A 112402-nucleotide genomic window follows, 5' to 3' on the forward strand; every position below is an offset into this window, starting at 1 on the left:
GATGACGTTCGTTCAACATGCAATTATCACATTTGATATCATCTATGATTCCGTTCATAAATCAACAGTTTAAACATGTCAGTTTTTCATGAAGAACCATGCAGTAAAGAACATAACCAGCCGAAGACTAGCTACACAAAGGAGTCATTATCATAACATATATTTATTAAATTAATACCTATGCTTTCCAAAATATTTCTACGGAAATAGTCAGGTATCTATTTCGATCAAGAGGCCACGAGTTTGAACAATACTCAGAGATCGTTTAAGGGTATCTGAATATCAGGTACTGCTTCCACCCAGCAAACGATTTAGACCCCATTAGAAAAGAGAATACATTTTATTTTAACTAGGCTTAAATACAATATTTTGTAAATACTTTCAACAATATATGTTATGGACAAACAAACACAAATGAACTTTGTCCGTTTGCAAATGTTATGCATAATTGTGATAATATCAATTACATGTATAGCCATTTAACATGTGATGTACACCACCTAATCTCAAAATGCCCACATCTGTTGTGTTCCGCGAGGTGAGATATTAATGAGCATCGCGAGCTCACTTTTGATGCGAAATTCTTTGACAGGTTTGATTGTAAAAAGAACTAAATTTCCAACGTACATCGAGCTACAGGTGTGTGATACGTATGGACGCCATTAACGTTAAGACCTGCCAAACACCGGTCAGTGTAAAATGCGGCGCAGTTTTGACATTTACGGGGCGTGTCCGGAAGAAAATTGATATTTTGTGCTCAATAAGCATAGACGCTTAAATGTTCATAGTTACGGTTATTTATCGTCTCATTTGCATAATAACTGAAATGGATACATCTGACAGTATACATTATCATAAATGAAAATTTAAATGGACAAATGAGGGTGTATTCCGCCAAGGCTAATAATCAGAGTCAACTCGATGTTGGTTTATCTGTAGTTATTTGTAGCAGAGAAGAGCAATATACCGCCGGCGATGTTGTGAAGCGCGCTTGGAAAAAAAAAAATTTTCTTTTAATTTGTTTGCGATTTCATTAAAAAAAATCACTGAGCATAGAAATAGAAGCAAATAAGGCAGATAAGATATCAATTGGTCGCTCACTTGAGTTAATGCACCACAAATATTCATATGGAGCAATAACAAAATAGTTTTAGAAAATTTAGTTTAAAATCTTACTATCAACATTAATTTGAAAGTATCTCCAAATTCTTAAGTGGTTGCTGACATCATATCAAAGCATTTCAAAATTTTCAATATCGAAGACGTTTATTTTAAGAGTAAGATCCTCTTTGGCATGACACAGCTTTACACAAGAGCCGCACTTTTAATAATCTTGACAGAGGTATACTAAATGATATATTTTTGAACTTGCTACTTCAAATCATAATGAAGAAATATGACACATATTACACAAGACATGGTATTTTTTAACTGCCAGGACCATAATTTGAAAAATCTCTTCACACTTCAAACAGACGCTACTCTATAATCCATATCACACCATTTACAATCTGTACATCTCTAGTACATATCCCACAAATACTCACCACATACTGACGGCATTATCTTATACATATATATATATGCTTCACACGCAATACAGACGCCATTTTCATAACATATCAAACAGTCGGTATTCTCTATATATCACACACTCCACACTTCCACAAACGTCATTCCCAAATTCATACTACAATCTTCACACTTCATACAGAGACATCATTCCTTATACATATAACTTCATTCAGAGGCCATTCCCTAATGCATAGTTCACACACAATTCGCACTCTGTAACAGACTACATTCTCGTATTCAAATTACACACTTCATACTCAACACAGAAGCCATTCCGTAATTACTATCTCACACTTCACACTTTATACATACGCCACTCTCTTAAACGTTTATCTCGTTTGGCACCCCTCACCTATACCATTTTAAATACAAATCACACTCTCCATACTTTGTACGAATATTATTCTCTTATAAGGCACACACTTGTGCTAGTCATATTTAATTGATAATTTCGTACAGATACTATTATTTGAGTCGTGTTCTGAGAAAACTGGGCATAATGCATACATGTGCGAAAAGTGTCGTCCCAGATTAGCATGTGCAGTCCGCACAAGCTAATCAGGGACGACACTTTCCGCTTAAATTGGATTTTTGCTAAGAAGAGACTTCATTAAAACGAAAAATGTCATAAAAGCGGAAAGTGTCGTCCCTGATTAGCCTGTGCGAACTGCACAGGCTAATCTGGGACGACACTTTACGCACGTGCATTATGTCCAGTTTTCTCAGAACACGACTCATGTGTACATGCAGAATGCATAGATGTCTCGAAAATATACCGCATATGAGGCACGTGCATCTTCAATGGAAAAATACGTGCACCGATCTCTGTTACTAAATCGCATTGAATTATACACTGTCTTTGATATAGACATAAATCAAATGTAATAATGTAATTTCGGTTTTAAATTTGGCAATAAAATTTCCAATTATTTTTGTGCGACAAACACAATGCTTTAGAGCAATAATTTATGAATACAGCACTCTTGCGTTACTTTGATATAATGTAACTTTAATCCTTAATTTATTATGGTATTATAATTCTACCAGGGCTTTATAAATATATAAATTACGCAAAAGAAACTCGAACAAATAACATTTATCACGACAAACCTTTTAATTCCGCGTATTAAATTTTGGAATGATATTTTGGCCGCCTGTCAACCCGTCTGGGTAAATAGTTTATTCATATTGAAAGTAAACATTTTAATTTCAACTCTTTGGAAATAAATTGCAATATTGATATAACAGAGACAATCCTATTCATATGCACCTAGACAACACATGTCATTTATTTTGTGTATGCTCCAAAAAATCTTAAGACCTGACAGAACCCCATAACGCGCCGATATTTTATAGTCGTGGTATAGATATTTTAGATATCTATCATTAAAATGTATAATCCACGCAAAAAAAGAAGGCATACAAAAACTACATGTATAGGAAAACTGGCCGTGAAAGTGATAGTTTCAGTGATAATACTAAATGTAATGGTAGATATAGTAGTAGCGGTAATGATAGTGAAATAGTAGTGGTAATGGTAGTGATAGAAGTTGTGGTAGTGGTAATGATGGTGGTAATGGAAGTCTCAGTAAAAGTAGTAGTGGCTGTGGCGGTGGATGGGTTTATGATTGAGAGTAGTTTGCATCATCTTCATCCCCATCCTCACCATAAATTGGCAGAGAAGAAGCAAAAAATAAACAGTCAAGACATCCTTGCTGCTATTGCTGTTGTTACAGTTGCTGCTGCTGCTGCTGCTGCTGCTGATACGTTTAGTAGCTCATGTAACGTATGTTATTGCCATACTTCTTCATAAAGTCACTGATTAGCTACAAATACTGCATCAATAAAAACACGGGTTTCCATTTGTTTAAATTGTAGACCACAAAGTGACAGAGAACATAAACTTGAAACCGATCCAGAGAAACGACGGCTATTCATCAATAACACGTCTATTTAGCCTTCAAATGTATTTTGTTTTCGTGTTCGACTGTTAAAAAATGATAACCCTTTAAAGGCACAATTGCCCGTTTTGGTAATGTATGCATTCATTGTCATATAAAGAACGTTGATATATTTATCTGAAGGTTTTCCAATAGCATTTGATGTTTTATTTTTGCGGCGGTCGGTTCAAAATAGAGGGAACAGATGAGATGCAAGGAAATCACGTAAAGTTGTACCAGCGATCTGATAAAACTTAAAATAAATGTCTGGTTTTCTGGTTTTGTACCAAGTGCGTGCTTGCGTATAATTTGTCACGCGCAATGTCTTAATGGCACGAAAAACTGATTGACTTTCAATTTATACGCTGAAGTATGTATTATCGTAAGTGGTGAACATTTCTGTTTCGAAGATCGCGAACTTAGACCTGACGTCGACCGAGCAAGTCTTCAAGTTTTGGCTGACCATCACCATGTGTGTGGCGTTCTGAAGCTGAATAAAAATCCAACGATTGTCATCCTTCAACAACCGAGTATGTTATTGGTATTTCATATGTTGAAAACAAACAAACAAGAAAACGCTATACTTGTCACAAAATCCCATATGAAATGAACGTTTTTCGTAGCAGTCTTCTGTCAGGCCTCCTGCCCCCCCCCCCCCCCCCCCCCCGTAATTCAATGTGTTTCAATACTGTAACAATGTTGGAATGATTTGCCAAGCCGCTTATGGAATATGTATATATCAGGTACCAACGTTAGAATTAAATGCTAGACCATTACTGCAATGTGACATCTACTGGACCAGTATTGCTGTCGACTTTTGGACGGACTTTGGGTACAAAAATAATAGGTCTTATTCTTAAAAAATGCGTTGAAAGAATATGAATAAACAACACAATTTAAATACATTTTAAGACCGCTTTTTATCCCTTCCCACGATTACCGTTACGTCTTCAAACGGCTATTGTATCTGACCAAGGTTTCAGCTTTTAATACCCCGTGGTGATAAAATGAATATCTTTTCTTAAATAAACACCTGGACTTAATTCCGGAATTTATGGTCAAACACTGTTTATTATATCTATCTATGTTGACCGAAGGTGCGAATTTATTATACGACCCGTGGTCCCTTTGGGGTTTTAGAAAGTTAATACATCTATAACATCTATCCATAACAATACAGCGCGGTTTATAATTAACATGTAGGTGCAATTTTATTGTTTCCTTAGACTGGCCATTAAACTGGACGGTCATTTCGTTAAATCAGATTCCCGTCTACCTAGTTATCATTTTCTTTATTTCTCACCATCCTAAATGGGATTACATAATTCCAAAGCGTTCCATCATTCCGCTCGCTATCTATAAAATCTAATTTTGTATCATTTTATCCGACGTTTAATACAAAAATTGTTGACCATAACAATTATGCGCGGTGACCCATGGCGAAGATCTTTAGAATTTCTTGACTTTATCGATATTTGCACATTTCTTTTATGCATCGCGAAAGATAATGCGGCAACTTTCAATGAATTCGCCCCATTAGAATGGCAATGAAGTGGCCTACCATGCGAGTCTTACGAAACTACAAAATTATGAGTTTTCTCGTGATTGATTTGAATTGATGTATTATAATTAGTTTTTTATGTTAAGGTATAAAGAATTTAGTGAATCTTACACAATATATAACTTTTGAAAGTCGAGTTAAATACAATGCGATATAACAAACAAACACTGGTATTGTAGATGTGAACGTAAAGTAACGCATATTATGGATATCCATCTTTTTTACTGATTTTTTTTCCGATAAATGTACAACAATACTGCGTTCATCTTCATCAAGGCTATTTTAACTTAGTTACGTTAATAATTGTTATTCCAAACAGACATCTGATTAGTATATAGTTTTGATAATTGCAGAACAGCCCAAACATTCAATCGTGTATATTATAATTTAAGTTTTTTATTTTTTCACAAAATTTAAGTTAATATTTTACTGCAACATATACATTTCTCATGGATTGAAAATATGCAATATATCGGTGCATTCATGAAGTGTTCAGATTATTTTCACGTGCGACTTTCTCCTCATTGATGGCCACGTAACAAAGGTTGTTTTATATTTTAGCAGAAATACTATATGCAATGTTTCAATTTCTAAACGTTTCCTCTTTAATTTTAAACGCTTTTAAAAAGGATGGTCGAGATATCAGATTTCAAAATTTTTGACACAAAACAATAATTGCAATGTTTCAGTCGTTTTTTAAGAGAATATTAAGTTACTGTTATCACACAAAAGGTAACTATGTTTCCTTTTGATTAAAAACTGAGATGTTTGCACGTATTAACTCGGAGTCTCATAAAATGTTTTTAATTATGACATACAGTTACACCTGACGGGTTACCCAATGAACTGATTGTTTCAAAAAAGCGATCCACAGTTAAGATAACAAGAAAACCATTCAATATTTCCATAGCAATATTTCATATGTTTTTTCTGCAGTGAACCTCTATAGCCAGATGATTAACAAGATACAATCAAATCTTTAGATCAATTGAGTGTCGCGGCATTAACAGTCGGCGATTTTCCATTAAAAAAAGAACGTCGCATCGCGCCAACGAAGTAAAAACACCCAGTTGCAGTTTCTCCCCCTGGCTTATACCTGTTGCTGAACCAAGTTTAAACGAGCGAATTGGAAGAATTATATTTGTGTTTAATATCGGGACTGCCACATCAAAGGCAACCAGAAAATTGGTGGTTGTCAGTCAGAGGTCATTTAAAATATTACATAACCTCTGGTGGCTATTTAAACCAAAAGCCTTTTCAAAATCCATCGCCAAGGGGCCTCTATTGATAAAATGTGCGAGATTTACAATATGTTTTTGTAGCGCTGTATGAAGCAATACTGATACATCCTATATTTCTGCGCGATATTTCATTTAGTCCGCCCGTCACGCCAGCTTCACACGAATAATTGGGAGGCGAGTATCAAAACCAATCAAAACGCGCGATACAAATTCGATTATGATAATCGGGCCGCTTTATTGATAATCATATCTTGGGCATGCGCAGAGCGGGTTTATGTGAATAAATCAGAGAAATATCGCGAGCCGTATGCTTATTATTGACAATTGTATAGATGTATCCAGAGTCCCGAAATGTCGCGGAGAAAGCAAGCGCGTCCTCGACATGTCGATGATCCCGACTTAGAATCGCCGGCGATTGCTCCAAACACCGTCGGTAAGGGAGAAAGACTTTATTTCACTTTGTTTGATATAATATGTAAAGGTTTGCTTTGCAGGCGAAAGTGAAAGTTGCGCTTATTTTATTTGCGCTCGCGAGTGCGGAGAGCTGTCACCAATCAAGGAAACAGTGCTTTACTTCCTTCGGATGGACTTAAAAAGTTACTTCGGAAGAAATAAATAAATTGTGGAGTGTTTTAAATTAAACAACTGAGATTGGACATCGAAGTAAAGTGTATCAAGGCTCTTGGATATTAGTGAAGGTAAATTTTCCCGGAAAATTAGCTTATGTCGTCGTTTAAGATTTAGGAAAACAGTATTTAAAAAAGCGTCAACAATGGTATCGGAAATTGAACATTCAAATGACTGAATTATTTTCTTAGTAATCGTCTCTCGATTTAAGGTTTACTACAAATCAGGTATTTTTATTCGTTCATTTCTAATATTAATGTTAAATATATTCAGAGTTTTGAATATTAATTTTCGCTCTTTTCTTATAATTACACTATTAACTACATAGATTTAGGAATACGGAAAAAGCTGTTGTTGATAACAATTTATAATATATTTTTGGAAATACATATATTTTTTTAATTTAATTTTAATTTTAAAAAAAGACCTTATGTCAATTTTGATAATCTTTCAAATAAAATGTGGCGGCAAGTAAATTGATAAAGTCTTGTCTTAAAATTCCAGGTACGCTACTATAGTGTGACCGTTACTAATTTTCACAAGATCAATAATTTACCGCACCGCGAACACGTGCATTTTGTTGACGGAAATCAAACATTTGTACGTGGGATGGCTATTTCATTAGAAGAAATCATGTATTTTTACAGATTTTGAATTGGTGAATTGATACTTTGAGTGTCTTCTTATTTGTCTTATAATCATTTAATCCACGGGTTTTGGATTAGGAAAAAACTGCATATTAACGTGTATACTGTGTATGAAAATAGTGAATTCTCCTCTACGCAACGTGATCCTGGAGAACATTGTCTCTTAGAATTTAAACACAAAACAACTGGAAATAAGGGATGCAAGATTTATTTTCTATTTTGTGCAACATGTTGACACATCTGATTTTTCTGTTTTAACAATATAGTTGAATGTGCTTGTCTAATAATATGTTTGGATAAGTTAATAGATACTAATTATCAAAATAATTTTATTTTATTATAAGGATAAATTATAAGAGTTATTGTTGCATTGTCGTCAGCACAAGAAAATCGCATACTAAATGATGCGTTAAATAATTGTGTTGGCCATGTTTATAATCAAAGGACTGCAATTCATTGTGCATTGTAATGTTGTTTTTATTATTAATCCAAAGCAAATAGTTTTTGCCCAAGATATTAACAGCTTCTCCTTGAAATGTGTTGTATTGCTGTGATTGTGTAACATTTTGTATTAAAAACCTTTAAGTAAACAAATGTTCCATTTTCATGTAACTGACACATTTGACTTAACTTGCTAAGTATGTTTTATTGTAAAAGAAAACTGAAATTGTTATTACTACACCATGATAATATCTGCTATTGTTGCATCAGGCTTTTGAAGAATTGCATAAGATTTATGAACATATCAAATTAATCCAATGTCACTGACCAAGTCATTTGACAATCAAAATGTTTTTCTTAGGAATTATTATTTCTAAGAGCTTATTTAATTCTTGCCTAATGATGTGACTTTAGCATAGATAACAATTTGTAATTTTAATGTACATTAACAATACTTGTTAGAGATATTACTGGTTTAACTGAATTTAATTTTAATTTAATGGTGTTTTTATTACGATTGTAATATGCAAAACATTTATTTCTTGAAACTTAAATATTAAAATATTTTGAATTTAACATGAGGTTTTAATTAGTATTTTTCCAGCTGAGGCCTGAAAAAATGCACCTATTTTTGTGAACTATTAACATTACAAAAAGACAGTTATTGAAGTAAATATGACATTTTATAAAGTTAAGTTAAAAAAAAACAGTTTTCAAGGAGCAGTCACCTATATAAATCTTTGCAACAGGCCATTTCATATGATTATATAAATAAATTATTTCAAAAATTAAAATGATATTGTACAAGAAGTGGCCTGTAAATGATGACATTTATTAATTAAAACATAATTTTGGGTGGAATTTTGAAATAAATAATTTGAAATAAGTTGGTTAAATTTGTTTGAAAAATCAGGTCTAATTTTCTTTGGATATAAACTACATCATCTGCATAAAAAACACTTCATTGAATGAAAAAAGTTAAAACGAAACAAATCTAACAAATTGTCTGCAAGCATGAATGGTTTGAACAGGGCAGTAGAATACTGTAGCAAAATGGCTCTTTGTATTAAAGCAGATAATTTTCAATGGCCAACTGGCTACTTGAATGACTGCGAAAATGATAAAAATCATTTACACCTGTTAATGCTGTGTCTTTTCTCCCCAGATCATGTCCCTAAACCCTTTAAACCTGAGGCCCACGGTGTATGACCATAAATAATCATCCCTGTAAAAGATACTTGTATATTATCTAAGTTGCAAATCCATAGAGATAATCGAGAAGATTAAGGATAGATGTCGTGCCTTACACGCGGAGACGTCGACACTGTGTTGCTATGCACGAGATGAGCATGGCAGTGCCTGCTGTCTTAAACCTTGAGGAAAAATGTGATTCTTACTATCATATATTAATCATAATTAAATAGTTGTGTGGAAATTAATGTTAACCCATTTATGCCTAGTGGACTCTCCCATCCTGCTAAATTGGATCAATTTATTTCCAAAATTAGGGATGTCTTGTATATTTATTTCTTTATTTAGAATATTTCTTACAGAAATTCCTTTTAGCAAACAGCGCAGACCCTGATGAGACGCCGCATCATGCGGTGTCTCATCTGGGTCTACGCTGTTTGCCAAGGCCTTTTTCTAGACGCTAGGAGAAAATGGGTTAAGGACCGAAATCTGGTCGCTTGAAAAATAAATGTCTGATAGCGTAATTATTTATTCTTTATTTAAGTTTTGAGTTAAATATATATCATTATGCAGTTTTTATACAACACATTTATATTTATTTTTTACACAGCTGTATACTAGTACCTTTGAAAGAATGTTTTATTTTACATAATGATTTAATTGCTGTTATCTTTGAAATAATACAAGAAGCAAGAAAAAAGGAAGGCTGATTGCATTATTTCAATACATATTCAATATAACTTTTCGTTATAAACTTAAACTCACATATTAGTAATGTAGGATGCATGTATGTTGAAATGAAGGAGAAATCTATGAGTCAGTTCAGTGTAAATGGTAATTTATGATGAAAATGTTAGATATGAGAAATATGTATTTTAGCGATAGATATTGATATACCCTGCAGCAGTTGATATGAAATATTACCTCAGTGTTACAACTCATATAATTTAACCATGTGTAAATACATTCTTGCTGCATTTGATACCTTTTTATATTATCAGAACAAAATAGTAATTGTGTAGAAAAAATGGTTTTTATATTTCTGACATAATACAAGTATATATTTTTATAAACACATAATATTTCACTCTTGTTCTCTTCACAAGCTTATTATAATTCAGTTAAATAAATGTTGTACCTGCTCAGGTACTTATGTAAATGTATATATATATATGTATACATTGTTTTAGAAATTATTAAGAAGCTCATTTTTGTAAAAAAGTAAAAAATAATAATCGTTATTTTTGTATGGCTGTTAAAATGTTATTAGATATTTGCTTGTTCATGTCCTGACATTTTTATTACATTCTTTTATTTAAAAAATAATTCAATAAATAACCTTAATTATTGCAATTCTTTGTTTCCCCTAAAAAGTGACATTTGAAGGTGTCAAGAGATTAATTAAAATGTAAAATGTTTCACTCTGCATTGCTAATAATTATCATGATCAGAAATTCACACTTGCATAATTTGGCAGGTATAATATGTGTATGTGTAAGCTCTCTAGAGGGCGGGTCAGTGTTGGCAGTGGGTCCCCAGGGGATGGGCTAGCCTGGGAAACAGGACTCCTGGTGATAAACACTGGCACCTTTCATCAACCCCTTGTAATGAACCCCTAACTTTGAATACACATCTCCTATTATCAAAACCTGCTGGGAACAGACAAACCTTTACTTGTTGACCAAGACTTTGAATAAGGGTTATCAACAATTCATGCAAAACTGAACTAAGTCCTCTATATTTTGATTGAACTTACATGGTTCTTAAAATGTTTGTATTTTAATGGTATTACATGTGATATGCCTTCAATATTGACCTATCAGAATACATTTGCTTCGTCATTAGTGCACTTTTGTAATAAAGAATTCTATTGTATTAGAATGGAAGGCTGATTTGATGTTTCTGCAGTGGAATTCATGGCCATCATTTGAGATTTACAGCTAGGTGGCATCAACTAATTAATTATATAAGGCAAGAAGGATTAATTATAAAATGATCATGTTCACATGTGCTGGTAATTTAGAGATCCCCTGGGACCGCTATGAGGTTATGTTCCAACACAGGTGGTTTTAAGAAGGGAAGACATGAAAGAAAAGGGTCTTTTGTGTATTCAATTCTCTTTGGTTAATTTGAGTGGTAACTTTGGTATAATTTATGTAACTTTAGGGTCTTCAAAGATTGACCACAGTTGGCACATTTTTTCTTAGATCATTTTTGAACACCCTGGATCAAAGAGTGTCTTTTTACGACATAAATTGGTTAACAGGTTTTATTTTTATAGGCTTTTGAATAACATGATCAATAAACATGATGAACAGTTTTCACTAAACATAATTTTGAATTGATTCCAATAGTCCGAACATAATAAAGAAACTCATGTACAATTTTTTCAAGAAATTTGCATTACTGAAATGGAAATGTCATGCATAATGCTAATGAACAGCAGTGTATGCCAAATTCAGGAAATATTCAGTATTATTGAATTTTAAAAAAAAATTGCGCAATTTTTATTATGTTTCTAGTAAATGTTAATATTTTGAAAAATATTGTCTTGGATTAAGATATCACGTTTTGAGGTTATTCTTCTGTCCAACAGCTTTTACATTTGAGCCCAGACTAAATTTTCAGTTAGAAGAGGCTTCCTTTGAACACAAAATATGATACATGCAGAAAGTGTAGTCCCTGATTAGCCTCTGCTCAGGCTGATCTGGTGGCCTCTGCAAAGGCTAATCTGGTGGCCTCTGCACAGGCTGATCTGGTGGCCTCTGCACAGGCTAATCTGGTGGCCTCTGCACAGGCTGATCTGGTGGCCTTTGCAAAGGCTAATCTGGTGGCCTCTGCACAGGCTGATCTGGTGGCCTCTGCACAGGCTAATCTGGTGGCCTCTGCACAGGCTGATCTGGTGGCCTTTGCACAGGCTGATCTGGTGGCCTCTGCACAGGCTAATTTGGTGGCCTCTGCAAAGGCTAATCTGGTGGCCTCTGCACAGGCTAATCTGGTGGCCTTTGCACAGGCTAATCTGGTGGCCTTTGCACAGGCAGATTTGGTGGCCTCTGCACAGGCTAATCTGGTGGCCTTTGCACTGGCTAATTTGGTGGCCTCTGCACAGGCTAATCTGGTGGCCTTTGCACAGGCTAATCTGGTGGCCTGCACAGGCTAATCTGGGACAACACTTCACACTCATGCATTCAGCCCAGTTTCCTCTGAACAAACCTCATGTAGAGTTTACCAACACTCAGATTTTAACCATGAAATTTTCCATTCACTGGGGGTTTCTCCTATAAAGTCAGGGGGCAATCTTGTTAAAATCAGATTAAATGAAACCATTATGCCTTATCTAGATATAATTTGTCAAAGATTGTTGATATCAGAGAGGAAATCCAGTATCCCTACCACAGATCAGTGATTAGAGACTTGTTTATACAAGACAGTCAGCCACTGTATCCCACCACAGGGGCTGATGTTGTGTGGTTTTCAACAGGCACACTTTGAACACAATGTTTTCACAATTAAAGTAACATTATTTTATGTTAATACAGATATTTGATTATTAAGTTTTGTTCTGACATTTTAAATTAAAGCCTTTTAAAGGAACTTCATTATAAAAAAATTTATGTTTCATATTACATGACCATGACTTGTGCAGGAATTTTAGGTAGAACACTACAGCTGTGTTATTCTAATTGTTTAGTAAACACTGACCCTGAAAAATGAAGTATTTAAATATTATCACTTGTCTTGAGTATAATTAAATAATACATTTGACATATTTTTGGAAATATAATTTGAAGTCACCACTCAAATTAAGTTTAAAGACAATTTCAAAGTGGGATGAAAATTATAGAACTGTTTTTTCCATGAAGACAGACAAAAAACATTGGAAATGTATAGGCCATAAACTCTGGTTGTGGATTTACACAGTCTGTGGAGTCATAAACAATATTCAGCTGAAAATACAACTGGCAGATTGGTAAAAAGATGTCATGAGCTGTCAGATTGTCTTAAGATAAGCTTTAAGATAATTCAGTAATACATAAGAAAACGGCTGTATTTCGCGTTTCACAAACGCATGCATCTTATAGTCAGCTGTCTTGGAAATCAGTTTGGTAAAAATTGAAAAAAAAATGACAGAAGTTATTTCATATTTTTTACTGGTATGCATGAAAACGTCTATTTTAATTGCGTTCTATAAACATGATTTACTGCTGAAAATTCCTTTTTAGCCTACAAAATTGAATCTCTTTTGGCTGTCTGTAAAAACTCATTGTACTAATGGTATGTTTTTGGCATTGTAAATTTTCTTGGTCTTCCAACTAATTATATATGAACAAAATCTGAAATCAATTTATGGACCTGTATTTTATGACAAAGTTCAAACTATTTTTGTAATTGAATTTACATGGAATTAAAGTTCTGGTTTCTGTTTTTCCCCAGAATAATTGCTTTTTCAAGTATCATACATTTTTGTGTTGTTGAAGATTCATCTTATAAGAGACATTCAGTATTTCTTATTGTTTTCTTAACTGGCCCTTGTAAAACATTTATGACCGAAAGATCTTCATCCTTGATTTATATTCCTTCAAAGTCCAGCTTTTGTCATTTTCAGCTATTTTGTTTAACTTTACATTAGCTCCCAACTTTGGAAGTGAAAATAAACATTTCTGTCTAGAATTTTGATGAAATTATTGGTTAACCTCTGTCAGTGTTCTGTAACCTTTATATGGTGAGACATAATCAAATTTAGTGTAAATTGGCCCACAGAAAGCTTGCCATAAGGTTGTGTACTTCTCAGACTTTGAGATTATTAGTGTTGGCTAGCCTAATGAGATGGCTGTTGCCTTTGTTGTAACACAAACTGACAGGTCAACATTATAAATATCAGCATCAACATTCACAGCAGTGTCATCATTTTCATCATCATCAGCAATATCATAGTAATAATCAGCAACAGCAAATATTTTTATAATGATCATCATCGGCAGTAGTAGAATCCGCAGAAGCAGTCATCATAATCAACAACACCAACAGCATCAATACCATCATAAACAGCAGCAATATTAGCATCATCACCTGCTTCGACACCAATATTCCATGCAGGTTGTACACTGACTGCTCTTACTTGAACCCAAATCAGTTGAAGTGAGTTTAGTGCAGCCTGAAAATGTACTGGGTATTTCCATACCAGGGCAAGGATTTGTGAATGAATGACATTTAAAAAATGTTTTATTGTATTTTTACCTTAACAATCAATTGTTAATTTAATGTAAGCTTCAAAACTGTCCTAAACCCGAGACAGCCAGGGATGGAGACCACAGGACTACAATATAATACGCATTGTTACAAATAAGCTGTTTGTATCATTTTTGAAGGTTTCTTATGGGAAAATAATGAAAAGATGAATAAATGGGAAATTAATTCCGCAATTGTGAAATAAAATATCTATTCTTCTTTGATAGGATTTAGTTTATTATGAAATCAAAACCTGCTGAAGAAACAAGTCCACCATGGGAAACTTGAAAAACATTTTATAATAACATCCTATGTTTAAATTTTATTGTAGAGACTTATCATTTAAACGCTTTCTTCTAGGACATCAACATACATTATTTGAAATGATAGTCATAAAATATTGTTATTGAACCCAAAGGCGTGGTTTTATGTCTCAGTCCTTTGTTGAAAAGTTATAATAAGCATATGAGGTTTTAGTTATTATGGAAATAATGGTTTTGTATAATTTTATGACACTCCAGATATAACGTATATGAACAACAAGTACCAGCATGCATATAAGAGAGCTGTTAACTTGACCAAAATATGTATGTGCTAGAAACCAAATTGACAAACACATAACAAAATAATATGAAAGAGGAAATGAAAATAAACTTAAATTAGATAGATTAAGGCTACTACATTATTTTAGAAAATAAGTATGGACTGGTTGTTTTTGATTTGTGCAGAATAAAAGACAAAAAAACAACAGATTCATGTTTTTATAATAATCTTTCCTTCATTATTTTGCTAAAGATCATTATTACATTTATTTCACGTTGATTGAACTTTTCTCCATTTTGATCATGTTTTGTTCATGAAACAATGTGTGTGATATGACTTATGATGATTTTAACATTTTACACACGTCTGCTTAAAATATCATGTTTTTTATGGCACCCATAAATTGAACGGTTAAAGACAAGATGTCAAATTATCAGAAATTTTCATCTATAACCAGACGGCAGTGAAGTCAATTTATATGATATTTTCATTTTTCCGATGCTTAAGACAGCTGTTGATATTCCATATCTTTTGAATAAATCACAGATATTTCATGATTTATTTGAAACAATATGGTTTGCATTATGACGATAATTAAAAATGCAGATTGCTGTCAATGCTCTGTGGACCAGTAAAAGAAGAAAGTGTTGAGAAAGTGAAAATCAACCTGATGTCTGATGTCTCCGCCTTACATATGAGCCGTGCTCTGTGAAAAGGCCGGGCTTAAAGCATGTGCGTAAAGTGTCGTCCAAGACTAGCCTGTGCAGTCCGCACAGGCTAATCAGGGCCAAAACTTTCCGCCTAAACTGATTGAATTTGTGATATTTACTGTAGGTTAACACTTGTATAGGAAACGCAAACTGGTGAGTGCTTTGTTTATTTTCTTGAAAGTGTCTGTTAGTAGATAATTAGTCAGTTCTAACAAAAGTCAGATTTAAACATTACCACAACAAAGGTGAGTGTCAAAACCTGGTCATTGGATACTGTGATAAATGTGGCGTAGGTTATCGTTAAACTGACCAAGGGCTGTGACTAATTGTTCTATTAAATGTTTGATTATGATTTTGGATTGATCTTAAATTGGTCTAATCTTGCTGTTTGAAAATTGATACTTGTGTTGAATAGTGTATCTTTGGGTTGATTAAATTATGATTTGCATCAAGGATCAAGTTTCAAGTCATGAATTAGTCTCAATTTCATGCAATTTCATACATATTAAACTGCAGAGTCACTTTGCAGTGTCAGTGATGGATACAAAGTTGAATGAACTTAATGTGAGATTTAATTGTCATGTCTAGTAATATATAGCATATTTCTCCTTAGTTGTGTTTGTAACTAGACATCAAAGAAAATTATGAAAGATAGAGCAATCTTATTTGATGCAATTATCAGCCATGATATTGGAATAATATTTATGCAATATGAATAGGCAGTTTTCAAAGCATCTTTTATTTTATGTATTCCTAAGCTATAAAAAGTATTTTGCAGTAAATTATGTCCGGACCACACAAAATGTTAAATTTACGCTTTGCAGTGCAATTGGGAAACCCAATTATTATTTTATTGTAAACCTGAAAATTAATGTAGCATATAAATATCACTTCAATTTAAATGTTTGAATGTGCTTGAAAGTTACAAAGAATTTGTCATAATATAAACAAATGACAGATTTGGTATCATCAAAAATAGAATATCTTTAATTGTCATGTAGAAAAAGTTTCATTAAATAAATGCAATAATAACAATAATGTGTATTATTTATGTGAATTATGCATAATGATGTAAGATTATTGAAATTGTAGTATAATTTAATAAATATTCAGGTGGGCAACTCTCAGATGTTCTATATCTGTGGAAAATTTAATTGTATGTCTCTAATTTATTAATTAGACCTTGTTTGCTTGATTTTATTTTGACAATGTCCCCTGCTTAAGCCAGTAATGGCAGACGTTACAGGGGCAACTTAAAAAGTCCAGAACTTTTGGCCTTTAGGGCAAAAAATTGATTTGAATGCTGTGATTAAAATCACACCCTGTTTTGATGAATCTTTTATGATCTTGTTCAAAGGGCTTTTGAAAAATTACGCCGACAAATGACAATAAACTATAATAATTAACAAACGAATAATAGATCCATATGAAATTATTTTGCAATTATCACAACATAAAATAATTGCAGAAAGCACCAATACCATAGGTCCCATGGCTTCACAAAGCCCAGGAAAAGTTTATGGATGTTTAATGGTGCCCTGCCAATGTGAACATGGTGTTTATGGTGTTTGAGGACAGTGCCAAGAATATTATACCTTGTATGAAAGCCTGCTGCTTTCGGTTTGTGATTTTGTTCAGAACCTTAAGGCTTTAGTTTGATAGATGGCATTGGCATCATTATAGGGATGAAAAGAAGGAAGGTAATGATGATGATGATGATGATGATGATGATGATGATGATGATGATGATGATGATGGTGGTGATGCTGCTGCTGATGCTGCTGCTGATGATGATGATTAATTTACTGCTAATTTGTTGGGCATTAAGATACAATATATCAAGTCAATAACGGATGAAACAAGACAATTCATTGTATAAGTATTTTTTCTTGAAATGTGTGATCCATTTATTGTTTAAAGTTTCAGAGCCATTTAAAATCATCTGGCAAGCATTTATTTGTCTTTTTAACTTCCCATATTAAACAGTATCTGTGTATCATTTATTCTGAGCCCCGTGCTTAGACTCTTTGAAGAGCTCTGATGCACGTGCAGAGCATGTTTATGCAGAAAAACAATCTTTCACTTACCAAATTTATTACATATGGACTGCCAAAACTAAATTATGTTTACTTTACGTTCTGGAATTATTTTTGAATTTTTTCCTCTCAAAAGCGATTTTGTTTCTCAATTAGTATATTATTTATATCTGGAGAATATCATATGCTCATTGTATGTTTTACATGCCTTAAAACGAAATGGGAAAGAAATTAGTATGGGCATATTGTTTATTTCATATTTGATTAAATTTATTTTTGTGATTATAAGCAGCCTATCTGGTTTCGTGTCTTACTTTTATCTCTCCTGAATGATGAATATTTTATTAATCTAACGGACAATGCGTTTTTCCTTAATGTAATAATTTGCATCTGGTCCTATAATGAACATTTTATTGTAACTGTTGTTGAATTGGCCTTTTGATGAGCTGAACACAAGAGCATAATATGTTTTAAATTTGTTGAAAAGCTTGTAACACTTTGGGGCAGTTGTATTAGCAGACAAATCGTGTCCTTTTTTACAACATTAGACTTTGTAAACATTAATACTCAAAGTGTTGCATATGTAAGTTTTAGGTTCCCTTCTGTGATATGTTAAAATATTTTAATGTTATTAATGGACTTAAATGGTTTGCTGCAGTGTGTGGTGATGACGTTGCTGATAATGATTTTGATGCTGCTGGTGTTTATGATGATTATTATTATATTATTGTTGTCAATGTCATACATATGCTCTCCTTTTCTTTCTCCTCATCAACAATACCATCATCAATTTAATATTAATATTATTTCATATTAACCCTTTGCATGCTGGGTAATTTGTCTTCTGCTAAAATGTCATCTGCTGAATTTCTAAAAATAGCATTTTCTTCGATTTTTTTCAAAGAATACTATCAGAATAGCAAACAGTTTGGATCCTGATGAGACGCCACGTTCTGTGGCGTCTCATCTGGATCCAAACTGTTTGCAAAGGCCTTCAAAATTCGGTTCCCGCACTGAAAGGGTTAACAATGCTTACTTTACAGCATCCATACTTCCATGAATGATGTCTTTGAACACTTGTCAACCAACCCACATCACTTTGCCTCATTTTGACCTTGACTTTGAACAACATTTGACTTGGATCTATTCAGAAGGTCCAAGTTCTTTTTTTAACCCCAAACGACCTGTTTTGTCCAACATCAATGCTGCTTGTAACCGTAAACTTTCATACTTGCATGGTTGTTACCAATAAACGTTCTTAACAAGCCTTTATCAACTGACATCATTTGACCTTAAAATTGACCCACTTTTGGACAGATTCATAAGATCCAAAATACTTGGATTACCGTAATAGACATTTTTTCCCAGCATCAATGCTTCCTAAAAAGTTTTTATTCTTAAATGGATGTTATCCATGAATACTATCAACTAACACAGATCACCTGACCTTATTTTAACCTTGACATAAACATAATTTAAGACTAAGACTTATTGTTCTAAGCTGATGAATAAACACTGACAAGTCTTCCAATGGGATGGACGGTATGTGTTTGTGTGGATCATTGTTTATGTATCGAATCATCTTATTTTACAATTGCAGTGCCCGTGTTCGAAGAGTCAGACTCAGAGGAACACTCGGTCGAGACGAGGCACAGCCCCGCCCTGGATGTTTCCACACTAGACAACTGCAGCCCCCAGTGCACGGAAGGTATGTGTAGATACACACCATATTTGAATACATTGGTATTATAAGAAAAGCACATACAATTTTTAAACATGTGAACTTTGACCCCATATAGACCTATGAAAATACATGTAAGAATATGATATTTCTTCGTTTTGTTGTGTCAGAATGGCACTTAAAATTATAACATAGGCCATGCTCTGTTAAAATGCTTGTGCGTAAAATGTCATCCCAAATTAGCCTGTGCAGTCCGCACAGCCTTACTCAGGATGACACTTTCAGCTTTAATTGTTCATTTCAAGAAAGTCTCTTCTTAGCAAAAATCAAGTTAAGGCGGAAAGTGTCGTCTCTGATAAGCATGTGCAGACTGCAAAGGCTAATCCGGGATGACACTTTACGCACATGCATTAAACCCTCTTCTCAATGAATGTCTCATATATATTCCTCTGTAATGTCATGTTCAACTATGGACTTAATAATGTAATATGTTCTTTCCTCTGTTATGTAGTATATGAGAAAAAGTTGTTCACTCTTCTATGTCGTAAATGGCCGAACACATTAATACATGTTCTTTTGTTAAAACATGATGTTCGTTTGTTTCCTTTTGTCTTAAAATGCAATGAACATAAAATATTCTTTGTTGGTATTTTTTGTTACATGGTATATTATTATAATAAGTTTTCTTTATTTCGTTCTTAAAATTACTTTCTCTTGTTATCCAATGTGTATGAACAGATTTATGTGACTTATTTTATTTTATAGAATCCCCTCTTACGTAAATGTTTGTACATTACTGCATCTACAAACGCAGGCGTTTTGTATTTGGTAATTGGCAAAAATTGTGAGTTGCCGCAAGGGCACTCATGGTTTAATGATATGAGGAAAAATATAATGCAATATTCATAATTACAAAGATTTTATTCACGAATGATAAAAGGTAGTAACAGTTTGCCCAGCAGGTATATCATAACATTTTTTCGAAGATTTTTTATGTAAGATACATATATAAGTAGTCAATGCATGACGGTTTTTATGTTTTAAGGTTTTGATAGCTGTTTTAATGTTTTATGGCTAGCGGCGACTTAAGGTGCACTTTTGGTGAGAAATTGTTTCAAATTACGTTATTGCATAATATTTGTTAATCTATCATAAAGCCAGAATGGCTAAGAAGTTGAAAATAAAACAATGCTGCTAACTCTTTTATTTTTGGATTCATAGTTATTTAAAATGATTTCACATAAATTATGTAGTTTTTGCATTAAAATATTTCATTATATTAAAAAAAAGAAAATCTTTGCCCAAGCCCCCTTTTCATAATTTTGAGGATTTAATTGCTTTCCATGTGTAACTATTCTTTCTTTCTTAATTATACTATAAGTGTATATTTTAAATAAAAACTCGGCAATTTTGTTTTAAAGATATATGGACATGTCCTAGAGCTTTAGAAAAGTAATGTGCTCAAAAGCATGAGTAAAATATGACTAAATCTATCACTTAATTAAATCAGTATTTACCTTTTAAAAGTTGTATTTATTGGTTGATTATTCAGTTATTATGCTCCCCCAAAATTAATTTTGGGGGGAGCATATAGTCGCCGCTTCGTCTGTCCGTGTGTGCGTCTGTCTGTCTGTCCGTGCACATTTTTTGTCCGGGCTATTTCTCAGCAACTAATGACCGGAATTAAATGAAAATTTATGGGAAGCTATTACCAAGAGGAGATGTGCATATTATCAGCGGGTTCTGGTCGGATGATTTTTAACAGAGTTATGGCCCTTTGAAATTTTCTATAAACAAATTCTTGTCCCCCCAACTACTGTGCCCTCAAGACGTTTCCTTTTATCTGAATATATAATGCAATATTGTGCCAAAAAAATATTTGGGGAGCATGACCCGTCTCTGACGGTTTCTTGCTTAGAGATAATTTGTTGGTGTATTTGTGTGTATAATATTTTACCTATGACACATATAGTGGTTGTGCAAGTCATCTAGGTGTTTTTTTTAAATATTTGCATAATTCAGCAGGATTTAATATAACAAGTCTCAAAATAGAAAAGCAACATGTTTTTTCCTTGTTTCAAATGATAACGAACACTGCTTTGTTTACAATTCATTGCAATTATATAAAAAAAATCTATAAACAGAGAGAACTTTTGAATGCTGCGACTAACTGGCAAAAAATTATTTAAATCAATGAATCCTGTGCTTAATTTTCGTATTCCCCCTGTTTGGTTTGGGCTGGACTTGGTTTTCTGAAATATCTGAACCCATTAGCCATGATAATGAATTTATTATTGCTAATTAACTAATTGGTATATGATTAAACATAACCAACACTTGCCGCTACATACCCGCCCAGCATGTATGATTACCTTTAATGAAGAGTGATAACAGCTCATGTTGAGGTTAAGCATTAATATGTAGATAATAGGCTATATATTTCTTAATTGCTTCAGAGGGTAATAATATGTGATGTGTCTGAGTGTTCTCTAAGGAAGAAAACAAATGAGAATTTGTTTTTGTGTGTGAGTTTTGCAATTATTACAACCTGTTATTTTATAAGATGTCCAAATATGGAAGTACAACTGTAGTTATTTTTAAACACAGCTTCGTAAGCTTTTTTCATAGAAAGTTAACTAGATATCCGAAATTATGCAGTTATAAATTCTAGATAAAAGGGACATATTAGATATCAAGATGGCAGCACAGCACAATGGGTTCAGAAGAAGTTTTTTTTCCTTTTTGCTTTTCACCCAAAAGAAAATTTTCATAGTTACAGAGGAGAAAGAAATTGTCCCATAAATATGTCCATTATCCATGAGTCATTGAGATTTAATTTCATTCTCGTTGAAAATGCATCTTAATACGAGGGAAAAGCCTCTTATGTAAAAATTGAAATTGTATCAAATCTTATACTAATTTATATGCAACCGTCAACCACGGTGAATATTTCATCGATGTACCTTTTGTTGCTCGGAAGGGCTCGTGCATTGAGACCACTTGAGGATACCTCGGTAACTTAGACCTACGGACTTGGACGTCTTTGGCATGCAACAGAAATATAGGAGCAGTGAAAAATATATTTTTAAACCTGTCATAGACACAATAGCGCTGATATATTTGATTTTTATTCAAAACCAGACCACCAGTACTACAGTTTTGATGTATGACGAGCGCTGTCATTCGTTTCACCTCAGTCTCGATATTTTGCGATTACGAATAATAGCAACAAAGATAGGACATATTTGGTTAAGAATGATTTATGTAGACTTTTCTGTATTCTGTTGCCCCTGATTTTATATTCGGCAAAATGTATTGATAAAGGTAGCAATGCCGGTTAGGGGAACATAGTTTGAAACATTGTTCCTAGTCTTATCGATGGTAGTCATAAAAGTCTAAAGGATATGAAAAATGGAGCCACAATCCCCAGATAGATAACATAGAGCTTAAATTTTAAGAATTTGGAGATTTAAAGATAAAAGATATAATACATTTTTATGTGTTTTTGTGAAAGGGAACAGTTCTTTATGAAAACTAGCCGGTATTAGAGGATGTCATACATTTGTCAATGTTTCACGTATCTTTGCATTGTGTTCATTATCTTAAGCCCTCAAAGCAGTTTCTCCAAGATTACAATATCCCTTATGAAGATCAAAAGGTTTTTATTTCAATCAATGTCTTGGATATGTATTCTTTTCTTAATGTTGCAACAGTGATAAATGGTACATTGCTGAAGTGATATAAGCTTGTTAAAGATTGCAGCAAACATAGATGGTGTGTATAAGTCTCTTTAAATGACATATGAATATTTCTTGATTTGAAATAAAGTGGAAAAAACATTTTAATTACATTTCTTCACATTTGTCATTTTAACAACAGTTTTAGTTCTGATTAAATACATTAATTCACACCTGAACTGACTGTCATGCCGTTTTCATTATTATGTGACATTTTATATTAAAAGCCTTGTTTATGCCACTCATCATTTTTTGTAAAATTTTATTTCACAATAATGATGTAAACAGATTATCAAGCCGTGTTACGTCTATCATAATAGATATGAATAATCTCTTAAGAATTGTAACAGCAATGAAAATGCCATGGTAATATAATATAAGGTGTTTAAAAGTATAAAATGACCATCATACTGATGTCAGGTCTCGGTCCTTTGTTAACATCTGTCCGCACTGTGTGGCAAAACATTTTTTCCAAAGTAGGCTAATATTTCATAATGACTGTGACCCAAAAGGAGTTTTGGAGGCTTGTTCAGAAGAAAGAAGTGAGATTTGCTGATAATAGGAAGTGATATTAACAATCTAATAACCCAGTATGCGTCCACATAATTGCTATTTTGTGATCAGATAGTGTATTGATAATAAATAATACTTTTCAATGTCACATGATTTCATGGCCTTTAAAGTTCTATTGAAGTTGTTACATTCAGTTATAGAAAGATATAAATTGAAAAACGATGACCAGCGTGATTGACCTTTATAAAAATGTCCAGCTATTCACTGAAAATTATATTCATTTCCCAGCTGTGTAAACATTGAAATTAGAATATTATTTACAAAAATTATATGGGAATGGATATCAGTTTTTCTAAGATCTTTGAAAAATTTTAATTAAACAAAAAATGTTTAAGATTGTTGTTTTTCAAGTGACCATTTTGATTTGTTTTTCTAAGAGCAAAATCTTGTGACAGTATAAAAGATTATTTAATTGTTGTAGTAGGTAATCAAAGTAGATCAAAGAAGTTGTTTTTGAATGGATGTCTCAGACATCAGGGTTCACTCAGTAAAACTATTTTTAATGTCATGATACTTTTTTAGATGTAAAAGTTTGTTTATTTAAGTTTACTTTAAAATTACTTCTATTTTGAAGCATGCATAGATGTCATATTAAATTTATGAATAATGATTATTCTGTTTACCAAAATTTACAATTATTAACACATTTAAGCCAGTGTTTAAATAAAAGTGTTTTTCGCTAATGGTTGAGTATTCAAAGTTGAATGTTGAATCAGGTTTGATCAATCTAAATGTGACACGCTGGTTATTATAAATACAACAATACAGATATAAGATTCTAAAAAGTTCCTAGAAATTACAAGTAACCCGGATATTATTTTCAATTTAGCAAGAATTTGTGATGACTTTGGGCTAAATTGTCACTTACATCTGAATGGACCTTTGCATCATATATTGGTTTTTAATTTGCATTCTTTTTTTTCACAAAAAGAACATACTTTTATGAAAATCTTACACATATTTTATGTAAATGGAAAAGCAATAGGAATTGTTTAAAGCAGATAATTGTATTGGGAAAAACAATAATATGCTTGATTTTATTTTGGCCTAGGGACATAGATGATCAAACACACCCCAAACAATTTGAATACAATATTAGAAATGCTTTATTTTATTTGCAAATTTACCAATGTTTATATAAAGGCATAAAGATAAAAAACTTGAATAAGCTGATACAGTTTTTGTCTTCAGAAATTTGACACTTATATGTTATTGTGTCACCATTCACAAAATGCCTCAACAAAATGACAACGGCATAGGTATTAAGACAGATACAGAGAGTTTACTGGTAAAAAAGAAAGAAAAAAGATCAACATAAGTTGGAGACCGTCAGCAAATTTTCATGTACAGACATGGAAGTGTCAAATTAACCACACTCAATGAAATTTTAAACAACCTTTCAAAAAAAGTTCAATGTATTTTTATTGAGATTGAAAAATCAACAAATCAAACAATGCATACTTACAATTGTATGCAAATTTTATTCATTACATCTTGAAGTCACAAAATCATGAATACATGATTAGTAAAACATTGTCCAATCTGAAAAAAACGATTTCATTTTCAAATTGAATTTGTTTAAAATGTAAAGTAGCCCTTGAATTTGTTATCAGTAAGTCCTATATAATTAATTTCTTTACTTAAAATAATGTTTCCTCCAGCACTCTTAAGTGTGGACCTTTGGGTTGGTGATAAAATAAGACAGTCTTGACTTTCAAGAAAAACATGTGGTTTTAAATCTTTGTGAGCTTGTTTCTTATAATTATAGACTGCAAATGTACAACTTAAGTTGGTGAAAAGCAACTTCTGAAAATGTGAATTAACACAACAAGACCACAAATTGCCCTCTCAACAGTTCCCCATTATTTGCCTACTGTTTACCTTCTATAATTCAAGATTTCAGCCTTTGAGATTGTATTTAAGATATTCTTGTTTGAATAACAAACTTTTCTGTGCGAAAATTAAAAGTAAATCTTGTCATATGATAATAATATAGGTTTAATAAAAATATGTTTACCATTTGTCAAGACCTATTATGCTTGTCAGGCGCTAAATTGACCACCTTTTACACGAAGCTCGAAATTGGCAACCAGCACATTTTATTATTTGGGTCCAAAGTTGGAGATGTACCTTTTTTTCAACTGTGTAAACTTGGTTTATCGACAATGTATATGATTAATACACATGTTAATTTGCCAACAAGCTATTTATCACACCATTTACATGATCTGCAATGTAAATGTCAATGTCTTGAATGTTTGAAAGTTCATTAAATTTATTACTTACGAATATATCGTAGGTTTAGTGCTAGACTATTGTATCTTTCATAGAAATGTGAAGCAGATCAAACAGTTTCATGCTAAGTCCTCCCCCGGGGAAGCAGGTTCATGAACTTCATAAATTTATTCATGAACTTCATGAATTTACTTCATGAACCAGTTAATGAATGGACAAAATATTAATGAATAACTCATACATATTAATGAGCTCCAAGTTCATGAACATGAAACAGGTTCATAAACTTCATGAATTAATTCATGAACTTACTTAATTAACTTCATGAACTTACTTATTAAACTTCATGAACTTACTTCATAAACTTCATGAACATAGTTAATGAATGTCATGAACCAGTTCAAGAATGGACAAAATAATCATGAATAACACAAGTATTCATGAAATCCAAGTTCATGAACATGAAACAGGTTCATGAGTTTATTTTTTTTATGTACATGTACATTTAATATGCACACATGCCTCAGCACGATCTTCAACTGTCTCTCATTAATTCAGACGATTTTGTACTCAAAATGTTTTCGTTACTGATGCCAGTGAAATTTCAAAATTATATTTTATGATTTACATTTTTTTTTCAGTCACATTACTGCTATAAAACACTTATAAACCTTTTATTAATGCACATATAAGTCAGAAAATATTCTTGACCAGATCACATGACCCTTTTAGGACTAAAATGGTCTTAGCTTCCATCAACATGACCTGTATCTGAACAGGCCAGAGTATGTGAGTAGAATATTTTGAGAGCATTTGATTTGACTTTAATATGACATATCAAGTATCCTATCATATTTCGGATCATTTTCCTTAAATGGATGTCAATTAGGACTTGTCGAAAGCAAGCGTCTTAAGCATCATGATTTGGCAAACAAAGGCTTGACATTAACCCCGGATTTCGGGTAAAAAAATGACGACTCCTTAAAATACATGTGTCACAAAAGTGATCAACCCCATCTGATATGGTAATTGTTTAGAACATTTCCTTAAGTGAGACTTTGTGAGTATGAAATGTGAAATAAGATCTGCTACAAAAGTATGGAAATATTTTTGAACCCTTGTGATTTTCACTGATGTTTGCCTGGCAGGCCCTTGTTTGGAAGAAATAAAAAGAAATAAAGAGAAATAAGAAACACGACTATGAGGTTTCAGGACATTTGATCATTTTTCTCATAATTATGAATCCTATAGGCTGGTTTGAGTCCACATTCTCCCTGTCAAGTTAAAAATGAAATATGGTGTAGTGCGGCATATTTGATACCCAGTTTGTTCTTTATGAATTTGTTTCAAATGATTTGACTGGGTGGGCCAACATGTATAGATCACTGACTTCATGGGAAAAACAAAAGTTTGGGCTAAGGTTAGATATGAGATCCTTGCAAGATAGGGGAAGAATAATTGTTGATGGCCCGTGAAATTTCACAATAAATCTTTAGCATATTCTGTCAAAAAGGTAAATATGCTTGGAAATTCTCAGTAATATGGGACCTGGATTTCATTCCCTCACAAGCCATTATGGTTTCTTGTTGTTCTACTTCTTTGAACCTTTTATTTAATACATTACATTAACATATACAATTTGAGTAATGTTAGTTCAGCTTCTGGTTTTTATTGATTGTAGTATGAGAATAAATAAGCTCTTAATTTTTGGGAACACCTGACTGCATGAACCCAATTTTTTTTCTCAAAATTGTCATTAACCTTTTATGATGATTGGTTACGAAGATTTCACGAATGTTCAGGAACAGTTCATGGATATTAATCAACAATACATAAATAATTGTCAACTGTTCACAAGTTCATGTTTTCAACAGGGTATATCATCCAGTCTTTTGCAGTCTTTGAAGCTGGCCCAAAGTGACCCCCTCCTTGCAAGCAAAAGTTTGTCTCTGTTTGCATTATTATCAGCTAAAATTTTTATATTAATATATGACTCAACAGTTTGGGTAGATAAAAGATGTAAAATGTTCTTGTGAACTTGCTGATAAAAATAATATGAAAGTTTTGGATGTTTGGGATAGGAAGTGAAACATCCCAAAACAGAGCAATTAATAATGATAATCTCAATAATAATTTGGGTGGTCCAAGGAAGGTTTGGGCACTGATTCCGCTTGTATTCCGCTGAATATTTCAATATCTAGGAAAATATCTTTGTCAAATAGATTGCATAATGCTGAAATTTTTATTAATTGTCTAAACCGGAAGAGGTGTAACAAATTATGAAATAAAATTCTGTGTAAAATGTTTTCTCCATCAAACGCATTAAAATTCCTTGTTACTGTTTAGAAATTTGTCTTTTTATCTTTGATGTATTCGTTTTTCTTTTCTTATAAATGATGGGGCTACAGATAAAGCTATCAAGGTAATGGATCAAGAATGCAAGCATTTTATCACAAGATTTCTCATATGTGAATAATCATTGACAGCAGAGCTGGTGCTGTATTCAGCATTATTAATAGCAGCAGCAGCAGAAACAGCAGCAACATCGCCAGTGGCCAACCATGTTTCAGCTTGAGCTTAGCCTATTATAAAAAGCAACATCAACAAGTGGCTGCTTTAATTATAACATCACCAGCCTCATAACATATAATTTGAAAATATTCATTTCATTTACTCTATTTTCATGAAAGTTTAACCTTGTATTGCATATGTTGTATTAAAATAATAAGTAAAGCTTTGCATTAAATTTGTTTTTATTATTGGCTCTGTAAACCCACTTTCCCACATAAAAGAATTGTCACATAACTATTTCATAAAATGTTACAAGCCTTTTGACAAACTTCTCACATAATGTGGCAAAGTATTTCTAGTTTCTTAATAATGAATTATTTATTACATTTTAACAAACAACCCCCATTGCTCAGCTCTTAGTGTAGTGTGGCAGACATAATTGAACAATTTGTCAGAAGTGTGAACTTCCCAGCAAGAATACCATTAGATATGCCCCCATGGTTCTTTGGAAAGCATATATCTGCTCTGGAAAAGGTAGACAGTGAGCATGACAGCAAAATAGACTTGTTCCCTGAAAGTTGTTGTAAATGGATTTTTAGCCATCTTTCAAACATATAGCCGTAACCTATACCGATTGATGTCTAGATGCAACCAGCCTCTATTTCATGATGTATACAAATGTATTTCACTTAGTGGTGTCTGTATGTAACCTCTCTGCACTAAGCAATCTCAAATGAAGACCAATCTACATTAAAGAATGTCAAATAATGAAGGGTCTTCACTCTGTGATGTTTAAAATCAACCAGCATTCACTCAGTAATGTTTAAAAACAATCCGTCTACACTCGGTGATGTTTAAAAACATCCCGTCTATACTAAGTGGTGCATAAAAACAATCCGTTAACTCAGTGATGTATAAAAACAACTTGTCTACACTCAATGATGTTTAAATACAACCAGTTTACACTCAGTGATGTTTAAACACAACCAGTTTACACTCAGTGATGTTTAAACACAACCAGTTTACACTCAGTGATGTTTAAACACAACCAGTTTACACTCATTATTATGAACAACCAGTCTTCATTCATCAAGGTCTAAAACAACCGATTTACATTAATTTATGTTTGCATGCAATGATGATATTTTCCTAAACCAGTGATATCCAAGATGCAACCAGTCTACACTCAGCGTGTTCATTTTTAAGGAAACCAGACTATGCTCTCAAATTTTGAAGGTTTACAAGTCTGGTTTCACTCACAGAGGAATTATCACTGAATTTCTGTCCATAATCATATTTTACTATCAGAATATTTATCAAAACTGCCCTTGTATCTTACATATTAATCTATACAAGTTTAACATATTAATGTGATGAAATGTTGTAGCTGCCAGGACTTGTGTGTCTGCAAATTCAAAGGAGAGTGCTTCTTGCTGCCTTTTGATATTTTTCTGTCATTTCTCACCCAGAACTGTTATGCACTGAACCTTTTAATATTCTATCAAAGCAGGTACCATGCTGAATGTGATTCTACAATCACACATTAAATGCAATCAAAACGTAAATTAATTTAATAGCAATATGAATGTGCAACCTGGCATCTGGTAAATCATTTGTAACAAGCCTGCTTGCTGCACATTTTATTTCCCTGTTTCATATCAAAAGATGAATAAAATTAAAGTTTCGACTTATACAAAAACAGTTAAGCTAAGGAATGTATTTAAATCTTTTCAAAATATTTTATAATTATCTAGAGAGATGTTTTTGTTGCCTAATTTATAAGATTATTATAGGAAACAAATTCATCAAGGTCCATATGTAATCATACAAAAAACGTACTTACTTTAACAAAGCCATAGTGTTATAGCTTAGTTTGTATAACCTTTTACCACTTAAATACGTATTTTCACGCCTTTGTAGACTGTGAGTTACTCGCAGGCTGTTTTGGTTTTATGCTGGTTGCAAAAGCCATTTTCACTTCGCTTCTTATAGGGGAAAGGGTTAATGCACAATCATGTGACACTTGAGTTGTCTTTCTTTGCAACAACCATCTTTAGTTAACTCTTTCAGTGCGGGAACCGAATTTTGAAGGCCTTTGCAAACAGTTTGGATCCAGATGAGACGCCACAAAACGTGGCATCTCATCATGATCCAAACTGTTTGCTATTCTGATATTATTCTTTGAAAAAAAATCGAAGAAAATGCTATTTTTAGAAATTGAACAGACAACATTTTAGCAGACGACACATTTCCCAGCATGCAAAGGGTTAATCAAGAATAATAAGTCCATGGGAAGTGCCAGCTGATTGCAGAAATAAATAATGCAAATAACTTATAATGCTGCACAAGAACATTTCAGAAAATGCAGTTTTTTGTATGTTACCTAGTGTGAGATGGGGAGGGGGGGGGGCAAACAAACAGGAATCTGTGTGCAGTGTCTATATTTAATTGGCAAAACTCAATTAATTATCTTGACATGGGACATGACTTGTCAGACAATTGACTTGATAAAACAAGGGTTTCTGCAGAATTTCTGTCAATTCTCTGTACATGTGATATATTGGATATGATAGGCTGATATCAAACAATATCAAATGATATCTCACAACTGCTGGGTAGCTATCGGCTTAGTGGCGAGAGAACCCAAATATCTGTTAGAAGCTCAGATAAAAATGCTTTATTAATATGTATATTATAACCTGAAAATTGGTTCTAGGTGGGAAAGTCAGCATTTCTTGTGTATTTATCTCCATGGGAATGCTCAGATTTTGATTGTTTGTGAACTTTGTTTTTCTTTTTTTGTGGGAATTGTTAATTGTTTTTGTCCGAAAAACTGAACTTCAATCAAATGAAAAAAGAAACCTTCATGGTTTTGGAAATTTTTCTTAAAACGTTTGTTAACATCTCAAATGGGTATTTATTGACTGAATTTAGATTATTTCATTGAATTTTTTGCTTGGCATTGAATTTCCTTTGCTGGTTTTTAATTTAGTGCATTATGATTTATTATTTTCCTATTACTCATTGGGTTTGATATTTAAAACTAATCTCTATATTTTATCGTATTTTTGGGGTAATTGATAGTTTACCTGCGTTGTACCAATCTTGATAACCTTTTGTTAAGGCCAGATTTGACGTTTTCTGTTATAGTTTAAAGCTTTTTAAATATTTAAACAAAGACTGCCTTCTTGTCGCGTGTGCCTGTTTATGATTTAACTTTGATATAATAGCATTTTCATCAAGAAAAAAATATGTTCCTGTATATGGTTACAGGAATAAGAACGACATGAAAGTTGTATGATCCTGGCTAATTATATCGCATCATGCAATTAGATGATTTATCATAAATGCATGGATCATATTCTCACATAAATATGGTTGTGGACGTGAACTATTTAGATATTTGAAAAAGAAGGGAATTTTTTAATTTGACAAAATATAAAAAGGTGAGTTAGAATGTTTACAGAGAAAATCAGAAAAAATGAGACTTTTCCCAACTCTGCAACTTATCGTAGATTATTTCTGTATTATTCCTTTACAAAAAATATCTTGCTTAGCAGCCTGAGTTTCAATGAAAAGGTCTTTAATAAGTAACTGCATTCATATAGCAGATAAAATGATCATCAATAGATACCCGAAAATTTCTTTCATGCAGTCATACTTTTATGAAGCTACATGGCTTTACTTCAAAGTTTTATATGCAAAATGTACAAAGACTTGATCTTGTTGTTCACTATCTGTGCATCTATGAGAGCAGACTGGATAAACCTGTTGATAATATATAATGACTAATTGTCTTAAATAGGAACTCACTTGTTGTTTCTTTTTCATTAATTATCATGGGTATAATTTGATTTGAAGAAGATAATTTTGTGGTATTTTAATGATTGCAGTACATCACTTTGATGATTATTTAGTTTAAGGAATCAAAGATCTGCTTTAAAATATAATATACATTGATAGGCAGTGTGTGTATTTTTAAGCAAATTATTTTCATTAGGATTAGGCTGCAGTGGTTAGAACCAAAGACTCAAGAGAGTGATAGGATATTAAGTGCTATTATTTTTGCAGATAATTTATGCGACAATGCTTCTTTGGCACCTAAACAAAGAAGATAAACAGGGCTGTTGAAGAAAATGGAAAATGACACTAATAAAGTATTCGTCTTTAGAATTGATTGCAAACAATTTTCCCACAAAATTTACAAAATCCGTACCAAATTAAAATGACAGCAACTAAAAGAGCTGTAAAAAGATACAAAAATCTACGCCCTTAAAAGAATTTGTGTGAACAGGTTTCCAAGGGGGGCGGTACAAAGTGGTATTTATCATTAATGCTGAACAATGGGAACAAAATAATATATTGGAAAACTTATGATAATGATACTGCCCTTGAAATAAATCTCCAATGTGCTACATTAAAAAGGATATGATTAATGCCACATTGTGTATCAGGGAATGAGAAACACCAATACAGAAAATTGCTATACTCAAAAACGATTGACTGAAGTGCTTTTAGAAGGTTGCAAGTCAGTTTAGTTAGAACTAGTATTTAATTAAATAATTTATTAAATGTGCATAGTGTTGAAAGCCAGATAGGTATTGAACTATTAATATTTTTAAACACCAATCGGTGTGATTACAAACTTTACATGTTCTTCTTTACTGTTGAATAGTGTTGCAAGTTTGCTTCTCAAATTACTATAAGCACATGATTCATATACGAAGTGCAAAAACGCAATTTTTGTTTTCATAATTTGTTCTCTCATTATAATTGCAATCCAATTTGAAAGTGCCGTGATACCTAATGATGTCTCTACATCTATCTTTCTTGAGCCTGCATGATGATAAAGTGTAGTACTCTCGAAAAACTTACATGGCGTCTATTATGAATATTTAAAATTGAACAATGCAATGTTTGCTGACAGGGCACTCACACTACTTTGGGGGAAGGGGTCTGCAGCCCTTAGGAGGGGGAATTTTCACGGCGTTTCCCTTTTTGGGGGATTTTTTTACTTACTCTGTCATTATTTCATTTGTACATGTTTGCACTATATCCATTGCATTTTTCATAATTTAGTATGTTTGAAAAGATGAAATTGAAATAGAATTGAGATATAATAATCATGAGACACATCTTTCTATAAAAAAAAAAAAAAATTTTTTTTTTTTAGGGGGAATTTTTCCAAAAGGGGAAAAAGGTATACTTTTCAGGTGGGGGACTGCCACCGAAATTCGGCGGCAGATTTGATAGATTGAGGGCCCTGGCTTATTTACACCAATCTATAATTTGGCATGTTTTTTTTATATATTTAGGTGTGGGTTGAAATAATTGGGTCTCAACGTTGTTTGCATCATGCTCGGGTGTGTGTGTGTGGGGGGGGGGGAGGGGTTGATTAGAAAAATACAGAACAGTTGTTGCGATTGTAATGCTTTTCTAAACTTTCAATTGAAACCTAAATGTAAGATATCTTGTACATTTTGGTCATTCAAAAACAGGCTACACATGTTACAAATTTTCATGCCAGACTCCATTATTGGTGCATCATTGGTGCACGTTTATTTTAATCTGGTTAAAATTATACTCGATGGCTTTCATTGGCTGATGTAATATTGGTTTGGGTGTTTTTATATTTTCCCAGGGGCATATGGTGAATTTGAAATTGTTGTCATAATTACATATATGACGTGAGATAAGAATTTTAATGAAGCGTTAAATCTGTAGCTCTTCATGTGGATTTGCCTGTTACTTAATTATGCCATATCAACATTTTTAGCCATAACATGGCAAAAATCATGTTCTTTGATAAGAATTTTATGGTAATTTAATTGTGAATGTCTTATTGGTTAAATTATTTCAGTTTCTGGGTTCTTATCTGATTTCTGGGAGATATTAAATTGCTGTCACAAGAGTATCTGTTAGCCTATGGATGGTTACATTGCAGCTTAGGAAGAGTTACACTGCACCAAGTTGCAGTTGCAGCTAATTGGCTTATCTAGCGTTCTTACTATCTGCTTAACATGTTGCATTTTTTCCCCTAAAGTCTTTCATTTTTATTGTCAAGTAAAAATGTCATTATTGTTTTAATTTACTTTCCCATTCAGAGAAATAAAGCGCCCAAAACCCCAAGACTTGAGACTAATGTTTAGTACATTTTACGCAAGCGCTTTTGTTATGCGAAAATAATGTCGCTGATGAATGAGTCACGTTGTTGGACAGTGAAGGCATTGAAATTCAAGTGAGGATGTCTCCGTATAAATCAGGCTTACAAAGTTGATGAATATTCTTTTCTTCACTAAATCCCTCCATCGTTATTTATCGGATTAGGAAATTTGGCAGGTCATTATTATAGATTATAAAACCCACTCCCATACAAATATGAAACGCTTATAGTCTTTATTTATTTAGAAAAAACATTGGAGCTTATAATTTTCTTCTTCAATCCAAATGGGACATAAATTTATACCAGGCTTTGACTGGATTTCTAAACGAAGCTGGCAATCCGTGAAAAGACGAACAGATTATTGACAGCGATCATTTGAAACTGTTTAAAAGGTGAAGTATACCCAGCAAATTTGTATCAGTTGGAGCACTCAGTATTCACTGAGCTCACGCTGATGGTTAATCGGTGTACAAGGTCCCTTTGATAACATCTTCTGCTTTGACGTTTACTTTTCATGCACGTTGAACCTTGTAATTGCAAGTAAAAATTTTAATGAAATAATTTCTATAAACCGACTTGTCATATCTGAGATCTGCTATTACTGGTGCAGTTATTACTTCACTCCATGTCGAAATGTTCCTACCCAAGATGAGTGATGGGAGATGATTACAAATTAAGATGAATGAAACCACTTGTATATAATATTTTTAAATCTTTATTATTTGTAGGACATTTATTTTAGTTGATTTTGTGACTTGAACAATCAACGAATTTACACAAACACATTACAAAACTCAAATTTCTATATTGTTTTTTTCCAAAATCAGAAATCCACAAATTTAAGTGTCCTCGAAAAAGTTAGTTTTTAATATTCAAGAAATTTCAAGCTGTAGAATATCAATGATTTTGCAGTATAAGAAATGTTGCCAGGAAACAATATTGCATTTAGTAATCACTCACTTAACTTCATAAGCATATTTTAAGCAAAAACTGAAGTAAAATTGTCATTAAAATCTAACAACTTTACATTTCGATTCCGTAAATCATTTTTAGCACGGCTGTTTTCATAGAAAACCCGAGGTAGTCATAGCCAGCTTGTCGTGGCCGTGTCCGCCCCTGCAAAATGTTGTTCTGCAGTTCATGAATAATTCGTGAAATATTCATGAATTGTTCATGAACCAAATTCATGAATAGTTCTTAAATAGTCAGTTAATAGAAAATGGGCCATGTCTGTGAAATGTTCTTGAAATTTTAGTCCATGAACTGTTCATGTACACTAATGGCATGAAGTGTTCATGAAATATTCTTGAAACCAAATGACATGAAGTGTTCATGAACTATTCTTGAACCCTTATGGCATGAAGTGTTCATGAACTATTCTTGAACCATAATGGCATGAATTGTTCATGAACTATTCATGACTACTAATGGAATGAAGTGTTCATGAATAGTTCATGAACAACAAAATTCTTGAAAATTTCTTCAGGGTTTTTCTATTTGTCTATGTCAGATCTTCATTTTGTCTTCATCTTGATTTTCATTTTTTCTCATATTTGAACATGTCTTTAAATTGTTTTTGATTATCCAAAATAAAAGTTAGATATTTTTATGCCCCTGGTAGGGTGGCATATAGCAGTTGAACTGTCCGTCAGTATGTCAGTCAGTCTGTCCGTCCGTCCGAAAAAAACTTTAACATTGGCCATAACATATTCACTATTGAAGATAACAACTTGATATTTGGCATGCTTGTGTATCTCATGGAGCTGAACAATTTGAGTGGAGAAAGGTCAAGGTCATCCTTCAAGGTCAAATGTCAAATATATGGCGTCTGTCCATCCGAAAACTTTAACATTGGCCATAACTTTTTCAATATTGATGATAGCAACTTGATATTTGGCATGCATGTGTATCTCATGAAGCTGCACATTTTCAGTGGTGGAAGTTCAAGGTCAAGGTCATCCTTCAAGGTCAAAAGTAAAAATAAAATAAAATTTGAAAGCGGCGCTCTCGTGAAGCTGCACATTTTGAGTGGTGGAAGTTCAAGGTTAAGGTCATCCTTAAAGGTCAAGGTCATCCTTCAAGGTCAAAGGTAAAAAAAACAAAAACAATTTCAAAGTGGCATCATCATGAAGCTGCACATTTTGAGTGGTTAAAGGTCAAGGTCATCCTTCAAGGTCAAGGTCATCCTTCAAGGTCAAAGGTAAAAAAATAAATATAAAAATTTCAAAGCGGCGCAATAGGGGGGATTGTGTTTCTGACGAACACATCTCTTGTTGAATCCTGTTCTGCTTCATGATAATATAAGCGATGGTACAGCCATATCATTCTTATGACACCTATATATGTAAATTAATACAAACACTAGAATAGTAATATATTTATTATTTCATTACACAAAATGAGGAACAGCATACAATTGGTGAAATCATCAACTGAACTTATGTTTACAATTCATAAGTATATAGTATAACCAAAGTATATACTTAAGTATATTTATAACCAAATTCCCTATTTTCCAAAACTACGCGTGAATTGTGCCCTTTTTGGGAAAGCTCCCCTCTATTTTGAAAAGCTGGCTGGAGCAATGTTCATGGAATTGAGCCTGACGGTTACTGATTGTAATTTTTCTTTATACATTCATGATTATTCATAGAAAGTTCATGAAAATTAATCTAATCATGAAAATTCAGGAATATTTTTTGTCATGAATTTTTATAGCACAAAGTAATACATGAATTATTCATGATGTATCCTCAAAGTCTGTCTCAGAAAAGTCATTAGAAATAATTGTTCATGAAATGTTCATCACTAAGTATTTATGGTTAGATGAAGAACTGTTCATGAACTTTGAAGTGTTCAACAATAATTCATTAACTGTTCATAAACGTGTCCTTAAGAAGAGTTCATGTCCAAAAGCTCATGAACCAAGCTCAGGAACTTTTCAAGAACCATTCATGAACTGTTCCTGATTGGCTTGAAGTGTTCATGAAATCATGAACAACATTTCGCAGAGGCATCTTCGTGTTGTCCGCGTCGTGCTAAAACCTTAACATTTTGTTAAGGTTTTTAACATTGGCTCTAAAATCAAAGTGCTTCTAACTACAACTTTAAAACATCACATGTAGCTGCACCTTGATGAGTTCTACACGCCACACCCATTTTTGGGTCTCTAGGTCAAAGGTCAAGGTCACTGTGACCTCTAAAAAAACAAAAACAAAAAAACATTTCTGGCAAGCTTTCGCAGTCGAGCGTGGCACCTTTATGCGGTGCTCTTGTTTTACAATGCCTCAACTATGTGAGAGGCATTCACCATTCCGAAGGTCTGTCTATACCTACGTCCTGAAGCTTCAAATTTGAGATTTTTTAGAATCATCAATATTTGAATATTTGTTCTTCTACTAGTGGTGCAAAACCTAATAAATGAAGATGTGAAAAAGTTTAACATTTATAAAGATAAGACCATGTCACAATTAAATGTAGCATAACGTTACTTTCATAATTAAATCATAATAAATATTTACCTTTAAAGATATTCTTTCTTTGCAGTACAAGGGAGAATAAAACGCAGCTTTTTAATTTATTTCATACGAGTGCAAATACATAAGAAACTATATCCTATATGTTATGGGTTTGAAATTAAGAAATATAATATTCCAAAATCTTAATTACCTGTCACAAAGTATTTATATTTCTATAAATTTCATATAAAATGAAATATTCTAGAGTATCAAATATTATTTTTTGGTATAAAATTTGACAAGAAAATAAACATGGAGGAATCATATTTTGGCACACCTGTTTAATTATATAAATGAAACTGCGTATTTACCTAGAGGTTAGGGCAATCAATTAATTTTACGAGAATTATGAAACTTGACCCAGGCATTTACTAGTTCTTTGTTGTTGCAGATTTTTTTCAAACAGGTTTGAAGGGATGTCAAAAGTTCACAAAACTATCACATATTATCCAGTTGTCAATCTGTTTTCCATCTCTTTTCTTTTGCCCAGCATCCATTTGTGTTGTCATATAGGTTGAGCAAATATTTGAAAGGGACAAGATTGTTTAAAGCCCACACGCAATGAGAAATCGCGACCGCAGCGCCCTTTTTGTGCCCGGACAATTACTAATAGCCGCCCCAATGTTCAACCCCTGACCCCTACAATATCTGGAGCGATTTTGGACCAGCCGAGTTCAATTCATGGCCTTCAATGCTTTCACCATCGAGAACGGCTTAGTAACGGAACAAATTGACTCTAAGTGGTTATGAAAAGGACATTTGCATTTTAATTATCCAGATACAATTACTTTTCCAAAGGATGGGTCAAGCAAAGGTGCTGCTCAATGGTGGAATGGGTGTATTAAAATATTTTTGAATTGTGAAAGTTGCAAAACTCCAGCAATAAAATTTGCTGGTCACTTGCCATAAAGGGTACAACATTGTGTTAACTGCCCTTTGACTGACCATAATCGAGGGTATTATGTGGTGGAAAATGACTATTTTTTGAAGATTTATTATATTTTATTACACCAAGGTCACTTTGACATGGTCACTTGCATCCCAGGGAATGCCATTAAACACCGTGATTAAATATGATCTGAGTCATTCCTTTTTGGTGTGTTTTGCCTTTTACTGATTTGAACACAAATGAAATGTTTTATGGAGACATTTTTTGTTGATTTCAATAATATGGAGATGATAATCTCTGATGGGATATAGGTAGTCTCAAAACTGATAGAACTGCTGTTAAAAAATGTGAACTTTTTATCATCATAAAATGGCAAGGTGTCACCTTGCTATCCATAACTGGTTGTTCAGTTAGAGGAAGTATGCCTGGCTCTTGGGCAAAAAGTGAACACTTCATTTTCTAGGTGTCCAAATATGATCCCGTCTCTTTCACATACAAGGGCATGCTATGTTCTGAATGGACAGTTTTCTTAAAGGTGACAGTCATTAATGAAAATGTGTTCAACGTGGTGTAAAGAAACATATCAAAATTCAAAGGCAATGGTGGAGGCCTAAACAACATCTTTGTCAAAGAGCCAAAAGTATTTTGTTCAACCCAACAGCAATATATTAATAAAAAGCATGCCTACAAAAAAGCACTGGCAAGATAGACAGTCACCTGTTGAAGTAATTTTCAGGGCAGATGCCTCTACATTATTAAATGACAAGTTATTATCATAAAATTAACAAGACAAGGGGGCCTACAAATTCATCACCTCCACTTGCGGCTAACAAGCTTTTCTAATGTTTTGTTGTAATTGCTGACAGTTATGAGAAATGTGGGTGAAACTCAGTGACATCTTGAGGGCTAGATATCATTAAGCTACATGCCAGCTATGAAACTAGTTTACATGATTTAATGGTCGTGTTTAATTTATGGACAGCACTTTTTAAAGCATCTTAGTGTGTAATGGAAATAGTAAATCATATCTATCGTAATGCAATTATTCATTTATATTTATGTCAAAACTGACATAAAAATGTATCAGTTAAAGGATTAGAGTTAAACAAATCTACACCTTGTAAAAAGCTTTATTTGTGCATTTTGCACTGTACATTAAATTGTATTATCCCCGCAAAAATGAAATTTCGGAAGGGGATATGGTAATAGTTCGGAAGGGGGATATAGTAATAGTTTCGTCCGAAACTTTGTCCAGACCATAACTCCAAATCTATTCAATGGATTTACTTTAAACTTAGAATATGAACTATATGGCAACTAGAAGAAGTGCAGTGACCAAGAACCATAACTCTATCTATCTTAGTTTTTGAATTATCTCCCTTTATATTATTTCAAAGACAATTTTGTAAGGAGCACAACTCTAAATGTACAGAAGGGATTTACTTGAAACTTCAAATATAAATAGATGGCACGCAGGAGAAGTGCAGTAACTAAGAACCATAACTCTATCTTCCTTAGTTTTTGAATTATCTCCCTTTATTTGATTTCAAAGTTAATTTTTGTCCGGAGCATAACTCCCAAATCTATTCAATGGATTTACTTTAAACTTAGAATGTAAACATATGGCAACTAGGAGAAGATGTACACATATGGCAACTAGGAGAAGTGCAGTGATCAAGAACCATTACTCTATCTACCTTAATTTTTGAATTATCTCCCTTTATATAATTTCAAAGTAAATTTTTGTCTCAAGCATAACTCATAATCTACTGAAGGAATTCACTTGAAACTTGAAATATAAACAGATGGCAAATAGGAGAAGTGCAGTGACAAATAACCATAACTCTATCTATCTTAGTTGTTGAATTATCTCCCTTTATTTAATTTCTAAGTAAATTTTTGTGCTGGAACATAACTCTAAATCTACTGAAGGGATTTGCTTGAATCTAGAAATATAAACAGATGGCAACTAGGAGAAGTGCAGTGAACATGAACCGTAACTATCGGCCGTAGTTTTTGAATTATCTCCCTTTATTCACTTTCATAGTAAATTTGTATCCGTTTTGTCACAGATGACACAGGTGCTATTGTTTTACAAATATTATTCTACTCTCTAAAACAAATGTTCTCATACAAGCAAACACATTTCGGTGGGGATGGCTATGTTAACATGACTCTTGTTTAATTTGTATTGTCTAAAGAATTTATTTTAAGAATTTCTTCAAAAAGAGAAAATCGGCATTATAGCTCATGTTAAACTTGAAAGCTGTAAAACCCTTGAAATGGTCTCCTTTGGGCTGCCTGTATCCTAGTAACAGTTTATTTATTACAAATGTATCATTTAAAAAAGAGTACGAAATTAATAGGTAAAAAAACATTTAATGCATATTGAAAGTGGTATTGTGGGGAAATTTATGATGCAGGGAATAAAGGCCAATGCGAAATTGTTTAGAGAGTATGTTAGGGGTCGTATTCTCTGATTCTGTCTCGTATTACTTGTGCAAATCATTTTGCTTTAAGATGATTATAGTTTGGGGAAGTGACAATATAGAAAAGGATGACAAAGATTTACTGCCCTACAGAAATAATAGGCATATTAGCCTGTCCCACAGGTGGTAGGGCTCCAGCTATGGTGTACTGTAGCCCATTCAATGCGGCCTGTTAAACAGGGACCATAGACTGCGGGCATCTGACAGCTATGAGTAAAGAATGCAACTGTGCATCACATGTTTTATACAGAATGAATCATTTAAAAAAACAACATAGAGAATGTTAATACCCACTTTGGGTCTTCTGAGCTCAAAGGAAATTTATTATCCAATGGTGAGTGTGAATTATTATTATTTGTGTAATCTAATACAAGCTTTTTAACCTGACAAAGAATTTGATTCACATCAAAGAGTGACGGGTCAAGTTTTGTTTTAATGTATGTATATGGTGTATATTTGATACTGGAAGTGTTAGTATGACTCAACCGGAGCCACATAATGGTATGGAATAACATATCATAAGATACCCCACTTGTCCCAAGATTTGCTTAATATGACAAGTTTGAAATGAAGTTAACTTTGATTGTCAAAATAATTAAAGCAAATCTAGAAATAAAACACATGTGTACATTAAACTGAAGAAGTTTTCTGAATTGTTAATTATGTAATAGAGAATAATTTTAGATAATAAAGTTCTATATGTTAATTTATACTAAAATAATTCAAAATTATTGTTTACATTTTGCAAATCTTTTTACTCCATACCACCAAAAATAAGTTTCCTAAGCAGTGTTTTATTTCGTACAAATTCGGCCCCATTCCCGATGGAAGCAAGTATATATATTTCCCTAATGGGTCCTAAAAAAGCCCATTAAAGGTTTCCCCCCAAAGAATTGGTTTAGGTCTTTAAATTTAGTTCATCTCCCCATCACGCTCTATAAGTTGAACCTTAGAAAATATTATATTAAAAACACTTATTTTATATTTTGAAGCATCTGTTACCCAACAACAACACAAATTTACCAATTTTACTCAAAACACTGCAATTTTACACAATCCAAAGGGACCCAGCCCGGCATTCCCAAAAAGGTGATTTAATAACACTGATAACTATGACTGTGTTTCTTAAATTCAACCACCCATTCATTATCTATATTATTACATGCAGGGAACACAAATATATGCCTGATATTTAATAATCTTGATAGTCCATGGTTTGGTGACATTAAATTCTGACTCCGCGCCTGGTAGACCCAAATGTCACTCCGAAAACAAATGCCTTTCAATAGCAACACAAATTTAACTAAATTACTAAGGTCATGAACATTTATTTGATGGTATTAATCTTGCGACTATTAAGATGTGGGTATATGTATCTTTTTCTGTTGCTACAAAATACCTAAAAATTTGATATCCTTCATTCACATGATGTATTGAAAGTACTGGTAACAAAACGATTCTGCTTATTGTTCGCAGACCCTTGGCTTGACAATGAGAAATTTTAAGATGGATAGGCCGTATTATTATTTTGGCTTTTACATAGCAATTTAATATGGATTTTATATCGCTTAAGTATGTACCGTAGTTTTCAATATAATTTCCTCCGACATGGAGGCACTAAAAATGAAATTTGACATGAATAATATGAAAATGATATTAATAACAGCCAGTCGGGCTGAAGTAATGCTGTAACATTAGGCGACTGGGGAAATAATCTTTTAATCGCCAAAATAATTTTGTAATGAATAATCAAACTTGATACATTTTTTAAAGGGGATACGTTGGAAAATCTCCTAGCGCTGTAAGGTCATTGCATGGTTGCAGTATTTATAAACGCACTCTGAATATGAAAGTAATGTTATACGAGCACTTTTATCAACCAGTTGCTATTAAGTTATTGTTTTGTGGACAATGTGTGTGTATTGAAAAATTGCATTGAAGATACATCTGCATTCACAAATAGAAATAAAAACACATTTTATTATTATTATATTATTAAAATCGTCAAATTATTTGCACACTCTTTTGAAAAAAAAAGACCCCTCATTTAGTTATTTTTTCATATCAATGTAATATATGTTATTTGATTAGTGAAGTATTTATTTTTAACCTTAATTTAATGCTCTTAAAAAATATGCCTGTGATTTATCCTTGTGGGCGTGCAAAGAAAAGGCAAATTTTAACCCATTTATGCCTAGCATCTAGAAAAAAGGTCTTGGCAAACAGCGTAGACCCAGATGAGACGCCGCATGATGCGGCGTCTCATCTCGGTCTGCACTGTTTGCTTAAAGGAATTTCTGTAAGAAATATTCTAAATATAGAAATAAATATACTAGACATCCCTAATTTTGGAAATAAATTGATCCAATTTAGAAGAATGGGAGAGTCCACTAGGCATAAATGGGTTAAAAAACATGCCTGTGGGCGTGCAAAGAAAAGGCAAACTTTAAAGTGCACTATGAAATCTTGTTTGGACATGTTTCCTTTATCCTTATGTATCATTGAGATGATTCAAATGGAAAATAATATAATCTCCCAGCACCCACCACCTCACCCCTGGTTGCTTAGGAGACAACCGTGTATGGCACGTTAACACCAATTTTATTTCATCCAAATTTTTATGGCTTTAATTTTGATATCATACAATATACCACGATATTTTATAGCCATTTTCATTGAGTTTTGTTATTACCAAAAACTGCATATAAAGTATAATTTTACGATGCTTTGCTAAGGATTTTGTCATAAATTAGCAGAGGATTACTTATGCTCGAATAGTTGCTAATAAAAGAATTAGTGTTGATTTTAAAATGCTACAACATTTAAACTGATCGTTTTATTGAATGTTTCTATCCTCCACTGAGAAAAACTTTTTTGCGTTTTATGTTGTTTATAGACCTTAGCTGATTTAATTGGTTCATTCAATCTGTGTGATCACGCAATATTTTCAATCCACAATCAATGGGGTTTAAATAGAAATATTATAATAATGCATAAATCAGCTGTTGTTGAAAGCTTATTTCGGTGATGTAAAGCCTGGAAAATTATTTCATACTCAGATGTAACAAATTACCTTGTTATAAATTGTAATTTGCAGCAATGCACTCTTTGATCATGTGGTCCCTCCCATTATCAACATGGTGATCTATAAATTTCTAGCCTGCAATTTCAATTTGTCACAAATAATTACAATAGTTACATTATGAACATAATAAATTATTATTTAAAGCCAGCATTTTTTCATTTTCTGTGTGTCAGTATCTATAGGTTATTGCCATGGCTTCATTTGATCAAGCAATTGATTTGATGGCTAACTTGCAGACTCAGACAAGATGGTGCCACAGGCTAGAATTTGAGCCTTTTGATAGAGTAAAACTAGTCTTCACAGCAGTCTTCATAGCAAGTACTGGTTCTTCACAGGCATTATACTAATGTCATATCATCTACAGAACATTTTAGAAACACTATTTATTTGATTTCCAATCTGAAAGATAATACTATGTTATAAGGGCAGATATTTTAAAAAAAAATCAATCAAACAATTTATTTTAAAAATCAATTAATAATTATCAATACATATTTTTACTCTCAAGGGACTGGATTTTTGTTAGTTTTGACCTGAAATGTATTCCATTTGAAAGGAGTGCACATTTTAACAACTTGTTTGTCAAAGAAACTTTCCAGTAACTATTAAAGTAATTTATGATTTCTTTAAACTGATAATGCTTTTTGAAGCTTTTTCACAGAACATATAGTCTAAAGAACAGACCAATTAGTGCCTTCATTTTTTGTCTTAAGCATTCTGTACCACAACATCAAATATGCAATGTTATTTGAAGAGATATTAAGTCCTGATAAAAATGTTTGAAAGATTGATAAATATCAAATGATATTAGAGACTAAAGAAATTAAATGTTACTTCTTGCAAAACTGCAAAATTCAAACAAATACTGCTTTGTATACATCAAATGAAATGTAAATTCAACAAGGTACTTGTTAACTTTGGACTGTAATCCATGGCCTTGTCAGAAAAATAACAGGGCCAGTAAATTTAACAGATATGAAAAGATATGTTAGATTATGAAATATTAACCAAATTGACACATGAATATCATTTTAATGTCTTGTACTGATAAAATCAGCTTTATAAATGATCTATAGTTGTCATCTAGACTTCTGAGGTGTAATCGACCAATGAAAAGCCTTGTCAGGTTTCTTCTGGTCTTGGATTGGATGTCATGATTGGAAATAAAAAATGAAAATTTAATATTAATTAAGGTTTCTACAAACACTTACATTATTAGTAAATGTGCTTTTAGAGATGACTGTGTTTGGAAAATACAAAGGTTTGTGTTGAAATGTTGGTAGCTGAAAGCATACATTATTGGAATGACACAACTTAATTCAGGTACACATAGTATGTTGTTAAACATTAATTCATTTAAGCTTTCCTTTGTTTTCTATGGTCTTTGTTCTTGTGTAACATAAGTCCATAGAGTTCCTCTGCTCACTACTATTGATGCTCCCCATCATTTTTGACGACTTTGTTTCATATTTAGGCGTCAAGTTTTAATTTTCATCACGCTTTGTCCGGCTGTGTTGGCAGATGATAATTAAATCAAGTGATGTAATTTTTGAGAAATTTTTAAGAAAATTGACAACATGGTGTTGAGTTGCTAAGCCCGGCAGTAAATTATATGAAATTATGGCAGCCAGAGATGCCCTAATACAGGGTTTTCATTTTCTATTGATGGACTGAAATTAACATTAATGTGAACTCTAGTGACATCTCGGAAAAAAATAATGACAATTAGGAATACAGATAAGGCCCATGGCTGTGATGGTTCCCAATGAATTAAGATCAAGTGGAGACTATTTTTAGTTAGATATTATTCTTAGAAGATTTAATTATAAACAAGTTTTCATGAGCATTTATTTAAAATAAGGGGGCAACGTTAATTTAAGAATTTTTACTGGTTATCAGGAAGCAATTTTACTTTTGAGATATTCGTTTGTTGAATATTAGAGAAAATAATGTGTAAATTCAATAAGAGATTATATGAAGTCCCAAAAGACATGGTTGTCAGATTTCTAGAGTTGACAAATTATCATCGGGCTATGGTGTCAATTTGATTACAAATTGTGAAAATATTGGTACAAGCCCTGGTCCTTAAATAGAGCCATGTGCAAAAATGCTTGTCGATTTTCAAGAATTATGTCACTGGGGATTAAAAATTTCCAAGAATTGTGACATATTTTGGAAAAATTCATTTTTAATATTGTTAACTTGAAATGTTGAAATGTAATTTTATGATGTACTATGGTTTATGCCTCATAACTTATGATAAGTAAAGTTTCAGGAATGTTTTCGTTTTTCAAAATTTGATTTACCTATCAAAGTAAGTGTTTTGCATAGAATTAAGCCATGAATAGACTGAGAACTGCAACAGCAGTAAGGAATAAAATAGTCTTGAGTTAATGTTTAAGCAAAATGCTCATAATTAGGGGCAGTTGATATTGTATCCTTTGATTAGTTTGGGGTCACTGATTTTTTTATCTAAGGAGTCCCCAGGGGCGCATGTTTTCTCAACTTTCATTATTCAGGGTTTAACCCTTGACAATTATTTCCGCAAAAGATCTCTGATTTAGGCTATCGATAGTTGCTCCCCAATTTTAGAAAGGGCCACATTTGATTAAGCATGTCATTGGCAATGCACTTGAGGGGCCCAGAATCTGAACGATCAAATGAGTGCAATTATGGATGCTATATTGATATGTCATCTTGATTACGATGAATAGGAAATTGATGGATGGAGGCCTTAAATTTTGTAATCCGAAATAATGCATTCTTTGTATTTTTCTTTGTGTCAAAATTGAACACATTGCTGGGTTACAATCTCTCCCGTCATTAATTTTCAATTACTTGAATAAATGAATTTAGTTGAAAATGTTGCATGGGCCCAGCTTTTTATAAATGACCAGTGTCACAAAAGTCCCTTATTTTTCCACATAGACTTTCCTGTTAATTATGATTTGGTAGCTTAATATTTTACTGTGTCACATTGTTTTAATTTGCCCACTTATGGAATTATGGAATTGTAATCAAAATGCTCAAGACTAAACATATTATACACCAATTATAGTCTCGAAAATGTAAACCTAAATTCTTGTTTGTTTATTTGCAGAAGATTTAGCAGACGAAGGCCACAACTACCACTCCGATCCTGAAGGCCATGTCTGCATGAAGTGCCAGGCAGAATTTCTGGATCAGGACAAGTTGATAATCCATCAGAAGGACTGCTTGAAGCCAGTTATGCTTCTGTTTGATGACCATTCCATGAAAACTGAAAACCAGTCTGATCATTGTCACCTGAATGGTTACAATTCCCAGAAACAACCTTCTGGTGATCACACTAAAGAACAGGAAGTGGACGACAGTTCCAGCATGAACCAGTCCAAGGAGTACAGCTCCTGCAAAGCTGCAGATGAAGTTGATGCAGCTGATAAAAATCTTGATTTTGAAAATACAAACAGTGATGAAGAAGAAAGTGACTACAACAAATCACTGGATGAAGAGGAGGAAGACAGTGAGTATGAAAGGCCAAGAAAATTAGACTTAGGTGAGAAGCTTAAGGCTAACCCAACTGCTGCAGACATCGCTGCCTACATGCGCCAGTTGTCCAGCCTTGTGCCTACAATGGGCACCAGCGCCAGCTCCAATGTAATGCTGGAACCAATTGAGGCAACAAAAGCGGCTGTTGCTCAATTTGCAGAGAATAATCCGGATCAGGAGAAAGATGTTGGGAAACTCCAGGCTGCCTTGTTCAACCTTCAGCAGCAGCAATTAATGCAACTGCAGCTGATCCACCAACTGCAGCAGCAACTGGTCAATAGTGGAGGTCCAACTGGTCAGTTTCCAGCTGCACTCCTCAATGGTCAGTTTGGTTCCAGCTTCCCTGGTCTAAACCTCAGCATGGCTGCATTACAGCGAGCAGCAGCAGGGGAGAGAACTCGGTCCTCACAGTCCTCTTCTGAACACGATTCCCAGTCACCCGATTCTGACTCTGACAGCGGGAACGAAGAAAAGGAGAAATCACAGCCCTCTACGCCCCCAATCATGTCTCATACTCACTCACCTAGTTACACGCCAATCACAGAGGGAGACCTTGGAAAAACTGAGCACGATGTGTCGCCGGTGTCTCTGCTGATGACTGCAGCAAGTAAAGCAGGAGGTCTGGTCTCCTCTAGTGCAAGCAGCGCTGGTCTGTTGGATTTCAGCAGATCGTCAAAAGGTGAGACTTGGCTTTTTGCAGTTTTTAAAATGTTACGGGTGAACAAAGTTGTTTCTTTTGAGTGGCATGTCATACAAAAAGAAGGTCAAGGACAAGAGCGTGAAGTGTCTGTCCTGGTCTACCTGTTCAGTCTGCAAATACTGAATCAGACATTTTTGCCTACTGTGGATTGATTATCTTTTGAAAAAGAAACTACCTAGAAACAGAAAATGTAATAAGGGCAGAATTGTATATGCTCGACACTCCTCATTTATATTGTCATATAGTCATATGTTATTTTTGGCATGTTTGTCCACATGTTCCTTAAGTTAAATTTGACAAACCATTTTTTTCTTACACAATAACGCAAGGGTACTGTGTTTCCCATAGCCATTAGTCATATTGTGCCTTTAAACAGCACGAAGTGTTTTAAATATGATTTACCGTTGGTACAATAAGTATGCCAAGCATAAAGAATCTGCACTGGCAATTTCAAACATGTTTAAGTGTATTGAAATATAATAATTCATCTACATAACTCATATTTAGAATTCAAAGGGTACCTTTGTTTGCTAAAGATGCTTTTTTGGTATAATAATCTCTTTCAGTATATGTTTTATGATTAGACCTTTTCCAGAAGGGCAACATAAAAGCATTTTCTGTCTTTAATGTGCACTTACAGCAAACATAATTTGATCAAAAGCCTCAAATCGTATGAGCTAAGACATAAAATATTGCTCTATGCATATTGATAATGCATCGGAGATTGTTTTTGTGCAAACAAACAATAAAATATTGTCTGGTTTTTCACACGAAGGCTGGAGTGTTTGATGTCTGAGGGTCTGTGTCTTTGTCTATATGTGTCTATTTTTAAAAAGTCTTAGATCATTTGTCTATATATGTGAGCACATAATATATACCTCACCATCGTATCTACATAAGTCGTGTTTACATTTACATAATTGTAATGTTTCATGGTGTTTTTTTTAACCATTTTGTTAATGGGGCCAAGCCCCTATGTAGTATGAAAAATCAGGTTGTTTTGACTAAAATTGGGAAATTTATTTTTGTTTTATCGTAAAAATCCTATAAAATAAAAGTGTTTTAATGCTATATTTGGTAAGGTTCAATCCTTTGCTCAAAAAGGAAATATACTGATAGTTGCTATTTGTAAACATTTTGCAAGGTATTTAAACACGGTCATTTGATACAAATATATACTTCATGAGATTAAGAATTTCGGCCCTTGAGTTGACTTTTAAAACAATCTTTTTAAATTCTTGTTAACTATTTTAATTTATATGTAGTGAGATTTTAAAAGTAAAATTGATTATTTATCATTTATTAGAATTCTTACATAATAATTCAGTAATTTGATGATTCATTGTATATAAAATGTCCCTATTTCTAATTATTTTATTTTTGGGGGGGAAAGTCATATATAATGTTTATTAATCACGCCATCTTATCTCATAATATTCCAGAGACCATTATTTGAAAGCTATTATTTCTTAGACAATTTCTAGTATTGCATAGCACAAGAAAGGACCATAGCCATTCTTATTGCTGTAAATCATCACAGTGGCTCACAAAAAGGAGTCCCAGTGGTGGATATAAATTTCCTAAGAATACAATATGTCTGCGAGGGTCATGCCCAATGCTATAATATTGTCATCAGTTATGAATAGGAGCCTTTATGCCATTAATATGATTGCTTCTGGGGAACCAATATACTGTCATCTCTGCTTGCTGTTTGAGCTAACAAATATGGCATTATGTCAGTAGAGGAAAGATTGAAGGCTACACTTCTCCAGCGAACATCATAAGAAAGGTTTTCAATAAATCTGCAAATATGATATTATTTATGATTAATGCCTCCGTGAAATTGACACCCTGTCAAATAGCGGTAGCGTAAGCTTTTGACAGTAAATCAACAGGCCAACAAATTAATATCCTAATAATATTGCATACCCTACTGGCTTTTGAGTGATTGCAAATACCAGCACGTGGAGTGTTGATACTTAAAGCATTTGTGCCCTATCTCTGTGATAGGTTCACATATTGATGATTGCTTATTGCGTTCACCTTGGGAACAGAGAGTTTAAGTAGCCAGTGTATGAAATATTACCAACTTGTTGAAACCCTTCATGTAAAATTATTAGACAGGGAAAAACAATCGAAGCCCTGTTGGAGAGAACTAGATTGTCCTTAATTTTTTGCTCAAGTGACAATTTTATCAAACATTATTGCAAACCAAATGATGATGGTTTAGGATGGTCTGATAATAATTCTGACTGGAACTTGCTGTAAAAGATAATATTAAACCTTAATATATTGGGGAAAATTAATGGTAATTGCTATACTATTTTCCTAAATGTTATGTACAAAAGTAAAAATACAGATTTTTATTATAATTTAAGATGTTAAATCTTTGTTTTAAATGTTTAAATTTTTTGTCTCTGATGAAAAAGGGGTTTAAAATAAGAATAATGTTTATAATAGTTTTAGTTTTAAACAAAAAAATCCTTAAGTGATGTACTATTTTGCTGACTTTTTTGCTTTATAAAAATTTGAATTTTACATGGAAAGACATTAACTGAATACCATTATAATTCATTTAACAAATGTTATGTCAAACGCATAACTAATTGAAAATGTGCCTTTTTCCCTTAGGGTTGGAAAGGTGGAGACATGCATGTTTCACTTCAATATGTGCAGCCCATGCCACCATGCCAGGGTTATGCAAATACAAAGGGAGATAATTTTAAGCCATGTTCAACTGTCATTTGGGCTGGTGTCATCTGTCAAAATGAGTGACAAATTAGGTTATTAAGGCCCTCTTTTGTCACCTCTGACATCTTATTAAGATCTTTATCATAGCTTAATGATACATTATCATAATTTTGTATCTTATAATTAATTATCTTATGCTGTGTTATTTTTTTATCAAAGAATAGCATGCTTGACAATTCTGTAGCACCAAAACGCATCTTTACTTGAAGAAAAGCATAGCTTTTTACTTTGCAATGGTTAATATTTAATCATCCTTATTCATGTGCGTAAAGTCTTGTCCCAGAGTAGCCTAATTGCAGTCTGCACAGGCTATTCAGGGACGACACTTTTCGCCTCAACTAAATTATTGTCAAGAAGAGACTTTCTTTAAAAAAAAATTGTCATAAAAAAAAGCATGGCCCATTTATTGAATAAAAAAAAAATGCTTTCAATGGCATTTATATCATCATGTGCTGTGTATATGCTGTTGCTGCAGAAATGGCCATATACATTTTCTGGAAAAATAATGTTCATAATTAACTGTCTGATCCGTCAGAATTAAATCTCAAATATGATTGAGACATATTTCTGTTTCATACAAATCAAGCTCATAAGTTCGAAACTAATCCTTGCATTGAATGTATAATGTCCCATAGATTTTATTTACTCAGGAGGACTGCAAATTAAGTGATTATATTCCACTCTTATGAACTGTGAAAGCAATTTCATAAGCAATATTAGAAATGCGATATTAACATTAAGGGGATTTTCTAGTACGAATTGTACTCGGAAATGAGCAAGATGGAATTTTCAAAGACACAAAATCCTCTTTCCATTGGCTTATGGCTTAGAAATATGATTTGTATTGAAGGCCTTTGCAACCGAAGATGATGATGATAAAATCTGATTAAACAAAATTGACAATTAATAACAACAGGTTTTTAGGTACAACAAGATTGCTAGAAAGTTTTCAATGCACTGATCCCATTGGTAATTAATGATAAGAATAGCGGGAGTTGGTGTAAAAGGGTCAGTCACTACAGTGAAGCCAGGGTCCTGGACCCACCCTATATCATGAGTTTGTGTCCCTCAATATCACAGTTTTTCCCACAATGTTGTATGTACCTTAAATCAATTGTCTATATTTCGCCACAGCATGGGTGTAATCAACTATACCATGAAATAATCCCACAAAGGTTTTGGTTTCATTTCCAAAATCGTGAATGAAGTTTTTAAATGGTCATAAACAATGTATTTTCCATCATGTTATGTACTTATCCTAAAATATCATGCTTATTTTTTACCATAATTTATCGTGCTCACAGATTAATGTATTTGTATTAAACTCTGCCCTTACCAATTTGTCACACAGTCTTTACGTGAGTTTCAGACATGGACATGCCCCTTTATTTGTAATGAAGTTTTAAGTCTATTTACAACGCAAATAGGCTTTTGTAATACCACATTTTAAAATCATAGGGGAAACGGTTGTCCTTTTTCAAGCCTTCCCAGATTTTGGGCAGACAAAATAGATATTTAATATAGTATTTCATAATTCTTACAACTTTTCATTTAGAAATGTTAACATTTTCTTCCAAGAACATTGCTTACACCATTTTTATCGAATTTTTTCTAAGACCGTTTTACATGAAAAAAACGTTCTTCGAAACTAAAACAAATTTCGTTTGTAAAACAATTCTGTTATTGGAAAAAGCACGTTATTTTTAGAAAATTACCATCTACAAGGCAAACTTAAAAGAATTACGTCCCTTGAAAACAAAGGGAGACAATTATGTTACTGCTTCATGCGAGGTAGAGGACTTTTATTGCTTGGCAATAGTCTTGTTCTTCAAAAAAAAATCTATTTGATAGCCTTTTACATTTTCATTCAGACAACTATTCTTTTAACATTTACTTAGCAGAAACTTCCCTGTATCTTGCAAATAGACTCAATTCAACGCCATCGGCGCTCTCGTTCTTAGTTCAAATCAAAGAATGAAATTTTGACGTACAAACTAAAAAATGCTTGGAAGGATTACAATTTCTGTTTGATTTATACCAACTGCATACTTCAAAAGCTGATCAAATAAAATGGTAATGAAAATCAATCAATGTGTTACTGTTGGGATGAAATTTAATGTTCTTTTGTTTCACGTGACGGACAGTCGTCAAAACCCAATGCAGCTGTATGGCTTGATGAAGTATACAAGTTTCTTTAATTATATGATAAATTTGAAATGAGCAAGAACAAATTGCTTTTGATGTCCCGGTGTTGTGTGTTGAGTTCGAATTTATGGGCCAGATAAATAACAGGCCTACTGCAAAAACAAGAGACAGGAAAATGTAATTAACTGTACTGTTTATCAAAAATAGTCATGTTTAATTACGATTGAATGGGACGTTTGAAAGGGATTCTTAGTTGTATTAAATATTGTGTAACCACAAGCAAAATGAGCTAAAGGCGATGTTTTGATGTATTCTTTATGTGGTTACTATGGCAACTCCTCATTGTTGTTGCCCTTGACGGCACAACATGGGTAAACTTGTTTTGAACAAGCATTTGCTGTTGCACATTAAAAAAGATCCTTTAGCTAGGCAAAACAATGCAGAAGATAGCTAAATTGATTGTCCGTTTAAATTATTTATTTACTTCAAATGTCATTGATTTTAATTGATGCATTGGCAATTAATATTGGCAGTTGTTTGTTAAAACTTGTACTAAATCTTTTTGTAAAACTTTCTTTTGATTGTTGCGTCTTCAATCTTTTTCCATCATAAGAATGTTTTAGCAATGAGTAATTCAATAATCAGCGTACGCGATAACTGTGTAATACGTCAACTTCATTCAGTAGTAAAAATTAAAGCACAGGCCATTAATGGATGAACGGTCAACTATTGATTCAATTTGATCAACTAGTGAAATCAATTTAAAATTCATCAAGTAATTGAAATAAATTAAAATCATTTATTAATGGGAACATATAGTAAAATACTTAGTTTTCTTTAATAACAATAGTTGTACCCTATATCAAAGTTTTAAATTGTTATATATCAAAGTTTTAAATTGTTATCAAAGTTGTATCAACTGACAAAATTTATATAAATATTAAATGTGTCCATGTGCCCTTACCATCTTGTTTTCACACAAAAACCATACGTTTCTGTTTTTATAGAGCAATATTTGTTTCAATAAGGGCTCCTGTTATACTTGGACACATGAACTAATGTTTTGTGCCATTAACTAATGAGCACTGTGATTTGTTTATTATTTTTTATGAATCATCAGGGTTTTGACCAAACAGGAGGTGATGATATAATGGATAGAATATCTAAATATTATCTTAAATTTGAACAAGAATGCCTCCCGTGGGTGCTACCAATTTCATGGCTTATGATTTTATTACAGAGAATCATGTGAACTTGACAAAACGCTATGAAAACATGACAATAAACGTGTAACTTATGCCAGGAAATATGGGAATTCAGAATAGAGATGGTTTATGTAGCCAGGGTGATTAATGTTCCACCAAGACCAGTGTCAGACAATATGAGATTTTAAGACTTTTTCTATCCATTGTTACTAAATGTTATGTGGGTGGGATATTTGTCTGGTTTTAATAAAAGTAATGTTTTGTGTTTTAGTGCTAATATCTGAAATCAAATGAAGACATTATAGGAGGCGGTCTCCAGTGACATGTAGCTATATCAATCAGTTACTGATGTGCTTTATGGTTGATATCACATCCTTTTACCAGCTTATGTGTAACTTTTTTTTAATTGCTGTCTTGAGTTAGTCTTTGTGTCTATTTTATAAATGGTTGAAAACAACAATGGAACCATGCCTGGAAATATTGAGTTTTTCTGTCTGTTTATGAGGATAAGGGCAGTAGCTGTTGTTTCCCTATAAATTTATATATCACATTTGATTCTAGTTTCGCACATAAACTGCAATAAATACATATCATTACTGGACATTATATAATTAAAAATTTTTTCCCCAAATGTTACTTTTTTGGTTGACTTTTTAATGTCTTTTGTTTTGAAACAACTTCATGGGAGCCTATTCATCAAACCTAAATCAGGACAATTTTCCTTTAAATTTCTTTTTATTCTCCTTCACTTCTTTCACTTGTTCACATAACGAAGCCTTACTGAGAAAAAGCGCTTCCACTCTTAAGAATTCTTGTCAATTTGTAACATGATAAATGTTCCCCCTGCTAAGTCGGCTCTGCTGAAATATGAAATCAATATTATATTTCGGGTCAATGCAAATGTTATTTGATGATGTATTTATACTTGATCCGCAATTCCGAGAACGTGGGATGTCAAATCTTAGCGCGGCTGTTGACAGATTCTGAAAATCTTAGTAATGGCCTCCTGTCAGAATTAATCCCCGCCTGATGAAAGTGCGTGTTTCATTTCATAATTTGTTTATTAACAATATTGCCTGGGGCAAATATGACTTAATTTGGGAAAGAAATCCGGCAGATGGAGAATTTTCTCTCGCAGCTCATCGAAAGGATTTGGAAGTGTCACATGCACGACCTGAAAATTCTTCTTGATGGGACTCCCAGAAAATATAAATAACAGGTTCAGATGTTTGTTAATCCTAGCTGAAAAGTCCTTGTCTAATCAATGAATGACTAAAACGATTTGACGTTTTTGTTGTTTTCATGTTATTTTCCCTGCAGTAATATTTTAGATACATATTATACTTTATTTAAGTAATTATATCAAAAAGTCATAAAAAAAATAATATAAATACAATTTTCATGATATTTTCAGGACTTGTATTACCTATACTAACAAATTATCGACTTATAATACAACTATAGTTTTTGATGTAGTTGAAAGAAAATAAATGCACTCTTCATGAATTATAAGTGTTCAGAGGTGTATTCAATTCTACAGTCTTCTATTATAAATCTTAAATAAAAAACTTGAATCAGTCTATAGAGCAACTTTTTATATACATGTGTTATAGATATTTAGATTATACAAGAAGAGATCATCTTTAAATAAAGGCATGCAAACTGTCCCCCCTCCCCCCATGCCCTGTTTTTTTAATTGACCACTGGTTTGATGTATGGTTTGGTCATTGTCCCTCCTCATCATCCACTGGACATCACAGGGAACATTCTTGTACACCAATTTATGGAAAATTTGTTAAAGTGCAATTAGCAGAATTTTACAGAGCAACTGTCCAGCTGTGATGGTGTTGTGAACAATATCATAATTATAGAAGTCTTTTTGACAGAGCCGTAACCCTAACATAGTTAGACAGGCTTTTGTCTTTGCTCAAAGTCGCCTAACAGGATCAATACAAGAAAGGGCACGCTGCATTTCATGTTTTTATTAGCCCCATTTAACCCCTTGCAGACCCTTTGATTCGTGTTTCTAAATTTGTGTGACCCCTAGGGACCCTAGTGTCTCGTTTCCGTTACTTGTCACAGCCTTGTGTTCCCGGGACAAGTTCCTGGTGCAAATATGAAATATGGCTGCAATTAAGTTTATCTCTGGGAAGTCCCTATAATGCACTTTATTAGCGCAAATTACAAAACCTTTCACATGACTGATGCCACGTTATTATATTTCACGCAGTAGAAGACGGAAGATCCCAGTTATGCAGAAGCTTTCATGAAAATATGATTATCTGACTTGTCAAGCCTCTCACGGATACAGACCTCTGTGCGACCGGGAAGACCCACGATGAAATTGACAATAATGTTTATATTGACACTGATGTCAACCCCCATTTATGAAAAACTTTATTATTTCAGGAGAAATAAATGCATTCGATTATAACAAGGTTCCTTTACTGCTGCTGGGGATTTAATTGAAATTGATGATTTTTTTGCAAAATGTTACTTTTCACTTCTTTGGGAAATTTCTTGAAAGGCATTAAAACATGTGCAAATTTTTCTATTGATTCAGGCGAAAAAATTATGAGGAGAATTCGGTTTATTTATTTTGAAGCTAAAAATGTGCACCGAGACACTGTTTTCATAATGTAATTGTTATCAGTTTGGACTGAGGTCATTTGTTATAAATTTTAATATAATGTGAGTTATTTATAATTATGTAAGATACATTTATGTAGTTTCTTTTAATCTCTTGACGTGTCTTTACCGACATGAATGGATGTCAAATTAATTCATAGTAAATCTTTGAATATTTCTATACAGAAGAATAGTGTACAAACAGCGTGTGAAGTAAAATATTTTATAAAATATAATAAATGGTTTTTCAGTAATCCTTATATGGCATTGTTGCTAATTTCTTTCGTATTTATCACATTTGCTCTATTAATATTTGCCATTAACTAGAGGACATTTATTATAATTTGACACAAGTTGTAAAACCCGCATGGTACAAAATCGGAAAGCTTGTCTCAATATGATTTCTAAATGGGGATTAAAACTTTGAATAACCGCTAAGATAAGTTATAAATATGTTCAAAGATAAATTTATAAATATGTGCAAACAAATTGGGTAGAAACTTTTGTGAATGTGTATTTACTTTCTATCAATTGAATATATTATGCACACAGATATATTGCAAGGTATCTACAAATGGCTGTTATTTAAATAAAAATGTTTTTGATGTACATAGATCAAAGGAAAAATATGATAAAATATTATTTTGTAGATAACACATCCAACCCGAAGAAAAATTATTATGTTTACATTTTCTAAATTAATCATTCCGTTGTTAATTAGTGCTTAGTAAGTAAAGCCATTTTGATAATGAGACAAATACATTACTGATAATTCTTTTAAAAAGGAAAGTTAGATGCTGATTAACCTTGGGTAATATTACTTAAGAATGTTTGGCCAATCAGTATCTTTTTAAGACTTCAAAGCATGTTTAAAATGTGTTTTATTGCCTAATGATATAATAATATCTTCAAAGTAACAGTGACTGATATTGTTTATTTAAACCAACATGTACCAAAATATTACTTAAATGGCTAATTACTTTGTTTCATAAAGATTATTCATAATCCTTAATTTTTAGCCCCATAATGAATAATAGTTTATTTTGTTCACACAGCAGACGAACCGAGTCCCTTGTATTTTATTGACTACTTTAAGATATAGGATGGGCAATATAATATGATATATCTTCAGTATGTAGTCTTTGTTCTCTGTCATAGATAACAATAATTTCAGCAAGATATACATTGAAATGAGAAATGAATAATGCAATTCATCATACAAACATAAGAATTATGACAATCAACATCTATTAGGTATGATGAACATTTCCATATGTAATCTGTAACTCACTAACGCTTTAATGTTCATAATTAAACAACTAATTACGTCCTTCTAAGACATGAAAACCATATTTTCACATCATATATTCATCATTTTGATAAATTGTGCCGTACATACTTTTTCATAATTAATGTAACATAAAAGCTAACAATAACACAGATTTTTGTTGCAAAAGGTTACAAAAGCTTGATGGTTGAACAGAAATTGCAATTTATGTCAAGCATTACAATGCTATACGATGAAAATCTTCTAAGAAAACAAAAACAAAATGTGTTTCTTCAGACTATTGTTTATCCCTTTAATACTGTACACAAAATTAGGATCATTGTCACCATGCTGTAATGGCTAAACTTCCTCTTCCTGTTTATCGGTGCCCTTCCTGCTATAAAAATACCTCATACGATGGGAACCAATTTATGAGCAGGAAGTTCACAAAAAGTATATCATCAACAGAAGCAGCGGTATTATCTCATATCTTATATTATGATTCCATGAATCAGAAAATCCGACTGTCTTCGCAATTATACATAATGAGGTATGAAAGAACTACAATCCTTACAAAAGGTGACTGTAGTAAACGTCAGAATGTAAATGTTTAATGTAAATGCCAATGCCATGTAAAACCAAGAGTCATGGCTGCAAATCAACAAGGGGGGCAACTCCGGTGGTATTGGTTTCAGCCATTCACCAGAAAAAGTACAATATTGGAATATCTTGTACAAAATTATCTGTGTTTTTATGATATTTCTGGTGATTTGTCTGTTGTTTGTCTCTTTAAAACATTTTGACTCAACCTGGTCATCGGCTTGCCTCCATTGGTTGCCATACTATAATTGCAAATTATGCTTATTTTTACTAAAAAAAATTGCATCCCTTGGGATTTGTCAAAATTGGATATTTTTCCTTCCGATTAAGTCCTGGGTCATTACTTCCCATGGCAGAGGTACAATACTCATCGCTGTAAGATAAAATACATAGATTTTTTTACCTTTCCTTGCCGTCAAACATTTAAAGAAGGAAGGCAATACAGTAGCCATTTCCTGTCATCGTATTCATGTCAGGCCAGGCTGTGATAAGAAAACAAGGATGTCTCCTTGAGTTCCGAAGTGACGATGAAATCTTAATCATGCATGCCTTTGTATCAAACCTTTTTTATCTGGTTATTTAAATTTGGTTTGATTACAATTTCTGATGGTGAGATTGCAAGTGGCACATTGATATATGTATCAGCTAACCATTTGTTTATTAGATTCATTCTTAATTAAATAAAGCTTTCATGTATTTTGTGTTGATTAAATTTGCAACTCCTTAATTAAATTAAAATTTACCATGAAAAAAATCGTTATGGTATTGTTTTGTGCCAGTTTCTTATCGTTTGATCAATATTCATGTCAGGGATTTCGATTTGAAGCTTTTTAAAAAAGGAATAATTATGCTAAAGTTGGGTGTGAACTGGTCATTGCTTGTCAGATATTGAACTGATTTTCCTGATAAAGAATGTGTACACCATTAGAGCATAATATCTTATTGTTCTTAAATACTTTTTGTAAAGAATACAAATATCATGACTTTCAGAATATTTATCGTAATAAAAGGCTAAAAGCATGCACACAATTACTCACAACTTAAACAAAAAGTTTTTTATTATGATCTTTTTCTCTATTCTTACAATTGTTATAAATGGAATGTGTGAAGAATGAAGAATTAGTATTTGCCGCACACACAAAAAGAATGCAGGCTGCAGGTGTAGTTTTGAAGAGGCCTGGTTGCATCTAGACGCACTATTAATCACCGCCATCAGGGTTTTGGAATTGTTTGTGAATAAACTGATACTTGTTAGTGGCGCCATAACTTACATATAACGACATACAGAGTTTCGTTTTATCCCCTGTAAAACCCTTTAATCTGCATGAATGTGATTATGTTTGCACGTGAATTATTGAAATGTGTAGACTGTTAAGTGGTTTGGATTCACAGTCTTGTAAAAATTATGCTCATTTAGTAAACACCCCTATCGTTTTATCGTTAGATAAAAAACTTTATATTTTATACATATTTATTGTTAATTGACTGCACTGTGTCTCAATTCGGAAAATAATATTTATGTATCTTAGCACGGTAGAAATTTTGAATATTTTTAGCCGATGTTTGATGCTTGTTTTCTTTTGTATGTTATCTGATGTTAAAGCTGATGTTTCATACGTGGTTCACAACCATTCAAAATGTGAACAGGCTTGTTTAAAGATCATCTCAAGTTTTTCGCAGGATGCATTGCAAATAGTCGTTAATTAATGTATTCTATGCTTTAAAGGACTTTGTTCACTTATTTTCTTATAATTGTAAGAAATAAAATTAATATTTACTTGTGTGTAAGTAAAAAAAATCTTCACAAAACAAAGAAAAACATGAATTGAAAACACACAAACTCAAACAAAGAAAAAAAGTATGTCTATGTGCCATATGTAATCAAACCCAAAACCTTTGGAGCCATTGCCACTAATACCTCTCTGCCCTTGGGACTTAAATATTTCAACATTTGGAGCCATTGCCACTAATACCTCTCTCAAACCCAAAACCTTTGGAGCCATTGCCACTAATACCTCTCTCAAACCCAAAACCTTTGGAGCCATTGCCACTAATACCTCTCTCAAACCCAAAACCTTTGGAGCCATTGCCACTAATACCTCTCTGCCCTTTGGAGCCATTGCCACTAATACCTCTCTGCCCTTGGGACTTAAATATTTCAACATTTCATTATTCTAGGTGCTAAATAAGTGATTCATATATATTTTTAAAGATAACAACTGAAAGTTGGACTTTTTGTTGACAGGTATATGTTAACTCAAAGACATGCACCTGTATTCAACAACCCATTCTTTTTAAGACTTGAGAATAAAGAATGGACTTAAGAGTCCAGAAAAATACATCCAGCATTTGAATATATACATGCTACCACAGTGATTATGTCCTTAACCCTTTACCACTTAGATAAGTATTTTGACACCTTTGTAGTCCCTTAGAAAGTTCAATTTAGTTTAAGACCTTTCTTACTTAATTCATCTTTTAAAGGCTTCATTTCAAACCCTGAGATACTGATGAGCAGCAAACAGCATTAACCCTTTACCACTTACATACTTATTTGGCGCATTGTAGTCCCTTAGAAAGTTACATTTCTCACAAATTCAAGTTTTATAGGCTTCATTTCCAACCCTTAGTTACTAATGAGCTAATGACTATAGGCTTCATTTCCAACCCTTAGTTACTAATGAGCTAATGACTATAGGCTTCATTTCCAACCCTTAGTTACTAATGAGCTAATGACTATAGGCTTCATTTCCAACCCTTAGTTACTAATGAGCTAATGACTAAAGGCTTCATTTCCAACCCTTAGTTACTTATGAGCTAATGACTAAAGGCTTCATTTCCAACCCTTAGTTACTATGAGCTAATGACTAAAGGCTTCATTTCCAACCCTTAGTTACTATGAGCTAATGACTATAGGCTTCATTTCCAACCCTTAGTTACTTATGAGCTAATGACTATAGGCTTCATTTCCAACCCTTAGTTACTTATGAGCTAATGACTATAGGCTTCATTTCCAACCCTTAGTTACTAATGAGCTAATGACTATAGGCTTCATTTCCAACCCTTAGTTACTAATGAGCTAATGACTATAGGCTTCATTTCCAACCCTTAGTTACTAATGAGCTAATGACTATAGGCTTCATTTCCAACCCTTAGTTACTTATGAGCTAATGACTATAGGCTTCATTTCCAACCCTTAGTTACTAATGAGCTAATAACTATAGGCTTCATTTCCAACCCTTAGTTACTAATGAGCTAATGACTATAGGCTTCATTTCCAACCCTTAGTTACTAATGAGCTAATGACTATAGGCTTCATTTCCAACCCTTAGTTAGATACTCGCAGACTGTTCTGGTTTTATGCTGGTTGCATAAGACATTGTCATTACTTTTTATGGGGGAAAGGGTTAAACCTGAACAGACTGTGAGTTTCTTGCAGGCTGTTTTTGTTTTATGCCGTTTGCACATAACAATTTTCCCTTTGCTTCTGAATGGGAAAGGGTTAACAGAATGTTCTACATGAAGAATAATATATGTAGAGGCAGTTATTGCCAAGTGTGACTCAAAATTAAAGTAATTCTTGAATTTTCCAATTTAGAGTATATTATTTATTTTTAGACTTAGGTTTAAGTTTTGTTTGTTAAGTACGACCCAGTGTTTTTTCTGTACTTTCCAGTTAGATACTTAATTTAACTGATTATGGAGAAGTTGACAAAATGCTTATATGCTTAACTGACATACATGTCAGCCTTGATAAAGCAGAGCTTTACTTGGTTTTGTACAGTTTTACAAGCTATTTAATCAAATCGTAAAAAGCTTTCACAACTGTATGTTTAAACATTTGTGATGTGTCAAAAATTTTGTATTGTCATTTATACTTGAATGTTTCTTGTTTGGTTAAGATTGAAAAGCAAATATTTGTCTTAATATGAGCATATCATTTTAAAGGACCGCAGAATTGATGTATCTGCTTATAATTATGCCGATCAAATTTATATCAAGTTTTTGTTGATTTTGCACAATCTAAGCACTGAACAAATATTTGAAGACATATCTTAAAGAAAAGAAATAATATTTCCACTCAATGTAGCACTTTTTTCTGTGTTTGGAAAGGATTACCAACTCATATAGCACCGCTGGTGATCTTAATCAGTCCTGAACATTGACAACCCATGATAGAGCTTTCCATTTCTTGGAGGTCTGTTTATTTGATGACTGGATTCATTGTAGTTTTTATACTACTTAAATTTAATCGAGTCATTTTATATGGCCAAACCATGTTTATCATTATGATGAAATAAATGCTAATTAGATTAATCCATATCAAATCACAACAGACAGTTGTTTAAATTTGATTTAACTGTACAGTAACAAACTTCAGTATATATCAATTCCAAACAACCTTTTTTTATACGCCCGTTTTTAAAAACGGGACGTATTATAGTTTCACCCTAGCTGGCGGGCGGCGTCCACAGCAGTGTCTGCTCTCTAATTCAAATAGTTTTCATCCGATCTTCACCAAACTTGGTCAGAAGTTGTGTCTAGACAATATCTAGGTCAAGTTCGAATATGGGTCATGCCGGGTCAAAAACTAGGTCACGGGGTCACTTAGTGCATTTCAAGGATAAAGCATGGTGTCCGCTCTCTAATTGAGGTAGTTTTCACCCGATCTTCACCAAATTTGGTCAGAAGTTGTGTCAAGATGATATGTAGGTCAAGTTCAAATATGGGTCATGCCGGGTCAAAAACTTGGTCACGAGGTTACTTAGTGCATTTCAAGCATTTAGCATGGTGTCCGCTCTCTAATTGAAGTAGTTTTCATCTGATCTTCACCTAATTTGGTCAGAAGTTGTGTCTAGATGTATGTAGGTCAAGTTCAAATATGGGTGATGCCGGGTCAAAAACGAGGTCACGAGGTCACATAGTGCATTTCAAGCATTTAGCATGGTGTCCGCTCTCTAATTGAAATAGTTTTCATCTGATCTTTACCAAATTTAGTCAGATGTTACATCTAAATGATATCTAGGTCAAGTTCAAATATGGGTCATGCCGGGTCAATAACTAGGTCTCGAGGTCACTTAGTGCATTTCAAGCATTGAGCATGGTGTCCAAAACCTTTGAACCATCGTATCTTGTGACAGTTTGTCACTCTTGTTTTCTGTTCATACTGGTATCGAACAGTTGCCGTGATTGTTGTTGCTGTTGTAAGTTGTATTATTATATTCACAAAATAGGCCTCTAAGAAGAGGGGTAGGTATGTAGTTTTAATGAAATCTCAAGAAGCAGGTGGATTGCTTCATTATCATAAGCTGGGCTGCTGTGCCATTCATTACAAAGGCCCTGACACTTTTGACGTAAAGTGACGGGCAATATTGGACAGAATTTCTCTGTGTCAATATTACAGCCCTCTTTCACTGTAGAACAAACAAGCGGGCCACTAGAAAACGTACAATTATGAGTGTTAAAAACCGAAAGCTGCATCTTCTGACTGGAATATTTGATTGGGTTTGGGGACTCGAGGACTGTCGTTTTTCATCCGATTTATGAAATCAATGTTTGATACAGGAAATGGACTTCGTGTATTATTCATGGAAGTGGCCCTGCAGATATGCAAGACAGACAACCAGATATAATTGATAAATCAACCCCTTGCCGTGCATGCAGGTTTTCAAATGGTTGCTTCATATTAACCCATTTATGCCTAAGCGTCTAGAAAAAAGGCCTAAGTGGCAAACAGCGTAGACCCAGATGAGACACCGCATGATGCAGCGTCTCATCAGGGTCTGTGTTGTTTGCTAAAAGGAATTTCTGTAAGAAATACTCTAAATATAGAAATAAATATACTAGACATCCCTAATTTTGGAAATAAATTGATCCAATTTAGAAGGATGGGAGAGTTCACTAGGCATTAATGTGTTAAACAATGCTTTTTTCCACAATTTTGGGTATGGGTACGGGCCCTTTGAATTGGGAAAATTTTCGGCGTTTTGACTAAAATTGGGAAATTAGTGTTGTTGTTTTGCTCAAAAGTGCTTCAAAATTGATAATACAAGTGTTTTCAGTATTATATTTACTAAGGTTGAACTTATATTGATTGGAGATGAACAGTAAGTTCAGGGTGTTCTTCCCAACCCTATTACTAAGCCACATTTACCCGGAAGATTAAGTCTGTCCATTATCCTTGTATTCTAGTTGCATCGAACAGGAAACATTTAAATATTAATAGTTATTATATTTTAAGGATTATTTGGTTTTATTGCTAGAACATTTGGTACCATGAAAAGAATACCCCTAATTATCGGGATCTCCACAGGGGATGTTTATGAATTCTGCTAAAGAACATGCAACACTACCCCAGATGGTCTGTTTGATGTTGAATATGAATATTTATATGTTTATATAACATTACCACAGAAAAATGTAACAGGTTTCTGTTATTAGTTTCTACAAACTTTTTTTGTAAGTTTTTGCATATCATTCTAGTACAGTTTTTACCTAAGAATCCGTCTTCAAAGGAAAATAATTATTTTATGACATAAACTAGGTATTAACCAGAGCATATTATGGATATTAACCCATTCATGCCTAGCGTCCTGAAAAAAGGACATTGCAAACAGCGTAGACCCAGATGAGACGCCGCATGATGCGGCGTCTCATCTGGGTCTACGCTGTTTGCTTAAAGGAATTTCAGTAAGTAATATTCTAAATATAGAAATAAATATACTAGACATCCCTAATTTTGGAAATACATTGATCCAATTAACAAGGATGGGAGAGTCCACTGGGCATAAATGGGTTAACTCAAATTAATTTAACCCTTTGCATGCTGGGAAATTTGTCGTCTGCTAAAATGTCGTCTGCTGAATTTGTAAAATAAGCATTTTCTTCATTTTTTTTTCAAAGAATACTATCAGAATAGCAAACAGTTTGGATCCAGATGAGACGCCACGTTCTGTGGCGTCTCATCTGGTTCCAAACTGTTTGCAAAGGCCTTTAAAATTCGGTTCCCGCACTGAAAGGGTTAATACATCTGGACAGTTTTATTTGTGAAGGTATTGTGTTATAGAATATGAGATAACTATTATGTAAAGGATCATTTAATTATGGTAAATTTGGTACAAATGGTTCTGCCTATGTTTTAGGCTGCAGCCATGCATTTAATGGCATATCAGTTATGACAATGGGGTGAACAGTTTTGATGGTACAAAATCTGAAGGTATTCGGTAACAGCCCCAATCTAAAACAGTTATCATCTTAGCCCTGTCAGGTGTAATAGACAAGAAGATCAGTTATATTTCTAATGACTTGGCAGCCTCCTGTACATGCATATACACCCCGCTCTTTGATTGTCATATATCATAGGAAAATATATTAATCCCGAAGCTGAAAGCCAAAGGCTTATCAGTCAAATCTGCAAACAGTGGATTATAATTGGATGATTATTTATAAGTTGGGCAACATATGTTTCATATACAGTTGTGGAAGCCAGGAAATCGCTTTTTTGTTGCTTGACAAAGTCTGAATTCTAAGATGTTTATCATATGATTCATAACTGATGTGGAGGATTATTTTTATAATTGAGAGGTTCCTTTAGAGTAAACAAATGAGGAACAGGCATAGTTATGATAACACATTTGTCATTATTATCAATTTGATGATTTCAGAGCATAAAACACTGAGGTTTGGTTATCACCTCGCTAAAAGATGAAAGTCAGATACAGACGGTAAAAGCAGGCGTCCGCTGTATACCAGTTACTAGCAACATAGTTGTAATATGAAGTTTCAACAATTTTGTATATTTGTTCTTGAATTTGAAGTGTTTAGACAATCACAATGTTTTTATACAAATTTAAAATCACTTTGGATCACTTATGCACAATTCTCACTTAATCCATGTATGCCTAGTGGACTCTCCCATCCTTCTAAATTGGATCAATTTATTTCCAAAATTAGGATGTCTAGTATACTTATTTCTATATTTAGAATAGTTCTTACAGAAAGTCCTTAAAGCAAACAGCGCAGACCCTGATGAGACACCGCAACGTGCGGCGTCTCATCTGGGTCTACGCTGTTTGCCAAGGCCTTGTTTCTAGATGCTAGGCATAAATGGGTTAAGAATGTACAGGACCTTTGATTTTCAATATTATACATGGAGGTTTACAGTAGTACAATTCTCACTATGTTTTAGTGGATATGGTATCTGCTAAGCAACGGGAGAGGTCCCAAGTTTGGTCACCACTGTAAACGTGTTTTTTAGATTTCCCAATTGCGCTAAGTACTGGTTCTACCCAGATAATGGACTGGAGAGTTTGAGACTCAATAAGCCTTTGGTTGTCGATGAAATCAAGCTTAAATACGGTCATAAGGTTTAACTAAATAATAATTATATGCTTATAGGAAAATTTGAAAAAACAAGTATTATAACACATTTTATTTGGACCCAATATGATTGTATTTTAGTTACAATAAAAAAAGTATAATAAAAAGCATATTAACACCTTGTGATATAATTTGTATGATTGTTAAAACAACCGACTTGACAAAAGCCAGGTATATTGCAGATGAATAAATACCCACTAACCGTTAACAATTAATGCCAAAACCTCGCAGACTAAACATGAAGTGCAGGATTCCATCCCAAAGCTTTTCAGAAATAATAAATACAGGAAATTAAACAGTTTTATGCAGTAGCTGGGTTGAAGAAATTCTCTATTAATTAATATTTTACAACCGAGAATTTATAAACAAAACGATGTCATATTAAGTAGATGGAAACCAGAGGCAGTAAAAACGCCACTTTTATTATTGTTACGAATACAATTACATATATGTATAATGAAAATATCATAATCTTATCGCCTTGTTTTATAAACATCCCACCCGTTTGTCGGGTATTATTCATATATTAATGCTGTTAATTGGTTCTGCTTTCACCTGTCATTTTCAGACAGCTGTAAGTAGGGGTGGGAACCAAGTGAAACTGTTACATTAATAAACCATAGTTTGCATCATTCATTGTCTTGTAAACTGATCTAGAAATGAATAGCTGTGGGAAAGTACATGACCATTATTAACCCAAAACTCATTGTTGAAATACTAGGAGGCTGCGTTCCACTATGATATTGGTACTAACTGTCATGTATCATAGAGCATATTTAATGAGAACAATTATGAAAGCGAAATAAAATCTTAGTAAACAACAAAAAATGTGAATGAAAGAGACTCTGAGGTTGTTTCATTGTAAATTTTCCCAAATGGAAGTTTAAAAATAATACTACAAAAGAGGGTTAACTATTCAAAGAATTATTTTTTAGATTCATTCAAGGGATTGAGCCTGTGATTGTTAATTATAATACAAGACTGGTTTTCTGTTTTTCAGGGGAAGGTCAAGGTTACGGCACTAGCAATGATGACCCGTTTTTCAAGCACAAGTGTCGTTTGTGTGGCAAGGTCTTTGGCAGCGACAGTGCCCTGCAGATTCATGTCCGATCGCACACAGGTTGGTGTCTTGACAGTTTGTTACCCAGATTTCCACAACTTAGGAAAAACCTATCTTATTGGTAGGTACAAACAATGCTGACCCATTTTATCAACCAATCATTTTCATGAGAGTCATTCACATAATAAAGGTTGATATGCTGTGCGATTTTGAAACAATTTTTGATGTGTCAGCTTTCTCTTTACCCACAAAAAAGTGGGTTTTTCCAAAATCGAACCCATTCTGAAGTAAGTGTGAAGAAGTGAATAGTTATGCAAGTAAGATATGATTGACCAACTGCTATTAAGATAACACTGATACACAGGTACCATTTAATATTAATTTATATAAGTTTTGCTTGTAAAAAATGGCATCAATGGACAATTTATTGGATACTAATCCCCTTTCAAACATGAGCATTTGAGGACATCCCAATAAGAAAGATATCCTTGACCATTGTTTGTTAGTTTTTCTGTGAGGCATATGGTTGACCTCTAATCAGGTCTGTTTTGTGGGACATCTATTTGTCATCAGCGAGCAGGAACTTTATTGACTGATGTTAAATGTTATCATTAACTTTGTATTTTATGACACTCTAATTTAGTTCCATTTCTTCCATCAAGACAACTAAGCATTTATCAGAATTTCATTAATATAATTTACAAATTTACATAGTGCAAACAGATACAGCGGATGCTCTATCAGGCCTTAATAATTTATAGTTTAGAACCCAGGGGTTTTCATAAAAACCCTAACTTCATATTATAGAAACCACATACGACATCTCTCATCCAGCCTATCTTTGTTTTATTTACATCTTGGGGTTCATTTCCAAAAGCAGATACAGAAATAAAACTGGGAGTTTTCATTTGTTTATAAAATTAATGTTGTTGGTATGTATCTTGTATGAGTAATAATCTTTGTTAAAAAGAAGTTTCCGTCAAATAAATGACCTAGGAGGGGAACATAATAAAGTTATGAACAGTGGCCAACAACTGTCCATGTTTATGCGTACTAGCGGAGGGATATAGAGAGTCATTTGTTACATGAAAGGGTGTGTGTGTGCGAGGTCCCAAGGCCATTTTATGGCAGGTCAAGGGTGGAATACACCTTGCTTTTTTATGGATTGCTTTGCAGGGAGGACAGCAAATTAAAGAAAACTTGGCTACTGTCATAATAGGATTAAAAAAACGTGATGTATGGGTCTGTCTTAAAAAGAAAGTGTTAATATTTGTCAAACCGTCATTTGCTATCAAAATGTATGCATGCTATGCTATGGCAAAACATTATTGCAACAAAAACAACCGTTAGGCTGTTATTATTTAAAACAATTCGCTTTGGTAAAATGTTTGAAAATGCTATTATAAGGCTGAATGGCAAAACAAATGACATTACAGAATCAAGTTTCAAAACAAATGACATTACAGAATCAAGTTTCAAAACAAATGACATTACAGAATCAAGTTTCAAAACAAATGACATTACAGAATCAAGTTTCAAAACAAATGACATTACAGAATCAAGTTTCAAAACAAATGACATTACAGAATCAAGTTTCAAAACAAATGACATTACAGAATCAAGTTTCAAAACAAATGACATTACAGAATCAAGTTTCAAAACAAATGACATTACAGAATCAAGTTTCAAAACAAATGACATTACAGAATCAAGTTTCAAAACTTATTTTGGAGTATTTATTTGGTCTTGCCGGAAATTGTATTTGATGCCCACAATTATTAACAATTATTTTAGCTTTGAAAAATTAAATTTATTTTTCATTTCTCAAGTCCGTCTTATAACAAGAGGAGTTCTAGACGTGGTAGGAGATGTTTATATCAGTTTTCATCGATCAGCAAGTGGTATTTGGAAATTAACACTGACTGTTTGGACATTCCACTATTGGCGTTAGAAGGAAAGTGTGAATTATTAAAGAGGCATATTGGGAAGTTGGTGGAATACGTAATTAAACCCCAGTTTTTAATTTGATTAGAGAAAAGAATTACATGCCAGTTTTGTCTAACATTATGTATAAATTTCTTACAGTTATACTTGGGAGATAATTCCCAGATGTTTTTAAATTTTTACTTTCCTGTAAGGTCTACAATCTATGTTAAAAAATGTCATTTAATTTTAAGTTAATTTTGAAAATTCAGTTTTAATGTGCTTTTTTCTCAGATATGACTGTTAATGAGTGCACCAATCCCTCATGTTGAGGAGTTCTTTCACATTGTTTTATGATACTACACTATGGTAATTTAAAATGTTTTTGCATTTTCTGTGTCAAATTAGGAAGTATTTCCATGAAGTTTTGTAATTACAGATCAATTAAGTTGAAAATAATTTGTGCAAATTTGATTTAATAAGTGTCAGGCCTACAAAGCCATGTGGAACTAAAAGATTGCAGGCAGTTTTATAGTTATTTTCTCACATTTTACCAATTTTTGATGAATTTTATTCTTGACTAAATTGTTTTGGTAACACTCCTAGTTTCATTTGAAAGTGACGACCCAAAAGGCGTGCATGCCGCACGTGCAAGCTTTTGTCAATTAGCATTTTTTTCTTTGCAGCTAATTATTCTTGTTAATTAAAAATGATAGAATTATCAAGAACTATCACTATTAAGTGTGTATTATGTGTGCATATAACACACATTAGGAACGTAAATTGAAAAGTTAGTTTACAGTAATTAAGACATATTGGTGCACCAAAATGAAGCCTAAATAACTATAAATTTAAAGTGATTAATGAATGATGAAAAAAAACTTGAAGAAATGCAGCATATCTCTTATTCCAATCTTTTCAACTTGGCAAGATTTTGCCTAGTAAACTAAGTTGAAGAGGCTCACACGTTTCAACAAGATGAAAACGGGTGAGACTATAAAAGTATCCCTGCTACAGGGCTGTGACAAACATATTAACCAGTATATGAACTTGCCAACCTTCAGTTTTGTGCTTCAGATATTTGTTACTTAACCGGAGTCGTTGCCCCTTTTTATAATTTGATTTACAAGAATTATTATTGTAAGAGGGCTGAAACTTTACAAGCATATTAACAAGCATGTGAACTTGCAAATCTAAAATTTTTGGTTAAGTTTTTTGCAGACACAAGTAGAGTTTTTGGACAAAAGCAGAATGTTTGGGCATCAGTGCTTTACAGACACATTTTGAGTTACTTTAAATATTGATTTTATTTTTGGCCAGTAATTTAAAATGAAAAATTTATGCAAGTCCATTTTAGCTGTCTAACCAATCTGCTCTTTAGGCTGTTGCATGATCATCCTCCCCCCTTACACCTTACCTTAGTTCATGATCATACATTGACCCCATCCCGACCCCCCAGACATGGTGATGACCAGGCCTTATCTGCCTGTTGTATAACCCAGTGAGGGGATTGGGAAATGGAACCCGGGCTTATCATCAAGCTATGTAATCCCAACTCCCAGAAGAGAATGGCCGGATACCCATGGAATTATTGTTCTGGTTCAGCGATCCTCTATCAGATTTCTATGGAATTCAAAGCAATTTTCAGGTGATAAGGATTTTGTATTACAAATTTTACACAATTTTCAGGCAAATAAATTGATTAGATGAAAGCAAATTGTTCTTTTGCTAGTCTTTTAATTTGTAAAATGATTTTAGTGTAATTTATAGCAGTTTAAAATTATGTTACGATAGCATTAATGAACTGTCTTTGGTCAAAAATCAAACCTAAGATCTATTAAAGGATTTCTTTGATGTTATTAATTATTATAGGAGTATCTTATCATTTGTATATTAAAGACATATATTTAAAATAAGTTTAAAGCCTCTTTTTGGCTGCTCACATTATCCTTGTTTGCGGCTTTCTGTAATTGCATGTATACTTTATATTTTATGAGAAATGTTGCCGTGGGGCAGTGTAATCAAAATGAAATTTGTGACCTTTACCCTGTAAAGGTGGACATTTTCCATCCGAAAGTCGCATTGTCTGTGTGTCAAACTTGACGTATCGTGTCATTAATGCAATGCGCTAGATATATTTCTAAAACCATTAATTTTAAAAGATGAAATTAAATCCTTTTATGGAAGGGGACTTTTTCTGAAGGATGGTGTTTTTCTGAAGCGATGCCTGGGGGCAATTGCATAAGCATCTTGAATCAAACACTTTTCAATGGTTTTGGTCAATTTTCTCAGTTTTGGGTCTAATATAGAGCTCATTAAATTTGAAACATGCAAGGCCCTTTCAACCTAAGCTGGACATATTTTTGAGTTTATCTTGAGAAATGATCTAAAAATGTGTCTATGGGCATTATAATTGAAAGTCCAGAATTAAGTGACCATAACACCTGGGTGTAGGGGGACCCTGGGTAATTGACAGGACTTATAAAAGGGAGATTTGGGGTCAGAGAAATGCATGAACAGGGCAACATATTTTCAGATAAATGACATAACTTGATGGGCCCCACAGGTTTGGGACTTCCTGTTTTTAGAAAAGTAATTTGTATAAACTAAATTTAATGCCATAACAGTGTCAGTAATACAATTTTTGCTTGATGATAAAACTGACACATGACAGACCGGTCATCGGCAGTATTTTTTCCCCGTTATAGCTTGTTTTCCTCTTTGTATAGACACATGGTAAAAGACTATGTTTGAAGCTAATGGTCACAACCAAATCAAGCAGAAATCTAATTGCATCTCTAGTGACACCTTTCTATATAAATTACATAATTGTCTTTTGACGAAATGTTTTTATGTTTTCACACTAAAGTTGACATTAGGCCATGACCTGTCAAACATAATTAAATATTTTAATAGTAAGCCATCTTTACTTGAAGTCTAGGAAACGAGAATTTTGAATTGAAAGCAAACAGCGTTTGTGTGTTGAAATTATAGAAACTAATTAAAATCCCATGTTGCTATGACAATGTGTACAATTGATGCATGATAACCAGCTGTCAGAGTTTGTTCATTTGTAGCAGTTTTACTTACCAACTTTGTGTCTTTTTCAGTAAATAAATAACAATAAACATTTCACACACTGTTGCCTCTATTTTCTTTCACTGTTAAGCAATTACCGGTTTCAAATGTTGTAAACAATCTTTCTTAATCTGGTTTTATGTTGTATCAAAGTTCTTGATTTAATTTTTGTTACAAAGTTTTTTTCCACAAAAAAGGAATTATTATCCAAAGGAAATCATTCTGGTCGCTTATTAATGAAGTTAAAGTTATAGTTACATGGCTGAAAACATACATACACGTAAACAAATAATACAACTTAAGTTTGAAGGAATAAAACAGTACACAATCATGTTCAAAGCTATGGAAGTGGAGTCTGAATGGCTGTCAATGCTGCACATATCAGCTCTTATATTGGATATAAATCATTTGGTAGATCAGAGGGTGCTGCTGCTGACACTATCTGTGTCTACCTTAGAGCCCAGCAAGTTGGCTCATCAGCCAGGGTTCAAGGCCACACCAGGGGCTTGCTGGCAGTTTAACTGCATGCAGTTATTGCCCTGGACAACTGTGCATCAAATTGGGCTGATGCCCCTGTCAATAACATTTACTGTGTAGATTGAATTGGTTGCCCAAATTTTGAAAGTGTTTTATTTTAGGATAGATGAATTTGGTTGGAGTGGTGGCGATGATGGTGACTGGCGATGAAAATTATGAAAATAATGATGACGATTTAATGAAAGGCTGGAGGAATTTAGTTATATACCTCTTTTGAAAAAATGTGCAATATTACAAAAACATATAATTTAAATAAAAGGTCAGTTGCAAAACAAAACTATTCATGTATAATTATGAACTATTCCAAACTAACATTTACCTCACTATTCATATTTGGCATATTAATTTTGTGTCACAAATAATAATTTCTGGATCAAGTAGCCCAATCTAATATGGAACTATTGGTGATTGTGTTCATTTGAATCCAATGCTACTAGCATGTCAAAGTTTCTTTCTCAGCCAATATTGTGGGTGGGAGTCTTGGTTTCAACAATTAACTGGGTGCCTGTCAATTAGAGACATACACCATGCTGCTTTATGAAGGGCTCACCTACTGAATTATAAGATAACCCAAGTGCTCATAGAAAATTGATTTATTGCTTCTGATAAAAAACTAAACTCCCTCCCCAGGAACTGGCATATTTGAAATGTCTTTATATGCCAGTCGTATTGCTGGAATTGATAGCTATTGTTGGCTTTTGAGGCAAGACGCCTTGGGCAATGAAAAAAGAAACACTGTTGTGCTGAAGGTGACTTCACATTATGAAGTATTCATAACAATAACAGCACAGAAAATTGTCTAAGGTTAGATATAAGTTTTCTTCTGAAATGATGAACAATTTATTTTTCCATTTAATGCAACGAGAATGCCTGTGTACAAACATAAATTACAAGCATAGAGTGCTAATTTAAATAATGGTCCCATTATAATGCATACAATAAGCAAAAATTAAAAGTACAGGTTTACTTTGCTTCATTAAAACTAAGCTCCAATATGTTATCAAATGAAGATGATGATGTTTTTCTGTTTGGCTGGATGTTTGTGGACTAAGTTTTTATGTTCTCTATTTAAGATGGGGGCCCACTCCATGAAGCTTTTATGCTGGGCAGCTTGCCCCTGGGGTGGGGACCCAGCTTCTCTGACCTCCCCCACCCTGGAGCATGGACAAGTATGTATCATAGAAACACGTATCATCATTCGCTCTGTGTACTGTTAACATAGGCAAAATTGTTATGACCTCAAGATACAAACAATTTTTTTAACATAAGCAAAATTAATACGAACTCAAGAGTGATCAACATAACATTCATGTTAAATTAAATAGGGAATTTTCCATGAAAAAGAAAAGGCAAAACTAATATCATAACAGTGTGAGTTAAATTCAAAAATAAAAGAATATCCTGTAGACTGTATGAAAACATGTATTGAAATAAAAAAAAAAATGCCAAGGTTGTCAACTGAATTTAATGGCCTAAATTTCTCATGCTAATATTGTTTGAAAAAATGATAAAAATAAATAAATATCTTAAAAATAAGATAACATGTACAGGTAGTTAGCTGGTGAACATTTATAATAGTTTAGCAGATCCCTTTTGCTCTTTGTCATTCAGAAAATCCCTTCATAAACAACTGTATAATTGGTATGTGGAGCTGGCTATAATAATTATGTTGAGGATAGCACGCAGTATACAATCTACGTACAATACGTCTCCTGTCTCAATGATAAGCGCAGTTTAATATCTCTACTTTCTGACAATCAGATATTATTTTCATCAAGGCTTGATATACAATTATCTTGTTATGAAGAAAAAAATGCACATATCAGACAGACTAACACCAGATAAGACTAGTTTAAGGGCTATTTCAGAGATTATTTTTTTCTTTGAAATCTCAGCAATTTCTTTCATGAAGTTATCACACTATCTTGTAAGGAAACTTGTGTTGCCATTGTTGTTTCAAACTGAGTTTTTTTGTCTGAGTGCAAGTGAATAAATATACAATAATAAATCATGCTCATTCTAGCTTCTAGGTGGGTAAACATGCTTTTAAAACAATGTATCCTTTGCAATGTTATATCTTCCAGATTGTAATATGCCATGGTGTTCAAAGGGACACAACCCATAGATGTATATAGCTAAAATTCCTCTGGAATTGTTGTTACAGTTATCTGCAAATATTGTGATAACAACAGTTCCATTGAGTATTTTCATTTTGCAAACCATGAAATTTCATATTAAAAATAAAGTAGATATTCAATAGTAAGAGAACTTTAAGTAACAAGAAAAATTTACAATAATTAATTAATTTTCTAATACTTCTTTTATGGATATCCTTGTTCAGTTTTCCTCCGACATAACTTGTGTAAATGTCAATGATTTTTAACTGATTACCAGTAGGTTTAACAAGGGCATTAGTAGTAAAACAAGTTCAAAGCTTGAGGAGAAATGCACTTTTGAAGCCATAGAACTGTAAACTGAAGCACACTCAGTGAGATACAATCAGGGAAAACATTCTGAGCCTTGGGTTCTGCAAGGTCTTCCAAGCTAATTGGGGGCTTAGTGGATATGATATTTATTATCTGCTCTATGAAATTATACCAGTTTTTATGGGTATTCATCATTTTTATCAGGCCGTTTGGCACAGCCAGTGATTATTGCTCCTTGATGTATGACCATATATTGGGCATGACCATTTTGCTCTTAATCCCGAAACCATGCAAGTTTCTAGCCCTGGTATAAAATATAATGATTTGGATCATGTTCAGAGAAATTGGGTGTCATATTTATGTCTTGATTTGGTAAACAGACTCAAAATGTTTCTATTTATCACATATGTATAGTTCAGGAATTAATGGGTCAAGGCTGTCTTTCAAGCTGATAATTATTTTTATGACCATTTTGTGAAATATATTCAACATTGTCACTGTTGATGCCATCTTGACATAATGTTGAATCACACACTTGACAGGAGATTTCAAGATGCTTAAAGGAGAAAGAGAACAGACGGACTTATTCTCTGATATTTTAATCCTGACAATGCTTAAACCCATTCCCACTCAGAAGCTATGTTAAAATGCAAACAGCATTAAACTGGAACAGACTGCGAGTAACTAGCAGTGTGTTCAGGTTTTATGCTGTTTGATGCCCATCAGTATCTTAGGGTTGGAAATGAAGCCTTTAAAACTTGAATCTGTAATTAAATACGATTTCATAATAAACTACAATTGTTTCAAAGTGTGTTAATGAATGGTAAAGGGTTGAACAGTTTATCTTGGCCAATAATTGCCTTCTATTTTATTTACAAGTCCCACTTTGTCTCTCTTCAGGTGAGAAGCCTTTCCAATGTAACATCTGTGGTGGCCGCTTCTCAACTCGGGGCAACCTCAAGGTGCACTTCCAGCGACACAAGGCCGAGTTCCCGAACATTGAGATGAACCCAAACCCTGTCCCGGAGCATCTCGACAAGTCCCCCCTGCCAATGATGGGGTCCCCATTTCCAGCCGCAGCGCTAACACCCTTCGCCAACCCGGCCTTCATGATGCCTGGATTCCTAAACGGTTTTATGTTTCCGCCGCCCCATCTTGCAAGCAGGCCACCGGTACCCAGCCAGTCAATGCTTCACAAGCCATTGCACATGGAGGACAGGCGCCAGTCAGAGCCAAGCCCGAGCCCAAAGACTGAAAGGGCTGAGAGAAGTGACAGGCAGGATAGAGGCGATAGGCATGAACGAAACAACAGGCATGAACAAAGTGATAGGCATGAACAAAGTAATAGGCATGAACAAAGGCACTACCAAAAGGACCACAGGCCCAAGGAAATCAGTCCATCTCGATCATCACATGAAGCTGCTAAGCATCAAAGATCGGCTGAGGAAAATGAGCGTGAACATCACAGAGTGCTGCAGTCAGTCGCAGCTTCACTGCACCTAAGTCGCCCGAGCCCAGTGATGTCCATGTCTAATGTTCCACTGATGAGCAGTTACCCAGTTATGTCCCCCTTGCCATCACAGCCTCCATTCCCTCAACATCGCGCGCCCGTCATTACCTCCGTCTCCATGGCCAATGGAGACCCGTTCCGGAACACTATCCTCCCGTCAAACATTCTTGACAACGACGACAACCTTGAGCAATTCATGGAGATCGACAAGTCCGAGACGAGCAAACTTCAGCAGCTGGTGGATAACATCGAGCACAAGCTGACTGACCCGAACCAATGCGTGATCTGCCACCGCGTGCTGAGTTGCAAAAGCGCGCTCCAGATGCACTACCGAATCCACACCGGCGAACGTCCATTCAAGTGTAAGATCTGCGGCCGCTCCTTCACTACAAAGGGAAACCTGAAGACCCACATGGGAGTGCACCGTGCCAAGCCACCCCTGCGCATGATGCACCAGTGTCCCGTGTGTCACAAGCAGTTCACCAACCTGCTCGTGCTCCAGCAACATATCCGCAGCCACACTGGCATGTCCGGGCTGCCGCCTATACCCGGCTTGAGCCACCTTGGGATGTTTGCGTCGCGGCCAAGTTTCGAGGACCACATGGCGGGGTCTGGGGGTGGTGGGATGTTTAACATGAAACGCATGTTCCACGAGGAGGAGGTTAGAGAGCTGGATCTGAGCAAGAAGCCCAGACTGGAGCGAGATGAGAAGAATCTCAATACCTCCATTAGCAGTGCAAACGGTGAGCTCATAACTATATGACTTGCATTCTGGGAAAACTGGGCTTAATGCATGTGCGTTTAGCGCCATACCATATCAGCCTGTGCAGTCTGCAAAGGATAATCAGGGATGACACTTTCTGCTTGTAGGGGTGTTTTTTTTTAAAGTACGTTTCCTCTTAGAAAAATTCAGTTAAAGCAGAAAGTGTATTGCCAAAATAAGCCTGATGGGACTGCACAGGGGAATCTGGGTGAACAGATCACATACATGCATTAGGCAAATTTTTCAAGTAAAAATGTTCATTTAATAAAGTCGCTTCTACTTTGTAAATATAATATTTGTATGCTGGTAATTTGGATATACATAGAATTTAATCCCTGTCGAGTCCCTTCTTTCATTCCTTATTTATTTCCCTGTCAATTTGTTCTTCTACTTGACAATTGTTGTGTATTTTGCTTAATTCTTTTCTGTTGTTTTTAGCTCATCTATTTTTTGAAAAAAAATTATGAGCTATTGTCATCACCTTGGCGTCGGCGTTGGCGTTGGCGTTGGCGTCGGCGTCCGGTTAAGTTTTGCGTTTAGGTCCACTTTTCTCAGAAAGTATCAATGCTATTGCATTCAAACTTGGTACACTTACTTACTATCATGAGGGGACTGGGCAGGCAAAGTTAGATAACTCTGGCGTGCATTTTGACAGAATTATGTGCCCTTTTTATACTTAAAAAATTGAAAATTTTGGTTAAGTTTTGCGTTTAGTTCCACTTTTCTCAGTAAGTATCAATGCTATTGCATTCAAACTTGGTACACTTACTTACTATCATGAGGGGACTGGGCAGGCAAAGTTAGATAACTCTGGCATGCATTTTGACAGAATTATGTGCCCTTTTTGTACTTAGAAAATTGACAATTTTGGTTAAGTTTTGTGTTTAGGTCCATTTTATTCCTTAAGCATCAAAGCTATTGCTTTCATACTTGCAACACTTACTAACTATCATAAGGGGACTGTGCAGGCAAAGTAATGTAACTCTGACTGGCATTTTGACAGAATTATGTGCCCTTTTTATACTTAGAAAATTGAAAATTTGATTAAGTTTTGTGTTTAGGTCCACTTTATTCCTACAGTATCAAAGCTATTGCTTTCATACTTGCAAGATTTATGAACTATCATAAGGGGACGGTGCAGGCAAAGTTATGTAACTCTGACTGGCATTTGGACGGAATTATGTGCCCTTTATACTTAGAAAATTGAAAATTTGGTTAAGATTTATGTTTTGGTCCACTTTACCCCTAAAGTATCATAGATATTGCTTTCATACTTGGAACACTCACAAACTATCATAAGGGTACAGTAAAAGGACAAGTTGCATAACTCTGGTTGTCATTGTTACGGAATTATGGCCCTTTTTTGACTTAGTAACTTTTAATATATGGTTAAATTTTGTGTTTCGATCCACTCGAAGTATCAAGGCTATTGCTTTCAAACTTCAAATACTTACATGCTATCATGAGGTTACTGTACCTGGCAACTTGAATTTTACTTTGACCTTTGAATGACCTTGACTCTCAAGGTCAAATTATAAAATTTTGCTAAAATTGCCATAACTTCTTTATTTATGATTAGATTTGATTGATACTTTGATGAAACTACTCTTACCTGACATACCACAATAGACTTCACCCAAACCATCCCCCGTGCCCTCCCCCCCCCCCTCCCCCCCTCCCCCCCCCTCCCCCCCTTCCCCCCCCCCCTAATTTTTTTTTATTTTATTATATTTTTTTTTTTAAGATCATCTCACAAATGACCACCACACCCTCACACTATACCCCCACCCCACCCCCCCCACCCCACCCCCCCCCACCAATTTTTTTTTTTTTTTTTTTTATTTTTTTTTAAGATCATCTCACAAATTATCACCACACCCTCACACTATACCCCCCCCCCCCATGTTTTTTTAAAAACGGTTATGTTTGAAATAACGTCCAACCATCGCACCCAAACCCCCCCCCCCCCCCCCCCCCCCCCCCCCCCGATTTTTTTTTTTTTTTTTTTTTTTTCGCTTTTTTGGAAGATTATGTAATAAATGTCCACAACCCCACACTATACACCCCTGTTCACTCCACTCCTCCCTCCTTTGTGATTGAAAACGAGAGTCCCTTCACCTTTAAAAAGAAAATAGATGAGCGGTCTGCACCCGCAAGGCGGTGCTCTTGTTTTTAATATCATTTATCAGGATAATTCAGAAACACAGTTTTTAGGGAAAAAAAGAACATGCTATTGTTTTCATCTTTTTCAAAGCTAAAGAAACATAAGCTAATGTTCATTTAATTGACCATTTTTTCTTGTGTTTCTAACAGATGATGGAAATGGATCAGTCAATGATGATTCAAGTGATGAACTACAGGATGAAATGGATGACGAAGCAAATAAAATGGCAGCAGATGAGGCGGAAAAAGAGGGACTGGTAAGCGTTATATATTTAGGAATACTTTTTGTCAGGAATTAAAAAATAAACATTACCTATTTTAATTCAGGATGTTTAATGTAATCAAACATGGAAATGATGTAATTCTTGCATTTTCCTCATTACATTTTCTCTTTTTTTTCTCTTATATCACTGTTTTTTCCCTTGTTTACTAGAATGCCCAACAACATAATTCACATAAAGAGGAATGTTTTCCCTAATTCAATAAACCTTAAAACTACAACAAAAAAAAAAAGCAAAATAAAAAATTTACTGTGTTTTTGATGATTTTATTAGCTCACCTGTCACGAAGTGACATGGTGAGCTTATGTGACCGTGTGATGTCCGGGGTCCATTGTGTGTGCGTGCGTGTGTGTGTGCGTGCGTTTGTGCGTGCGTGCGTCTGTCAACAAGTTGTTTGTGTTGACAGTAGAGGTCACAGTTTTCATCCAATCTTGATGAAATTTGGTCAGAATGTTTATCTTGATGAAATCTGGGTTGGGATTGTATTTGGGTCATCTGGGGTCAAAAACTAGGTCATAAGGTCAAAAACTAGGTCACATAATGGATCAAATAATAGAAAAACCTTGTGTAGACAATAGAGGTCGTAGTTTTCATCCAATCTTTATGAAATTTGGTCAGAGTGTTTATCTTGATGAAATCTGGGTTGGGATTGTATTTGGGTCATCTGGGGTCAAAAACTAGGTCACTAGGTCAAAAACTAGGTCAAATAATAGAAAAACCTTGTGTAGACAGTAGAGGTCACAGTTTTCATCCAATCTTTATGAAATTTGGTCAGAATGTTTATCTTGCTGAAATCTGGGTTGGGATTGTATTTGGGTCAACTGGGATCAAAAACTAGTTCACTAGGTCAAAAACTAGGTCACTAGGTCAAATAATAGAAAAACCTTGTATAGACAATAGAGGTCACAGTTTTCATCCAATCGTTATGAAATTTGGTCAGAATGTTTATCTTGCTGAAATCTGGGTTGGGATTGTATTTGGTTAGTCAGGTGAGCGATTCAGGGCCATCATGGCCCTCTTGTATGTTAATCTCCAGCATAGTAAATTTCATCAAGTGATATAACGCATATTGCTATTTTCATTCAGATTGCGGAGACAAGCGATGGCCATTCAAGTCCCGAGGATTCCAGAGGCATATTGGAGGACAGAAAGCTCCCCTTAGTGTTGTCTGCCAGCAAGATGGAGAGCAGTAGCAGACTGGTCTCTGAGCACAACTTCCTGCGCTCCAGCAGCCCAAAATACCTCCATGAAGACTCAAACCCGAGTGCAGAGGAAAGCTACAAGAATTACTCGACATCGTTGGCTGCCCTGGAGGAGCGAGTGCGGCAGATTGACAGCACAATGGCAAGGAATCCTCTGTCCCAATTCCACGCCGCCCCTTTCTTACTTGCTCCAAGCTACAGTGGCGACGGTGCCGTGTCGCCCAGGTCAGAAACAGGGTCGGAGGAAAGTCGCAAGAATTCACTTGGTGGGGAGGGTGGCATTGGCAGCAACTACCTGCTGGGTGCGATCGATGGACAGGCTATCGACGCCAATAGCAAGGCTACTACTTGTAACATTTGCTATAAAACATTTGCGTGCAAAAGCGCTCTTGATATTCACTACAGATCCCACACAAGGGAGCGTCCGTATAAATGTGACCTCTGTGACAGGTCATTTACCACCCGAGGTAACATGAAGCAGCACTTGTTGACCCACAAACTGAACGAGGGGTCATCTGAAAACGGTGATTGTGAAAGCAATAACAACAATTGTTGTACACCAAATCAAAATGACAATGAGAGTGACGATGATTGTAATAGTAACGACTCGGGCAGTTTAGAATCTCACAAAAATATGAACAATGACTCTATGGAATCGCAGTCTCAGGTTAAAAATGAAAAAGAACAAAACTCAAGCAGTTCTATGAGCTACTCTGAGGAAAATGCAAAGCTGTCTAGTAATGTTCGACAAATGCCAAGCTCTTCTACATCCCCATCGACTGCTACCACCGGGCAACGGTCTGCAGCATGTGCATACACCTCCCCGCCTGATCTTTCCAGTCAGTCCCCATTTGTAAGCAAAACCCCAACTGTTAAGCACCAATGTTTAGTATGTCAGAAAGGTTTCTCGAGTGCAAGTGCACTCCAAATCCACATTAGGACTCACACAGGTGACAAGCCCTTCAAATGTTCGGTTTGCGGGAAGGCTTTCACCACCAAGGGTAATCTGAAGGTCCACATGGGAACTCACATGTGGAACAACAGTCCTAGCCGTCGCGGAAGAAGGATGTCCATAGAACCACCTTTCTTGCTGGCTCACAAAGAAAACCCATACCTGCCACCCGGATTCCCACCAAGGGCCGATTTCTATCCATTCCAATTTCCTCCATTCATGAACGGTCTGCCTACGCCACCAAAGTCTCTGTCGGACCTAAGCATGCTTCACGGTATGGGAAACTATATGAGCCAAAAGAGAGAGCTAACCTCCCCTCCAAATGAAGAGCGACAAAAGGCAGAAACTAGTCCGGTGCAGGTCAACAAGCCCAAGTACGCTGAATCCGGAGAATTGGACCTTAGCATGAAGTCAAACGGCTCTTCCGGGACAAGGTCATCCGAGAAGACGTCCCCATCAAGTGTGGACTCAAACTCATCCTCTGGTATGATTTCCCCGCCCCACATGTCCCTGGGGTGGGGCTGGAAAGCCTCCTGTCACCTCTGTAGCAGATCCTTCCCGACCCCGGTCGCGCTGGAACACCACATCCGCAGCATGCACCTCATGGGAACCAATCTGCCCAAGGTTGAGGCCTCGTGATGGTCATTATTTCATCGCATGAAAACTTTAGGACATGTTTGAAACTTTACAGAATTAACTTACACAGAACTGATCGACATTTTATCACAGAACTGATCGACATTTTATCATCTGTTGAAATATTTAGGTCATGTTAATATTTTCAAAAATTGTACTTACACAGAACTATGACTTACACCACCTCGGTTGAAAGAATTGAAAAGGAAGGTCTTCTTACAATTATGTTTGACTTAGATGTAAATACTTTGCACTGTAAAGAAAAAATGTTGATTTACTGGAAATGGATATTTTTTTGACATGATAGTTGGAGTAAAATAAGTATTAATTGCTAAGCTAGTCAAAATGTTATGATTATCTATCAAATCCTCATTAATATTTATTAACAAGAATATGGAGACACCAACAGAAAATTGAAGGCTTGAAAAGATGGATATCAGACTATCAGCTGGAAGTTGGAAGGAAAATCATTGCAGAATTTGAAAATCCAATGAGGGGATGGTATGGAGGTTTGATGGTTGTTATGTTAATTGAAGAGCTGGAGGGTGGGGCATGGCCAGTGGGTACTAATGTGGAATTGGAGGGCACCTGTACCCGAGAGACCTTGGAAACTGGTGTCATTCGCTCAAATCTAAATGTCCCCTCTCTGCAGGGGATGATTTAGAATCTGAGAGAAACTATCAAGATCTGTTATGATCTTACGCAAATCTAAATGTAACAAAGCTGCTTTCATTTTGTATTGTTTCTTATACACTTGGAATTATACATTAGAAAAATATGTTACACAGTCTGAAATAAATATCCATGTAAACTGATTAGAAAGATATTCTACGCCTATGGCTGTGTATATTAGATTATCCATTGGTATTCATGTTAAAAAGCCACACATTATAAATACAGATGAATGTTAATGTATATATTTATTATGTTTGAATGATATTAGATCTGATTGAATTGATTTAAACTTACGACTTCTATGTACTAACTATATGTGATGTTGTACTTCCAGTGTAATGATTTCAGTATTCCATTATAATTTTCATATATTTATTCGTATCTAGTACAAATATTGGTAAATATAGGTTTAAGTTTTTCTTTAAGGAATGATAGTTAAATTTGTTTTGGGAATCCATTCTTTCTTAAAGATTACTGGCATATACGCAGATTATTGCGTACTTAGAACATATTATTGGAAAAATAATACTTAAATAATACTTAAATCAATTCTGATATTGGTCATCAAACACATATACAGTATACAACAAATACTTTTGTCTTAATCACCTGGCATGGTTTAAAATGATCATTGTTTCTAGCACTGTATAAACTTGTATTTGTGTCACATATTTCATACAATAATTTTAAAAAAAGCATGTTCAGTTAAAAAGTGTGTTCTTTTTTTCAAAAGAGTTTAATGAATAATTTAAGCAAACCAAATGTAGATGGTACATAATGTTAAAAGTAAATAGTTTAAATTTTAGAACAGATTACTTGTAGATGGGATAATTTTTACTGATGTTGTTTGAAATTCCACATTGCAATTTTTGTGTTCATTCACTTCATGTAGGTGCTTCTTCCAATGTGGAAATGCAGCTCTAGTCAAAATGGGAAGACATAGTTGGTGTAGTTGTCACAACGTTTATATGTAGAATCTCCAAAGCGTGTGAATTGAGTAATTTTGTTGTTGTGTATCAATATCTCATATTCACAAAATGAAGATGTGTTTTAGTGAGAGGTCATATTTTATTTGTATTTTATTTCTATTAACGGATTTATGTTTGAATGCCTGTGAGTGTTTAAGTTGTTAGACATCTTTTCTGATCAGTATTTTGATAAAGCACTTGTTTTAGTAGCTTTAATTGTTTCACATCCTTTGTTATATCATTTGCTTATGTTAAGTCTGCTTAGACTGCCTTGTATGTCCTTCTATGTAAAAACTTTGTAAAAAGTGTCAAAATGGCGATAGATGTATACTTTTATTCATCAGGTTCATAACCATTTTGAAACAGTTTCTTTTTGAGTTCTTACATTTTAAATGACATTTTAAAGTCACTTTAGGAATAAAATCTTTAAAAGTTTGTTTTGATTAAATTAAAAAAGGCATATTTTCATTATGTTGAGAATGATATTGGCAAATAAAAAGATACATTATTTCAAGATGACCTGCCTATCAATATCCTACTTATTAACTGATAACATTTTCAGCATCAAGTACACAGTTCATTGCAAGCTAGTGTTACATAAAATATGGTTTTCCCCTTACATTTAATTCACAGCCCTGTAACTTACCTGTACATTTTATAGAATAAAACTTCCTTTCTTGTACATTTCTTGTTACGCAAGCTGTCCATGTTACGCATACAATTGTTGTTGCACAGTACGGTGCTTATTTTACTAATTTAGAAGTTTTTTTTACTTCATTGTAAATATTTTTAGTGTATGATGAACTTGCATGTCTTTAAACACAATTGATACATCCTTATTTCTTAAACATGATGTTAATTTTGATGACAAGTTAAAATACTATTTCCAAGACAAAGATAATAATTGTAATAATTACATTAAATGATTCTATTTTATTGTATTGTTTGTTAGAGAATGTTAATGATGAACAAAGGGTTTTGTTAATAAAACATTTACACTAATTGCTTTGATTATTTAAAGCATACCTTAAACGAGGCCAAACTAACAGCATAATTGACAGCAAAGAACTGTGATGGTCTGAAATCCACTATGTGTGTTTTTTGTTTTATTCAAATGTGTTGACATGCACTTAGCTTACCACTGCTACATATACAAACTTTATATATGTCAATGTCTTTGAAGTTAGTTCATATTTTTTCCCAATAAAAATATCTGTGCAAATTAAATCTCCAAGATTTGTGTGATCGGTATTATATTATTTCACGCCATGTAACTGTTGTGATTATTGTTGTTTTGAGATGCCAATACATTGCCAACTTTGCCGCTGTACGTTGTTTAATGTTTTCTTGTAGAGCACATACATTGGAAAAGTCACTGTTTGTTACATGCTTCATAAAAATAAGATAGTTGCAACACTGTCCAATCTCTTTATTGTAGTTAGATTTCAAATACAACAGTGTAGCAATATGCCTGGTGAAATGTGTTCATATTGTGTAATACAGAATTTGGTATGAGTGGTCTACGTGTTGTGAATGTGATGTGTCAAATGTCAGCCATATTTTGTATGATATCATAGATGCTAGAGAAAGTAACCATTGTTGAAAATTCAAATAAAATAGATATAAAGTTAAGTATAAAAACTACTGGTGTTCTTTCTCTTTTATGTAAATGTGCATTCATATGGGTATGATACAATGTCAATGTCCTGATTGACCTGTCTATGTGCTGATTGAACCCCGTTGACAAAAAGACATTATTTAATACAGTGGCTGACAAGTAGTCAGAAATACATGGCAACTAAGACATAGCTAAATGATGTTAATGCTATCTCGCAAATAAGGCATGGCTAAAGGATGATGATGATATCTCGCCAGTAAGACATGGCTAAAGGATGATAATGATTTATTCCTGTTAAGACACAGCTGAAGGATGATAATACTATCTTGCCAGTAAGACACAGCTTACGGATGATGATATCTTGCCAATAAAACATGGCTAATGATGATAATACTATCTTGCCAGTAAGACACAGCTTACGGATGATGATGATGATATCTTGCCAATAAAACATGGCTAAGGATGAATATGCTATCTTGCCATTAAGACAATTGGCTTAAGGATGATAATACTATCTCACCATTGACTCATGTTTAAAGAGTAATAATATGATCTTGCCACTAAAACATGGCTAAATGATGATAATGATATATTTCCAGTAAGACATGGATAAGGATGGTAATGGTATCTTTTCATTCAGACATTGCTATAGGATGAAAGTGTTATCTTGCAACTCAGACATTGTTTAAGGATGATAATGATAATTTTCTATTAAGACATTGCTAAAGGATGTAATTATATCTTCCCATTGAGACAAGGCCATCGATGATAATGCTATCTTGCAACCAAGACATGGATAAAGAATGATAACGATATATTTCCATTTAGACATTGCTATAAATGATAATGTTATCTCGCCACTAAAAATGGCTAAAGGATGATACTGATATCTTTCCATTAATATATAGATAAAGAATGATAATGATATCTTGCAAGTAAGATATAACTAAAGGTTGAAAATGCTATCTTGCCAGTTGGACATATCTAAAGGGTGATAATGCTATCTTGCCAATAGGACATAGCTAAAGGATAATATGCTATCTTGCCAATAGGAAAATTCTAAAGGATTATAATGCTATCTGTCCATTGAGACATCCCTTTAGGATGATAATGATATCTTGTCATTAAGACATTGCTAAATAATAATAATATTATCTCGCCATTCAGACATGTCTAAAGAGTAATTATATGATCTTGCCAGTAAAACATGGCTAAAAGATGATACTGTTATCTGCCTATTAAAACATCCCTTAAAGATGTCACTTAGACATAGCTAAAGAATAATATTAATATCTTGCCTTTAAGACATGGCTTAAGGGTAATTATATGATCAAGCAAGTAAGACATTGGAGAAAGATGATAATGCTATCTTGCCAGTAAAACATGGGGGAATGATGATAATGCTATCTCGCCACTAAGTCATTGCTAAAGGATATTAATGATATCTTGCTAGTTAGACAATGTCAAAAGATGATTTATTGCCAGTAAGACATTGCTAAATGATGATAATTATATCTTGTCAGTAAGACAATGTTAAAAGATTATAATTATTTATTGCCAGTAAGACATGGCTAAAGGATGATAATGATATCTTGCCAGTTAGGCATTGTCAAAAGATGATAATGATTTCTTGCCAGTAAGAAAAGGCTTATGGATAATAATGATATCTTGCATGTAAGACAGTGCCAAAAGATGATAATGATTTCTTGCCAGTAAGACATGGTTTATGGATGATAATGATATCTTGCCAGTAAGACATAGCTTAAGGATGATTATGATATATCATGCTAGTAAGACGTGGCTAAGAGAAGATGATTATATTATCTTGACACTATAAAAATACCATAAACATGAAAATGATATCTTGCTATGAAACATAGCTAAAGTGTGATAATACTGTCTCGCCAATAAGACATTGCTAAAGAAGCATAATACTATCTTGCATGTGCAAATTAGCAAAAAGACCATAATGGTTGCTTTTCAGCAAAACATAGCAAAAGGATCATAATACAATCTACTATCTCGTCATGAAATTACATGTATAGCAAAACATAATAGTATTATATAGCAGTAAGTATAGCAAACGGATCATAATGATATATTGCCAGAATAACATGGCCAAAGGATCAACATGCCATCTTACTAGTAAGACGTAGACTAATTGTCAATATAGTATCATAATACTATACCACCCCCAGCCAGACAGACATAGCAAAAGAATAAAAATGATCTTTTGAAATTAATGCATGACAAACATATTGCCGTACGGTGTTACTTATAAGACATAGAACAATATTCCTAATTCTATTTTGCAAGTAATGTGCATATCTTTTTTAGCTCACCTGAGCACAACGTGCTCATGGTGAGCTTTTGTGATCGCCTTTTGTCCGTCGTCCGTCGTGCGTTGTGCGTCCGTCGTCAACATTTGCAGTGTGAACACTCTAGAGGCCACATTTATAGTCCGATTTTCATGAAACTTGGTCAGAACATTTGTCCCAATGATACCTCGACCGAGTTCGTAGCTGGGTCATGAATGCTGGGTCAAAAACTAGGTCCAAAAAAAAAGAGAAAAAATCGTGTGAACACTGTAGAAGTCACATTTGATGCCCAACCTTCATGTAACTTTGTCAAAATGTTTGTCTTAATGATATGTTGGTTGAGTTAAAAAAAGGTTTTGGTCCATTGAAAAACATGGCCGCCAGGGGTCGGGGCAGTATTCCTTATATGGCTTTAGAGAAACCTTGTGAACACTCTAGAAGTCACAATTTTTGCCCGAACATCATGAAAATTGGTCAAAACATTGGTTTCATTGATATCTCGGACGAGTTTGAAAATGGTCCAGATCGGTGAAAAAACATGGCCTCCAGGGGGCGGGGCAGTTTTCTCTATATGTATATAGTGAAAACATGTGAACACTCTAGAAGTCACATTTTTGGTCAAATCTTCATGAAATTTGGTCAGAACATTTGTTTCCTGGATACGTCAGTTGAGTTCGAAAATGGTTTGGATTGGTATAAAAAACATGGCCGCCAGGTGGGGGGGGGGTCTTTTTTCTTATGTTTATATAGTAAAAAAAGCTTGGTCATGATCGGTTAAAAAACATGGCCGCCAGGGGGCGGGGCAGTTTTCTCTATATGTATATAGTGAAAACATGTGAACAGTCTAGAAGACACATTTTTTGCCAAATCTTCATTAAATTTGGTCAGAAATTTTGTTTCCCGGATACCACGGTCGAGTTCAAAAATTGTTTGAATCGATAAAAAACATGGCCGCCAGGGGGGGGGGGGATTTTTTTCCTTATATTTATATAGTAAAGAAGCTTGTGATCACTCTAGAAGTCACAAGTTTTGCCTAATCATCATGAACTTTGGTCAAAACATTGGTTGTGTGAATATCTCGGACGAGTTCGAAAATGGTGGTGATCATTTGAAAAACATGGCCGCCAGGGTGTGAGGCAGTTGTCTCTATATTTATATAGTGAAAACATGAGAACAGTCTAGAAGACACATTTTTTTCCCAATCTTCATGAAATTTGGTCAGAACATTTGTTTCATGGATATGACGGTTGAGTTCGAAAATGGTTTGGATCGGTAAAAAACATGGCCGCCAGGGGGGGGGGGGGTCTATTTCCTGATATTTATATAGTAAAAACACACTCTATAAGTCACATTGTTAGTTAGTACATTCGGATCTCAGGTGAGCGCCTTAGGGCCCATGGCCCTCTTGTTGATTTTTGGGACAGCAAGAAATAGCAAAATGTTTATAATGAACTAAGACAGCGAGGTTGTGCCAAATGATTTTAAACTACCATACTAGTTATACAAAAAATAGCAGTTAATCAATCGCGCCAGTAAAACGTATAAATAATACTATCTTACAAGACAAAAATAATAGGATAATAATTATATCTTACTAGAAAGACAGTGCAATCATACTGCTATCTTGTCAGTAACATATTGTAAATGGATCACAATGTTGCCTAGCAAGTAAGACATAGCAAAAGATTCATAATAGTATATTACCAGTTAAAAAAGGAAAAATGATAATACTAATATCATACAAGTACCTTTCCATTTTGATCAGGGACCTTTGCAGTGTATGTTTGTTTGGGTCCCTAGTTTGATGTACCAGTGAGGAAAGGAGTTCGATTACACAATCGAATCATAGGATCTAGAAAGTACAATAATCAACAATATCGCCAGTAAGACAAATAAATTAAGCATGAAACAAAAATAAGACAACGTTTAATAATAAAACATTATTTCGTGCGTTGACATAACAAAATATCATAACTTTTTTGACCCATTTATGCCTATCGTCTAGAAGAAAGGCATTGGCAAACAGCGTAGACCCAGATGAGACGCCGCATGAGTTGATACAATTTAGGATAGGAGGGTCCACTAGGCATAAATGGGTTGTCGCCAGTTAGTGCGAGCGGAAACGATCGTAAATCCATCGTGCCAGTCAGATTTAGAGAAAGGATACAATAGAAATATCTAGCTATTGTGACCAAGCAAAATGATATGTGTCGTGCTCTGTAAAAAGGGGGTTTAATACGTGTGCATAAAGTGTCGTCCCAGATTAGCCTGTCCAGTCGGCTTACAGGGTATTTTTCGTTTAAAGAAAGTTTCTTCTTATCAAAAATCCAGTTTCAGCGGAAAGTGTCGTACCTTATTAGCCTGTGCGGACTGCACAGGCTAATCTAGGACGACACTTTACGCACATGCATTAAACCCCCTTTTCACAGAGCACGGTTCATATGAAATTAAGGATTGCTCTGGGAAAGAAAGGCTTCATGCATGTGCTGTAATCATCGTTTAATTTAGCCTGTGAAATCTCAACAAGCCAATCTGAGACCCACTTTCTACCTAAACTGGATTTTCGCTAAGAATACACTCCCTTTAAATTGAAAATAACACATAACTGAAAAGTGCCGTCTGCTGACTCCACAAGCTGGGACGATTTTTTAGTTTTTACGCACATGAATTAAGCCCGTTTTTTGAACGCAAGGCTAAATATATCTTGCAGGTAATGCGTGATTGACTCCTTAGGCATGACATTATCACTTTCACGTTATATACCCACATAAATTGTACATTTTGTCTTACATCAGATAATACGGCCACCAGGTGCATTGCGCTTTGGTTTGGTAATGATTTATTTACATTTTAAAAGGTTTTCAATTATTGAAGTGTCAATTAATTCAATCTCGTCTGGATATCTGTTTCAAACAATATAAAACTTTGCACGTTATTGTCTCACATATGGTTCATTATCGTTCAGGAAGAAAAAACAGTTTATTATTAAATCTTATGCAAAATAGTTTGCCTTGTATAATAATCAGACTTTATTTGACCTTGAAAACGGTTTTAATTTTCGACTAAACTATTCGCGGTTATTATAAGGGAAGTAAATGCTTACTGAGCATATCTGTGTCTTAGCTAGAGTTGTCTATCATGTTAAGCTGTCCAGTTTGTGAAAGAACGTTTATTTATTTCTTTTATATATAATGAGATTATTTTGTGTTTATTATCAGATTTCTTTTTCAGTTAATCACTTCCTTTTAAATTTGGATAAAAAAAAAATCTACAACCACTTGTATGTACAAAATTTATGAATTACTTTATGTAAACATACCTACAACTTATTTCCCAAGTCATTTTTTAGCAGGGACCTATACAAACAAACTTTGTTTGTATAGGTCCCTGTTTTTTATAGGAACTTCAATGTACTGCATTTACCCAATCCTACTATGTCTTCCGCCATATACGTGTACCGTTAAACCATTAAAAATTTACTTCAATGTTAGAACTTCCGTGTTGACATTTTAGAAATCGAACTTCACTATAGTGGTACAAGTTATATGATAGTACTGACATTGCCTGTCGACCTATCACAAAGACTGATCAATATAGTCTTGTTCTAAGACAAGTGGGCTTAAATTATGTGCGTAAAGTGTCGTCCCAGATTAGCCTGTGTAGTCCACACAGGCTAATCTGGGACGACTCTTTCCGCCTTAACTTTAATTTCGCAAAGAAGAGACTTTCTTTAAACCAAAAATACCATAACAAGCGGAAAGTTTCGTTCATGATTAGCCTCTCTGCACTGCACAGGCTAATCTGCAGGCGATACAAAACCATAATGCAGTAAGCCCCGTTTTCTCAGAGCGAGGCTCATATCTTACTACCTTACAGCAGTGAAGTATTATTTCAGTGAAACAACGTGCATTTTCTACGGAATACCGTTATGGCCATCGTGGTTACTCTGTAAAATCCAGGGCGAGAATGCGAGAATGCGATAGTACGATGGCGACAATGCGACAATACGATAGTGCGATAATACGATGATGACAGTGCGACAATACGATGGCGACAGTGCGATAGTACGATGGCGACAGTGCGATAGTACGATGGCGACAATGCGAGAACGCGATAGTACGATGGCGACAATGCGAAAATACGATGACGACAGTGCGACAATACGATGGCGAGAATGCGATAGTACGATGGCGACAATACGATGATACGATGGCGACAGTACGATATGACTATCGCATTGTCGCCATCGTACTATCGCACTATCGCCATCGTATTGCCGCACTGTCGCATTGTCGCCATCGAACTATCGCATTGTCGCCATCGTACTATCGCATTCTCGCCATCGTATTGTCGCATTGTCTCCATCGTACTATCGCGTTCTCGCATTCTCGCCCTCTGGATTTTAAAGAGTAACCACGATGGCCCTAACGTTATTCCGCAATTTTCGGATACGGGGCTAATTACTGCAGGTCAAAGGTGAGAAGACATAAAGGCGTAACAAGTGAACTAGCAGAAAGTTACGCACCGTTTACCTGAGATTATGGATTCGCCCCTGAACATGTATTATTTTGCTGTTTATATATAGAATGATTTGGGCTTATAAGTCATGATAACTTATAAATGCGTGTGTAATAGCACATTTTTTTTTAAATATTTATTAATTAATTCTATATAAGATTTACCGTATGTAACCCATTTTAAAGAATGCAGTTTCATTCATGGATATTCGGATTCATAAAATAAAATGAATTCAATTGAATCTGATATTTACTTGAAAGAAACATATAATCGTCAATATATTGACCCGCCCGAAACAATGCAAAGGTTGAATACTATTTAGTCATGCAAACCATAACAGAAGAATGATATCTGAAGACTATAAGGTCAACACCTCTCTTCCACGCATCACAGCCATCGCAAAGAAAAGAACTTGAACAATCTGAAACGGAGAAAAAATATAACACTTAACTTTAACCCGTCATTACCAACCACTGGTGGTATTTAAATGTGCCGTTACATGGTTTGCATTTTAATAACGTATTAATACAAACGAGCAATATGAAAATTTATCCATTTAGTATCAAGTAAAAGATGTAATTAACAATATGTTTGACAAACTGTGCCACTTGTGATAAAACGAATGGATAGCAATACATTTGATATACATGTATGTTATTGTACAGATCCTACATTTTCTTCACTAGTTTGTGACTATATTAATGAATTAACCCATTTGTGCCTAGCGTGTAGAAAAAAGACATTGGCAAACAGCGTAGACCCAGATGAGACGCCGCATGATGCGGCGTCTCATCAGGGTCTGCGCTGTTTGCTTAAACGAATTTCTGTTAGAAATATTCTAAATATAGAAATAAAGATACTAGACATCCCTAATTTTGGAAATAAATTGATCCAATTTAGAAGGATGGGAGAGTCCGCTAGGCATAAATGGGTTAATGAAAGCATCAATAGCATGGCCGATTTTTTCGTTTATGCCAAATGACGTTATTAATAATTATATTAATAATCTTTGCAATGAAAACTTTTAGGTGTACAAGTTGAAACACTTATTCAAGATAGCCTTATTTTGAAAGTGCTGTTTACAGTTTACTGCATTTTTGGCAATTAATATGTATATTATACGATATATTTTACTTGACCCTCATTAATTTTCGCCGATCATTCAAATATGTCCGCGAGGGAAAACGGGGACATCAGTGAAAACATTAATTTCTATCACACTTAGCAATGTATGACTTTTTATAATATGTCGTACCGTGAACAACTGCGCTTTTTATGAAAATTGTTGTAATCTTCCACAACAGTATTAAACAGACTCAATCCCAGAATAGTTTTGCAATATACCTCTCGGCCACCTTTTCCTACGACGTCAAAAGCCTGCGAGTGAAAGTTCGACAGACATCGAGATAATAACATTCGTGGGGTTATGATAATGCCCATTCAAATACAAAAAGTAAATATATAGAATATTTACATATGCAGTTAATTATAATGTTGTTACGTTATTGCATGACGCCAAGTCCGTTTTCGACACGATTTAATCCTAATGAAGACATGGGCCGAAACGCTGTAGCGAACAAATTTAATAAAATGTAATGCTTTGGACTTTTCTCAAATTATTTTTTATTTCCCGGGGACAAATGTCGGTAAGAAGGTACGATACACGTTTAATTCAACACAAAATAATGAGTAATGTAAAAACAATAAAATGTGCTACTTCTATTTTACTTCTCTTATATTTTTCGCCAGTCAAATTTAACTGCACACGACAAATAGGCAAAGGTGGTTCAATCTCATCATGCAAAGTTAAGCTGCACTAAATAGAACACTCGTATTTATCGAGCATGACGCGTATGTAAGTCAATTATAGTAGTTATCATAATATATAAAGACTATTATGTGAGTTTAGAATAAAGATCAAGTTATCATGTTCGGCTCGCTCGACTTTATCCAAAGCTCACATTATATTATATTTATCATATTATTTCCGTCTTTTTTCCATTATAGAAAGTCGCATTTTTGACGATTTTTTTCTTTCCGTAGTTGACAAAAACATATTCTCCAATTTTCGGAAACCCCAAATCTGATCTAAAAATGGCAATGGTATAAAGCTTAAGATTATGCGATCATTGTTATACATGTACTATCGATTTTCATCTGGAAATAGAATAAAAGGAGAATATTATGTGAGTTTTGGATAATATAAAGATCATCATGCGAGGTTTAGAACCATGGTAGCGCGAGGCTTGCCGAGCGCTACCATGGTTCGAGCCGAGCATGATATACTTGATCTTTATTATAAACTCACATAATATTCTATTTATCCTATTATTTAATCCCTTTTTCATGAATAATTATCAAATATTGCATTTTTTAACGATTTTGTTTTCCGTAGTTGACAAAAATTGATTCTCTAATTTTTGGAAAACCCCAAATCTGATCTAAAAACAGCGATAGTATAAAGTTCAAGTTTATACGATCGTTGTTATACTGTCGATTTTCATTTGGTTAGGTAATAGAATAAAAATAAGTATAACATCCTGATCATGGCATTCAATGAGCAGAACTGTTTTACAACGCTTACTTCAGTCCCAGTTTAACATGCAGCAATTTCGTGTTGCCTTCAAATCAGGTGAAACCCCAAATCTGATCTAAAAATAGCAATAGTATAAAGTTCAAGTTTATACGATCGTTGTTATACTATCGATTTTCAATTGGTAATAGGATAAATATAAGTATAACATCCTGATCATGACATTCAATGAGCAAAATTGTTTTACTACGCTAACTTCAGCCCCATTTTAACATGCTGCAAGTTTCATGTTGCCTTCAAGTCAGGTGAGCAACCCAGGTTCATCTTGTCCGGAGCTACCCCGCCTTAGTAACCTTCTTTTTATGGATTTCGGTTTAAACAACACGCATTTTTTTTACCGCGAAAGTTCTTTTTTCTTATTTTTTTCAATTAATTGCGGAACGACCATATTATACAAAACTTCATATAAATAAGTATACAACGTCTCTTCGTAGCTTCGTCATCATGCGTCCGTGATTGCTTATTCCACGTCATTCGTTTATTTAATGGCGAAAATTGCTCAAACGGAATTCCGTTGTAATCATGTATCAGCAAAGTACGTCATTTGGAAACTCGCCATCACCCCACGCCTTTTTGTTTTAAACTTGTCACTTTACTGATATCGATTGCGTTTGACCAGATATGTAAAATGTTAAGCAGTATTTCGTAAAACGTACCTCCCATTAAGTCCCATAGACGAATGTACATGTATATAGACAGCCTTCAACATGTGCGTAGTGTATTGTAACTTGTTTAACGTATTTAAATGTCAACTTATTTTTATCGAACATACGCACTTGAAATTGTGTAATGGGTAATTAAATTTAACTAAAATGTTTCGTGGGTTGTCGTTTAGAAATTGCAGATTGACTTGTATGCATATAACTTTGTTTGAATTCTATGTATTTTATTCAAAAATAGTTTGTTGTAAATATATCACAAGCAGCATGGTTAACAATATCTAAAACAAACTAAATACCTTCCATTGGAAACACTTTATGACTGACTCAGTCATTTTTTGATAACATGTTTGCTTACATTCTCTCCTCTTTTGGTTAATGCACCCCTCCTTTTTTTACTGCATCGCTATTTATTTTAATTGCACTCCTCTTTTATTTAGTTTAGCACTCATCTTTTTTTCTATCTCCTGGCCACGACATAGCTTACTTGTGGCCACGAGCTAGTTAGTCGTGGCCTCGAGTTTCTAAGTCGAAGCCACGAGATAGAAAAAAGAGGAATATTTTTTGAATGAAAAAACAATCAAATAATAACGAAAAACCAACTTTTTTGAAAAAGAAAACTCTATCAAACATATATATAACATGGTATTCAACCAAAAATGACCCGAAAACATGGTGCACCGCTTTTAACAGCAATTACTAAAGATTTCATACTTGAATCGGGTCTGATCGGTGACGAGTAGGTCACGCGAATTGTGTTTCGTGTTATTTCTTAAAATTTGACCCCGCATTTGTAAAATATTACAAGATATGTACACAAAGCTGTGCACCCTGTTTTCGGGTCTTTATTAGTTGAATACCTTGTTATATATATATTAAATAGTGATTATTTTTCAGAGAAGTTGGTTTTTTCGTTATAATTTGATTATTTTTTTATTCAAAATGATGCTTTACTAATTACTATCATAGTCACACGCTAAGCAGAAATACTTCATCGTTTTAGAAATCAACCAGTTAACGGTTTATATATATGTGGTACTAAATAAATTGATGTACAACAATTTTATTGTGATTTACTCTTCTTTTTCTGCTTTCAAAACATAAATACAACTTCACAATTTGCTAACTCTTGCCTGAAATGCAATAAACTGTTTCAAATGCTGTTTGGTAAATCCATTGATTTCTATCGGTATACATGGTAATTCATCCAATTACGCGAATGCAATGGTACATTGCCATCAGGCATGCATCTGTCAGGTTTTATGACCTTAATCCGATTGTAAAAATCCATGATCGAAGTGTCACAAGATACGCGAAAACAGGGACGAAGTCTGTAGAATAGCGCAGCAAAATATACTGTCAGAAAATTAAGAGACATAACCGGTAATTATTCACGAAAACCCGTATGTCCGAAAATTAAGTCACGAAAAATAATGAATTTTGCTAAAAAAGACGTTGTCCGAAAACTCATAGTGTCCGAAAACTTAGAGTATGTCCGAACAGTATTGTTGCTGGTCTACCTGCCGACGATGTCTGCTGGCGGCATTCACTGAGACACAGGCGCTGTCGGCGGGTAAGCGGGGTCGGACGCGAACACGTTTCTGTTCGAGTATGACGGCGGGGGATACACATCAGAATAAGTCGGTGGCGGGGGTGGGTTGACGAACCCCAGATTGTAGTTGTCGGCAGATTTGAATCCTTTGTTTAATGTGTCCACCGTTGAGCTGGGGGTAGCTGTAACTTTAGGGGAGGCACAAATCGTGCCATTTTTCTTCACTGAAACAAAATCATTACCGGAACATTTCCATTTGGTTAATCTAATTGTTTAAATAGTAGAACATTCATATGTATCAAACTGTTAATATGATGAAATATTTACTTCATTTATAGTTCTCACATTTTTTGCATGAACAGTTATTTATAAATAAACAACAACAAACATTTGCAAGCTGGTATTAAGGCTGAAACAAATCGGAATTTTAATTAGCCTGAAAGTCAAATACAAAATGGGTAAACTTCAAATGCATTGTGTTCTTTTTGATTTCAACTTGTTATCATATGAAGGACAAACTACCGGTGTGCGTTGTCTGAAACTGGTTGTCAGAACATGCACGTACAAAATATGCTTTATTAACAAGGCCTGTTGCATAAATGCATCAAGGGACGTTGTGTAACTTACGGAGGCAAACAATGAGGACGATAATGACGGCGGCACCAAAGACCCCAAGGACCACCATGCCGGCGATGAATCCCCCACCGCTACTGGTGGCGGCGCTGTGAACGAAAGAGTGTTACATTATTGACATTTATATAGTTTTAATCATATCAATATATGAACAATAGAGTTGTGTCCGTAAGTGAGCATGGTAAAGCTGCGTCGGGCTTAAAATAATTGCACATGATACTCAATGGAAACTTAAAGAGTGTAATGTAAATACAGAATTTTGGCCATAGCACCTAATAATTACAGGAATCTTAAAGATTGTAAATTAAACACAGAATTTGGGCCATATCACTTAATAACCACCGGAAACTTAAAGATTGTAAGGTGAATACGGAACTGGGACCATAGCATTTAATACCCCCAAGAAACTTTAAGATAGTAAAGTTAATACGGAACATGGACCATAGCACTTGATACTCCCAAGAAACTTTAAGATAGTAAAGTTAATACAGAAGTGGGACCATAGCACTTGATACTCCCAAGAAACTTAAATATAGTAAAGTGAATACGGAACTGGGACCAAAGCACTTGGTAGTCATAGGAAACTTAAAGAATGCAAAGTGAATACGGAACTGGGACCATATCATTTGGTAATCACAGGAAACTTAAGGAATTCAAAGCGAAAACGGCAGTTGGAAACCTGGCCCTTGATACTTCCAGAAAACTTAAAAATTGTAAAGTGAACACATAATTGGGACCATGGCACTTTAAACTCACTGAAAACTTAAAGATTTTAAAGTGAACACAAAGTTGGGACCATGACACTTTAAACTCACTGGAAACTTATAGATCGTAAAGTGAATCCAAATGAGGAACATAGCATTTGATACTCCGTTGAAACTTTAAGATTGTAAAATGAGTATTGAACTGGAACCAAAGCGTTTGATACGCACTGGAAACTAAAAGATGATTGTAAAGAGAATAAAAATCGGGACCACAGCACTTGATACTCACTATAGCTTTGAATACACACAATGAATTTAAAATTGAACTCAATGGAAATATAAACATGTTTAAAGTAAACACAAGTAGGGAGCATAAAACTAGATATTCATTGGGGATTTAAACTTTGCTAAGTGAACACAGAGTTTGGAAAATAGAAATTGATACTCTCTGGGAATTTAAACTTTGCAGATGTGAAAACAGATTGGGGACCATAGTTTTAGACACTCACTCACTACAAATTAAAACGTTGTTTTAAAGTGAACACATAATTGGGACCAGAACACTAGATTCTCATTGAGAAATATATCTATCCAAATACTGAATACACACGTGTTGAACATGTACATGCTACATGTGCTTACCCAGAAGTGCGATAGGAACGGTAACTGCTGTAACTGCTGTAACTTCTGTAGCCGCTGTAACCGCTACGGTACGCACCCGAGCAGACATCAGCTATTGACAATTAACAAATATAAACGAGGTGAACTTTCAGCTGCATCACCAAGAGATAAACATGATCAAAGCACAATGTCGTTTGGGGTTTAAGTCGGTTTTGTGGACCTCTATAAATCACACTTGGCCCAGCGATATCCTCCAAACATTAAAGTGTAAATAATGATAAACACCATAGTATCAGAGGTCAAATCAATAGCAATACAATATAAACATTTTAATTTAAGTCAAAGGCTGGATTCGAACCAGAGAAACATAGTTATACACTCGATTTAAGTTACATAATTGTTCAATTATCGACAATAAGCCATTTTTAAAATCATCCTTAAATTAGATGAATTTAGTTTTGTATTATTTATTTTTATAATTCTTAAAGATACTCTTGCCATCTAGCCACATATGGATACAATCGCAGTTTTTGTTTGGAGGACCTGATAAATGTGTTACAAATGGTAATAAAGGTAAATAAAGGCCGAACGTTAACTTTGAGTAAGTTTTAGTCACTTTTTATTGTTTCAAAGCTGATGGTAATTAACACAAGTTTGAAGGTGAAGGTAGCCAAAACAACTCTTCTATCTTGTTCAGACATGTGAATCCATACGTCAAAATAAAGAAAAATCTGAGAACAAAAAGTGCATGCCCGGTGTTTTCTCGACTACCGTATGCTGTATTGTTGTATATGTCATTTTATTATGTAAGTTCAGTTAGACATCTAAAGTCCGTTGACATAAAGGTATTTAGTAGTAAATTATCAATTTTACTACTTAAAGGTCTTAATATCAGAGACAATGTGAGATAAAAAAAATCACAAAACACTGATCATTCGTGTATACCATTTATTGATGGTAAGAAATCAATAAAAATCAATAAATGCATGTCATAATTCTTACAGTTCATACAGTTACAGTACACACGATTGAATAAAGCAATAACAATCTCGCACTGCTTTTACATGAATTATAGAGAACATCGTCGTTTGCCGTTGTTTAAGCAACACATGTAATACAAGTAAATTGAAATACTACTTGATAAGCTATTACACAGTTAAATGAATTTTATTGAAAATTTGGTTTCATTTAATGTTCGTTGAACAAACACATTTGCTTTAATACTGTTTATAAATTATTTGTATATACACATACCTATCACTAGAAATCCAAGAAAGACGAACACGCATCGTAGTCCCAAATTCATTTCGGATAACTAGAAATATCGTCTAGTATATTGGTGTCGCATTCGTTCACTGATTTAAGCTGATCGATAATTCGATGATTGCACTAGCCTATTTTGAAATGGTGGGTAGCTAATAAACAGATAAGAATACAGGTGTGACGGTGTGACGCATCAGCTGTTGCAACATTCAATTGTTTGTATATAAATATTCTGAAAGAATGTATTTTAAAATACACATTTATAATGTTCATTTACTTATTGATAACCTTTTTGATAAATTCAATGGAAAAAATATTTAAACCAATTATTGGTGTTCCTATGGATACTACCTGTGCTCCGTGGAATGCTGATCTATTCTAGCATCATACAAAACTAATTAAATACAATAAATAAAGCGTTTGTTCTAACTGGTAGATATGAATATGACTTATTTAACACAGCTTATCCTTACATTGAATAAAATATTGATCATAAAGCAGTCAAAGTATAACTGGGAAGACTTGTACAGGACATAACATTCAGCTCTATCAATACTGCTTACATACATGTAAAAGAACTGAATAAAGACTAGGTTTCAAAATATAATGGTAGTGTCTAAGATTGTACTTTTTTGGTATAATAAATGTTTTTTGTTAATGATAAATGTTAGGAACTTTTCTTACATAATTTATTTATTCACGAGGACCCGAGTGTATTAAAACGTACGATATAAATCTTATACAGAAATAAAATTGCATGCATTTAAAAAACCATCAGATGTGTTATAACTTTTTTTACATATCAATATGAAAATAACATTTTTTAGCTAGCTTATATTTAAGCTTGTCAAACAAAACTAAACACGACATGTAGGCAGATGTGGCTCGAGCTTATCGTGCAAAGTTGAGATCCACTGAATAGGTCCCTTGTTTTTTTGCTATTTATCTAGCACAAATCGTATGTAAGTCAAATTGAATAGTTATGTCAATACATTAATAAATATATAATTCATATTATAACATGACATGAGAAAAAGTGTTTTACGAAGCGAACTTCGGTCGAATTTTGACATAAAGTAACATTCGTGCGCATCATTATGTTGTCTTCAAATAATGTGAGCAACCCAGGTCAGTCTTTGCCAGGAGCTATTAAGTTAATCATTTCTTTGTTTCTTGATATTTGTTCAAGTTTTTAAACACACTTTTTTATTAGCATTGACGGTTCAATTTCATGTTTGTTCATTCAAACCATGCAGCGACTATATTATAGCCAAATAAGTAAAAAGAACGATGACGAAGCGGCAAAGAAGAAGATGCGTTCACCTCACATCTTCATCAATGTCTCTTCGTCGCTTCGTCATTGTCCTTACGGGATTCATTGTTTCCCAATATCAGTTCGTTCATTAACAATCTAAATTGAAGATTTCTCAAACGGAATTCTGTGGTCAGCATGTGACGACAAAGTACGTCATTTGGGATCTTGATAACACCCACGCTAATTTTGTTTCAAACTTGCCGTTTAACGGAAATTAATTGTTTATTTTATGATAAATGCAATGTGTTAAGCAATATTGCGTAAAACGTAATTCCCACCATCTACCATGTATTTAAGTACAACAATATGGGCACTCTGGCACGTATGCGAAGTGTATTGTAACAATATGTATATGTGTTCATTCATTACGAATATGATTGCTTACAGTACTATCAAAGGCAAGTATTAATGCCCATAACCTTTGCAGGCAATCATTTATTTATAGAACACATTTTTGGGACAATTATTTATTTATTTTTAGTATACATCGTCTGTGAAAGCAGTGTTAAAACACACACCGGTCACTTCAACACATTGTTCTCCGCAAAATTGGAATTGAAAGGCGTTTACAGACACGTACACAAATATGGATTGCATGCTATGCCTCGCCACGCGGTGTCGTCCAATGATGCAAACACGAGTTCCGCTATTTAGTATGAGTAATCTGAACTGTACTGTAATTAATTTTGGATTTAAATCTTTGCTTTTAGATTTCCATAAGTGGTCGTTTGATTGGAATTAGACTGTTTAAAGAGTAATTGTGAAATTAGAAAAAAAATCAGTCTGTTGACAGACTAGATTAGAATGTTCCGCTACACTTTTCTTTTGATTTAAGGGCACTGCAAAACATGTTTATATACCTGAGACATGACAGACATCAACTAGCTGTTTGGAGCGAACTGGATAAAAATCTGATATTTTTTTTCTGGATTAGAAAAGACGAATCTTGTATGTTGCGAATGGACTAAAATATGCATTTCTGTTATTTAACAAAAATCAATCAATACTCACATTTCATGTTGGTAGAAAATGTTTATGTAGGCACCAATTCTTTAAAAAGTTCAAAATACAATAAAAAAAAATTCATGTATGTACATGTATTTATTTGATGTAAAAATATTCATCACACACCAATTATTTATATAAAAAGCAGCAATATATCGCGCAGCGCAGCGATTTGCGCTTTTAAATACTTTACAATAGTAAGGCAAAGACACACTCAACATCTGGCCATTTGTTTAAACTGACCATAACCATGTTCAAACTCAGACAAGAACACATATCATTCGAACACATTATCTTAGTACGTTTAAACCCATTTATGCCTAGTGGACTCTCCCATCCTTCTAAATTGGATCAATTTATTTCCAAAATAAGGGATGTCTAGTATATTTCTTTCTATATTTAGAATATTTCTTACAGAAATTCCTTTAAGCAAACAGCGCAGACCCTGATGAGACGCCGCATCATGCGGCGTCTCATCTGGGTCTACGCGGTGTGCCAAGGCCTTTTTTCTAGACGCTAGGCATTAATATGTTAAAAAAGTGACTGCTATAATTTTCAAAAGGGTTCACTATAGCTATATAAGACATCATGCATCCAAAAACAGCCTCTTTTTGTCAAGGCTGACTTTTTAATTAAATGCTTTTTCCTAGATAAGTTTTGCTAGATAAGTATTAAGTGAAATACCAAAACGCAAGGCCCTTACATTGATATATCATCCTTGCAAATAATGGCAATTTGCTTAGGAGTAGAAATCTTGTAAATTACCAATAATTATGTATTAAACAATAATAATGTTTTAACCGGTCAAAACGTTCTGTAATGAAAATGCTTTTTATATGAAACATCGTAACAGTCAATGTTTTATATTTTACTTTAAACCGATTTTTAAATAGTGAAAGTCATCTTAAGCTTAATACTAGTGAAGTTCTTTAAGCACCTTTAGAATCTTCAGACAATTCTCCTAAAATGGAAGTTCATCTTCTAGATGAGAGAAATTGTGGCTTCGTATTATACCCTCTTCATATGACAGGACCTGCACACGAATCTGCAGATTGATTTCACATAGTAAAGCATGCGTCAATAAGTATACTGGTGCTGATATAACGAGAGCGCCGATGGCGCTGAAAGCATAGTTGCAAGATACAGGGAAGTTGCTGCTGAAGTAAATGTTTAGGTCAAAATATACTTAATAGTTTCCTTATATCGATGGTCCCAATTTAAAATGTCGAACCTACAAAAACACAAGTTTTCAGGAGACGTATTTTTGTTAAACATTTCTTGCACAAAGTCAAATAAAGATTATTTTAAACATTTTTAAAAGTGTCGCATGATGAACCATGTTCGTATGGAACTAATTTGACGTTAAGTTAATAAATCTGCTGTAAAATGTATCTTCGTCATTTAGACTTGCATTTATGTGATGTTTCGGCCAATTGGACAGCTTATTGTAAGAGATTTTGTTTCAATAGAATAAATTTGTCCATTTTTTCCGTTAGATATAGCAAAGCAATGCGTGTTTTTCTGTTTTACACGATGGAACAGAGGTGACAACCGCAATTCTTTATTTATAGTGTGGCCTCAACTTAGTAACTTGTGGGAACAATTTTTAAAATAACTTGTGGAAACAACTAAGTACGTTGTCCCCACAACTGTTTAAGTTGAGACCTCAGCTTAGTAACTTGTGGCCACAACTTCATAACTTGCTCCCAAAACTTCAACCTAGTAATTTGTTCATTTAACTTATTAAGTTATTCCTTCAACAAAATAACTTGTGGGAACAACTTATTTATTAAGTTGAGGCCTCAGCTCAGAAACTTGTGGCGACAACTTCATAACTTGTTCCCACAACTTATTAGTTGTTGCCTCAACTAAATAACTTGTGGGACCAACTAACTATGTTGAGGCCACTAATTTAAGTTTAACCAATAAGATCGGGCTTTTCATCTTTACGGTTTTATCACAATTAGTACCCCTTATTTTACTAGATGCTCGGGTTCGAGCACTATCCCTGTTAGCTATGGATCCCCCGTTCGAGCCCTATCTGAGCACTTGCCATGTAAGCCATGGATTTCAGATTTGAGCCCCTATCTGAGAGATCGCCAAGTTAGCGACTTGGTTCAGGGTTTGAACCCTGGTGTGAAAACTAGGCACATAAGCGACGGATTCCGGTTGGGAATCCAGGTCTGATACCCCCCTTTTTAAACGATGGGTCTTTGGGTTTTAGCCCCAGTCTAAGGACATTCCCTGTAAGCGACTTGGATCCCAGTCTGAGCATTCGCTCCCTACGTAACGGATCCTGGTTTGGATGCCCTGCTTGAGCACTCACCCTGTATGCTATGGGCCCCGGGCTCAAATCCCGGTTTAAGTACTTGCCATTTAAGCGAACGGACCCTGATCAAAGTCCTAGTCTTAGCGCCGGACCCGAAAAATGCGGGATTTATAGCTTACAGGGCTAGTGCTCAGACCGGCGCTAGAACCAGAACACCCATAGCTTGCGAGGCTAGCTCTCATTTCGGGACTCGAACGCGGGAAATGTTGCTTACGAAGCTTGTGCTCATTTCGGCAGCCGGTCGCTTAGAAGGCGAGTGCTCAGTATGGTATGTTAGCGACGGCTGTTTGGTTCAAGTCCCTGTGTGAACCTTTAGCTTTCGGTGCGAACGCTCAGACTGAGGGTCGCAACCGGGATCCTTCCCTTACTGGGTAAGTGGTAAGACACAGGCTTGAACCCGGGATCCATAGCTTTCAGGGCTAGTACTCAGACTGGGGCTCGAACCCGGGACCGGTCACTGTTGGTGCAAATTCTCACATCGAAATTCGAGCCGTCGCTTAAAGGGTAAATCCTCAAACCGAGGATTGATCTAGAGACCCAAAGCTTTCAGGGCTAGTGCTCGTACTATGATTCGAAACCCGGGGCCGTCGATAACTCCTAATTAGATTTTCAGACCGTCGAAAACTTAGGCATCTTGCACTCGCCTCGTAAACGATGGTTCCCGGGATCGAGCTCCGGTCAGAGGAATCGCCCTTTACAAGAAGGGTCCCGGGTTCAAATCCAAAAAACATGGGACTCGAAACCGGGACCCGACGCGTACGTTGCTAGTGCTCAGACCGGGGATGGAACCCTGAACCCAGTCGCAAACAAGGCAAGTGCTCAGACAGGGACTCAATCCCGGGATCCATAGCTTACAGGGATAGTGCTCAAATCGGCGCACAATATTACGCGTATACAGGTACTAAACGTGATAAAACGGTAAAGATGAAACGGCCTATCTGATTGCTTAAACTATGTTGTGGTCGAAGCTTAATAAGTTGTTCCCACAACACATTAAGTTGTGGTTATAACATAGTAACTTGCGGCCAGAAGTTATTAAGTTGAAGGAACAACTTACTATGTTGAAACCTCAACTTAATAAGTTGTAGGAACAAGCTATTAGTTGCGGCCACAAGTTACTAAGTTAATACCTCAACATTTTATATTATTTTGATATCTTTTTGCGTTTATCAATGCTATAAAATGTACATCATTTAATTTTTTGATAAGCGAACGTTTACGTTTCGTCAATTTGCCTTAACATACATGGCTATATTGATACTTTAATATATTAATAAGCGCGCAAAATGCCGACGTAACAATTTTTTTCAGCTTCGTTATTTTGACTTCAAGCAATTGCGGTTCGTCATTACATCACGTGACTTTATGGAGCTGTTGCGATTGGTTAACTATTTTGTTGTTTTGGGGGTATATGTGCATTGATTTCACGCTTTGCACAGTATCAAAATCGCGAAATGCCAAAAATGTAGGTTCGTCATTTTAAATTGGGACCATCGATATGTTTCGATGTAAAAGCGACAACTTTGAGCGAAAATAAATACAACATTTTGCACATAGAGACCCCCATAACCATACCTTTTCTTGACGGGCATTCTTAGCTGAATCGATTTAAGCAATAAAAAGATATGTCATGTTCAAACCAAAAATGAATTCGACTCAAATCAAAATCGACTGTTTTTGCGCCTTTTTTTCGGCCGTTTTCTAGTGGATTGTAACCTTTTGCAGTGCCTTTTTTTACTTTAATCTCCAACTTTATCCTATTTCAGGGATTTAGTAGTGAACACTTTTTCTTACCCTATCAATATCTCCAAACGATAAAACCAGAACAACAGTCTAAAGTGTATAACATGCCTTCGAGGAAAATATGATGATTTGTTTAGAGAGTACAGCCATCATGACTCGATTATTTAGTATATTGTAACCTTAACGATTGCTGACATCACGAGTCGCCCCCCTTGTTACCAAATTGTTCTATTTTAAGAAACGGGAATTCCAAATAGTGACGAATGTGAATGGTTACAAAATGATATAACTATGAAAATAAATACGTAGAATTACATTATTTCGCGCATACCATTATGCAACCATCCGTTTTCTTTTCCGACTTGATACATTTACAGCTTTCCATTTAATATTTTACAGACACAACACTCGTCCAGAATTCGCGCGAATTCATTAAATCCGATGCCACATTTAAACCGTTAGCTCCACTCGTAACGTTAATTTCTGGCTCAAAGTAAATCATTTTAACTTCAATTAACACACAGGTACTTGAAACAATTTTTTGGTCCTTATATATATATATAATAAGAGTAAAGGTACCCAACGATGATTTCACAGGTGTATTGAATAACACAATGCAACAGCATAATAGATCAAACAATGCACACATATGTCGTTGTGGTTGCCAGCAGGAAGCGTCCATCTATGATAAAACACCTTTTAGTTGATGAAAATCGTCCAAGTATGTCCAAAACAGCCAAAAGTTTCACAAATAGCACCCCAAAATCAAAGTGTGTAATTCCTGACGTCCAGCTGTCAGTAATGAATGAAGGCGATTTTCGGTCGATTGTTCACAATTAAACAAGAACTTTGCTATAAACTCCACGTGCGTTTGTCATTTACTCAGTTTGCCATCGAACTACGTCGTTCTTTGGTAACGGCACAACAAAAATACTCAGAAAAAGTAGAAAATACACCAAATATTATATTTATGTTCAAACTGAATCCATTTTATTGATGGAACGCGGTAAATTATTATCTTGTTATCGATTGGTTGAATAAGTCGTAAATTATAGAACAAGTTTACCAATTTTATTTTCAACCAATGAAAACGTCTTCTGTCCGACCGATTTCTGCCTCAAAATGATGGTCGTGAAAGTGAAAGTACACTAAATTTGTTGTTTCTTCTGAATTTCCGACTGTTTACCGTTCAACTGGGACTTAAGAACGCCGTAGTTCGAAGTCAAACTTAATAAATGAAAAACATTTGTGGAGTTTATAGCAAAGTTCTTGTTTAATTGTGAACAATCGACCGAAAATCGCCTTCATTCATTACTGACAGCTGGACGTCAGGAATTACACACTTTGATTTCGGGGTGCTATTTGTGAAACTTTTGGCTGTTTTGGACATACTTGGACGATTTTCATCAAATAAAAGGTGTTTTATCATAGATGGACGCTTCCTGCTGGCAACCACAACGACATATATGTGCATTGTTTGATCTATTATGCTGTTGCATTGTGTTATTCAATACACCTGCGAAATCATCGTTGGGTACCTTTACTCTTATTATATATAAGGACCAAAAAATTGTTTCAAGTACCTGTGAATTAACACATCTCTATTACTTTCAAACTCTTCTTCATCAAATCCATAGAAAGGCAGGTCAGAATCCATGTCATATATCAGAAAACATTTATCGTACTCCGCCATTTTTTACACATTTTCAAAGAATAAAAGTGCTTTATGCCCCACTTCCTGCTGAGAATATGTTATAATTTCTATTTATAATTAACCGATGAAATGTTACATATCCTTAAACCAGGGCCTTATATATTCAGTTATGTAAACATTTGACCTCTCACAGAACAGTAAACAAAGGAAATAGAAATTAGGTGTGAGGTCACTATCAACAAGAACATAATTGTTTTACGAACGAAATTTGTTTTAGTTTCTTAGAAGGTTTTTTCACGTAAAACGGTCTTAGAAAAATTCACTAAAAACGGTATCAGCAATATTCTTGAAAGAAAACGTAAGAAAAACGTTTCCAAAAAAAAAATGTAAGAATTACCATATACTAAATTAAATAGATATTTCGTCTGATTTTTGATCAGGTAAGGCTTCATAATGGTCAACCGATCGATGTGGGTTTTCGAAATGTCGTATATACCTTAAGCATAGGTGCGTTGCACCTATGCTAAAAACAGCACAAGAATATTGAGTCAGCGATGTGTATTTTTATCTGCTAAGCATGTTGCTGAAATGCCTTTAACAAGGGTCAGTTGGGGAGATTGTATTGGATACCTGACCAGGCATTATACATTCAGGATTGGTGGTCAGAAAGAGTTCAGGTTATGAACAATTTATTCGGCAACAATATAGAGATAATACACGTTTTTGAGGGCATGATCATGTCAGAGAAAATGTGTCTTTCCGCTATTATTGCATAAACAATGCACACATACCAAAATAAATTACAAGAACATTGAATGACATTGAAAACAATATGTCTTGTTTATTCGACATCGACAAAATTATTCGATTATTTCATAAGCCGTCATACAGTTCAGGGTTGTGTTTCATATGCTTCACTCGGTCATCAACATAAATGACGAGGTAGTTTTCGTTTAAAATGTGTTTAAACAGTGGATTAATGAAAATGTGAAGTGCAGCTGCGCACAGTAAGAAATGAGGATTTATTGTGGAATTTACTGGTCGTGGCGGATAAATAAATCGTCAGATTACGTCATTGTTTTCATAGATGTTTCTTTCGACAGTTTCGTACAGGTCTATCTTATTTCGTTCCAACTAAATTTTCTAAAAATGTGTACTGCCAACATGTTGTCACTGAAGTATTTCAAGCATACAGCAGGAACGCTGAAGGTACATAAACACTTACATTTACAGCATAGTCTTTGAAAGTGTTGAATAAATAACCTTAACTTCATTGAGGTTGCCAATAAAATAAAGCTGTTGTCAAGAGAGTTCATATGGTATAATTTGAAAAGTGGATTGAAATAGTCATTGCCTTTATCACTGCATGCATGATGAAACTGTTGCTTATTCAGTTCACCATTTATGCTTGGAAAGTCGTCGAAGGCTGGAGTTATTAATAAAGTTCATAATAACTGCATTGAATCCAGCCATTACTAAGGGAAGTAACTGCGCGTGGACCAGTTTATGGATATGACAGGGCTTGAACGCCTCGTGAATCGGCTTGTTAATTACACGATTTTTCCCGTTCAAGCCCTTCTTTTGCCAAGTTTCTGCACCCCACCAGAGGGCATTATAGATAGCGTTTATGCAATAATACATGATATAACCTGAAATGTGATGATTTTCATAACGTTTATTCAGTTATTTGAAATCATGTTTGCCCCTGTTAATGTCCCAGGATCTTAATCATCTGCAGACAAAACCAAACTGAACGGTCTTTTTTGTTTTAAATCTTACTCTTTATTAAATAGACGGAATTAATACTCAGATGACTGCATAAAGACAGTTAATGTCATAATAGTATTATATACGATCGGTTAAAGGGTCTTATCTTCT

The 112402-nt window shown here is 34.3% G+C and overlaps 2 protein-coding genes across 6 annotated transcripts; one reads left to right on the forward strand and one right to left on the reverse strand.

Annotated features, from left to right (window-relative positions):
• Window positions 1-6573: 6573 nt before the first annotated feature.
• Window positions 6574-87641, forward strand: LOC127834576 (sal-like protein 1). Of its 4 annotated transcripts, none has more exons than XM_052360556.1 (8): window positions 6574-6750; window positions 19342-19449; window positions 47723-48829; window positions 68826-68945; window positions 75497-75592; window positions 77750-79102; window positions 81436-81542; window positions 82653-87641. In XM_052360556.1, exons 1-8 carry the CDS (start codon window positions 6669-6671, stop codon window positions 84357-84359), a joined length of 4680 nt encoding a protein of 1559 aa, XP_052216516.1. In that variant the 5' UTR covers window positions 6574-6668; the 3' UTR covers window positions 84360-87641. The 4 variants fall into 4 exon arrangements, with proteins under 4 accessions (XP_052216516.1, XP_052216517.1, XP_052216519.1 ...); XM_052360559.1 differs by lacking the exon at window positions 6574-6750 and adding an exon at window positions 7495-7579; XM_052360558.1 differs by lacking the exon at window positions 6574-6750 and adding an exon at window positions 7504-7602.
• Window positions 87642-94708: 7067 nt separating this feature from the next.
• On the reverse strand, window positions 94709-102606 carry LOC127834475 (uncharacterized). Of its 2 annotated transcripts, XM_052360341.1 has the most exons (5): window positions 102470-102606; window positions 101237-101327; window positions 99885-99979; window positions 99226-99481; window positions 94709-94874 (listed from the first exon to the last, which is right to left on the reverse strand). In XM_052360341.1, exons 1-4 carry the CDS (start codon window positions 102519-102521, stop codon window positions 99252-99254), a joined length of 468 nt encoding a protein of 155 aa, XP_052216301.1. In that variant the 5' UTR covers window positions 102522-102606; the 3' UTR covers window positions 94709-94874; window positions 99226-99251. The 2 variants fall into 2 exon arrangements, with proteins under 2 accessions (XP_052216301.1, XP_052216299.1); XM_052360339.1 differs by lacking the exon at window positions 94709-94874 and having other exon boundaries at window positions 98753-99481.
• Between the last annotated feature and the right edge of the window lie 9796 nt (window positions 102607-112402).

The sequence above is a fragment of the Dreissena polymorpha genome, chromosome 6 (assembly GCF_020536995.1).
Source record: "Dreissena polymorpha isolate Duluth1 chromosome 6, UMN_Dpol_1.0, whole genome shotgun sequence".
Lineage (NCBI taxonomy): Eukaryota > Metazoa > Mollusca > Bivalvia > Myida > Dreissenidae > Dreissena > Dreissena polymorpha.

Bases quoted from the DNA above. Each gene is read 5' to 3' on its own strand.
- LOC127834576 (XM_052360556.1), top strand. From the start codon at position 6,669: ATGTCGCGGAGAAAGCAAGCGCGTCCTCGACATGTCGATGATCCCGAC. The intron at 19,450-47,722 runs GTATGTGTAGAT...GTTTATTTGCAG, and splicing joins CAGCCCCCAGTGCACGGAAG to AAGATTTAGCAGACGAAGGC. The intron at 68,946-75,496 runs GTTGGTGTCTTG...TCTCTATTTAAG, and splicing joins TCATGTCCGATCGCACACAG to ATGGGGGCCCACTCCATGAA.
- LOC127834475 (XM_052360341.1), bottom strand. From the start codon at position 102,521: ATGAATTTGGGACTACGATGCGTGTTCGTCTTTCTTGGATTTCTAGTG. The intron at 101,328-102,469 runs GTATGTGTATAT...AATTGTCAATAG, and splicing joins TCTTGGATTTCTAGTGATAG to CTGATGTCTGCTCGGGTGCG. The intron at 99,980-101,236 runs GTAAGCACATGT...TTTCGTTCACAG, and splicing joins CGTTCCTATCGCACTTCTGG to CGCCGCCACCAGTAGCGGTG.